This window comes from Symphalangus syndactylus, chromosome 4 (genome assembly GCF_028878055.3).
Source record: "Symphalangus syndactylus isolate Jambi chromosome 4, NHGRI_mSymSyn1-v2.1_pri, whole genome shotgun sequence".
Lineage (NCBI taxonomy): Eukaryota > Metazoa > Chordata > Mammalia > Primates > Hylobatidae > Symphalangus > Symphalangus syndactylus.
In genome coordinates this window covers 101,601,891-101,708,616 of record NC_072426.2, presented here as the reverse complement: position 1 = coordinate 101,708,616, position 106,726 = coordinate 101,601,891, and the positions used below count along the sequence as shown (strand labels likewise).

General features: G+C 37.5%; 2 protein-coding genes across 4 annotated transcripts; both read right to left on the bottom strand.

Moving 5' to 3' along the window:
- Positions 1–50,367: 50,367 nt before the first annotated feature.
- HSPA4L (heat shock protein family A (Hsp70) member 4 like) lies at positions 50,368–103,279 on the bottom strand. Of its 3 annotated transcripts, XM_055275874.2 has the most exons (20): positions 102,835–103,279; positions 101,498–101,695; positions 90,347–90,404; positions 88,569–88,709; positions 85,770–85,892; positions 83,092–83,191; positions 82,441–82,574; positions 80,483–80,727; positions 80,269–80,345; positions 79,163–79,314; positions 78,594–78,700; positions 76,245–76,378; positions 72,750–72,949; positions 66,299–66,397; positions 64,153–64,290; positions 61,833–61,958; positions 61,105–61,212; positions 57,270–57,389; positions 53,910–54,071; positions 50,368–51,751 (listed from the first exon to the last, which is right to left on the bottom strand). In XM_055275874.2, the coding sequence occupies exons 2-20, from the start codon at positions 101,602–101,604 to the stop codon at positions 51,560–51,562; spliced, it is 2,523 nt and encodes an 840-aa protein (XP_055131849.1). In that variant the 5' UTR covers positions 101,605–101,695; positions 102,835–103,279; the 3' UTR covers positions 50,368–51,559. The 3 variants fall into 3 exon arrangements, with proteins under 3 accessions (XP_055131849.1, XP_055131848.1, XP_055131850.1); XM_055275873.2 differs by lacking the exon at positions 102,835–103,279 and having other exon boundaries at positions 101,498–102,314; XM_055275875.2 differs by lacking the exons at positions 85,770–85,892; positions 102,835–103,279 and having other exon boundaries at positions 101,498–102,314.
- On the bottom strand, positions 74,298–76,071 carry LOC129480390 (SOSS complex subunit C). Its single transcript, XM_055274083.2, has 2 exons — positions 76,030–76,071; positions 74,298–75,170 (listed from the first exon to the last, which is right to left on the bottom strand). The coding sequence occupies exons 1-2, from the start codon at positions 76,069–76,071 to the stop codon at positions 74,859–74,861; spliced, it is 354 nt and encodes a 117-aa protein (XP_055130058.1). The 3' UTR covers positions 74,298–74,858.
- Positions 103,280–106,726: the final 3,447 nt, after the last annotated feature.

Sequence of the window (106,726 nt, the reverse complement as noted above, 5' to 3'; positions counted from 1 at the left end):
GAAAGCTCTTTTCCTCGACATTAGTGTATATTTCTTTTTCTTTTTCTTTTTTCTTTTGAGACGGAGTCTCGCTCTGTCGCCCAGGCTGGAGTGCAGTGACTCGATCTCGGCTCACTGCAGCCTCTATCTCCTGGGTTCCAGCGATTCTCCTTCCTCAGTCTCCCGGGTATCTGGGATTTACAGGTACGCGCCACCACGCCTGGCTAATTTTTGTATTTTTAGTAGAGACAGGGTTTCACCATGTTGGCCAGGCTGGTCTCGAACTCCTGACCTCAGGTGATCCGCCTGCGTCAGCTTCCCAAAGTGCTAGGAATACAGACGTGAGCCTGCATGCCCGGCCCATTTTTTTTTTTTTTTAAACTTTTCATTTTCAAATAATTTTAAGCTTACAGAAAAGTTGTAAGAATAATAGAGAACTCCTATTGTCCTTTACTCAGATTCACCAATTCTTAACATTTTGCCACATTTGTTTTACTATTCTTCATGTGTAATATACATGTATAAATATATAAATAATATAAGCCTATTATTTGTATTTTATGAATCATTCTAAAATAGGTTACATACACTATGCTGTTTTACTCCTTATTTCTAAAGTGTGAATTTCTTAAGAACCAGGGTATCCTCTTGTATGTTTATCAAATTAAGGATATTTAGCATTGATACAATATTTATATTTAATCTGATCTATAGTTCATATTCCGATTTGTCAATTGTTCCAGTAATGTCTTTATTTAACATTTTTTCCTTCCAGTATAGATCTAGTACAGGATCACATACCATATTTAGTTACCGTATCTTTTTACTCCTTTAATATGGAAGAGTTCCTCAGCATTTGTATTTTTGTGACATTGAGATTTTTGAAGAGTGCAGGCCAATTATTTATCATTCGTTCATTTGTTCATCCCAGTATTACTGAGGTATAGTTGACAAAAATTGTATTTATTCAAGTTGTACAGCATGATGATTTGATATACATTGTGAAATGATTACAACAATCAAATTAACACATTGTCACCACTCTTAGGGGTGTGTGTGTGTGTGTGTGTGTGTGTGTTACGGGCCAGTTATTTTACAGAATCTTCCCTACTTTGGGTTTGTCTCATGTTTCCTCATGATTAGATTCAGGTTATGTATTCCTGATTGTAATATTACCTATGTGAGGTTATATTCTTTCCAAGAGACCACATTTGGAGGCACATGATGTTGTTTGTCTCTCATTAGTGATGTTAATTTGATCCCAGTTTCTCCACTGTATAAATTGCTGGTTTTCTACTTGCAACTAATAAGCAATCTATGGGGGAGACACTTGAATTTCTTGCAAATATTCTGCTCCTCTGCAAACCCCTCTCTCACAGTTTAGCAGTATTATTGATTTTTCCTAAACTAGTCTTTACTATGATAGTTACAAAATGGTAATTGTTCTCTCTCCATATGTATTAGAAACAATTTTGCCAAAAAGAAGAGCCCTGCCTGGTGTGGTGGCTCAAGTCTGTGATCCCAGCACTTTGGGAAGTTGAGGCAAGCAGATCGCTTGAGCCCAGGAGTTCCAGACCAGCCTGGGCAAAATAGTGGAAACAGTCTCTACAAAAAATACAAAAATTAGCCAGGGGAGGTGGCTTGCACCTGTGGTCCCAGCTACTCAGGAAGCTGAGGTGGAAAGATCACTTGAGCCTGGGTGGCAAAGGCTGCAGTGTGCCAGGTTCACGCCACTGCACCATAGCCTGGGCGACAGAGCGATACCCTGTCTCAAAAACAAACAAACAAACAAAAAACAACCAGAAGAGCCCTACATTTTGCCCTGTTTAATGATATACAGATGGTCCCTAACTTATTATGATGGTACAATTTATGATATTTTGTCTTTACAATGTATTTATAAGGCTATTAAATGCATTTTTTGACTTAGGATATTTTTGACTCATGATGAATTTATTGGGATGTAGCCCCCTCACAAGTCAAGGAACATCCGTGTTTTCAGTATGGATTTAGGGATTCCCAGATTATTGAATCAGTTATAATCCATTTCCTCAAAGGATTATAATCCATTACAGTCTTTACTTATTTTGGTGTTCAGATTGTCTGAGATTTGTTTAGTGAGAGCTCCTTTCAACCTAGCTGTTTTGATAGGACATATATATATATGTAAAAGCAGTTCTTTACTTTCTGGTACAACAAGATGTTCTAATTTTATTTTGGGCTTTCTCTTCACCCAGCACTGAAAGGAGCCATTTCTGCAAAGTGTCCTGACACCTTATAGTAGAAAATGGTGCTTAAAAAACAATATCTGGGAGCTTAGCAAGCTTATTGCGACTTAGGTGTCATTGCATCTATGCCTTTTCAGTAGATGAAACTAAAGAAAAAAATTTAGTAATCATGAGTTCAAGTTGATATCACCAATTCTAATCTAATTTCACATAGTTGTTCCCACTACCTTAAATTTCTATTTAATCACTGTTACCATACATACATAATTTTAAAAATCAAATTGTTTTATAACAAATATTAATAACAAGCATACAAACTCTGCATTTCTGCTTCCCAGATGCAACCCTCTTCAATTCATTTAACTGTTCATTTTTATATATTCTACCGTATTTCTAAATAACATGCTTATTTTCTTTTTTGATTTTTTCAGTTATAGATTTAGCTCTGTTAACTTTCTATTGTGGAAGATGAGGAACTATTTCTTCAGTTGCTTTTACTTTCACCCCTTTCATTTTTCTTTTCTTTATTTTTTATTTTTTGACACAGAGTCTTGCTCTGTCACCCAGGCTGGAGTGCAATGGCACGATCTCAGCTCACTGCAACCTCCGCCTCCCAGGTTCAAGCGATTCTCCTGCCTCAGCCTCCTGAGTAGCTGGAATTACAGGCACACACCACCACACCCGGCTAATTTTTATATTTTTAGTAGAGACGGGATTTCACCACATTTGCCATGCTGGTCTCGAACTCCTGACCTCAGGTGATCCACCTGCTTCAGCCTCCCAAAGTGCTGGGATTATAGGTGTGAGGCACCATGCCCGGCCACTTTCATCCCTTTGTGTCCTCAGTTCTTGTGACCTCATTCTGTAAATGTAATTACCTCATAAGTTTTTGTTTTTTCCTTGAGACCGAGTTTCACTCTTGTTGCCCAGGCTGGGGTGCAATGGTGGGATCTTGGCTCACTGCAACCTCTGCCTTCCAGGTTCAAGTGATTCTCCTGCCTCAGCCTCCTGAGTAGCTGGGATTACAGGCATGTACCACCAAGCCTGGCTAATTTTTGTGTATTTTTAATAGAGACGGGGTTTCTCCATGTTGGTCAGGCTGGTCTCGAACTCCCGACCTCAGGTGATCTGCCCGCCTCCGCCTCCCAAAGTGCTGGGATTACAGGTGTGAGCAACTGTGCCCGGCCTTTTTTTTTTTTTGAGACAGAGTCCCCCGTGTCGCCTAGGCTGGAGTGCAGTGGCACAATCTTGGCTTACTGCAACCTCTGCCTCCTGGGTTCAAGCAATTCTTGTGCCCCAGCCTCCCAAGTAACTGGTATTATAGATATGTGCCACCATGCTCTGCTAATTTTTGTATTTTTCGTAGAGACGGGGTTTTGCCATGTTGGCCAGGCTGGTTTTAAACTCCAGACTTCAAATGATCCACCTGCCTCAGCCTCCCAAAGTTCTGGGATTACAGGCATGAGTCACCATGCCTGGCTACCTTGTAACTTTTGTTTCTCAATATTCAGAGTTTACAATGTTATTATAATTAAGTAAATATTGCAGCTGAGATACACAAAATCCTTTCCCCTCTTTGTATAACTTTTAGTTACTTCTACAGTTTAAGAAAATACAGAACAAAGCTAGTGCTCTGAACAGCACTTTAAGGAATAGTGATGTGTAGTTCTGAGGAAGCTATGTTAAGACTATCTCATCTCATATCTTTACTTGAAATAATGTTTCCCTCTGAGATAGTCTGAGTCAGGAGATAATTCTTTACTAAGATAGTTTATTGGCTATATATAGGGGCTATGTATAGATTGAAGGGATTGTAGGGAACTTTCATTTTCTACCTCCCATAGCCTTAATTTTTAAAATATTTATATTGAGCATGGAATTTTTTATTATAAAAAATTTTCAGACAAAATGATAAGTAGAACAGTACAATAATGAATTTCAAAGTTCAGTAATTTTTAGAAATGTGTCATAGGGTGAGTTTAACTTTTTTATGACTCTTTGAGAGAAGTTCCAGGTGGTGCCATGTTTGTGCAGTCTTAACCAACTGAGGAATCAGACCAGAATTTGGGCTGACCACAGCAGCTAAAAAGTGAGTAGAAAGGCATACAGGGTGGGAGAGGGAAACCATAAATTCTGTGCAAAAGCTCTGCCCGAATATTTGGCTGTGCTCTGAATTACACATGTGCTGTGCACATTTTAATGTTAATTGCACAGATTTTTTTTAGCTGCTGCTCACTCCAAGGAAGATAGAGTTTGGAATTTGAGTTTAGCTCATTTAGATGTCTATAAAAACAACATAATGGTACTTTTTAAGATGAATATAACAAAATCTATTGTCTCTAACATGAAGTTTTCAAAATGCCCAGGCTAAAATCTAAAATTAGTAGATATTAACAAAATAAGAAAATGTGACATGAAATTAAAAAAGACAAAACAGAATCAATAGAGACCAACCACAAAGTTGACCAAGATGAAAGAATTAGTACTTAAGGATTTAAAAGTAGCTATTATAACTATTATGCTCCAGAATGCAAAGGAATTTATGCTAGTAATGAATGGGCAAATAGGAATTTCAGCACAGAAATGGGAACTAGAAAAAGAACCAAATGGAAATCATAGACCTGAAAAAAGGGCAAATGAAGACTTTGCTGAATGGGCTTAATGGTAGAGTGGGGATGACAGATGAAGGAATCAGGCAACTTGATGACAGATAAATAGTACTTAAAAAATCTTATGAGCCACCCCCTCAAAAAAATAATTAATACACCTTCAGTGATCTGTAGAACGATATTTTTAAAAGACCAATATACATGTTATCGGACCCCCACAAGAAAAAAGAGAAAGATGGGGGCAAAAAATATTTAAGAAAGAATAGCCAATGAAAAACATAAATATACATATTCAAGAGGCTCAGTCAATCCTAAGCAAGATAAATTCAATGAAAACCACACCAGGGTACATCATAATCAAGTGACAGTCACAATTTGACCATCAAAGTCAAATGATTATCAAAGATAATGAGAAAAATCTTAACAACCAGACAAAAATCAATATATTACACACACAAAAAAGTAATATAAATGATGTTGACTTCTCATGAGAAATAATGGAAGGAAAAAGACAGTGAATTGACATCTTTAAGTGCTGTTGAAGAAAGCCCCTGTCAATTCAGAATTCTGTTATCTAACAAAAATAGTAATTTAGATAAATGAAAACAAGAGAATTCATCATCCGCTGACCTGCACTACTAGAAATGCCAAAGGAAGTTTTTCACACTGCGTGGATTTGATAAGAAATAGAAACTCATATTGTCAGAAAGCAATGAAGAACATCAGAAATGGGAAATATGGGCTGAGCATGGTGGCTCATGTCTGTAATCCAATCACTTTGGGAGGCCGAGGCAGGCGGATCACTTGGGCCAGGAGTTCGAGACCAGCCTGGACAACATGGTGAAATCCTGTCTCTACTAGAAATAAAAAATTAGCTGGGCGTGGTGGGGTGTGCCTGTAATCCCAGTTACTCGGGAGGCTGAGGCATGAGAATCGCTTGAACCCAGGAGGTGGAGGTTGCACTGAGCTGAGATTGCACCACCACACTCCAGCCTGGGTGACAGAGTGAAACCCTGTCTCAAAAAAAAAAAAAAAAAAAAAGAAAGAAAGAAATGGGAAATACGTAGATAAATATAAAGAACTATTATTTTGTTTCTTTGTTTCTTTAAAATACACATCAGTAAATAATGTGAAAATTAAAATATTTTATTTGGCTGGTTGTATATCTTCTTCCTTTTTAAAAAAATATGAGGGGGTAGGGACAGCATTAGGAGATATACCTAATGCTAAATGATGAGTTAATGGGTGCAGGAAATCAACATGGCACATGGATACATATGTAACAAACCTGCACATTGTGCACATGTACCCTAAAACCTAAAGTATAATAATAAAAAAGAATAAAAAAAATTAAAAAACAAAATATGAGACAGGGTCTTACTATGTTGCCCAGTTTCATTTCAAACTCCTAGGCTCAAGTGAACCTCCTGCCTCAGCCTCCCAAGTAGCTGGGACTAGAGGTGTGCTTGGCTGTATATCTTATTTTGAGAAGTGATTTTTCAGGTCATTGGCCCATTTTTTAATAAAATTACTTCTTTCTTGCTATCAAGTTGAGTTCTTTATATATTTTGATATTAACCCTTTATCAGATGTATAGTTTGCAAATATTTTCTCCTGAGTCATGGGTAGTGTCTTTACTCAGTTGATTGTTTCCTTGCCTGTGCAGAAGCATTTTGGTTTGATACAATCTCAGTTGCCAATTTTTGCTTTTGTTGCCTGTGCTTTTGGGGTCATATTTTCAAAAAATCATTGCCTAGACAAATATCATGGAGCTTATCCTTTATATTTTCTTCTAATAGTCTTACAGTTTCAGGTCTTGTGTTTAAATCTTTGATCCATTCTGAGTTGATTTTTGTATATCAGTTAACATCACTCTCATTCTGCTGCATGTGGAGGTCTAGTTTTGACAACACCCTTTATTGAAGAGGCTGTCCTTTCCGTATTGTGTGTTCTTGGCACTTTTGTTGAAGATCAATTGCCTAAATGTGTGGATTTATTTTGGGGCTTTCTATTCTGTTCCATTTGTCTATATATCTGTTTTTAGGTCAGTACCATGTTGTTTTAATTACTATAGCTTTATAGATTATTTTGAAATCAGGTAGTATAATGCCTCCAGCTTTCTTCTTTTTGCTCAAGATTGCTTTGGCTACTCAAGGTCTTTTGTAATTCCAGGTTAATTTTAGGATTGCTTTTTCTATTTCTGTGAAAAATGCCATTACAATTTTGATAGGGACTGCCCTGAATCTGTAGATTGCTTTGTGTAGTATGGTGTATTAGTCTGTTTCCACACTGCTATAAAGAACTACCTGAGACTGGGTAACTTATGCAGAAAAGGGGTTTAATTGACCCACAGTTCTTCAGGCTTAACAGAAAGCATGACTGAGAAATGACCATAGTTCAGATGTCAGGGATTAGCAGGGGATTGTGAGGGATGATGGCTCCAGTCCTGAAAAGCACAACAGTGGCGCCTTTGGAGGGGGCATAGCCATATTTCTCTCTCTGGTGGTAGTGGTGGGGTCTGCAGTGGGGATGGCTGTTGCTGGTGTCCTCTATAGAGCAGGCAAGTGGGGACCACAGTAGCCCATGCTGTGCGGCTGATACTAATAGCTCCTACCCTTGTCTTTTGTTCCTGTCTCTAGATGTCTCAGGTATACTGCTCTCCTTTGATTGTTCCACATTGGTTATTCTCCATTTCTCTCCTCCACTGTGTTACCGCAGATTCTTAAATGGGCCCTTGATCCCTCCCAAAGTTATTATCATTTATGGATAACTATTATTATCCATAACAATACTCTGCCATCTTGCTAACATCACTCTGCTCTCAAATTCATTTAATAATTATAAGATTATTTATTTATTTATTTATTTTGAGACGGGGTCTTGCTCTGTCGCCCAGGCTGGAGTGCAATGGCCTGATCTTGGTTCATTGCCACCTCTGCCTCCTGAGTTCAAGGGCTTCTCCTGCCTCAGCCTCCCAAGCAGCTGGGATTACAGGCGCATGCCACCACCCCTGGCCAATTTTTGTATTTTTAGTAGAGACAGGGTTTTGCCATGTTGGCCAGGCTGGTCTCGAACTCCTAACCTCAGGTGACCTGCCTATCTCAGCCTCCCAAAGTGCTGAGATTACAGGCGTGAGCCACTGTGCCAGCTGACATCTATACAATTTCATTTATTTTATTATTATTATTATTATTTAGACAAAGTCTTGTTCTGTTGCCCAGGCTGGAGTGCAGTGGCACGATCTGAGCTCACCGCAACCTCCTCCTCCCACGTTCAAGTGATTCTCCTGCCTCAGCCTCCCGAGTAGCTGGGATTACAGGTGCCAACCACCACGCCCGGCTAATTTTTGTTTTTTTAGTAGAGACAGGGTTTCACCATATTGGCCAGGCTGGTCTTGAACTCCTTACCTCAGGTGATCCACCCACCTTGGCCTCCCAGAGTGTTGGGATTACAGGTGTGAGCCACTGCACCCGGCCGACATCTGTGCAATTTTAAAGATACTTCCTTATAGGATGCTTTGGTTCTTTCTGTTTAATCATAGCTACATCTCTATTTTTTTTTCTTCTTTTCTTTTTTTTTTGAGATGAAGTCTCGCTCTGTCACCCAGGCTGGATTGCAGTGGTGCAATCTCACGGCAACCCCCACCTCCCGGGTTCAAGCAATTCTCCTGCCTCAGCCTCTGGAGTAGCTGGGATTACAGGCATGCACCACCACACTCAGCTCATTTCTGTATTTTTAGTAGAGACGGGGTTTCACCATGTTCGCCAGGATGGTTTGATCTCCTGACCTCATGATCTGCACGCCTCAGCCTCCCAAAGTGCTGAGATTACAGGCGTGAGCCACCACGCCCAGCCACGTCTCTATTTTTTTAAGTAGCAGTACACATTCAATTCACCAATTCCCTACTTTCTGTAATCAGAGTTGGTGTCAGTTGCTTTGTCACTATCATCACATGAAAAGAATAAGGTTCTAGATTTCAAGGTAGCATCTGATACTTCCTTTGCTTAACTACTCTCCTAAAACCAAGACATAGGAACAAGATCCCCCCTAAAACTCATTCAAGTCCTACCGTCTTGCCCACTATGTCAAATAGTGGTGTGGTAGCCTCACAGCAGGTATCCTAGGCTCTGAGAAAAGTAAGGAAAGTCAACATTTAATGAATATTTACAATGTGCCAGGCACTATTCTAAGAAGTTTGCCCACATTAGCTGATCTAATCCTCACATTAGGTTTATTCTTTTTCCATTTTATTGGTGAAGAAACAGATAATACTTTACAGATGAAGAATCTGAGGCAGCCTGGCTCCAAAGCCCACTCCAAAGCACCACATGTCAAGTGCTGGCATCCATTATTCATTCTTCCTGCTTTTGCTCCTGCCCCACTTTGTCTATTCACCACATGGAAGCCAGTGAAATTCTGTTAAAACATTTTAGATCATGTTGGCCCTCTGCTCAATCTCTGCAATGGTCCCCATATCACTCAGAGTAAAAGCTGAAGTCCTTTCAGTAGCTTACCATGCTCCTCTACGTGGTCTTCCTTCCCATCGCGTATCTCCTTGACCTCACTCCTGCTGTTTTCCCCACATCCACCTCACTCCAGCCACACTGGCCTTCTGACTTCTCCCAATACACCAAGCATACTCCAGCTTTGGCACTTGCTCTTTTCTCAGCCTGGAGGGCTAAGTGACTCACTCTCACCTCTTTCAAGTCTGTATCTAATGTTAACTTTTCAGCACAGCCTTCCCTGCTCATTCTATTTAAAAACTGCAAGTCCCTCCGTTTTCCTGGAAAACCCTATTTCCCTTCCCTGCTTTATTTTCAGAAGAAGAATCTCAGGCAGTCTGGCTTCTCTGCTTTATTTTCCCTTACACACTTAACATCATACTTCTTTATTCTGCTCATGGTCTGTTCCCCCACTAGAACGTCCTCTGTGAAGACAAGTTTTATTATTTGTTCTTTTGCTGCTGTACCTTCACTATCTAGAATAGTACTTAGTGTATAATAAGTCCCCAGAAAAATATTTGATGAATGAATGAATTAATCTAAATATATGGAAGTTGGAGCAGATGTTGAGAGGCTGAACAAGAATGGGTGGGTACACGTCTTACAAGGAGGAATACCTCAGAGGCCTGGAACAGAGAGGGTAGGGAGGATTAATGCTAGGACATGGAATAAAGAGGAGGAGGCGGCCTTGGGCTATTACTTGGTCTTCTAACTCCAGGGATCCTTATTTGACCTGTGTATATCTTCCTGTAGGACAAGGGTTCTTGATTTTGCACAAGATAGTGATTTGACAGTCTGATGAAGCCTATGGACCTTTCTCAGAGCAGTATTTTTAAATGCATAAAATACATAGGATTGCAGGAAATTATTATGAAATAAAATTATCAAAATATTTCATACTTTGTGATATAATGCAATGTGTATATTTATAAAAATCTAGGAGCTGATTTAATAACTCATAGTTTTAAAGTAGCAATGACTGCAAATAATATTTTATTATACGTACATCTGTAATGCAATGTGAAAATGTTTGCAATTTTTGGTAGCTGCAAAATTAACTACTATAGTGACTTATATAGCTACCACAGTGATTTGTTGTTTATATTTATGGAATCCTAATCTTCAGTCAGATATTAATGAAAATAAATACTTCACTTTTTTCTCATCAAAAAATAAAAGTAAATAAAAATGTGATATATATATATATATGCAATGAAATATTATTTGGCCTTAAAAAAGAAGGAAATCTTTTCATTTGGATAACTTGGATTAACCTTGAAGACATTATACTAAGTGAAATTAGCAATCACAAAAAGACAAGTGCTGCATGATTTTACTTATATGAAGGATTCAAAGAAATCCAACTCATAGAAACAGTGAGTAGAATGGTATTTGGCCCCTTCTACCATGGAAGGGGAAGAGGAAACAGGTAGCTGTTGTTCAACTTTTAGCTCAACTTTGAATCATGAAAGATGAAAAAGTTCTACAGATGTATTGAATTACAGTGTGCATTTACTTAGTAATACTGTACTGTATGTACACTTATAAATTGTTAACAGGGTAGATTTATGTGTTTTTAAATATATATATTTATGTATCTTTTAGAGAGGGGGGTCTCTATTTTGTCCAGCAATCTTCTCACTTCAACCATCCCCAGCACACACCACTACACTGGCCTCTGTGGTGTTTTTTTGTTTGTTTTTCTGCAAAGGAAAAAAAATCGGTCTCCTAAGCCAGACTCTTCTCCTAAAATGCAACCCGCTGTATGTGCAGGTGTCGTCATTCTATTTGTGCTGCCCGGTAAGAATTAGGCCTCAGGGAATAGGCACAAAATTGCTTATAGCCAGGCTACTGCTATTTTTAAAAAAATAAATTGTTCTTCACCCTTGGTCCTGGAGTTTTATGTATACTACCAAAAGTTGGGTATTTGCCAAGTTTACCAGCATCAGTGAGACTGTGTCAGGCTGAGTTACCTTGCAAGTAGGGCAAAATCCAAGACTCTTCAAAGTTTGTGACAGGTTTACAGATAAAATAGATTTTGTTGATTTCCTGATTATTCCTCCATTTCTTGAATAACACTGCTTGGTGATCGTAAATTAGTAATTTATTTATTTATTTATTTATTTTTGAGATGGAGTCTTGCTCTGTTGCCCAGGCTGGAGTGCAGTGGCATAATCTCAGCTCCCTGCAACCTCCCTCTCCCGGGTTCAAGCAATTCTCCTGCCTCAGCCTCCCGAGTAGCTGGGACTATAGGCATGTGCCACTACACCTGGCTAATTTTTTGTATTTTTAGTAGAGACGGGGTTTCACCATGTTGGCCAGGCTGGTCTCGAACTCCTGACTTCAGGTGATCCACCCGCCTTGGCCTTTCAAAGTGCTAGGATTACAGGTGTGAGTCACCACACCCGGCCATATATTAGTATTTTTAAACAGTGTTAGATTCTTCTTGTTAAGGCTTGGTTTAGAAGTTTTTCACTGTATTTTTAAGTGAGGTTGGTCCATAGTTTAATCTTTGCTAGGCTTTTTTTTTTTTTTTTGATATAAATGTGGGTGTTTTTTTTTTTTTGACCTTCCAAATTAATTAACTTAATTTTTGTTGTGTGTCCTGGGGTGGTTTAAAAATTGGACTCTTCTCTTGAATTTCAACATAATTCAGCTATAAAGCCAACTCAGTCATTTGTACTACAGTGTAGCTCTTATACTGTCTACCCAGAGTTAGTGCAGACTCCACAGTTTGAGGACACAGTCCCAATACTACCCTCACTTCAGACACCTGTTGGAAGCTCAGGTGTTCTCAGGCTACCTGCATTTCTTGCCAGTTGGCTGCAGGGGGTTCCCACTGCTCTCTCAGGTTTGATAATTTCCTAGATTGACTCACAGACCTCAAGAAAGTGCTGTACTTACAACAACAGCTTTATCATAAAGAATACAAATCAGGACCAGCCAAGTGAAGAGATGCATCGGGTGAGGCCTGGCAGGGTCCCAAACATGAAGCTTCTGTGTCATCAAGATGCATCACCCTCCTGGCACATTAATTTGTGTCACCAATGAGAAGCCTGAGCTGTAGTGTCCAGTTTTTACTGGGGTTTCATTACACAGACAAAATTGATTAAATCACTGGTCACACAATTTTATTTTATTTTATTTTTTTTCCACCAAAACAACTTTCATTTATTATTATTATTTTTTATTTATCTATTTTTTTTTTATACTTTAGGTTTTAGGGTACATGTGCACAATGTGCAGGTTTGTTACATATGTATCCATGTGCCATGTTGATTTCCTGCACCCATTAACTCGTCATTTAGCATTAGGTATATCTCCTAATGCTGTCCCTCCCCCCTTCCCCCACCCCACAACAGTCCCCGGGGTGTGATGTTCCACTTCCTGTGCCCATGAGTTCTCATTGTTCAATTCCCACCTATGAGTGAGAACATGCGGTGTTTGGTTTTTTGTCCTTGCGATAGTTTACTGAGAATGATGTTTTCCAGTTTCATCCGTGTCCCTACAAAGGACATGAACTCATCATTTTTTATGGCTGCATAGTATTCCATGGTATATATGTGCCACATTTTCTTAATCCAGCCTATTGTTGTTGGACATTTGGGTTGGTTCCAACTCTTTGCTATTGTGAATAGTGCCGCAATAAACATACGTGTGCATGTGTCTTTATAGCAGCATGATTTATAGTCCTTTGGGTATATACCCAGTAATGGGGTGGCTGGGTCAAATGGTATTTCTAGTTCTAGATCCCTGAGGAATCGCCACACTGACTTCCACAATGGTTGAACTAGTTTACAGTCTCACCAACAGTATAAAAGTGTTCCTATTTCTCCACATCCTCTCCAGCACCTGCTGTTTCCTGCTTTTTTAATGATGGCCATTCTAACTGGTGTGAGATGGTATCTCACTGTGCTTTTGATTTGCATTTCTCTGATGGCCAGTGATGACGAGCATTTCTTCATGTGTTTTTTGGCTGCATAAATGTTTTCTTTTGAGAAGTGTCTGTTCATGTCCTTTGCCCACTTTTTGATGGGGTTGTTTGTTTTTTTCTTGTAAATTTGTTTGAGTTCATTGTAGATTCTGGATATTAGCCCTTTGTCAGATGAGTAGGTTGCAAAAATTTTCTCCCATTGTGTAGGTTGCCTGTTCACTCTGATGATAGTTTCTTTTGCTGTGCAGAAGCTCTTTAGTTTAATTAGATCCCATTTGTCAATTTTGGCTTTTGTTGCCATTGCTTTTGGTGTTTTAGACATGAAGTCCTTGCCCACGCCTATGTCCTGAATGGTATTGCCTAGGTTTTCTTGTAGGATTTTAATGGTTTTAGGTCTAACATTTAAGTCTTTAATCCATCTTGAATTAATTTTTGTATAAGGTGTAAGGAAGGGATCCAGTTTCAGCTTTCTACATATGGCTAGCCAGTTTTCCGAGCACCATTTATTAAATAGGGAATCCTTTCCCCATTGCTTGTTTTTGTCAGGTTTGTCAAAGATCAGATAGTTGTAGATATGCGGCATCATTTCTGAGGGCTCTGTTCTGTTCCATTGATCTATGTCTCTGTTGTGGTACCAGTACCATGCTGTTTTGGTTACTGTAGCCTTGTAGTATAGTTTGAAGTCAGGTAGCGTGATGCCTCCAGCTTTGTTCTTTTGGCTTAGGATTGACTTGGCGATGCGGGCTCTTTTTTGGTTCCATATGAACTTTAAAGTAGTTTTTTCCAATTCTGTGAAGAAAGTCATTGGTAGCTTGATGGGGATGGCATTGAATCTATAAATTACCTTGGGCAGTATGGTCATTTTCACGATATTCATTCTTCCAACCCATGAGCATGGAATGTTCTTCCATTTGTTTGTATCCTCTTTTATTTCATTGAGCAGTGGTTTGTAGTTCTCCTTGAAGAGGTCCTTCACATCCCTTGTAAGTTGGATTCCTAGGTATTTTATTCTCTTTGAAGCAATTGTGAATGGGAGTTCACTCATGATTTGGCTCTCTGTTTGTCTGTGATTGGTGTACAAGAATGCTTGTGATTTTTGTACATTGATTTTGTATCCTGAGACTTTGCTGAAGTTGCTAATCAGCTTAAGGAGATTTTGGGCTGAGACAATGGGGTTTTCTAGATATACAATCATGTCATCTGCAAACAGGGACAGTTTGACTTCCTCTTTTCCTAATTGAATACCCTTTATTTCCTTCTCCTGCCTGATTGCTCTGGCCAGAACTTCCAGCAGTATGTTGAATAGGAGTGGTGAGAGAGGGCATCCCTGTCTTGTGCCAGTTTTCAGAGGGAATGCTTCCAGTTTTTGCCCATTCAGTGTGTTATTGGCTGTGGGTTTGTCGTAGATAGCTCTTATTATTTTGAGATATGTCCCATCAATACCTAATTTATTGAGGGTTTTTAGCATGAAGGGTTGTTGAATTTTGTCAAAGGCCTTTTCTGCATCTATTGAGATAATCATGTGGTTTTTGTCTTTGGTTCTGTTTATATGCTGGATTACATTTATTGATTTGCGTATGTTGAACCAGCCTTGCATCCCAGGGATGAAGCCCACTTGATTATGGTGGATAAGCTTTTTGATGTGCTGCTGGATTCGGTTTGCCAGTATTTTATTGAGGATTTTTGCATCAATGTTCATCAAGGATATTGGTCTGAAATTCTCTTTTTTGGTTATGTCTCTGCCAGGCTTTGGTATCAGGATGATGCTGGCTTCATAAAATGTGTTAGGGAGGATTCCCTCTTTTTCTATCGATTGGAATAGTTTCAGAAGGAATGGTACCAGTTCCTCCTTGTACTCTGGTAGAATTCAGCTGTGAATCCATCAGGTCCTGGACTCTTTTTGGTTGGTAAGCTATTGATTGTTGCCACAATTTCAGAACCTGTTATTGGTCTATTCAGAGATTCAACTTCTTCCTGGTTTAGTCTTGGGAGGGTGTATTTGTTGAGGAATTTATCCATTTCTTCTAGATTTTCTAGTTTATTTGCATAGAGGTGTTTGTAGTATTCTCTGATGGTAGATTGTATTTCTGTGGGATCGGTGGTGATATCCCCTTTTTCATTTTTTATTGCTTCTATTTGATTCTTCTCTCTTTTCTTCTTTATTAGTCTTGCTAGCGGTCTATCAATTTTGTTGATCTTTTTGAAAAACCAGCTCCTGGATTCATTAATTTTTTGAAGGGTTTTTTGTGTCTCTATTTCCTTCAGTTCTGCTCTGATTTTAGTTATTTCTAGCCTTCTGCTAGCTTTTGAATGTGTTTGCTCTTGCTTTTCCAGTTCTTTTAATTGTGATGTTAGGGTGTCAATTTTGGATCTTTCCTGCTTTCTCTTGTGGGCATTTAGTGCTATAAATTTCCCTCTACACACTGCTTTGAATGTGTCCCAGAGATTCTGGTATGTTGTGTCTTTGTTCTCATTGGTTTCAAAGAACATCTTTATTTCTGCCTTCATTTCATTATGTACTCAATAGTCATTCAGGAGCAGGTTGTTCAGTTTCCATGTAGTTGAGTGGTTTTGAGTGAGTTTCTTAATCCTGAGTTCTAGGTGGATTGCACTGTGGTCTGAGAGACAGTTTGTTATAATTTCTGTTCTTTTACATTTGCTGAGGAGAGCTTTACTTCCAACTATGTGGTCAATTTTGGAATAGGTTGGTGTGGTGCTGAAAAAAATGTATATTCTGTTGATGTGGGGTGGAGAGTTCTGTAGATGTCTATTAGGTCCACTTTGTGTAGAGCTGAGTTCAATTCCTGGATATCCTTGTTAACTTTCTGTCTCGTTAATCTGTCTAATGTTGACAGTGGGGTGTTAAAATCTCCCATTATTATTGTGTGGGAGTTTAAGTCCCTTTGTAGGTCACTCAGGACTTGCTTTATGAATCTGGATGCTCCTGTGTTGGGTGCATATATATTTGGGATAGTTAGCTCTTCTTGTTGAATTGATCCCTTTACCATTATGTAATGGCCTTCTTTGTCTCTTTTGATCTTTGTTGGTTTCAAGTCTATTTTATCAGAGACTAGGATTGCAACCCCTGCCTTTTTTTGTTTTCCATTTGCTTGATAGATCTTCCTCCATCCCTTTATTTTGAGTCTATGTGTGTGTCTGCACATGAGATGGGTTTCCTGAATACAGCACACTGATGGGTCCTGACTCCTTATCCAGTTTGCCAGTCTGTGTCTTTTAATTGGGGCATTTAGCCCATTTACATTTAACGTTAATATTGTTATGTGTGAATCTGATCCTGTCATTATGATGTTAGTTGGTTATTTTGCGCATTAGTTGATGCAGTTTCTTCCTAGCTTTGATGGTCTTTACAATTTGGCATGTTTTTGCAGTAGCTGGTACCAGTTGTTCCTTTCCATGTTTAGTGCTTCCTTCAGGAGCTCTTTTAGGGCAGGCCTGGTGGTGACAAAATCACTCAGCGTTTGCTTGTCTGTAAAGTATTTTATTTCTCCTTCACTTATGAAGCTTAGTTTGGCTGGATAGGAAATTCTGGGTTGAAAATTCTTTTCTTTAAGAATGTTGAATATCGGCCCCCACTCTCTTCTGGCTTGTAGAGTTTCTGCCAAGAGATCAGCTGTTGGTCTGATGGGCTTCCCTTTGTGGGTAACCCGGCCTTTCTCTCTGGCTGCCCTTAACATTTTTTCCTTCATTTCAACTTTGGTGAATCTGACAATTATGTGTCTTGGAGTTGCTCTTCTCCAGGAGTATCTTTGTGGCATTCTCTGTATTTCCTGAATCTGAATGTTGGCCTGCCTTGCTAGATTGGGGAAGTTCTCCTGGATAATATCTTGCAGAGTGTTTTCCAACTTGGTTCCATTCTCCCCGTCATTTTCAGGTACACCAATAAGACGTAGGTTTGGTCTTTTCACATAGTCCCAAATTTCTTGGAGGCCTTGTTCATTTCTTGTTATTCTTTTTTCTCTAAACTTCCCTTCTCGCTTCATATCATTCATTTCATCTTCTATCAGCGATACCCTTTCTTCCAGTTGATCGCATCTGCTACTGAGGCTTCTGCAATCTTCACGTAGTTCTTGAAACTTGGCTTTCTGCTCCATCAGCTCCTTTAAGCCTTTCTCTCCATTGGTTATTCTAGTTATCCATTCTTCTAATTTTTTTTCAAAGTTTTTAACTTCTTTGCTATTGTTTTGAATTTCCTCCCGTAGCTCAGAGTAGTTTGATTGTCTGAAGCCTTCTTCTCTCAAGTCGTCAAAGTCATTCTCCATCCAGCTTTGTTCCGTTGCTGATGAGGAACTGCGTTCCTTTGGAGGAGGAGAGGTGCTCTGCTTTTTAGAGTTTCCAGTTTTTCTGCTCTGTTTTTTCCCCATCTTTGTGGTTTTATCCACTTTTGGTCTTTGGTGATGGTGATGTACTGATGGGTTTTTGGTGTGGATGTCCTTTCTGTTTGTTAGTTTTCCTTCTACCAGACAGGACCCTCAGCTGCAGGTCTGTTGGAGTTTACTAGAGGTCCACTCCAGACCCTGTTTGGCTGGGTGTCAGCAGTGGTGGCTGCAGAACAGCGGATTTTTGTGAGACCACAAATTCAGCTGTCTGATAGTTCCTCTGGAAGTTTTGTCTCAGAGGAGTACCCGGCCGAGTGAGGTGTCAGTTTGTCCCTACTGGGGGGATGCCTCCCAGTTAGGCTGCTCAGGGATGAGGGACCCACTTTAGGAGGCAGTCTGTCCGTTCTCAGATCTCCAGCTGCATGCTGGGAGAACCACTACTCTCTTCAAAGCTGTCAGTCAGACAGGGACATTTAAGTCTGTGGAGGTTCCTGCTGACTTTTTGTTTGTCTGTGCCCTGCCCCCAGAGGTGGAGCCTACAGAGGCAGTCAGGCCTCCTTGCGCTGTGGTGGGCTCCACCCAGTTCGAGCTTCCTGGCTGCTTTGTTTACCTAAGCAAGCCTGGGCAATGGCGGGCATCCCTCCCCCAGCCTCGCTGCCGCCTTGCAGCTTGATCTCAGACTGCTGTGCTAGCAATCAGCGAGACTCCGTGGGCATATGACCCTCTGAGCCAGGTGCGGGACACAATCTCCTAGTGTGCCGTTTTCCAGGCCCGTTGGAAAAGGGCAGTATTAGGGTGGGACTGACCTTATATTCCAGGTGCCGTCTGTTACCCCTTTCTTTGACTAGGAAAGGGAACTCCCTGACCCCTTGCGCTTCCCGAGTGAGGCAATGCCTCGCCCTGCTTCGGCTCGCGCACAGTGCACTTCACCGACTGTCCTGCACCCACTGTTAGGCACTCCCTAGTGAGATGAAACCGGTACCTCAAGCAGAAATGCAGAAATCACCCGTCTTCTGTGTCGCTGGGGCTGGGAGCTGGAGACCGGAGCTGTTCCTATTCGGCCATCTTGGCTCCACCCTGGTCACACGATTGAACTCAATTTCTAGCCCCCCACTCCTCCCTGAAGGTTGGGCTGATTTCACCTTTCAAAAAGCCCAACTCTTTAATCACATGATGTGTCTTTCCATCACGGCGAGCCCACAACCTGAAACTAGTGGTCCACAATGGGTCACCTTGTTAGCATAAATTCAGGCTTGGTGTCAAGGGCACACCAAGAATAACAGAAAATGGTGTTCCTTGGAAAACTCCAAGAGTTTAGAAGCTTCCTGTCAGGAACCTAAGAAAACCACCAAGTTCGTTATATACAACAGTGTTTATTTCAAAGTTGGATTGCTAGTCAATTACGCATTTTCCTCTGTGGTGTCCAGTGCTTGAAATTTCCATTTCCTTTTTGGTCATTGTTGGCCGTTCATGTTTTGTCAGGAAGTACTTTTCTTTAGGTTTTAAAATTTACGATTACATGTGAGATCAATTCATCTTTTTGAATCTCTCTTCTGTGATTCTTTTCTCATTCTTAATCTTGTCTACTAAAAGGAAGTATATTGATCATAGTGTTTTTGTTTTATATTTGTCATTGCCACTGTCACTAATTTGTTTTACCTTTATTGATTGCATATTTCTGATTTTTGTTCTTTTCCTAATTTTTTAAATTTCATTTTTTATATTTAAACACCTGCTGGCAGGAATTGAATTTTTAAAGAGTACATATTCCTTTTTTCATCTTTTTACTCTAAAAGCAAAATTATTTAAGACTATACATTTTCCTCAGTACTATTTTCATGTACTCCATTGGCTTAAGTATGAAGTATCCTTTTCATTAATTTCCAGTTAGTAATTTCCCATTTATTTTTTCTGATATATCTATTCCTTTTATTCCTAATTTTCAAGCTTTTGAGATTTATTGGCTTTTGATTAGAGGATGTAGCCCGAAATTTTCCTCTCTTAGCCACATAGATGATCAATTTTTGTAAGTATTTGTGGACATATGAAAACAATGTAAATGTGTTCACAAATAAATGAGGAATAGAATAATTCAAATATTCTTTTTTTTGAAAAACTTCGATAGGTTTGTGGGGAACAGGTAGAGGTTGCTTAAATGGATAAGCTCTTTAGTGATGACGTCTGAGATTTTGGTGCACCCATCACCTCACCAGTGTACACTGCACCCAATGTGTATTCTTTTATCCCTCGCCACTTGCGACCCTTTCCCCTGAGTCCCCAAAGTCCATAAGTCCATTGTATCATTTTTATGCCTTTGAATACTCATAGCTTGGCTCCCACTTAAGAGTGAGAACATATGATGTTTAGTTTTCCTTTCCTGAGTTACTTCACTTAGAATAATGGTCTCCAATTCCATCCAGGCTGTTGCAAATGCCATTATTTTGTTACTTTTTATGGCTGAGTAGTATTCATTCCATGGTATGTATGTAATTTCCTAGATTGACTCACAGCCCTCAGGAAAGTGCTATACTTGCAACAGTTTTATTATGGTTTACAGATAAAATAGATTTTGTTGATAGAACTTATATATATGTATATCTCACATTTTCTTTATCCACTTGTTGATTGATGGGCATTTGGGCTGGTTCCATATTTTTGCAGTTGATTTGTACTGCTATAAACATGCATGTGCAAGTATCTTTCTTGTATAATGACTTCTTTTCCTCTGGGTAGATACCCGGGGTGGGATTGCTGGATCAAATGGTAGTTCTACTTTTAGTTCTTTAAGGAATCTTCACACTGTTTTCCATAATGGTTGTACTAGTTTACATTCCCATCAGTGGTGTAAAAGTGTTTTCTTTTCACCACATCCATGCCAACATCTTTTTTTAAATCTTTTTTTTTTTTATTATGGCCATGCTTGCAGGAGTAAGGTAGTATCCCATCATGGTTTTGATTTGCATTTCTCTGATAATTAGTGATGTTGAGCATTTTTTCATATGTTTGTTGGTCATTTGTATATCTTTTGACAATTGTCTATTCATGTCCTTAGCCCACTTTTTGATGGAATTGTTTTTTTCTTGCTGATTTGTTTGAATTCCTTATAGATTCTGGATATTATAATAGTCCATTCTCAGATGTATAGATTGCAAAGATTTTCACCCACTCTGTGGGTTGTCTGTTTACTGACTATTTCGTTTGCTGTGCAGAAGCTTTTTAGTTTAAGTAAGTCTCATCTATTTATCTTTGTTTTTGTGGCATTTGCTTTTGGGTTCTTGGTCATGAAGTCTTTGCCTAAGCCAGTGTCTAGGAGGGTTTTCCAGTGTTATCTTCTAGAATTTTTATGGTTTTAGGTCTTAGATTTAAATCTTTGATCCATCTTGAGTTGATTTTTGTATAAGGTGAGAGATGAGGATCCAGTTTCATTCTTCTACATGTGGCTTGCCAATTATCCCAGCACCATTTCTTGAATGGTTTTCTTTGCTTGGTTGAAGATCAGTTGGCTGTAAGTCTTTGGGTTTATTTCTGGGTTCTTTATTTTGTTCCCTTGGTCTATATGCCTGGGTTTTTTTTTTTTTTTTTTTTTGAGTCAGAGTTTCATTTTTGTTGCCCAGGCTGGAGTGCAATGGCATGATCTTGGCTCAGTGCAACCTCTGCCTCCCAGGTTCAAGCAATTCTCCTGCCTCAGCCTCCTGAGTAGCTGGAATTACAGGCACCTACCACTGCACCTGGCTAATTTTTTGTATTCTTAGTACAGACGGGGTTTCACCACGTTGCCCAGGCTGGTCTCGAACTCCGCCTGCCTCAGTTTCCCAAAATGCTGGGATTACAGGCATGAGCCACTGCGCCTGGCCTATATGCCTGTTTTTTATACCAGTACCATGCTGTTTTGGTGACCATGGCCTTATGGTATTGTTTGAAGTCAGGTAATGTAATATGGTGCCTCTAGATTTGTTCTTTTTGCTTAGTCGTGCTTAGGATATGCAGGCTCTTTTTTGGTTCCATATATGAATTTTAGGATTTTTTTTTCAGTTCTGTGAAGAATGGTGGTGGTATTTTGATGGGAATTGCATTGAATTTGTAGATTGCTTTTGGCAGTATGGTCATTTTCATAATATTGATTCTACCCATCATGAGCATGGGAGATGTTTCCATTTGTTTGTGTCATCTGTGATTTCTTTCAGCAGTGTTTTGTAGTTTTCGTTGTAGAGGTCTTTCATGTCCTTGGTTCAGTATATTCCTAAGTATTCTATTTTATTTTTGCAGCTATTTTAAAAGGGGTGGAGTTCTTGATTTGAGTCTCAGCTTGGTCATTGTTAGTATATAGAAGGACTATTGATTTGTGTACATTAACTTTTTATCCTGAAATTTTGCTGAATTTATTTACCAGTTCCAGGAGCTTTTTGGATGAGTCTTTAGGGTTTTCTAGGTTTATGATCATATCATTGGTAAACAGTGACTGTTTGACTTCTTCTTTACTGATTTGGATGCCCTTTGTTTCTTTCTCTTGATTGCTCTGACTAGGACTTCCAGTACTATGTTGAATAGAGGTAGTGAAAGTGGGCATCCTTGTCTTGTTCCAGTTTTCAGGGGGAATGCTTTAACTTTTCCCTGTTCAGTATAATGTTGGCTATGGTTTGTCATAGATGGCTTTTATTACCTTTCAGTATGTCTCTTCTATGCTGATTTTGCTGAGGGTTTTTTTTTATTTTTTTTTTTATTAATTTTTTTTTGCGCACAAAACAATAAACATTTTCTAAAAATACATACAAACAAAAAGATGCATATCAAACATATTAGGAAGGTTGCACATGGGAAGACAGGGAATAGAAATGGGGGGTGGGAATTAAAGAAAATAAATGAGAGAGGGACTTTGTATGCATCAATGATAATAACTTAATCCTCTATTTGACAAAGAAGAAGGAGAAGGAAGAGGAAGAAAAAGAAAGTGGGATAAAGGATCAGAAAGGGAGGAAAATAGAAAAAATTAGAGTATGACTCCAGGGTAGACCTGTTTTGTTGTTGCTGGGTTGGTTGGTTGGTTTGTCTGTTGTATTTTTCATATGTTTTGCCATGTTGGCCAGGCTGGTCTTGAACTCCTAGCCTCAAATGATCAACCCGCCTCGGCCTCCCAGAGTGCTGGGACTATAGGCGTGAGCCACCACGTCCAGCACCCGCATTGCGTCTGGCCTCCGTGGTAGACCTCCCAGACGGGGCGGCCGGGCAGAGGTGCTCCCCACATCCCAGATGGGGCGGCCGGGCAGAGGCGCTCCCCACATCCCAGATGGGGCGGCCAGGCAGAGGTGCTCCTCACTTCCCAGACGGGGCGGCCGGGCAGAGATGCTCCTCACTTCCTAGATGGGGTGGTGGCCAGGCAGAGGCGCTCCTCACTTCCCAGACGGGGCGGCCGGGCAGAGGCGCTCCTCACTTCCCAGACAGGGCGGTGGGGCAGAGGCGCTCCTCATTTCCCAGACGGGGCGGCCGAGCAGAGGTGCTCCTCACTTCTTCCCGGACGGGGCGGCCGGGCAGAGATGCTCCTCACTTCTTCCCAGATGGGGTGGCCGGGCAGAGGCATGCTGAGGGTTTTAATCATAAAGCAATGCTGGATTTTATCAGATGCTTTTTCTGCATCTATTGAGATGATCATATGACTTTTGTTTTTAATTCTGTTTATGTGGTGTATCACATTTATTGACTTGTGGATATAAAACCATCCCTGCATTCCTGGTATGAAACCCACTTGATCATAGTGGATTATCTGTTTGATATGCCATTGGACTCTGTTAGCTTTTATTTTGTTGAGGATTTTTGCATCTGTGTTCATCAGGGATATTGGTCTGTGGTTTTCTTTTTTGTCATGTCTTTTCCTGGTCTTGGTATTAGGGTGATACTGGCTTCATAGAATGGTTTAGGGAGAATTCCCTCTTCCTCTGTCTTTTGGAATAGTGTCATTAGGATTGATAACAGTTCTCCTTGGAATATCTGATAGAATTCAGCTGTGAATCCATCTGGTCATGGACTTTTTTTGTTGGCAACTTTTTCATTACCATTCCAATCTCACTTCAATAACAGTGAGATTATTGGTCTGTTCAGAGTTTCTATTTCTTCCTGGTTTAATCTAGGAGGGTTTTACATTTCCAGGAATTTATCCATTTCCTTGGAGTTTTCTAGTTTATGTGCATAAAGGTGTTTATAGTAGCCTTGAATGATCTTTTATATTTTTGTGATATTGGTTGTAGTATCTCCCATTTTGTTTCTAATTGATCTTATTTGCATCTTCTCTCTTTTCTTGGTTAATCTTGCTAATGGCCTATTGATTTTATTTATCTTCTAAAGAACCAGCTTTTTGTTTCATGTATCTTTTGTATTTTGTGGGGGAGGGGTTTCAAGTTCATTTAGTTTTGGTCTGATCTTGGTTATTTCTTTTCTTTTGCTGGGTTTGGGTTTGGTTTGTTCTTGTTTCTCTGGCTCCTGAAGTGTGACCTTAGAGTGTCTATTTGTGCTCTTTCAGACTTTCTGATGTAGGCATGCAATGCTATGAACTTTCCTTTTAGCACCACCTTTGTGTATCCCAGAGGTTTTGATAGGTTATGTCACTGTTATTGTTCAGTTCAAATAATTTTTCAATTTCCGTCTTAATTTTATTGTTGACCCAACAGTCATTCAGGAGAGGTTATTTAATTTCCATGTATTTGGATGGTTTTGAGGGTTCCATTTGGAGATGATTTCCAGTTTTATTCTACTGTGGTCTGAGAGAGTACTTGCTATAATTTACATTTTCTTAAATTTGTTGAGACTTGTTTTGTGGCCGATCATATGGCCTGTCTTGGAGAATGTTCCATGTACTGTTGAATAGAATGCATATTCTGCAGTTGTTGGGTAGAATGTTTTGTAAATATCGTTAAGTACATTTGTTTGAGGGTATAGTTTAAGTTCATTGTTTCTGTGTTGACTTTCTGTCTTGATGACCTGTCTAGTCCAGTCAGTGGAGTATTAGAGTCCCCCACTATTATTGTGTTGCCGTCTATCTCATTTCTTGGGTCTAGTAGTAATTGTTTTATAAATTTGGTATTTCCAGTGTTAGGTGCATATACATTTAGGATTGTGGTATTTTCCTGCTGGACTAGTCCTTTTATTATTACATAACATCCCTCTTTGTCTTTTTTAACTGCTGTTGCTTTAAAGTTTGTTTTGTCTAATATAAGAATAGCTATTCCTGCTCACTTTTGATGTCCATTTGCATAGAATATCTTTATCCACTCCTTTAACTAAAGTTTATGTGAGTCCTTATGTGTTAGATGAGTATCTTGAAGGCAGCAGATACTTGGTTGGTGAATTCTTACCCATTCTGCAATTTTGTATCTATTAAGTAGAGCATTTAGGCCATTTACATTCAATGTTAGTATTGAGATGTGAGGTACTATTCTATTCATTGTGCTATTTGTTGCCTATATATCTTTTCTTTTTTTCATTGTGTTGTTGTTTTATAGGTTCTGTGAGATTTATGCTTTAAGGAGATTCTATTTTGGTATATTTTGGGGATTTGTGTCAAAATTTAGAGCTCTTTTTAGCAGTTCTTGTGGGGCTGGCTTGGTAGTGGCAAATTCTCTCAGCATTTATTTGTCTGGAAAAGACCTTATTTTTCCTTCACTTATGAAGCCTAGTTTTGCTGGATACAAAATTATTGGTTGCTAATTGTTTCGTATAAGGAGGCTAAAAGATAGGACCCCAGTCCCTTCTAGCTTTTGGGTTTCTGCTGATTAATCTGCTGTTAATCTGATAAGTTTTCCTTTATAAGTTACCTGATGCTATTTTCCCACAGATCTTAAGATTCTTTCCTTCATCTTGAGATGAAGACAACTTAAGATTCTTTCCTTCATCTTGACTTTAGACAACTTGATGACTATGTGCCTAGGTAATGATCTTTTTGCAATGTATTTTCTGGGTGTTCTTTGAATGGTGGTTTTCCTGTATGTCTTAAATTATTGTCAGTTTGATTCCATGCCATATACATCATTCCTTACTTTTTAACAGAATCCCAATATTTTGAGGGAAAGTAACATACAAGGTGAGAAACTAAATTTTTTAGCTTACTTTGCAGATACAGGTAGCCTTGAAACTAAGTTCTGGGAAAAGCACATGGGTCACAGTTACTGTGTGAAGGTTCTAGGAACGTTTTCTTGTTGTTGTTTGTTTGTTTTCATTTGCATGGTGGATAGGCCTCCTTTGTTCTTCCCCCTTTATGAGGATTTTTTTCCTGGAATATGGATATTATGCTTTATAAAAGAAATTACTTAAAATACTAGGCCAGTGAAAATTAGTAAAGAGGAAGTGGAAGAATGATTATCTGTCAAGCTGTCTGATGTCAAGGTGGTTAACAAGGACAGTGATCCAAACTGAAAGTAGCCTTCAAGACTTTATTCACTTGCTATGATAGTTCAGGCAACAGACAAAGTGCCAGCTCCTCAGTGTTTCATTTCACTCCATGCAGTGGCATTGGGTGAGGGCCAGTCCGATGACAGGCAAGGCAGGTGGGTGGGTAGAGAATGCCTCACTGCTGAAAAGCACTGAACAAAAGGCTGCTGCCATTTATGGACCTATGGTAGGCCTACAGGGAGGAAAAGGGAAGGGCTAGCAGTGGAAGAGTACTGGGTCAAAGGGGAAAAGTGTCTTAGTCAGGGGCCCCTTACAAGGACATCTCCGTGGAGGCACCCACCTTATAAGGAGGTCTCTGAGTGGAGGCACCTGGACTAAGCCTGCTGAATGTATAAGCAATGCTGGCCCTAGGCAGGGGTTGGGCGCTGAGTACTTGTCTGCAGCTGTCCAGAGACTACAGTGCATTGACTGTGCATCAAATCTGATGTGGGTAGGGCCGTTTTCCCCCATGAGGCCTCCTAAGCAAAACTTGTGGTTGGACTTGAAGTATCACACACAGGAATTTGGCCTGGAACCAGGCTCCTCATTACCAAGTAAGGAGGAATTTAAAGTTAAAAGGAATAACAGGCATAAAAAAAGGATGTTACATAATGATAAAAGTCACAACTGATTAAAAAGATCTTATAAATCCCTTTGAGACAGAGCAGGGACCCCTCTTAGTGGCTTATAGCTCCCCTACCTTGAAAGCATGAAAATAAAGGAAAATCCTGAGTTCCTTCAAGGGAAATTCCAGATACCTAGTGAACTCTGGGCAGTAAATGAGCAACTTCATAAGCAAGGTTATAGTAGCTTAAAAATGATGTCAAGGTAGTTAGAGTCATAAGATGTTTTGTTCCATATAGAAACTAAAGATAAAATCTTAACATGTGTCCCTGAATTACTTTTCAGAAACCTGTACCCCTGTCAAATGGATGCACTGGCACATACATAGACCTCAGATAAGGGGGAAACAGAGGACTGAACTCTGACTGCCTTTCTTTGTTCTAAAATTCTTCTTAAGGGGCCTGGAGGAAGTCACACCCATGAGGCAGTGCTAATTCTTTTCTACTGACCTGAAATTTTTAATCAAAGCTTCTCTTTCTTAACCATTTACAAATCAGAAAATCTTTGAATTTACCTAAGATCTGTAAGACCCCATTTTAAGATATTCAGCCTCTTTAGGTCAAACCAATGTCTAACCTCCACATATGGATTTATGACTTTGCCCATCACCTCTGTCTCTCTACCTTTAAAAACCCTTACTTATAAGCCATTGGGGAATTCAGTTCTTAGCATGAACTACCTAATTCTCTTTGCTTGGTGCCCTGCAAATAAATGCCTCACTTTCTTTCTTTCTTTTTTTTTTTTTTTTTTGAGACGGGGTCTCTCTCTGTCACCCAGGCTGGAGTGCTGTGGCGCGATCTCGGCTCAATGGAAACTTTGCCTCCCGGGTTCAAGCAATTCTTCTGCCTCAGCCTCCCAAGTAACTGGAATCACAGGTGTGCACCACCATGCCTGGCTGATTTTTGTAGTTTTAGTAGAGACGGGGTTTTGCCTTGTTGGACAGGCTTGTCTCGAACTCCTGACTTCAGGTGATCTGCCTGCCTCAGCCTCTCAAAGTGCTGGGATTACAGGCATGAGCCACTGTGCCTGGCCAAATGCCTCACTTTCTCTCACTGCAGCCCTGATGTCAGAGTTTGGCTTTGCAGTGCTGCGTAGGCAGGCCCAGGTTTGATTTGGTAATACTTTGAACCAAAAACTATAGTGGTTAAATTCACAAAAGTATTAGAAATTCAAGAACATGATTTTTTAAAAAAGCATCTATAGTAGGAGATAGCATCATAACTGTGATACATATGGAATTAAATTTTAACAGGCTTGTATATATATACAAATATACATACACACACCTGTGTGGATATATGTCTATGTGTGGATATATGTCTATAAGTATGTAAACATATATGGCAACTGTCTCAAACTAGTTTAGTAGCATTTTATTTTTGTTGCTGCCAAGGAAGACAACCATCTGAGATAAAATGTGCTTTTCAACTCAGGACCTGGTTTTGGTTAGGTACTTTTTAGAACATTATTTGTTGTCATGAATTACAGTTCTCATATTGTGATCAATAACTAATATGTTTAATATTCATTTAGATTTGCTTTCATATTTATTTGTGTTTTCTGGTGTAGTCTTTTTCTTGCATTTTCCTTCTGTTTGAAGAATTCCTTATTAGTATTATTTTTGGTGTATATTTGGTAAGAACCAAAGAGTTTTTATATGAGAGAGTATTTTGTCTTCATTTTGAAGGGTATTTTCACTGGGTATAGAATTCTAGGTTAATAGATATTTTCCCTTTTTCTTCACTACTTGAAGTAGTGCACATTTCATTCCTTTGTCCCTTGGAGTTCATCATTTACATTGAAAGCCATTAACTAGTCTTATTGCTCTGTAGAGGAGAAACTCCTTTTCAACAGTTTTACAACTCTCTTTTTTGTTGTTGTTGTTGAGACGGAGTCTCACTCTGTTGGGCAGGCTGGAGTGCAGTGGTGTGATCTTGACTCACTGCAACCTCCACCTCCCAGGTTCAAGCAATTCTCCTGCCTCAGCATCCTGAGTAGCTGGGATTACAGGTGCCCGCCACCATGCCTGGCTAATTTTTTGTATTTTTAGTAGAGACAGGTTTAGCCAGGATAGTCTCGATCTCTTGACCTTTTTTTCTGCCCACCTCGGCCTCCCAAATTACTGGGATTACAGGTGTGAGCCACCACACCTGGCCCTACAACTCTCTTAAAACAAAAGATGGCCATCGTATTGGGGCTTTGTGATCAAGGAGGAAAGAAGTAAAAGGTGAGGTCAAAGAGTTAATGGTACAAATCATGTAGACCTTACAGGTTATGGTAAAGACTTTGGATTTTATTTTGAGTGCTATGGAAAGCCATGGAGTGTTCTAACCAGAAAAGAAGCGTGTATCTGATGTAAGTTTGGAAAAGATCAAATTTGAATTCCATATTGGGAATAGATGTTAGGAAGGCCAGTTAGTACATTGTAATAATCATGTAGGTGAGAGATGGTGGTGGTATAAAACTATTTTAAAATCATAAAAGAGTAATCAAATAGTTTTTTAGTATTTGTTATTATAATAATATGTGTTTTCCTTCCTTAGTCTGTTGATATGGCAAATGATGTAGATTTTTTAACATTAAACCATCCTTGCATTCTTGGGATACCACCAATTTGATAGTGTACTTTTTATATATTTATGAATTCGGTTTGCTAGAATTTAGAAATTTATAATTTTTTATGCCTACGTTCATGAGCAAGTTTAGAAAAATACTTTTGTTCTTTATACCAGACTTTTCTGGTTTGATATCAAGAGTATACAATGAAACTGGCTTTATATGAGGAGTTGGGAAGTATTCTTTTCCAAGTTTCTATAGCATTTTAAGTTCAAAAGGACTTATTTATTCCTAGAATATTTGTTCGTTAAAACTATCAGGGAATGGTATATTTTTAATAGGTATATTTTAAACTCAAAATCAATTTATTTAATGCTTCTATGTATACTTACCTTGATCAAATTTGCTAGAGGTTTGTCTGTTTTTTAAAATATATATATATATATATATTTTTCTTTTTTTAAATTTTACTTTATGGCCAGATGCAGTGGCTCACACCTGTAATCTCAGCACTTTGGGAGGCTGAGGCAGGCAGATCGCTTGAGCCCAGGCATTTGAGACCAGTATGGGCAATATGGTGAAACCTTGTCTCCACTAAAAATACAAAAAAATTAGCCAGGCAAGGTGGCACATGCCTGTAGTCCCAGCTACTTGGGAGGCTAAGGTTGGAGGATCACTTGAGCTCAGGAGGTCAAGCCTGCAGTGAGTCAAGATTGCACCACAACACTCCAGCCTGAGCAATGGATTTAAGCCCTGTCTGAAATTTTTTTTTTTTTTTTTAGCTTTAGGGGGTACCTGTAGATGTTTGTTGCTTACTGGTGGGGATTGGGCTTCTAGTTATACCCATTACTCAAATAGTGAACATTGTACCTGATAATGAAGTGGCATTGTTTATCTGGGGGAAATACCTGAAGTTCATTGTTTTATTGAAGATGCAGACACACACAAAGTGACTTTAACAGTGGAAAGTTTAATACGTGAAAGAAAGAAGAGACAGCTTCCGCATGCAGAGGAAGGGGGCCCAAGTGGGTTTCTGAGTTTGGGGCAAGATGTGGTTGCTTTTTTAGATGAGCTTCAGGAGGCAGTATTTGATTTATATAGGGTCCAGAGGATTGGTTGGACCAGGTGTGCTATTTACATAGCATGTGAGGCGGCTGGGCTTCCCACCCTAATCTTTTACTATGCAGATGGGGTCTCTACCTGGCTGGTGCCATGACACTTGCACACGTGGTGACAAAGAAAAAGGAGGCGAAAACCTCTATGTTGAATATACCTGGCTTTCAGATATCCCTTTTCTATTGGCACAGCTGCAGGCATTCACCTATGCAAGCTTCTGCCTTGCTTATCTATGCTTGCAGCTTGACTTTTCAAAAAGGCTGCTTTTTGTTAGAAAAGAAATGATTTGGGGGCTGCTTTTTTATTAAAAGAAAATTCCACTAAGATCTCTTTTACCCTTACTAACTGCCTAAATAACTCCCTTTTAGCTCCTATGTCAACAGGTAATTTTTCAGTCCTCCCCATCTCCCACCCTCTCCCCTTCTGGAGTCCCCAGTGTCTATTATTTACATCCTTATGTCCATATGTTTATCTCCCACTTGTAAGTGAGAAAATGTGTTATTTGGTTTTCTGTTTCTGAGTTAGTTAGTTCACTTAACATAATGGCTTCCAGCTTCATCTATGTTGCTTCAAAGGACTTGATTTCATTCTTTGTTATGGCTGCATAGTATTTCATGGTGTATATATACCACATTTTACTTATCCAGTCAATCATTGATTGACACTTAGGGCAGTTCTATGACTTTGCTATTGTGAATAGTGCCACGATGAACATGTGAGTACAGGTGTCTTTTTTTTTTTATACAATGATTTCCTTTCCTTTGGGTAGATACCCAGTAGTGGGATTGCTAGATTGAAGGGTAGTTCTATTTTTAGTTCTTTGAGAAATCTCCATGCTGTTTTCCATAGAGATTAAACTATTTTATGCCCATCAATAGTGTATAAGCCTTTCCTTTTCTCTACATCCTTTCCAACATCTGTTATGTTTTGACTTTTTAGTAATAGCCATTCTGACTGATATGAGATGGTATCTCATTGTGGTTTTAATTTGTATTTCTCTGATGACTAGTGATGTTGAGCATTTTTTATGTTTGTTGGTTACTTGTATGTCTTTTTTGAGAAGTGTCTGCTCATGTCCTTTGCCCACTTTTTAATGGTATTTTTTTTCTTGTTTATTTAAGTTCCCTACACATTCTGAATATTAGTCCTTTGCTGGAGGCATAATACAAATATTTTCTCCCATTTTGTAGGTTGTCTGTCTGCTCTGTTGATTATTTATTTTCCTGTGCAGAAGCTCTTTTGTTTAATTAAATCTCATTTGTCTATTTGTAAAAATTTTGTTGCATTTGCTTTCCAGTCTTCATCATAAATTCTTTGCCTAGGCTAATGTCCAGAACGTTTAGGCCAATGTTTTTCTCCTAGGTTTTCTTCTAAGATTTTTTTTAGTTGGGTGTGGTGGCTCATGCCTGTAATCCCAGCACTTGGGGAGGCCAAGGCAGATGTATGACCTGAGGTCAGGAGTTCGAGACCAGCCTGGCTAACATGGTGAAACCCCATTCCTAATAAAAATACAACAAATTAGCCAGGCATAGTGGCGTGTGCCTGTAATCCCAGCTACTTGGGAGGCTGAGGCAGGAGAATCGCTTGAACTCAGGAAGGGGAGGTTGAAGTTAGTTGTGATTGCACCATTGCACTCAAGCTTGGGCAACAAGAGCAAAAACTCCATTTTCAAAAAAAAAAAAGGAAAAAAAGATTTTTTTTTAGTTTCAGGTGTTATATTTAAGTCTTCAGTCCATCTTAATTTTTATATATGGTGAGAAATAGGTGTCCAGTTTCATTCTTCTGCACATGGCAAGCCATTTTTCCCAGCACCATTTATTGAATAGGGTGTCCTTTCTCCATCATTAATTTGTGTTGACTGTGTCAAAGATAAATTGGTTATAGGTATGTGGCTTTGTTTCTGGGTCCTCTATTCTGTTCCATTGATCTATGTGTCTATTTTTGTACCAGTACCAGGCTTTTTTTAGTTACTATAGCCTTATAGTATAATTTGAAGTCAGGCAATTGGATGCGTCTGGCTTTGTTCTTTTGGCTTAGGATTTCTTTGGCTATTTGCCCTCTTTTTGGTTCCATATGTGTGGGTGGCAAGCCACCCAGGTGCCGAGGCAAGAGACTGAGGACACGAGCTGTTCCAATATAATAAAATACAAAACAAGAATAGTCATACCAGATATAGATCTTAGATATGATTATATATGAATATCATTAATCATTAGTTGGTAGTAATTACTCTTTATCCCAATATTATAATAATCCCTGCTCTATAATCATAACCTAGGAAAAACAAGGCCATACAGAGATAGGAGCTGAGGGGACACGGTGAGGAGTGACCAGAAGACAAGAGTGCGAGCCTTCTGTTATGCCTGGACAAGGCCACCAGAGGGCTCCTTGGTCTAGCGGTGATGCCAGTGTATGGGAAGATGCCCGCTGCCAGGCGGACCATGGTCTAGCAGTAGCAAAAAGTGTCAAGGAACAACACCAGCTACTTAGCAGACAGGGAAAGGGCGTCTCCTTTTCCCCAGGGGAGTTTAGAGAAGACTCTGCTCCTCCACCTCTTGTGGAGGGCCTGACACCAGTCAGGCTTTCCCGCAGTTATCCGGAGGCCTAACCATCTCCCTGTTATGCTGTGCTTCAGTGGTCACGCTCCTAGTCCGTCTTCATGTTCCATCCTGTACACCTGGCCCTGCCTTCTAGATAGCAGTAGTAAATTAGTGAAAGTACTAATAGTCTCTGATATGTAGAAATAATGGCATAAGCTGTCTTTCTCTTTGTCTTCTCTCTCTCTCTCTGCCTCAGCTGCCAGGCAGGGAAGGGCCCCCTGTCCAGTGGACACGTGACCCATGTGACCTTACCTATCATTGGAGATGACTCACATTCTTTACCCTGCCCCTTTTGCTTTGTATACAATAAATAACAGCGCAGCCAGACATTCGGGGCCACTACCAGTCTCCGCGCATTGGTGGTAGTGGTCCCCTGGGCCCAGCTGCCTTTTCTTTTATCTCTTTGTCTTGTGTCTTTATTTCTACACTCTCTCATCGCTGCACACAGGGAGAGACCCACCGACCCTGTGGGGCTGGTCCCTACACATATGAACTTAGGATTTTTTTTTTTTTTTTTTACAATTTTGTGAAAAAATGATGTTAGTAATTTGATAGAGATTGCATTAAATCTGCAGATTGCTTTGGACACTATGGTCATTTTAATGATACTGATTCTTCCAATCCATGAGCTTGGGATTTTTTCCATTTGTGTCATGTATGATTTCATTCATTAGTGTTTTGTAGTTCTCCTTGTAGAGATCTTTCACCTCCTTGGTTAGATGTACTCTGAGGTATTTGTGTGTGTGTGTGTCTATTGTAAATGGGATTGTGTTCTTGATTTGGCACTCAGCTTCAAAATTGTTAGTGTGTAGAAATGTTACTGATTTTGACATGTTGATTTTGTATCCTGAAACTTTACTTAAGTTGTTTATCAAGACTAGGAGTCTTTTAGAGGAATCTTTAGGGTTTTCTAGATATGTAATCATGGCCAGTGAACAGAGACAATTTGATTTCCTCTTTTCCTATTTTCATGTCTTTTTATTTCTTTCTCTTGCTTGATTGCTGTGGCCAGGATTTCCTGTACTATATTAAATAGCAGTGGTGATAGTGGATATCCTTGTCTGGTTCAGTTCTTAAAGGGAATGTTTGCAACTTTTCCCTGTTGAGTATATTGGCTGTGGGTTTGTAAAACATGGCTCTTATTATTTTGAGGTGTGTTCCCCTGATGGCTAGTGTGTTGAGGGGTTTTAACATAAGGGAATCTTGGATTTTATTGAGTGCCTTTTCTGCATCTATTGATATGATCATATGGTTTTTCTTTTTAGTTCTGTTTATGTGGTGAATCTCATTTATTGATTTGCAAATATTGAACCATCCTTGCATTCCTGGAATAAAACCTACTTGATCATGATGAATTATTTTTTTGATATGCAGCTGGATTCTGTTTGCTACTCTTTCATTGAGGATTTTCACATCTGTGTTCTTCAGGGCTATTGGCCTATTGTTTCCTTTTTCTGTTGTGTCCTTGCCTGATTTTGCTATCAGGGTATACTGGTTTCATAGAATAAGTTAGGGAGAAATTCTTCTTCCTTGATTTTTCAAAATACTTTAAGCAAGATCAGTATCAGCTCTTCTTTGTACAGTCAGTAAAATTCGGCAGTGAATCTGTCTAGTCTTGGGCTTTTCATTGTTGTTGTTGTTATTGTTGGAAGATTTGTTATTACTGATTCAATTTCATTATTTGTTACTGGTCTGGTTCAGGATGTCTATTTCTTCCTGCTTCAATCTTGGAAGGTTGTATGTTGCCAGGAATTTATTCATTTTCTGCTTTTTGTGCAGAGTTTTCTTTTTGTGTGGGTTTTCTGCTTTGTGTGCAGAGAGGTGTTCATAGTAGTCTCTGGTGATTTTTTTTTTTTTTTTTTTTGAGTCAGGGTCTCACTTTGTCACCCATGCTAGAGTGCAGTGGTGAGATCTTGCCTCACTGCAACCTCTGCCTCCTGAGCTCAAGTAATCCTCCTGCCCCAGACCCCCAAGTAGCTGGGACTAAAGGCATGCATCACCATACCTGGCTATTTTTTTTGTGTGTGTGTGTGTATTTTTTTTTAGAGACAGGGTTTTGCCATATTGCCCAGGCTGGTCTCGAACTCCTAAGCTCAGGCAATCCATGTGCCTTGGCCTCCATAGTGCTAGGATTATAGGCATGAGCCACTGCATCCAGCCCTCTGGTGATCTTTTCTATTTCTGTGGTATCAGTTGTAATGTCACCTTTATCGTTTCTGACTATACTAATTTGAATCTTCTCTCTTTTTTTCTTAGTCTAGCTAACCATCTGTCAGTTTTGCATATCCTTTCAAAGAACCAACTTTTGTTTTGTTGATCCTTTGTATCATTTTTTTTGGTCTCAGTCTCATTTAGTTCTGATATTTGCCATTTATTTTCTTCTGCTAGCTTTGGGTTTTGTTTGTTCTTGTTTTTCAGGTTCCTTGAGGTTCAACATTAAATTTTATTTGAGATCTTTCTATCAAGATGTAGGCATTTCACACTATAAACTGTGTCTTAGTACTGCTTTTGCTGTATTCCAGAGAGTTGGTATTGTCTCTATTTGCATTCGTTTTGAAAATTTTTTTGATTTCTGCTTTAATTTCATTGTTTGCCGAAGATCATTCAGGAACAAGTTGTTTGGTTCCCATGTATTTGTGTGGTTTTTTAGAGTTCCTTTTGGTATTGACTTTCTTCTTTCTTTCTTTTTTCTCTTTCTTTCTTTTTCTTTCTCTCTTTCTCTTTTCTTTCCCTTTTTCTTTCTCTTTCTCCCTATCTCTCCCTCTCCCCCTCCCCCTCCTTCTCCTTCTCTTCCTCTCCCTCTCTTCTTCTTTTCTTTTCTTTTTTTCAGTGGAGTCTCACTCTTATCACCTAGGCTGGAGTGCAATGGCACAATCTCAGTTCACTGCAACCTCCACCTCCCAGGTTCAAGCAATTCTTCTGCCTTAGCCTCCCAAGTAGCTGGGATTATAGGCACCTCCCACGACACTGGGCTAATTTTTTTTTGTATTTTTAGTAGAGACGGAGTTTCACCATGTTGGCCAGGCTGGTCTTGAACTCCTGACCTCAGGTTACCCCCCTCCTTGGCCTCCCAAAGTGCTGGGATTACAGGCATGAGCCACCACGCCCGGGCTGGTATTGATTTCTAATTTTATTCCACTATAGTCCAAGAAGATACTTGATCTCTGTTTGTTTTGTTTTGTTTTGTTTTGTTTTTCTGAGACTTGCTTTAAGGCCAAGCACATGGTCAGTTTTGGAAAATGTTCCATGTGCAGATAAGTATATATATATTCTGCAGTTGTTGGATAGAATGTTCTGTAAATGTCTATTAGGTCCATTAGGTCTGCAGTCCAGTTTAAGTCCAGAGATTCTTTGCTGATTTTCTGCCTTGATGATTTGTCTAGTGATGTCAGTGGGTTGAAGTCCCCCATTATTATTGTATTTCTATCAAATTGTTTTCTTAGTTCAAGTAGTATTTGCTTGATGAGGCTGGGTGCTCCTGTATTGTATACATATATATTTAATTAGGTTAAATCTTCTTGTTGTTTTGAACACTTCAGCATTATATAGTGCCCTTCTTTGTCTTTTTTTTTTTTTTTTTTTGCTTTTGTTGGATTAAAGTCTGTATTTTCTAATATGAGAGTGGCTATTTCTGCTTCCTTTTGCATCTTTTCAGTGGAATATTTAGTCCATTTACATTCAAAGTTAATATTGAAATGTGAGGTTTTTTTCTGTCATAGTGTTGTTAGCTAGTTGCCATGGAGTTTCAATTATGTAACTGCTTTATAGGATCTGTGAGTTTTGTACTTACGTGTTCTTTTGTGGCGGTGCATATTGCCCTTTTGTTTCCATGTTTAGAACTTCTTTGAGCATTTTTTTGCAGGATTGGTCTACTGATGACAAATTTCCTTTGCATTTGTTTGTCTGGAAAAGACTTTATTTCTCCTTCACTTATAAAATTTGGTTTGGTAGGATATAAAATACTTGGCTAGCATTTTTTTTTCTTTAAGGAGGCTAAAAATAGGCCTCCAGTCTCTTCTGGCTTATAGGGTTTCTGCTGAGAAATCTGCTATCAGTATGATGGAATTTTCTTTATAGGTGATTAGACTTTTCTGTCTTGCCAGTCTTAGAATTTTTTCCTTCTTGTTGACTTTGGATAGTCTGATGACTATATGCCTTGGTGAAGTTCTTCTGGCAATGTGTCTTCCAGGAGTTCTCTGAGTGTGTTATATCTGGATGTCTAAATGTCTCCCATGGCTAGGGAAGTTTTCTTGAATTATTTTCTCAAATAGGTTTTCCATACTTTTTACTTTTCTTTTTCTGGAATATCTATGACTCATATTTGTTGAAGGCCTTATTTTTTAAAATTCTTTTAAATTTTTATCTGTTTGGTCTAATTAGAAGGGCCTGTCTTTCAGCTGTCAAATTCTTTCTTCCACTTGGTCTAGACTGTTGTTAAAGATTTCAACTGTATTTTGTAATTCCTTCAATTAATTTCTCATTTCCTAAAGTTCTGTTTGGGTTTTTAAAATGATGTCTCAGCTTTCGTATCCTGAATTGTTTTTCTGATTTCTTTGTGTTGGTTTTCAGCTTTCTCTTGAATCTCATTGAGCTTCTGTAAAAATCTACTTTGATTTTTTTTTTTTTTTTTTTGAGACAGGGTCTTGCTGTGTCACCCTAGGATGCAGTACTTTGAGTTCTTTATCTAGTATTTCAAAGAGTTCATTTTGGTTGGGATCTGTTGCTGGAGAGTTAGCATAATCCTTTGAGGGTGTTGTTTCGGTCTTTTTTTTTTTTTTAATTACTTTCAGTGTTGTTTCTCTGGTTCTTTCTCACTGGATAAGCTATTTCTCCTTATATATATATTTTTTAACTTGCTTTCATTTGGACAGGATTTGTTTCTCCCTTGAAGGGATATCTATAATGTATTTTGTGTAGGGTGCTTTGGTTTTGGTTCTGGGTGCTTTTGGTGGCAGAGTCTAAGTTGCCTGGTTATAGATAGTTTTTGTATGGTGGCTTTTCCAAACACTGTAGCAGCAGGGTACTGGGCATATGAGCAGGCTCATTGGCTCGTGTGTGGCTGGGGTGGAGGAGGTGTTAGGAAGCTTATCTTATTCTCCAGAGTTGCATGCTTGTGTCAGCAGATTTCCTATTGTGTTGTTCCATTTAACCTCCAGGCCAGTAGGTGATGCTTATGGTAAGAGTCAGTTGTGGCTGATGCAGATGGGTATATACTTGATCCTTCTTTATTGGGAGAAACCCTCTGTTGCCTCAGTCATGGGCTATGGAATGTACAGTGGTCTGAGCTCCCTGATAAGACCTGGAGAAGGGGAAAGTTGGGTGGGACTAGACTGGGCAGGCCTGCCTACAGGTTCTCCAATGGCAGCAACAGGCACCATCTCCAAGTGGGTGAGGGGTTTCCAGTGGGTGGATCTCCACTGACCCAAGTTCTCTGCATGGGAAAGAGGGGCAGTTTAACCTCCTAATCTAGGAGTGGGTGCTCCAAATGCCTGAAGATATGACCAAGCAGTGAGTGGTTAGAGCATGACTGCAACAAAGATCTGTGCACCTGAAGGGGTGAGATGGCTCAGGCTCCTAATCCAGGTGAGTGGGTGAGCCAAATGCCTAGAAATATGTCCCAGCAAGGAGCTGAGAAACTGCTGCTGCAACAAAGACATTGCAGGGGATGGGAGGGGTAGCTCAACCTCCTAATTCGGGGAAGCAGGTGTGCCTCAAGCAGTTACAGGTAAACAGGCATGAGTGGGGCAGGAAAGGGATCTCCTGCAAACCCACTAGGAATGCTGGGTGATGGTTTAGCAATTATTGCATTGCCTATCTAAAAGTGATATATTGGCAGCTGGTGCCAGGGAGAGGCCATTTCCTGATGGTCCACACCTGTTGCACTAAAGTGTTAACTGAATGCAGATGCCAGGGAGAAGCAGAAGGGCATGCATATTAAGAGATAAAATGGCAGAGTAGGATGTTCCAGGGGCACTCCACTGGAAAAAGGAAGAAAGCCTCAGGTGGGCATACATACAACTTTCTAAACACACTGCATGTGTTCACCTCCCAAGCAAAAGGAGGGCGCTGCGCATGCAAGCAGCCCATTCTAAGGGAAGAGTCATGGGCAAGAGGTGAGCCTATAAAGTAGGATCACAGTTAAATGTCACACTTGACTTTCAGGTGCCAACTTGGGTCTCTTCCAAGTGAACTTTCTTTCCTGTTCTAAAGCCTTTCTAAATAAACTTCTACTCCTGCTCTGGAACTTGCCTTAGTGTTTTTCTGCTTTATGCCCGTCAGTCAAATTCTTCTGAGCATGCAAGAATTGAAGTTGCTGCAGACCTGTATGGATTTGTTGCTGGTAACTCAGATACCTCCCACTGGTAACAAAACCAGATATAGATAAGCCCAGAGCAGGAGCAGAGAAACTGCTATCACAAGAGGGAAAGCAGGGGTGACTCAAACTCCTAATCTATGGGAGTAGGTGTGCCAAATGCTTGGAGTTACAGAAGGGAGTGCTGTTGCACCAAGTTCTTTGTGTGCAGAATGGGAAGGTGGCTTAAACTCTTATTCCAGAGGGCAGGTGCACTGAAAGCCTGGAGTTACATCTGGGTATGGAGCAGAGAGTGCACCACTGTATCAAGATCTGTGCACAGGAAGGGAGGGGCACCTCAGGCTCCTAATCTAGGTGAGCACATGCCCAATGGCCTGGAAATGTGTCCACTGGTGAAGAGTGAACAACTGCTGCTACAACAGAGTCTTTGCAGGGAAAGGGATGGGCAGCTCAGGCTGCTAATCAAGGAATGTGGGTGCTCCAAATGCCTGGGATATGGCTGGGTTTGGAGTGGAGAGAGTGCCACTGCACCAAGATCTCTGCACAGGAAGGGAAATGTGGCTTGGGCTGCTAAAGTTACTCTGAATGAGTTGGACTATGAGTGTACCACAGAGAATGCACCCCTGACACTGATGTCTTTGCAAGGAAAGAGGAATTTGACCCATTGTTCCCAATCCAGGCAAGATAGAGTGGGGTCCACCTCCCACTACTTGTAACTGGTGGGGCACTCTTCCGACTGACCAAGGGAGCAGGATAGGGTAGCCAGACACATGCAGACTGGTTCTAGCTTGCAAGGCTGTCTCTGGTTTCAAGTCTCACCACCCAGGATAAACCTCAGCTTCAGCAACTCTCCTGCCGCTGCAGTCCTCCAGTCCTGCGGTGGAAGGGAACCCAATTCCAACGCCTAGTGCTGGGGCACCCTCCACACTCACTGCTCAATTCTGGCTGTGTGGGCCATTTCCTGCTCAGAGCATGTGCTTCAATCCCCAGCCAGAGACTAAAATGCCTGCAATGGCCCCTGCTGCCAGGTGGCCAGTGACTGACTTTGTATAAGACAGGGTTAAAGATTGCGTCCTCATCTCAGTCCCAAGTCCGGGAAAATGGCTGCAGCTTTTCCTGGAGTCTGTCTCTTAGCCTCTCTCCAAGTTATCTCCGGGATTTGAGAGAAACAAGTTATTCTCCCTTGGCCTGGATTGCACGGATCCCTAGTGGAAAGGTGAGTCATGGAAACTGGCTCTCTGCCCCCTCACGTACTGGAGTGTCACTTTTATCAGCGAGAGACTATCATAGGGGCCACTTGTCCACCTCCTCCTCCTCAGGATCTGGGGTATCTTTTGCAATTCCCGTGAATTTCCTTTTTTTTTTTTTTTTTGCTCACAGAGTGGATCTTTATGCATTATTTTGCTATTTCCAAGTGGCCGAGGCACACCATCTTGGGAAAATTCCATTATCAATTTATGCCATTAATTCCTTCCAAGTTCTTTTGGTTTATTTTGTTGTCTATCTCTACTTGGATGAGTATGTCATTAAATCATCATTTTCAGTATATGCATTAAAGCATATAAACTAGCACTTTAGTTGCATCCTACCAAGTCTTAGATGCAACTTCCATTTATTTAAAAATTGTTGATCTCTTACTACGTGCCAGGCATCCTTGTAGTTGTATGGGAAAGATAAAAATTGCTGCCCTTATGGAGTGGGAAGATGCATTTTACAGTTAACATGTATACATACATGCACACATACATACATAGGGATAGATGCAATGGGAAAAATAGAGTATATTAAAAAGAAGTTGGAGTTTAAGGGGTACAGTTGCTAAAGTAACTTTTCACTGTCATTTGAAGTATTTTCTAATTTTCAAGATGATTTGACATTTCTAGAAGTTAATTCTTTCAATCCAAGCATATAGACATTTGGCATGTCTTGGAGTACCTATATAATTTTTTAAAATTAAAAACATTTAAAAACTGATATTTGTACATATTAGTGGGGTATATGTGGTATTTTGTTACATGCATAGAATGTGTAATGATAGTCAGGATGTTTAGGGTATCCATCACCTCGAGTATTTATCATTTCTGTGTTGGGTACATGACCAGTTCTCTCTTCTAGTTACTTTGAAATATATTGTAAAGCAAATGTATACACTGTTAACTACAGTCACCTTTCTACTTCATAGGTGATTTCTAATCTTATAAGGTGATTTCTCTTGTCTGAAAAACTATTACGGTCTTCGGTATTAAGTTTTGCTTTGTGGTCTACTGTAATGAATTTTTGTAAATATGTTATTCCATGTGTACTTGGAAAAGTTTTACCTAATAGTCCAGTGGCAGTTTATTATATAAGTTCATTAGATCCAGCTTTTAAATTTTGCTCCATTATTTTAAATATTTATTCACCATGCCCGGCTAATTTTTAGATTTTTTTGTGACAGGGTTTCACCATGTTGCCCAGGCTGGTCTCAAACTCCTGGGCTCAAATGATGTGCCTGCTTCAGCCTCCCAAAGTGCTGGGATTACAGACATGAGCCACTGCACATGGCCTGTTACTATTCTTACAGGTTTCAGCTTCTCATTGTGAATTGCTTCATATATTTTGAGGCTGTTTCAGAGTTGTTATAATCCTGGTGAATTGCTCCATTTATCATTGTTAAAAGCTTACTCTTTATTCCAACACTCCCTTTATTATTTTACCTTAAAATCAATTTTAAGGTAATTCCAAAGCAAAATCAATTTTATCTGATTGTCACTTCTCTTTTGATAGATTTTTAGTATATCTTTTCCATTCTATTTTTAACTATTACATCATTATGTTTAAGAAGTCTCTGTAAACCATTTTTTTTTTTTTTTTTTGATTCTCCTGCCTCAGCCTCCCGAGTAGCTGGGACTACAGGCACACGCCACCACGCCCGGCTAATTTTTTTTTGTATTTTTTAGTAGAGACGGGGTTTTACCATATTGGCCAGGCTAATCTCGAACTCCTGACCTTGTGATCCGCCCGCCTTGGCCTCCCAAAGTGCTGGGATTACAGGTGTGAGCCACCGCTTCCCACCAAAGTGCTGGGATTATAGGCGTAAGCCACCGCACCCCATGCCCGGCCCACATGTAGTCTTTAAACTTGCAAGTTTATGGTACTTACTGTAACTACTTAGATATTTGGATTTGTTATTTTGTGATTTTTTTCTTTGCTTCTTTGTTGCCTTTAACAGGGTTCATTTTATTACATGTTGTTTCTTATTTATCTAAATTTAACCTGATTTTTGCCTAATACACAAATACTTTCAGGTTTATATTGCTTTATCACCACAGCTGGACACAACTGGTTTCATACTGCCTTCTGGCAATTGCAGGATGTCTGAACTCCCTTGAACCTATTTCCTTACCTTTTAAAATGGTAAAATTTGGTGGCTAAAATATTGGGTACTTACAATCAGACAGTCACCTCTGAAAGGTTACAACTCCTACTTCATTAATCACCAGGAACAGGGTTTTGATTTAAAGCAAAACTCTCTCATTCTTCCAAACTCAGGAGTTAGCAAAATGAGAATGAACTGCCAGTTATTCAACCTTCTAGACTTTATTCGCATTTGTTTAAAGTGCATAGGTGTATAAACACTTTTCTGGATTGAGGATCCAAATCCTTCAAATTTCCCAAGTTGTCCAACCACAAAAAAAATTAAGCACCAAACGCTCCAGTCTAGACCAGGGGACCTCAACCATTTTCTTATCCCAACATGCTAAGCTGTTTGACACATTTTTATCAGGAACAGCAATTCTCAAAACTGAGGAGCTATTATCAGAATCACTGAGGAGCTATTATCAGAATCACTGGGGCAGGAAGCTTCCATTTGCCTGTTGAGAATTTCTGAAGTCTTAAAATTCATTTATTCCTGGGTTCTTCTCTAACAATACTTCCAACATTAGCAAAGTACTGTTTTAGTTTTCAGAATCAATAGTATCTGAAGGTTTGAAAAATTTGCCAGGTTACTTAAAAACCCTCACTGCCAAGCAAATTTTTGTAAATGAACTTGATGATCTGTCCACAGACCATCATCAAATCAATAAAGTTCAACAGGTGAAAATTAAACCTCAGGTGTGCAAAATTCATGGTTCAAGGAGTAGGTAGACATATTTATTATAATTACACGATTGTTAACAATGTGTACTGCTATCCAAAAGTGAACTACATTTATTGCTACTTTGTTCACTAGCATAAAGATGCAATTTACATACATAGAAAATATTTTATATGCGTTGATACTGCCATGTGTAAACATTCTTACGGATATGTTTGTGAACTAAAATTGACAAATATATATTCCTATAATGTTACCAACTTAAGATCATAAACCATTCTCATGTCTGCTCATTAAAGCTAAACGGTCTATTACATGTGAATCTCAATTATTTTTATAGAAACATCACACTTGATTACCATTTTCTGCATTTCATTGGTTGCTGTTTGTATTGAAAACAAACTGGGAAATTGAGAAATCAAATGTAGTACCTCTCTTAAAAAGAGGAATTGTTAACAAGTAGGAACTAAACTGCCAAAAGTTATTTTCCATAATACTAGAGCCAGTTATTACATACACAAATTATTATTTATTTATTTTTTCTAGAGATAGAGTCTTGCTCTGTCACCCAGGCTGGAGTGCAGTGGCGCGATCTTGGCTCACTACAACCTCTGCCTCCCAGGTTCAAGCTATTCTCCCGCCTCAGCCTCCCGAGTAGCTGGGATTACAGGTGCACATCACCATGACCCCGCTAATTTTTGTATTTTTTTTTAGTAGAGATGGGGTTTCACCACGTTGGCCAGGCTGGTCTCAAACACCTGACCTCAGGTGATCTGCCCAGCTAGGCCTCCCAAAGTGTCAAGTTATTTTAATAATGGTTGGAGAAAAGAAAAGATGACTTGGATGCCATATTAGGAATACTATTCAGTAACCTCGTTAAAAATTGCTTCTATTTGCTGTAGTATTAAATAACAATGGCTTTATCCTACCAAATATAAAAACCACTTTTAATGTGAGTCTCTTTCCAAGACATTAAATCATAAAAGTTTATTTCAGGGAAAAAAATACAACACTTTAAAGCTTCCTTTACCTAGATTTCCATTTCTAATTACATTTTTTTTGTTTTGAGACAGAGTCTCACTCTGTTACTCCCAGGTTGGAGTACAGTGGCAGGATCTCAGCTCACTGCAACCTCCACCTCCCGGGTTCAAGCAGTTCTCTTGCCTCAGCCTCCCGAGTAGCTGGGACTACAGGCACACACCACCACACCTGGCTAAGTTTTTCTATTTTTATTAGAAATGGGGTTTCGCCAGGGTTCAAGCGATTCTCCTGCCTCAGCCTTCCGAGTAGCTGGGACTACAGGCACGCACCACCACACCCAGCCAATTTTTTGTATTTTTAGTAGAGGCAGGGTTTCGCCATGTTGCCCAGGCTGGTCTCGAACTCCTGAGCTCAGGCAATCCAGCCGCCTTGGCCTCCCAAAGTGCTAGGATTACAGGCGTGAGCCACTGCGTGGGGCCTCTAATTACATTTTAACATCTACATTCTGGGTAGATTCATATAATTTTAAGAACATTTTAAAATACTCAAGTCCCCAGAAGCAAAAAATTTAGGAAACTCTAAAACAAGGAAGATGCACAACACACATACATAACCAGAGAGCAGCAAAGAATCAAAGGTGTCTAACAGCTATTTTGAATTTCTGACCCTTGTTATTCTGTCAAATTGATATTTGGATTAAAAATGAGGGATGTTGTTTACTTAATAGGCAATACTCACAAAATTGACCTCTTTTGGTCCAGAATTAAAGTATTGCAAGGCCAGAATACAAAAAAAGAATCTACTCCAGAATGCTACTATTAAATTACACAAAGAAATAACATGGCTTATCAAGTACGAATTTATAGCCAAAAAACCCTTAACAGGAAGAATAAGTATTAAAAAGGAAACAAAAAGTAATAAAATTAACTATCCAAGTGATTGGATTATCAGTAAAACTATTTTTAAAAAGCCATGAACAAAAAGATCTAAATGATAATAAAAAATAAATACTTGAGAAAAATAGAGTCTAGAATTGGATAAGAGGATAAAGCAAGATAAAGGAAAGACAAAGATCATTTTCATTTATAGTTTATATGCTATAATGCAATTAAATTATTTAAAACATGTTGAATTTCACCAGGCTCTTTACAGGATAGGTAATTTTTAGGTGTCAATGACATTTCCCTAATAATCATCTTGTGACTTAGGGCATGACAGTAAATTAGAGATTCCAAAGCAAAGAGCATACTATTAATTTTTTTTGTTATGGATTTTCACTTGCCTGACAGACTGAACCAAATGTACATTATTTCAATTAGCTTTGTTTCTTTGACTGGAGAGCTCCAAGTCATTTAGTAATGTTTTTCAGCAAACCTACTTTTTCTTTTAATACTTACTCTAACAATATGTTAGAAGTATCCTTAGGGTAAGGGGGCCGGGCGCGGTGGCTCGCGCTTGTAATCCCAGCACTTTGGGAGGCTGAGGCGGGCGGATCACGAGGTCAGGAGATCGAGACCACGGTGAAACCCCGTCTCTACTAAAAATACAAAAAAATTAGCCGGGCGTGGTGGCGGGCGCCTGTAGTCCCAGCTACTCCGCGAGGCTGAGGCAGGAGAATGGCGTGAACCCGGGAGGCGGAGCTTGCAGTGAGCCGAGATGGCGCCACTGCACTCCAGCCTGGGCGACAGAGCGAGACTCCGTCTCAAAAAAAAAAAAAAAAGTATCCTTAGGGATAAGGAAGATGAAAGAGCCATCACCCACTTAACACTGATCACTTCCATAGACATTTAGGTTTCTTCTTTTCTTCTAAGAGGTTTCAGTTTTTTAATGTTCTGAAAATTCCAGGTGCCCTTTTATTGTTTAGAATAATTACCTTTGAATTTAGAAAAAAAATTGTAATGACATCTGGCAGCATTATAAATCCAAAGCTGTTTCGTTAGAAAACATGAGTATATAAAAGAACACTGACCGGGTGCGGTGGCTCACGCCTGTTAATCTCAGCACTCTGGGAGGTGGATGTGGGTGGATCATTTGAAGTCAGGAGTTCAAAACCAGCCTGGCCAACATGATGAAACCCCATCTACTAAAAATACAAAAATTAGCTGGGCGTGGTGGTGGGTGCCTGTAATCCCAGCTACTTGGGAGGCTGAGGCAGGAGAATTGCTTGAGGCTTGAGCCCAGGAGGTGGGGGTTGCAGTGAGCAGAGATCGTGCCCTCCAGCCTGGGTGACAAGAGTGAGACTGTTTCCAAAAAAAAAAAAAAACAAAAACAAAATATTAATTTTCATGCATTTTAGCTAAAGTTTCTTTTTGCTTGTTTTGGTTAAAAGCCTTGGTCTTTGATCTGCATTAAATTTTTGTTACTTTTTACCAAAAGAAATTATATGCTGCTTAAAATTATTTTATATTCTTGCTTTAGATTAAATCAAATGTTGGGCAAAAACCAACAGGTATAATGTTAAACCTGCTATCTTTTCTGATAAAAAGTATCTTCTGAAACTGACTGCTTTACAAAGATTAGTTTGCTAAGTGGACTGATTTTTGTAAAACATACTGTAGGTAGTAAGAGGATAATATCAGAATTAAACTTTATAAGCATATCCCTCTCATGCCACGTGAAAAGTCATCAAGGGCTATTTAACCAGTGTTAACAGATTTTAAATGTATATTGATATGTACAATTAGCTGTGCCTCTCATTAACAGTTTATACAATAAAATATCACAAAACAAAATTCTGCTTACAATTCAAAACTTTAGAAGTTTAACCACAAAATAACATTAACTTTAAAAGCAAAAATTTTTAATTGGGTACGGTGGCTCACATCTGTAATCCCAGCACTTTGGGAGTCTGAAGTGGGTGGATTACCTGAGGTCAAGAGTTCAAGACCAGCCTGGCCAACATGGCGAAACTCTGTCTCTATAAAAATACGAAAATTAGGCTGGGCACGGTGGCTCACGCTTGTAATCCCAGCACTTTGGGAGGCCGAGGCGGGCGGATCACGAGGTCAGGAGATCGAGACCACAGTGAAACCCCGTCTCTACTAAAAATACAAAAAAAAAAATTAGCCGGGTGTGGTGGTGGGCGCCTGTAGTCCCAGCTACTCAGGAGGTTGAGGCAGAAAAATCGCTTGAACTCAGGTGGTGGAGGCTGCAGTGAGCCGAGATCACCCCATTGCAATCCAGCCTGGATAACAAAGCCATACTCCGTCTCAAAACCAAAAAAATTTTTTTGTAAACTTTTAAAAACTGAGAAAGTTATATTTTACCAATAACTTAAGAATCATTTCTAAATCTATAATTTGTAAAATTAATGCAGTGACTTTAATTGTGGACTACCAAATACCAACTATGTACTATAAAACAGAAAATCCTAATGGGAGAGGCTTATTATTTGTCATATTTATGAAAGTAGAGGAATGGTTGTATGTATTTAGGGTTAAAACAAAATCAGCTAATTTGATTACTATATTCAAATGTCTACTACCTTTAATAAATATGGATTTTTCAAAACAGTTAAAGATGGGCTAATTTGGATTAAGTGCTTTAACACTGACATTATGTTAAATTATTGAGCCCAAAATCCTCTTTAAAGACTTCTATCATGGAATTAATCACAAATATACTAAAAATTGACACCTCCTCCCAAAAAAAGTCTAAGAAACCTTTACTTCTTTTAGCTCTTAATATACTAAAAATTGACACCCCCCTCCAAAAAAAAAGTATAAGAAACCTTAATTCTTTCCCTTAGCTCTTCTTAGTAAATGTCTTGTTTTCCTTTTCTGTTTTTTGTTTTGTTTTGTATTTGAGATGGAGTCTTGCTCTGTTGCCCAGGCTGGAGTGCAGTGGCGCGATCTTGGCTCACTGCAACCTCTGCCTCCTGGGTTCACACCATTCTCCTGCTTCAGCCTCCTGAGTAGCTAGGACTACAGGCACCCACCACCACGCCTTTTGTATTTTTTAGAAGAGATGGGGTTTCACCGTGTTAGCCAGGATGGTCTTGATCTGACCTCGTGATCTGCCTGCCTTGGCCTCCCAAAGTGCTGGGATTACAGGCGTAAGCGACTGCCTTTTATGTATTTGAGACAGGGCCTCACTCTGTTGCCCAGGCTGGAGTGCAGTGGTATGATCATGGCTCATTGCAGCCTTGACCTCCCAGGCTTAAGCGATCCTCCACCTCAGCCTCCTGAGTAGCTAGGACTACAGGTGTGCACCACCATGCCTCACTAAGTTTTTATTTTTTCTAGAGACAGGATCTCACTATGTTGCCCAGGCTGGTCTTGAACTCCTGGGTTCAAGTGATCCTCCCTTCTCAGCCTCCCAAAGTGCTAGGATTACAGGTGTGAGTCACCGTGCCCAGCCTTGTTATCCTTTTCAAAATCAAGTTTATCTGTTATTTCAATAGCCAAATTCTTTGCTGTGCTCTTTCTAGTTTTTTGGAAGAATTTTTGTTTTTTTTGAGACAGAGTCTTGTTCCGTTGCCCAGGCTGGAGTGCAGCGGCACGATCTCAGCTAATGGCAGCCTCTGCCTCCTGGGTTCCAGTGATTCTCCTGCCTGAGCCTCCTGGGTAGCTGAGATTACAGGGACATGCTACCACGCCGGGCTACTTTTTCGTATTTTTAGTACAGACAGGGTTTCACCATGTTGGCCAGGCTGGTCTTGAACTCCTGACCTCAGGTGATCTGCCTGCCTTGGCCTCCCAAAGTGCTAGGATTACAGGCGTGAGCCACAGCGCCTGGCCAAAACTTAATAGTTTTACATTACTGCTAAGGAATTAAAACATCACAAACTTCCGTTATATTATTTAACAATTGTTTTTTTATAATCACAGTACAACTGGCTATCAAGAGTTGGTTTCTAAAACCACAATTTATACTTTTCCATAGAGCCAAAGTATACTAATTTATATTAATCATTCCAAATATTCCTTACAAACTTCATTCTTATTTGCTTACCATAGGAAAACACTATTTTACTATGCATCCTTTAAAATAATTTCTGAAATAATAGCTTTTTATTTTGAAAATCTGTCTAGTACTGCATATTTTAATGCAGATTAAAATTGTACTGAATTAGACTGTTTACCCAAAGCTGTATTAAAGAGAGCACTCTCTTTTATTAATGAATTAAATAAATAATTATAAGGCTAAATCGCTTTTCAAATGATCTTTTAAGTTGAATAATTGGGTAGAAAAAGTATATATATATTGAGATGTATTTAAGTTATTAAATGAAATGTTATATAATTACAAAAATTAGTGGTACTATCTGACTAAAACACAAAACTACAAGTGACTTCAGAGCAGGAATGGAAAATGGCAGGATATACTAGAATATTTAGATGTATTAATAGAAAAGTTGTTCCCATATTTACTCCCAGGAAGTTTCTGAGGCATAGCTCCTAACCAAGTGAGTGGATGTTTTAACTCAAATAAAAGTTCTAAAGTCCCTATTTGTATTGTTATATATTTGCTTTCATTATCTTCATGCTTTTCTTGAAATGAATCTGTACATTCAACATACAAATAAAAAGCATCTATGTTTTTTAAAAATGTATTTCATCACCTATTGGATATACCTATTTCATTTTAAGAGAATTAAGAGAAAGTTTAAAGACTAGGAGAGTTTAAAAAATATATTGTTTATATGATTTTTTAATGCAAAGAAGAGATTCTTCCCCTCAAAAGATGGGATAAAAATCCCTGCAAAATGCACTACTCCATACTCTCCATTAAGTGCCGACTACATTGTAGAAACAAAATCTCTCGTAGAGAACTAGTTGTGAGAAATAATGACTATCCCTAAAGATATTATACTCTCAATTTTTACAACTTAAGTCAATATTTAATTGTTCCTAATATAAAGATTTAGCTTTGGGAGAAAATGAGCCTTTTGAAATTTTAACCTAGGTCAATCTAGTTGATTGGCATTAAGGACATAAGGGCTCATACACTTGTCTATCCTTCTGTCTCTTGTAGGTTGAAACACCATTTCAGTCTGTTCCCATACTTAAACAGTTTCAGGTCTCTGGACAGAAATTAACAATATGAACAAGTTGGGTGATGAAGCACAGATAAAGTCCTTAAAATACATCTTGTTTACAGTCCTTTTTCCCATTTAATTTGTATAATAAGCACCAAAACTGGAGCCAAGGTTTCAAAAGGCGATGTTAACAGCAGGAACTATAATTTAATCACACAACACTATGTAACATTCTGTATTTTTGCCTGTTGATATGTAACATAGTTAAGTTTATTACAAACATTATTTCCTAAGACTTATGGTATAAGTGCTCCTTTTCAAGTATTACCACTTAATAGTGTTTAATCTACAAGGTAACATTAGGTAAATCAATGATAAATGTATATAATGCAATACACTGTGCCACTTCTCCCTACCCTGTGTTAAGGTATTATTAAGAAAATCAATTAAGAAAAAAACAAGACAACTATTATAACTGAAACAAGGCTATGAACATCACAGATGCATGTCTGAGTAGATAAACAGCATTTCCCCTTAATATGAAAGTCATTTTGTCAGAGACTCCTATATCTTTAGGCTAGCATTGTTTTAGCAGCAGCTAGTCTTCAGGACAAGATCAAAAATTTCAAGCGAAAAAGACAACGAGTTACTCTGAGAAAACATGAACCCACATTACTAATAAAAGAAGCAAACTGCTGGTTTCACCTTAACATAAAATTGGGTGTGTTCCCTTTCACATGTGATTTAGTTCATTTATGTGATGACAGCAAAGCTTCGGAGTTCTGTGGTACATCAATGAGATGGACTAATTTGTTGAGAAAGCTCTTATTTGTTTTAATATTTAAATTGTAACAATACAATAACTAGAAAAAGGTCAGTGCCTCCGTAGCTTTAAACCCCATCAATTTTCAGTTGTTTTTCAAAATAAAGATGCAATTAAATCTATGCTTCTGCAACAATAGTGCAATAAAGTATCCTTTCCTGAATAAAGGAATTGAGGTTTATCCCAGTAGAAGCTTTAAATAAGGTAGACTGTTGCCAACTATGTATCAATCCTGTATGTTTGATATAAAATTATCCGGAAAGCTTAAATTGTCTTGTAAAGCTAATTCGGCTAAAGCTTCACATAAGTAGCAATGGAAATGAACAGAAGTGCACTCAATATAAAACACTTTTCAAAACTACTCCAAAAAACAAATGACAAAAGTGGTTAAGAACAACTGAGCATCTGTTGTGTGTACCAGATGTAAAAGATGGACCCCGTGGTTACTTGCACTGTTTGAATTATGTGAAGGTAAAATTAAGACTTAGTCCACTTCCATCTCTCCAGAGGATTTAGTATGCTGTGAACTGTCTTTTGTTGCATCTGATTTAGTTTCAGTTCCACTCTGTCCATCCATTGGGCCATTGTGTTCACTGTTAGCTTTTGCTTTGTCTTCAGGAACTTCTACTTTTGGTTTGGGCTTGTAAATGATGGGGTTACAGAAATTATCCAGTTCCTAAAGACATGAAGAAATTGATATATTAAAACGATTACAGAACAAGTTACCATTAACTTTCTAAATTCCACATTAACTTTCTAAATTTTCACATAATTCCACCTTTCTGAATTTGCTCAGCTAGATAGCCAACTGTTTTCTTCAAATGCCTCATGAGAGATTTACCTTGTTAGTATATGTCTGTGGCAGTCAAAAATTACTGAATCTTAAGCAATTATTTTTTGTACTTAACCTTTCTAAAACTTGTTTCTTTATAATAATTCAAATATAGTTTACTTTGGCAGGAATAATTTTTAATTCTTCCTTTAAATTATGTGTAATGCTTTGCTATGAGAATTACATCAAATAACACCTATTTCATAAATTGAAAATTTTCAACATTATATGAAAACAATTCTAATAAATGGAATCATACAAATACATAAACAACATTTTTTTTTTGAAAATAGCTGAGTAGCCTCTTCTGAAGGAAAAAGTGCCATGAAAGTAAATTGGAACTTAATAATTTAGACGAAACAATGTTCTTCAATTTCCTTGCTTTTTACAAATAGAAGACCACTATACAAACACTACTCAAATTTAAAAACCTTTGAAGATCAATGTCACAAAGATTGAGGTAGGGACGGAAATATAGGGATTAACATCTTAGGGGGAATGTTTTAGTTGCAAACTGCTCTTGTCACACTCCACATCTCATCTCATTAGGAGTAAAATATATATTATAGCTTATTGGCAAAACTTTGTTAAAATAAAAATATTGTTATTACTTACTTCATTATAAAAAATACCAGCTTTTGTTAAAAAAAGAAAAAATCACATATCCCAAAACATACTGTTATTTTAAAAATCCCCTGAAATTCCATCTCCTACAAATTAACAATATTAACCTTTTGGTGGATATCCTTCTAGTTTTATGTTCAGGCATACACATACATATAAACAAATCTTTTTTTTTTTTTTTTTTGAGACGGAGTCTCGCTCTGTCTCCCAGGCTGGAGTGCAGTGGCGCAATCTCGGCTCACTGCAAGCTCCGCCTCCCGGGTTCACGCCATTCTCCTGCCTCAGCCTCTCCGAGTAGCTGGGACTACAGGCGCCCGCCACCACCCCCGGCTAATTTTTTGTATTTTTAGTAGAGACGAGGTTTCACCGTGGTCTCGATCTCCTGACCTCGTGATCCGCCCGCCTCGGCCTCCCAAAGTGCTGGGATTACAAGCGTGAGCCACCGCGCCCGGCCGAATATAAACAAATCTATGAGCACACATATTTGTACAAATGAATACATTTTATTTAGGTTCTGTAATTTAGCAATACACTGTATACATCTTTATATCTAAACAGATATCTCTATATGTAAAATGCTATATTTAATGGCTGCATAGTGTTGTATGGATGCATCAATTTATTGATCTAGTTTCCTATTGATAGGTATTTAGATTGCTTCCTTTTTTTTTTTTTTAATAGACAAGGTCTTGCTCTGTCGCCCAGCTGGAGTGCAGTGGCACAACTGTAGCTCACTGCTGCCTCAAATCCCTGGGCTCAAGGGAGCCTCCTGCCTCAGCCTCCTGAGTAGCTGAGACTAGAGATATGCGCTACCACGCCCAGCTACTTTTTGTATTTTTTGTAGAGATGGGGTTTCGCCATGTTGTTTATGCTGGTCTCGAACTCCTGGGTTCAAGCAGTCCACCTGTCTCAACCTCCACAAAGTGCTGGGATTACAGACATGAGCCACAACGCCTGGCCAACATTTTCATTAGCAGTGCGTTTTAAATTGCAAAGTTTATCTTGGAAAAAGATTTTACCAGGGAAGTTTATACACTTCAAACTAGGTCAAAGACAGACTTATACTGAAAAATTTTGTAATGAAGACTTAGAGGTCTCATCCAACCTATAAGTCTGAAATACTTAATCAGAAGTTGTCACATTGCTTTTATTTCATTCTGTATTACTCTTGAAGTTTAAAAACCAGCCTGGTATATGACAAATTAAATCAAGGAATACCCCATACCTAAAATCTTACATTTTTTTAACTAAATAAAAAATTAGTCTTAAATTTCTGTTCTTCTAAGTTCTTCTGCAAGTTGATTATTTGCCAAAGTATGACGCATTAAAAATTTTAATCCTTGAAACCATTAAAAAGGCAATTTCATAAACTTCTTACCTTTGACTTTGCTACTATTTCTGAAACTTTTACCACAGGATCTTGAGTGAGACTTAATTTGTTCTGTGCATTCATCTTACTATTCAGCCAACTCATGGCATCACTGATACATTTTTCAACCTTTTCCATTTCAGCAGGATCCAGATGATCATATCTTTCATCCTATTTAAAAAAAAAAAACTTGACTGCATGTAACGATTTTTCAGCTAGCACCAGTTTATTAGTAGTTTCTACTTTAAAAATTTGGACTCTTATTGACTGTATACCTCAAATGTACTCATCTGAAGAAACCCCATACAAATAACACAGAACTTAAGAGAATGGGATAAAAGATAAAATCAGTGTGAGTTTAAAAAGGAAAGCCTCTCTGAAGAAATCAGGTTTGGGAAAGAATGACTACTAAGGAATACTCATGGAGAAAGCACTTAGCCAAGAAAGAAGCTGCAACGAAATGGAATTTGTAAAGGAGAAATAAGGTGAATAAGGCATATAGCAAACTAGCCACAAAATTATGAATATATAATAGAAAAGCATATTAAATTCTTGATTAGAAAAATGACAAAATTCTTTCTGAAAAAGAGAAACTGCAGCTGTCACATGTAATAGACAACCAAGTAGTCATGGTTTAGATTAGTGACAGAATCGAAAGAAATGGCAATGAACATATAGAAAGAGAATCTCCTGATGGATTACAGTTTGGACACAGAAGATAAAGGGAAAGAGAATGTAAGAACACTCCAAAGTCAAAGAAGTGGGAGGATGGTGATGCCATTTTTAAAATCATAAAGCTATATATATGAAGAAAAAAAACCCCAAACAAACAAAAAGCCCATAAAACTTCCTCGGATACCCAAATCCTCTTTCTGCTTTTATTACAAATTATGCATCAATCATCTGACTCAGTTTCTAGGTCTCCACATTTTCTTGAATTTCTTCCTATGTCATGGATCACTTTTTAAGTTTCTTTTGCCAGTTCATCCTCATTCATCTCTCTACCCACATGCTTTAAAAAAAAACCTCTAGCCTGAACCTCTTCCCTTAACTCTCAACTCTATATCCAACTTTGACTTTCTATTTGTAAAGTTTGAAATGCTTATGTTTCAAACACCTGATTATGTCCCCACCTACTCTTCCCAGTTTTCCTCATCTCAGCAAATGGAAACTTCATTCTTTCAGGTCAAAATCCTTGGAGTAATTTTCAACTTCTTTGTGATAGATTTACATCAAATCTATCAGGAAATCTTAAAAGCGTCTACCTTCAAAATAAATGCAAAAATCTAGCCACTTCTTGGCTCCCCAACCCTACCATCTGGGTTCAAGCCTCCATCATTTCTTAACTGTATTATTCTAATAATGTCTTATTCTGTCTGTCTGCCTCCAGATCCTTAAAAAAAAGCCAAATGTTATTACTCCTGTGCTCAAAAACCTCCAACAGCTTCCTATCTCAGAGTAAAACCCAAACTTTTACAAGGGCCAACTAGACCCATTTATGATCTGGCAACTGCTACACTTACCCCTATTTTCAACCACACTGACCTTGCTGTTCCTCTAACATGTTCTCCCCTTGGTGTTTTGCAACTGCTATTTGTCTAGAGCATTTCTCTTCCCGTTATCACACATCTTTGAGTTTTCACTTCTTCATTTCTCTAACATGTATATCACCTTATCAGTATACCCTTCTGACAAACCTCTTCCAACCCTGGCAGTCCTTTACTTTTTCTGCAGCTTTTTATTACTATCTGACATAACTTACAGTAATTTATTGTCCACCTTTCACTCCTGAAGCATATTAAAAACAAGTTCAATGTTTTGTTTGACAATATAGTTCAGTCATCTAGAAAATAGCCTAGCACATAATAAAAACTCAAATATTCGAGCAAAAGTGAATTGCCTTGTGTGGGATAATATCTTAAATCTGCATATTGAAGAAGATAGCTAAAGCCTGGGGAGCACTGTGACACTAGTAATTATACCAGATTTAAAATATTCTTGGTGTTTTCATTGGGTTGTTTCTTCCTTCTTACTTTTTCATTATCCTTACATTCTATCTGTGCCTATAAGAACAATTTGAACACTGATATTAGCAGGCATATTTACAATCAATATCTGAATTTTTCCTTTAGGTTTGCTGGACTGCAGTTTTTGTTTCACAAAACTAAAAAACCTCTTATTTCTAAAATAAGTAACTCTTTTCCATTTTGTGTAGTGGAAAGCAGTATAGTTGCTGAGAATTTGTATATTGATGTCAGACTGGTTAGGTTTGAATGTTGATCCCATCATTAACTACTTGGGTAAACCTCAATAAGTTGCTTAAATATTTCTGTTTTCTTAGTTGTAAAATAAAGATAATAGCATTAACTTTGTATAGGATATATCCTGGTGAGATAATCCACATAAAGTACTTAAAATTCATGACGTGCACAATAAATGTAAGCTATTTTGACATGCTTGAATATTTCTGGTGCTGGTCTCTTCTTCCTACTAATACATGTTTAACATCAATGACAAAAACTAGGGATTACAGAGAATATTTACTTAGAGTATGGATTAAAAAACTTGTCCCATCGGCTAAATCCAGCCACTGCTTATGATTTTTTAAATAAAGTTTTTGGGAACACAGCCACGTCCATTAGTTTGCATATTGTCTATGGTACTTTTGTGCTACAATGGCAGATAAGAATAGCTGTATAGACACAGTAAAAACTACAAAGCCTAAAATATTGTTTGTCTTAAAAAAAGTCTGATAACTACTGATTTAGAGGAAACAAAACAATAAGCTTAATTTTCTCAAATTTTATGGTTATATCTAAATGGAAGTATCATCTGTGTAGCTACGTATTAGAGGCTTAAAGACAGTGGAAAGATTACGGTTATATAGATTTGAATATGTACATAAAAAATAAAGCGTACAGGAGATTATGGATGACTAATGGACTGGAGGACAAAAAGCAACTAAAAGAAAATTAAGCCAAGAAACAAAATAAAGGCTAGCAGAGTCCGGTGTCAAAGAGGCCCATAATTAAAAAAAAGTCAAAGAGGTCCTCTTTTTCGCTACATGAAAAACATAAAAATGAAATCTCTAAGAAGAAAACAATGGATTTGGTCACTGGGTTATTTTATAATGTAGTTTCAGGAAATTCTAAAAGATGAAAGCTACATACCTTTACTGTATTTCAAATGTATCAGAATCCTTAAGTGAAATTCTCCAATAAAAAAAAAAGTTTTAAGTTTGGTACACAAAGTCTCTGGGATTTGATAGCTACAACTGCTATAGCTTTGTAGCTGAGAACTTTTAGATTTGCCCCATTCTATGTACCATGCACATGCCATCGTCACCAATTGGCTTTATGAATTCAGTACCTTGTTTCTATAAGCTTCTATCACTTTCATGACAAGTTGGATCTTTTTTCCCAAGTCATTTAAGGCTTTTGGTCTCTCTTCATGCTCCATGTACTTCATTTGAATAGGCTGGCCATATTTCTGTTAACATAAGAAATTTTTAAAGAAGAAAAATTGTTATTATTTGAGTTTTAACAGAAAACTTTTATAGGGCCCTTATAGGATGATAAATAGGAAGAAAAGATGGGCAGATAAAAATATATCCCTTATTTTTCTGTATGGAAGCAAGTTACAGTAGCTGCTTCTTCAATCCTACACAAGGATGCCTTCCTCACACCTTATCTTTTTCTCACTCATTAAGATTACTTCTTAGCTTCTCAAATCCGATGTCTCAATCAAAACTTTAATTCCTTAAAAGCTGGGTGTTAAAACTTTATAGAACTATTAAAATAAGAAAACCGTAAAAACTATACTGCATGCAGAATTTGTAGATTTGAAACTTGGTATCAAATACTCAAAATCATAATATAACCCTCTATGTACAACATAATTACTGGGACTGATAATTATTATCAACTAAAATTTACACATTTGATCAGTAAAATGTGTACTGTAGTATATGTAGGTTTTTCCCCTACATGTCTTGGATTAAGGAGTTTCTAAATGTTAAAACAGACTCTGTAGTTTTGCGAAGGGGAGCACATTAGAAGGATAAAATATTTTCTTTTGAATTCTTTATATATTTAAATAAAAATCGGCTTATTTTAGAACAATTTTAGATTTACAGAAAAATTAAAAGGAAATTATACAGAGAGCAAGCACCAGACGCTTCTCTATGCTTTTCTCTAATGTTAGCATCTTAGGGTACGTTTGTCAAAACTAAGAAACTACCACTGGAGCATTACTATTAACTGAACTACAGTCTTTATTCAAAGTTCATTATCATCTGTTCCAGGATACCATTACTACATTTGGTCTATTCACATCATACTTTTTATAGTTTACATGTTTTTGAAAGGGAAGCAAGTACTGCATTTTTTTTTTTTCCATTGGGACAGGGTCTTGCTCTGTCACCTAGGCTGGAGTGCAATGGCGACAGCTTACTGCAGCCTCAAACTCCTGGGCTCAAGTGATCGTCCTGCCTCAGCCTCCCAACCTGGAACTACAGGCACATACCACTGTGCCTGGCTAATTTATTTTTTGTAGAGTCTTGCTTTGTTGCTCAAGGTTGGTCTTGAACTCCTGGCTTCAAGTGATTCTCCTGCCTTGGCCTCTCAAAGTGCCAACATTACAGGTGTGATTCACTGCTCCTAGCCACCATTTTAAATTTTTAAATGCCATCTTAAAAACAGAAAAAGTAAAACTTGTGAAAACTTCTGTAACATTCATTTCTATGGCTACTTATATATTTGAAGCAGAAGAATCCATAATAGGAACTGCTAGGATTTCCAGTTATTTCTACTGGCCTCAGCTGCTTGGCTTGTGTTTCTTTTTTCTTCTTTTTTCTTTGAGATGGAGTTTCGCTCTTGTTGCCCAAGCTGGAGTGCAATGACGCGATCTCAACTCACTGCAACCTCCGCCTCCTGGGTTCAAGCGATTGTCCTGCCTCAGCCTCCTGAGTAGCTGAGATTACAGGTGCGTGCCACCATGCCAGGCCAATTTTTTGTAATTTTAGTAGTAATGGGATTTCACCACGTTAGCCAGGCTGGTCTGGAACTCCTGACCTCAGGTGATACACCTGCCTTGGCCCCTTTGGGCCACTGGGATTACAGGTATGAGCTACTTCACCTGGCTGGCTTGTGTTTCTTTTAGGGAGACAGGGATTAAAAACCACCAAGAAGACATGGTAAAGCCTAGTTTTGCTATCATAAACTTAGGTTTTCTAATTATTTCCTTTGGAAGTAATTTGTTGGCATGAAGGTAATTTTTTGCACAGTATTAACTTCTTTTACTTTTAAGTTGTGTAACTTCTTTTGCACACCTTCCCCCACCTCATGCCTGTCCTGAGTTGTAAAGGGCTATCTTTTCCCATATTCTAAAAATCCTTGTTAATGTCATCATTTAGCATCTATGTATCCCTTGCTACTCAAAGAATGGTTCAGGGACCCGCAGCATCAGCATCACTTGGAAGTTTGTTAAAAGTGGGCCCACCTTGTATCTACTGAATCAAAATTTCCATTTCAATAAGCACCCAGGTAATTCATATGCACATTAAAGAACTGCTATGATCCATACTAAGAAGGAATGACTGAAAATTTCCTTCATCCTTCCAATATAAACTTTTTTTTTTTTTTTTTTTTTTTTGAGATGGAGTCTCGCTCTGTCACCCAGGCTGGAGTGCAGTGGCACAGTCTCGACTCACTGCAAGCTCCATCTCCCGGGTTCACGCCATTCTCCTGCCTCAGCCTCCAGAGTAGCTGGGACTACAGGTGCCCGCCACCACACTCGACTAATTTTTGTATTTTTTCTTTAGTAGAGACAGGGTTTCACCATGTTAGCTAGGATGGTCTCGATCTCCTGACTTCATGATCTGCCCGCCTCGGCCTCCCAAAGTGCTGGGATTACACGCGTGAGCCACTGCGCCCGGCCCAATATAAACTTTTAATCTTTTAAGGTATTTTTTCCAGATTTGGTAGCAAGTATGGAAGATCTTTCCCTAAAATAACACTACTGACCTAAAAAAGGAGATTTTGTGGCCAAGTCTCCTTATTTGTGAAAGGATGTTAAAATTCAAGAGCAGTGATACTATAAGTCCTTGGCTGGTCAGGTATCCCAATGAGCTACACTGAAAATACAACAGGCCAGTGTGGTATTACTCCCTAACATCAGACAGTTAAGAGTCAGAGGAGCAGGAGAAGAGGGTGACTCCTTTAATTGTCAAGAAGATATACTTATCACTTCTTAAAGACATGCCAGTAATATATAGCTTGTGCAAAAGTAACACTCTGATCATCTATAAATATTTATATTTCGACATTATGACTATACAATATCTGATTTCAATTATATAGCATTGCTCGCTTCTCAAAATGCTTTTAAAATTAGAACATTTCCTCTTATACATTTCTGATTTAGTAATTTTTCACATACTTACTAAAAACATACAGATCCAGCAATCTCACTACTGTCTATATATCCAAAGAAAATAAAATCAGTATGCCAAAGAGATATCTACACTCCATGTTCACTGCAGCATTATTCACAATAGCCAAAATACAGAATCAATCTAAGTGTCCATTAATGAAATGATGGATAAAGAAAATGTGGCATGCATATACAACCAAATACTATTCAGCCTTAAAAAGAAGTAAATCCTGTCATTTGAGACAATTTAGATGAACCTGGAGGACATTATGCTAAGTGAAATAAGCCAGGCACAAAAAGACAAATACTGCATGATCTCAAAGGTTGAATCTAAAAAAGGTAAACTCTTAGAAGCAGATAGTAGAATTGGTGGTTATCAGGGGATGGTATGATGGAGAGCTATTGGTCAAAGGACACAACATTTGAATTAGACAAGAGGAGTAAGTCAAAGAGATCTATTGTACATCATGGTAACCACAGTTACCATATATACTTAACAATATACTGTATATTTGAAAATTGCTTGAGAGAATAGATTTTAAGTGTTCTGCCTCCCAAAGAAAGAAATGTATGTGAGGTAATGCATTTGTTAGTTTGACTTAGTCATTCCACAATGTGTGCATAATCAAAACATGTCATACACCATAAATATATACAAATTTTCCTCTCAATTAAAAAATTAAAAATTAATGGACCATACACTGTGCTCTTACACCCTAATTTTTAGAAAAAGTTACTGATTTATACTAACATGGACTTTAAAAAAATGTACCTTTAGTTCTTGAAGCTTATCCACATAAACTTGTTTAGGTTGGTCCTCTCCGTCTTCATAAAGCCAATTTTCTGTGTCTTCCAATACTGCAGACAGTTTACTCAAGTCCTAGTAATATATTTGAGAGACACTAATTAAAAATACTTTCCTTAGAAATAAAAGTCATCATTGGGCCCAGTGCAGTGCCTTATGCCTGTAATCCCAACACTTGGAAAGGCCAAGGTGGGAGGATCGCTTGAGCCCAGAATTAAGAGACCAGCCTGGGCAATATGGCAAAATCATATTTCTACAACAAATTAAAAAATTAGCCAGGCGTGCTGGCATGTGCCTGTATTCCCATCTACTTATGAGGGTGAGGTGAGAGGACTGCTTGAGCCCAGAAAGTACAGGTTGCAGTGAGCTGAAATCGTGCCACTGCACTCTAGCCTGGGCAACAGAGCTAGATGCTGTCTCAAATAAATAAATAAATAAAAATTAAAAATCATGGAAGGACAGAATGTTTTTCAAGTATAAAATATTAAATTTCAAAATTTTCTAACTTCTTATTCAAAAATATGTTTTTCACCATACTTCTGCAACTTGTAAAAATAACTAAGAACCTTCCCCATATGGGCTCAAGATTGGCAACAATAACAACATTTGGTACATTTATTTATGTAATTTGTACTAGCATTCTCGAGTAAACCTTTAAATAGTCCTCACAAAAAAATTACGGAATTTAGACTTACTTCTGGAGTGATGAATTTTTCATAGACAGTGCCCAGCCTGTCTCTAAAATCATATACATATTCTTCAACGGCATTCTTAGCATCATTTCTTTCTTTCTCTAACTTATCTTGCATAATCATCTTCCCCTATTCAAAAAGCTTCAGATTAGTTGCCATAAGAAATAGGGAAATAGAAATCAAAACCATGAGACACCACTTCACACTCACTAGGATGATTACAATAAAAAAAATAGGTATTCATGAGGATGTGGAGAAAGTGAAACTCTTGTACACTGCTGAGAGGAATGTAAAATGCTGCAGCCACTATGGAAAACGTTTTGGCTGTCCCTCAAAATGCTAAGCACAGAATTTCAATTTCACTCCTAGATAACACCCACAAAAAAATTGAAAGCAGAGACTTGAACAGATACTTGTATGTCAGTGTTCACTGCAGCATTATTCACAATAGCCAAAAAGTAGAAACTCAAATGTGCACTAATAGATGAACAAATAAAAAAAGTATATAAACACAATGTAGTATTTTATTTCAATTTAAGAAGAAATGAAGTTATGATATGTGCTGAAACAAGGAATCTTGAAGTCGTTATGCCAAGTAAAATAAGCCAGACACAAAAGGACAAGCATTGTATAATCCCACTTAACATGATTCTTATCTATTGATAACTAGGCAATTCACAAAGACAGAAAGTAGGGAACTGGGAGAAGGGAGGAAAATAAGTTATTATAGAGTTTATGTTTGGGGTGATAGAATTGTTTTGAAAATAGACAGTGGTGATGGATGCACAGTATGGTGAATGTAATTAAAGCCATTGAATTATACACTTAAAAATGGTTATAATAGCAAATTTCATGTAAAAAAATTAATGTAGTATACCAAAAACCACTGGATACTTTAAATGGGTTAATTATGATATATAAATTTATCTCAATAAAGCTGTTAAAAAACAAAAGAAAACATAGCCTATGTCATTCTACATACTCAGGTTAAAATCCTAGGTTCCCTATTTACTATCTTGAGATAGGAAAATCATCTAAACATAAGTTTTCTTATCCTAAAACAGAGAGCATAATTCCATCTAACTCATATGGCTGCTAATAAGGTTGAGAGAATTCATGTAAAATATTTAGTTCCATGTTTGACACATAACTGGTAATGAATAAAAGCCTTGCGGGGGTGGATATGGTATAGTGGTTGTGATACTGAGCTTTGGAGAACAATCACCTGGATCCAAATCCAAAGGGTATTCTCTGATCCTGGGTAATTTAGTCTACTTGTGTCTCAGTTTCCTCACCTGTAAAATGTAGTTCTCTAACAGAACCTACACTTCATAGGTTTGAGGGTAAAAATAAAAATTATTTACAGATGTTAGTTTATGATGAACAAAAGCAAAGAAATAACCTGAAGATTATAATACTTGAGCAAAATTTTCACTTTAATAAAAACACACATAAACCTAAGAATCCCTTTATAAACTACAATGCATTCACATTTGTGAATTGTAAATAATGAGACATTCAAAAGTTAAGAAAATCTCATTCTATATATAAAATTTGCCATAACTGTGCTTCCCTACAATTCATTCCTTTGGGAAAATTTTTCTCAAGACACACAAATTCCAAATTATTCAGGATCTCCAGGAATGCTTGCTTCACATAAAATGTAGCCTTTAACAATTAACGAATAGATGATATAGGTAGGTACTACAAAAGCAAGCATTGTAAAGTCAGAAGACTGACCTTTTAATGCCAGCTGAGCTTGTAAAAATTAGGAACTACCACTTAAATGTAAACTTATAAAATATAAATTACTTCTTATACAGATACTGGTAAAGAAACAAAACTTGTTTCCTCTAGAGACTGTAACTTAAACATGTAAATAGAAAAGAACATGTAAGAAAATGTCAAGAATGACAAAGATTTTAAAAAAATATTTAACGGATGTCAGAAAACATTTTGAACAGAGATATAATCTTTAAGGACAACACAGGAGAAGAGGCGAGCAGCTAATATTTCCCCATATGTTGTCTGCTGGGTGTCGTTGTTAAAGACAGAATAAAAGGAAGAATCAACTTCAGAAAAGTCTTTCCCTATAGAGGAGGCAATACATGTTTTTCACACAACTAAGATGATAGCTACACAGTATATATGGCATTAATACAGCTCAGTATTTTGTAAAAAAATAAAGCAGTTTAGTAATCTACTTAATATAATTCCTTAGGAGTTATAAACTAGTGCCCTAAATTTTGGAGATAATCATTGACTTCTACAAAATTTCAGAATAAACTACCACCTATTTCAGCATCAACTCAGATTTACATACCTCATTTTCAATGTAGCTGTTGAGAAGATCTTGGCCCAGTTGTCTACATAGGCTACTCTGGATCGGTAGATCAATACTTTTGACTTTTCCTTTTTTAAGTGTCTGATTTAATCGGTCTTGTTTGTCTGAGACAGCTGACTGCAAATCCGAAAGAGAAGTATAAATTTCTAAAATTAGCTTAAAAACAGATTTAAGAGTTAAAACAAAGTAAAATCAAAACGATTACGATGTGTTATATTTATTTTAAAGTACTACCTTAAGACTGATGTTATTTTGTAGTCTGTGTATGTTAAATCCTAGTTTCTATATTAAAAATATTGGGTTGGAAATGCAAAGCAAAACTAAAACGAGTAGCTACTTCTCACCCATTACAGTGGCTATAATAAAAATATGTAAAATAATAAGTGTTAGTGAGGATGTGGGGAAACTGCAACCCCTCATACATTGTTTGCAGGATTGTAAAATGTTGCAGCCATTCTGGAAAACAGTTGGGAAGTTCCTCAAAATGTTAAAGATGACAATGTTAACAAAACAATGTTAACAAATATGTTAAACAATTATGACCCGGCAATTCCATTCCTAGGTATATGCCCAAGAAAAATGAAAATATACACCCCCGCAAAACGTGTACATGATTGTTCATAACAGCATTATTCATAATAGTAAAAAAGTGAAAATAACCCAAATGTTTATCAACTGATAGATGGATAAAATGTGGTATGTATTCATACAATGCCATATTATTCGGCCATAAAAGGGAATACTGATATACTCTACAACCTGGACGAACCTTGAAAACATGTTTGGTGAAAGAAGCCAGTCACAAATAAGTACATACTGTATAACTGTACATATATGAAATGTTCACAATAGGCAAATCTAATGCCTATTCCCTGTGGCTGGCAGGGAGAAGGTTGAAGGGAAATGGGAAGTCACTGCTAATAGATACAAGGCTTCTCTTTGGGATGATGAAAATGTTCTAAAATTGTGATGATGGTTGCACAACTGAATATACTAAAAACTGTACAACTAATTGGATGATTTGAATGATATGTAAACTATATCTCAATAAAGCTGTTCAACAATTAAAAGTTTGAAAAATGTTAGAAAAAAAGTTTCCAGGTTTTAAATAACTTTAGAATCTAAGATTTAAAACTAAATCTTTATAATCTCTGAGAAATGAATCTATTTGGCTAACTTGCATAGATTAAATTCTATGCAGGTTAGAAAGATCTGTTGAAGATGATAGCTTTAAGAGTTATAACCACATTCATCTGGGTGACTGGGGCAGGGCCTCTCCCTTCTGTCTTATTGGCAATCACTATCTTAGAAAAATAATTACTCTCAATAAATCATTTATCCTTTAACATTTTATTTTTGAAAGTATTAATTTTTACACATGGAAAAATATTTTATGATATGCAACAAAATACTTAGAGTGGTTAATTCTGAGATATAGAGTACAGCTAATGTCAGTTTTCCTCATATAGCTTGTTCCATCTCATATTTTTCTGAAATGATTTTTTTCACTTAAAATTTTAACTTATGTATTCATACTTTAGAAATACAATGCAGTTATTGGTGAAGCATGAGAAACAATGAATTAAGGAAATAAGGTAAAGAATTCAGGCAATTTTATTGTTGGGTTCTTGATAAAATTTCCTTTTTTTTTTTTTTTTAACTTTTAAGTTCAAGGGCACATGTGCAGGTTATATAGGTAAACTCATGTCACAGGGGTTTGTTGTACAGATTATTTCATCACCCAGGTTATTAAGCCTAGTACCCATTAAGGGGAGGGATCCTCTCCCTCCCTTCCACCCTCCACCCTCCACCCTCCAGTAAGCGTCAATGTTTGTTGTTCCCCTCTATGTGTCCGTGTGTTCTCATGAGATGAAAAAAAAAGTTAATGAAAAATGTATCTTTTTTCCTACCAAAAAAGGTAATTTTGCTGATGTTGTTAGGGTTCATTTTTAAAAAACACAACTCTTAATAAATCATTAAAGTATATTTATTCTGGCTATCAGCTTTCTATACTTTCTCACAATTCTAATATCAAAAATATCAAGTGCATTAAAAGCATTATAAAATACAATAATTCAAAATATCAATTTCAAAAAGACACAACTACAGAAAAAGTAAACCAAACCTTTGTTTTGGCTCCTGTATGATCAATTTCCTCTTCTGGGGTGTGTTCAGCATGACATTTTTGATGCCCTCCTTCTTCTTGGTCAACCTGCATTTTATCCTAGAAGGAAAATACATAATTGATAATATATGCAGTGTCTTTTTTTCGTTTTAAAAATGTAAACTGCATCTTAGAGTTCAAGCCTGTTTTGAATGTAAAATGTAGAAACAGTTAAGTAGAAGCTCATTTTTCAAATGAGAATTGCTACAAATAAACAGATTAACAGGTAAGTAAAGTGAAAAGATCTATTTGATGCTATGGGATAAATCTTGTTTATCTATGGCTAAGTAATTGCAAAATACGTGGAAAATTGTTCTCAAGCCAAATTTACAAATCAAGATTCACAAAAGCTTACAAAAAAAGAGAACATTCAAGGGTGGGGAGCTAGGGGAGGGATAGCATTAGGAGAAATACCTAATGTGGATGATGGGTTGATGGGTGCAGCAAACCACCATGGCACGTGTATACCTATGTAACAAACTTGCATGTTCTGCACATATATCCCAGAACTTAAAGTATAATAAAAATAAATAAAAAGGAGAACATTCAACTTGATATGAAAAATGTTTATAAATAACACGAGAAAATGAAAAAGATACAAAATCTATGAATTACACAAATACAATATCTTTAAATTGTAAAATGTAAAACAATTAGAAATACCCACTTTGAGTTTTGATATGAATTAATCGAAATTAATCAAATTAATCAAAACTGAGAGTGGGTGTTTCTAAATTATTAAAAGGTATACTTTTAAGATTTTTTTTTATGTCTAAAAACCAAACTTTCTACCAATAAAATCTCCAAAATGAACTCTCCACTTGGCAAATAATCCCATATATATAATAGATTTTTTTGGTCACCCTCTTAATCCTATCTGTCACCATCCTCCTGAAGAAAGCTTGAAATGTAGGAATCAGCATAAGTTAGTTCTTCAACTACATCTAGAATTAAGCAAATCTGTAATACCCAGAAAGCTATCTTGAATAAAAGCTTATTTCTGCAAAAGAGGAGCTAATTTTTTTTTTGTAGTTAAAAGGTCAATTATTCTTTGGGAGGCCGAGGCAGGCAGATCACGAGGTCAGGAGTTCGAGACCAGCCTGACCAACATGGTGAAACCCTGTCTCTACTAAAAATACAAAAATTAGCCAGGCGTGGTGGCGCACGCCTGTAATCCTAGCTACTCAGGAGGCTGAGGCCGGAGAACTGCTTGAACCCAGGAGGCGGAGGTTGCAGTGAGCTGAGATCGTGCCACTGCACTCCAAACTGGATGACAGAGCAAGACTCCTTCTCAAATAAAAAAAACAAAACAATTATTTTTGATATTTCAACTCCCCTGCCCTACCTTACAACCTCCCCAACCCTGCTGATAGGTAAGATAGGTGAAAAAAGTGATAAAGTGTTGAGTTATTAACTCTAATTTTTGTATTACTCAGAAAAAAATGCTAAATGGTCACAATGCCTTATCACTTATAATTTTTATATTTATTGAAAGAGCTCTTCTATTGTTTATATCTTTCATAGAGAAAAGGAAAATAAACCAGATTAAGTAGTTATTTCTAAAATTTCTTCACATTCAGAATCCAACTCTTCTGAATCCCTTAATCCAGTTGTTAATGCATATTTCTATACAATATCACTCTATATGTCATCAGGAGTATAAATGACCCAGCATTTGTTTAAAAGTTGCTCTAATATAGCCTCTAGTGTTTTCTTATAAGCCACTAACACCTATTCTACAAGACTTATGACTGTATCTTTATCACAACCTGTTTTCAAACAACCAGGACTCATATTCCTTCCTTGAATGCTCCTTTTTTTTTTTTTTGAGACGGAGTCTCGCTCTGTCGCCCAGGCTGGAGTGCAGTGGCGCAATCTCGGCTCACTGCAAGCTCCGCCTCCCGGGTTCACGCCATTCTCCTGCCTCAACCTCCAGAGTAGCTGGGACTACAGGCGCCCGCCACCACGCCCGGCTAATTTTTTGTATTTTTAGTAGAGACGGGGTTTCACTGTGTTAACCAGGATGGTCTCAATCTCCTGACCTTGTGATCCGCCTGCCTTGGCCTCTCAAAGTGCTGGGATTACAGGCGTGAGCCACCACGCCCGGCCTGAATGCTCCTTAAATGGTTTGTTCACTAAAATGTCAAGAGGTTGCCAACTACCTAGTCATGCCACTAGGAATTACAACCGAGTTCACAGATGCACAGGTGATGAGAAGTATCTCATGACTATTGCAATGATCAACAGCAAATATAAGATGTTATCATTTGCAAGACTCACTAAGATATATTTAAAAGCAGAAAATTACACATCTTAAAATGGATATGAAATGGTAATAAACTGTTAATTCTTTAAAATGATTTTAAAATGTTTATAGAAATATTATCAATAGTGGGATAATTAATGGAAGTGCCTCTAGACTCTGACTTCCCTGATAGATTTTAAACTCCATGGGAGTTGAAACCATCTTTCTGTTTGCTGCTATGGCCAAGCACACATTTTAGGTACTCACAGCTATTTGCTAAATAAACATAAAGCACTTAAGAAACAAATCTAGATACTATCATGAACTGTAAGGTTTTACCCGATTTGTCGCTTGATTTACCCTCTCAATTTCATTTTTTTCCTGCTAATCCCCCATTCTCCACACCTATATCCTATACACCAATCACTCTTCTATTTGTTACAACAACAAAAAAGAAGGCCTTCCTGTCTCAGTGCCTTTCTATTTGTTATTCACTCTGCCTGGACAACTACCTACCTACTCCTTTTGAAAGCTGCCTTTTGCATCTTTCAGACTAGCTTACCTGTTCCTTCCTAAGTGGTTTCCTCATCACTATCACATAATTCCCACTACGCATCCCCATTAACTTCCTTTATATTTATATGCTATCTTTTTGCTTCATGCCTGTCCTCTCCCACTAGACTGTAAGTTACAGATGGGTGGTAACCTTTTCAGTCTTGTTTAATCACTGTATCCCTAGTGCATAGAAGAGTCCTGGCTACACATAATCAAATATTTTGAATTAAAAAATAAATAGAAGAATGGTCAACAATTGGGAAATAAACTGTGGTACATTAGTAAGATGTATAGCATATAGTTTCTTTGATCCCTGGGTTTTGTGATATAGTTTAAGATGTGATAATTTTTCTTTTTTTTGAGGACTATGTTGTCCAAGCTGGACTCAAACTCCGGCCCCAGCGTCCTGAGTAGCTGTAACTATAGGCACAAATCAAAGTACCCGGGGCTTGATATGGTAATTTCTTAGTAAGCACCCGGAGCCTGATGTGGTAATTTCTTAATAAGTACTCAGGGCTTGATGTGGTAATTTCTTAATATGCCCCTGTATTAAATTATACCTACAAGAGAGGTGTCAATTTTCTCACATATCATTATATTGAAGTCAGCAAGCTCTATTGTGATTTTTCAGGAAAATTAATGCTATTTTAATTTAGAATTAGAAAATAACACATATAAAATAGGCTTTCATAAACTGACCCTCATAGAAAAAAAAAGGCTCCTGCTGATGTTCACTGGTTTATGTCTGGGCCTCTTTATCTACCTTGGAGCCAGCAATACCATCGGCTAGGATAGAGTAAAAAGAAGAACTTATTATCTTATTATTCCCCACCCCTTGAAATTTAAACAATTAGCTTCCAGAGTCTTGAATTGGTTCACTTTTTTGAGGGGAAGGGGAGACTACTTTATAATGGTATTTAAGTCTTTAAACTTCCAAATACAGAATTAAAGAGAAAAATCTTAGAGAGAACCATTAAGAAAGTGCACAGGCCAGGCACGGTGGCTCACGCCTGTAATCCCAGCACTTTGGGAGGTAGAGGCTGGCAGATCACAAGGTCAGGAGTTTGAGACCAGCCTGACCAACATGGTGAAATCCCATCTCTTCTAAAAATACAAAAATTAGCCAGGCGTGGTGGCGTGTGCCTGTAATCCCAGCTACTAGAAGGCTGAGGCAGGAGAACTGCTTGAACCCGGGAGGTGGAGGTTGCAACGAGCCAAGATTGTGCCACTGAACTCTAGCCTGGGCGACAGAGTGAGACTCTGTCTCAAAAAAAAAAAAAAAAAAAAGTAAAAAGTGCACAGAATATTTTCAACACAGTGTATTCAGCATCATCGCTTTTATTAGCAAGGAAAAGGAAATAAACTACAATGTATTCAATATTTATTATATTAGCTGTAGTAGGGATTTAAAAGATTTAGGCTGCGCATGGTGGCTCAAAAAAAAAAAAAAAAAGAGACGATACATACATGAATGTGCTCACCAACAATGCCAAGTATATGATCATAACGTTAGCTACCTTTTTTCTTTTGATTACATACATTGTAAAAGAAATATTAAGGAACACACCACCTATCTAGAAATTCCTTGTATGGGAACCTCAACTGCCTGCAAATGTTCTAGCAAGCCAAAAACTATCATAAGCAGGTAAGTCTCTGAGTAACGAAAGCAGGTGTCATAAATCGATGCACTTTATTCACAGGTGAACCCACTTAGTTCACATACAGAAATCATCCTTTAAAGCTTGGTTAACTGAATTTCCAGCTCACAGACAAACAGAAGCAGCAAATAAGAACTGCCAGGGGAAGTACAAGATGGGTACCATACTATTCTTGTTGTATTTTCAGTTCCCAGGATTCATTAGTATTATATAAAGAAAATTAAAGGTCTCAGCAGAAATACTTAAAGATAAATGAGCTGGGCACAGTGGCTCACACCTGTAATCCCAGCACTTTGGGAGGCCGAGGTGGGCGGATCAGGAGGTCAGGAGATCAAGACCATCCCGGCTAATACAGTGAAATCCCGTCTCCACTAAAAATACAAAAAAAATTAGCTGGGCATGGTGGCACATGCCTGTAGTCCCAGCTACTTGGGAGTCTGAGGCAGGAGAATCGCTTGAACCCAGGAGGCAGAGGTTGTAGTGGGCCAAGATTGCGCCACTGCACTCCAGCCTGGGCGACAGAGCGAGACTGTCTCAAAAAAAAAAAAAAAAAAAAAAGATAAATGATTATAAACACCTGGTCTTAGAAGGCATACAAAGCACTTTCAATTTCAGTAAAAATAAATCTTAATGGATTAAATTTACATATCTAAGTTATTGTGGATTATAATTTGAAATATTAACTTTTGACCAATTATTATGTTAATTTATGAAAAACTGTATCTTCACTAACACAGATAAAGACATTTCCTCTTCCTCAATTCCAATAAGAAAGCGATTACAAAATGATACATGGAAAGATTGAAAGAAAAAGCCATGGTCCTTAAAGGCTAGTGGTTGAATTCTGATCAATTTGGAAGAAAGATATGCATAGTAATTACTAATAAAAATAAAAAGCAACCTTAAAAAAGGGAGAAACTGTCTTAAAATAGAATAAAAGAAAATCTAGGGCAGACTTCCAATTGTAATTAGAAAAAAAATCTAAGAAATGCCATTAAAAATAATGCACAAAAATAATTCATGAGGAGCGCACATAAAAAGATGAAAATGTTGTGTAATTAAATAAAGTTCTCCTAAAATTCCTTCATCTATAGTATCTCCACAGTAAATTCAGTGTCAAATAACTCTTTAATAAAGAAAAAGTTAAAAAATCTGTTTTTTTTTTTTGTTTTTTGTTTTTTTTTGAGATGGAGTCTCGCTCTATCACCCAGGCTGGAGTGCAGTGGTGTGATCTCGGCTCATTGCAAACGCCGCCTCAGGGGTTCACGCCATTCTCCTGCCTCAGCCTCCCGAGTAGCTGGGACTACAAGCGCTTGCCACCGCGCCCGGCTAATTTTTTGTATTTTTAGTGGAGACAGGGTTTCACTGTGTTAGCCAGGATGGTCTCGATCTCCTGACCTCGTGATCCACCTGCCTCGGCCTCCCAAAGTGCTGGGATTACAGGCGTGAGCCACCGGCCAAAAATCTGTACTTTAACATTACTGAATGTACAGCACATTCCTCTGCTTAACTGTCTCAGATGTCCCCCAAATAAATCCTGAAAAATTCTTTATTAAGCATGTATTTTCAATCTAAAAAGACTGTATAGTTCAAAATTTATCATTCTGAAGTGGTTTTATCTGTAAGCTAAAAATCTAGCCATAATAAAATACATGTTTTAATGGAAGTTAACTTAGGAAAGAACTCCAGGTTCACCTGCTCCATGTAATGCTATGAAAGATGCACCAAACTCTTAAAAAGTATATTACAACATGAAAGATGTAAAGCATTGAAAATAGTATATAGCATTATTCCTTAATGCTTTTATCAAAAGACTTTACACAGATTCCCATAGCAGAAAATCAAAGCAAAACCTCAGAGAGTAATGTATTCAACTATTAAAGTCCCAGTTATGATTAAGATATACTGTATACACTATCTATTACAAGAACATTGAGAAAGAATTTCTACATACCATATTATCTTTGTTTTCATTTTTAAATGAAGTTTCTGTCTCCATTGGAGCATCACTGTGATCTCCTTCCAAATTTTGCTTCTCAATTACTGATGCGCTAGCCACACTGAAGATTCCATGGATGTTAACACGAACTTTAACCTTCACTTTGGAACTATCACCATCAGACTGTGGAAAAACATTCTGAATAGTGAAGCTCCCTTAAGGAAAAAAGAACTCCAATCAGTATGTGAGCCTCAGATTAACTTATTCAATTCACTGAATAATTTGGCTATCTTTAAGATGTTGGCAAATAATCATCTTGGCAATAATTATGATCATATCCTGATTGATCACTATGGGGCAGGTACTTCCCCCAGATTATCTTTTATAAACCATAACAAACCTGTTATTAAGTCTCAGGAAGCTTAAGTAACCTGCCCAAAATCATCAATGCTAGGAAAAAAAAACAAAAGCACTGGGAATTTAACTATGGACAATTTGATTCAAAGGCAGTAAGTTATAATACTGCTATTCTAAAACCAAGATAACCAAATTCACTTTCTGAATTTGAAAACAAAATAGATTTTTTTTGATATAAGCTTTACAAATCATAACCATCTTGGTAATTCATAAATAAAGCAATTCCAATTTTTATTTTTCCTATAGCAAAATACCTGCAGAGATCATTATCAATGCTTTAAGAAATCTACTGATGTTTTTCTCTTAAGAAATCTCAAATATATATTATCTATAGAAGAGAGAATATTAGGCAGTAAAATCAGGTAGTAAAAGACTTGGATGACTTTTCTATGGGTTAAATTTTGCCCCCCACCTGCTCCCACACTGTGCTTAGTACCTCAGAACATGACTATGTGTGTTTTGTTTTGAGACACAGTTTCACTCTGTCACCCAGGCTGTACTGCAGTGGCATGATCATAGGTCACTGCAGCCTCAAACTCCCAGGCTCAAGCAATCCTCCCACCTCAGCCTTCAAGTAGCGGGGACTACAGGTGCACGCTACCATGTCTAGCTAATTTTTCTGATTTTTAGTACAGATTAGGTCTCACTATGTTGCCCAGGCTGGTCTTGAACTCCTGGGCTCAAGCAATCCTCCTGCCTCAGCCTCCCAAAGTGCTAGGATTACAGGCATGAGCCACCATGCTCAGACGTGACTGTATTTGGAGATACCTTGACTTCGAACTTCTCACCTCCAGAACTGAGACAACAAATTTCTACTGTTTAAGCCACTTAGCTTATGGTACTTTGTTATAGCAGCCCTAGCAAACTAATATAATGTTCAATAATTTTACTGCTTTATATAATATCCTTGAAATATTTATAATATTTGTGCTGTCCCCTTCTTAGTCTATAAAGCAGTACATAGAAAAAAATTTAAAATTTGAAAATCCTTTTAAATGTTATAATTTCATTTTATATCTTCTGAAAAGTTCACTCAGTTAAAATGGATATTACAATCTCCTATTCTCACTTTCCTTTTTTTTCTATTATTTTTAATTGCATTGCGTCACATCATTTATAAGGGAATATGTTTATAGAAGATGGTTAAGACTGGTTAGCAATTTATTCTTGGGGTTTGTTTTAAAGTGAGAAAGAGGGAAGTAGTTACGAGTTCAGAAAGAATATTTTAGGATGATACATGTTGACTGTAAACTCAAAAGGTACACTAACACCAATCATATAAACAGCAAATATGGATGTAACAGATTTAAGCTTATTGGTTCATTTTTTAAAAGTACTCTTGTTTCTTTAAAGTTAAGTACTATAAATGATTCTTGGAAATCTACTGTGGACATGATACATTCAGTCAAATTTGCTAGGGGCTGGGGAATGTTTTTGTGACCATCCAGTTCAGAGTCTGATTAGTGTTAAACAGCATTACAAAAAAGTTACAGTCACGGTACATAATCAATTCCTTGGACGATACAGCCTCCACAGCTCTCATCATCCTGGTTACCCTTCTTTCTGCTTTCACTTACACATTCCTTTAACAAACAAAAAATATCAAAGTTCACCAAAATTCTGAAAGTCAGAGTTCATCTAGCACTGAATGATAGTAGCTTTGGCATTTGGGATTATAAAGTCACTTTTCCATCGCAAATATTTTCTTCATTCTGGGTCAAGGCAAGGTAAAACAGGAAGAATCAGGTTCCCAAATGCAGAGTCTTGAGTTATGAAGTATCCAAATGAACGTGCATGAGCATGCTGCAAAGCTGCCTTCTGCTGGGCTGCAATATACTGCTGCTCAGTGTGATCCCGAAAGTCCTTATTAAGACAGGGTCTCGAGAGTGCAATGCTAGCTCCAGGATGATTTGTTGAAGATTGGTTCTGCGCAAGTAGTTTTCTTTTCTCTTTGTCCAGTTCTGCCAAGATTGCAACTTGTTTTGAAAACCTTGTCCTGAAGAGTTTGTTCCAATTTTCCTATTTTGTTTCAATTATGTCCAGTGGCAACTGGTGAGCACTTCACAATCACCTGGGACGCAAGAACGCCGGGACTGCCTCACTTTCCAATCGCCCTCACTTTCATATTAATCCAGTAATAGTCATTCTAGTTGTTGCCAGTAAACATTAAGTTTAAAATCAGAATATACAATCAGTCTGGCAGCACAATTTCAATCTACCGATTAAAGTTAAGTTTTTCAGTAAAAAATAATTATCACACAAACCTTTCAGGACAGTTACAGAGCATTTTATTTTGATAGAGGGAACCTCGCTGTGTCGCCCAGGCTGGAGTGCAGTGGCGCAATCTCAGCTCACTGCAGCCTCTGCCTCCTGGGTTCAAGCAATTCTCCTGCCTCAGCCTCCTGAGTAGCTGAGATTACAGGTGTGTGCCACCATACCCAGCTAATTTTTGCACAGCATTTTAAATATAGAAGTAAAAATGAATTAGAAATATAGCTGTCCCCTCAGTATCCACTGAGGATTGGTCCCAGGTCTCTCTGAGGATGCAAGAACCTTGTATACATTGTTTTGCATGGGAGTGAAACAGGGTCTCACTATACTGCCCGGGCTAGTCTTCAACTCCTGGGCTCAAGCAATCCTCTGGTAGTCAAGTCCCTTATTAAAAAAATGACATAGTATTTTGTGTATAACCTACATACCTCCCAAATACTCTTAAGTCTGTATCATCTCTAGATTAATTATGATACCTACTACAAAATAAATGGTATGTCAGTAGTTGTTATATGTAGTTGAATAATGACAAGAAAAAAAAGTCTAGACATGTTCAGTACAGACACTTGTTTTTTCCTAATATTGGCTGAATGTACAGATGCCAAACTCGTGAATACTGAGGGCCGACTGCAGTAAATCCTGCTGCCATTATAGAAATAAACTGAGCATTACAAATGCACATTTTAAAAGAGTATAAATATCTTTCTTTAAAAGTCCCATACTGGCTTAGCTGAAATGTCTATTTGTTTCCTTGATTCTAAAATAACACATTATTTATAAAAGGCCAAAATGTTATGGAAAACTTTTTTTTTTTTATCTTACCAATTCTTGCATCAGGATAAGGCACTTCATGTAAATTAGTATAAAATGCTTCTAGTTCAAATGGTTCCTTCTTGTGGAAAGTAATGACTTTTGAGAATGGGGCAGGATGGTTCTTACAGAAAACTTCACATTCCCTAAAATGGAGAGGGAAAGTCACTCACTTAGAAACAAATAGAAAGTTGCCTATGAACCTATTTACTGAATCCATTTCATTCTTAATTCATTAGCAGCAACTGTAAAAATCTCTGCACAAATAAAAAGAAAAAACAATTATTGATTTTGCTCTAAACATGCATTGCAACAGATTTATGGCTCAAAGTTTTCATAATGTCTATCATAATAACAGACAACTGTATACTATTAAAAAGAGAAAAATTACCTGAGAATATGTATATTTTAAGGCCAATGTGTAGGGTTTTTTTCCCTCACATCTGAGGGCCAAGTCCTACCCATTAACTTCTAAAATACTTGCCACTTATTACCCTTTTAATTCTGGCTGCCTTTAATAGAAACTTCTGTTTGCAAATAATTTTAAACCTACAAAAAGGTGCAAAATTACAAATAGGACAAGGAACACTTGTGTATCTTTTACCTAGATTTGCTACTTTACTCCATTTGTTTCATCATCTGAGTGCACACACTTTCTGTGTATATTTTTCCTGAACCAACTGAGGGTTATACATACATCATGGTGCTTTACCCCTAAAAATGTCAGTGTGCATCCTAATAGGAATATTCTCTGATGCTTTACTATTCATATTTCCATCTTTTTTTCAGTTGATATAACAATGTCCTTTGCAGTATTTTACCCCTCCAATACAGGGAGTTTTTAAAACCTACATAGCAATTCCTATTCCTTAAATTGTTTAACAGAAACAGTTTATGACTATTTGTTATAGTGGCCCAGAAACCAATGTTTAATACTATATTATCATCCTATTACTATAAGTATGGAAGATTTTAAAATCTTGAATCCACAAACCTCTTAACTCCATCCTAGTTTTCAAGAAACTACCAATACCTTCTACTTTCTTTTTGTAGTCATTAGGCTATATTTACTTTTCAATTTAGCTCCCCATATGTTTTCTTACAATTTTTTTTTTGGTTCACTTATACCTTGAAACTGAAATTAAATTTTATAGAATAATGATTCTTGCCTCAAAATTGACATTATCTGGGGCAGACAGGTGAAAAAATATTTAAAAAGAAAAAAAAATGACATTAACACATGCCATTAAAATCCTTTGCGAGACATTCAGATAAGGCTGAAAATCCGTATTTTTGAAATGTATACAAAAATCTTATTTTCTTGGGGGTACTTATGTATAGAACACAGAACAAAATTTAAAAAATAACTTCAAAATGTAAACACACCATTATTCATTGTACAAGCTATACTTCTGAAAAGCAGGCAAGTAAAATATTTGAAATATAAATTTTGATTCTGGTAGGGAAGCAGGCTACCTAAATCCTGGGCAGTTCATGGAAAAAAATGTAAATGTTAATGCAAGCATGAAAATATTGTAGCTTATGACAGAGGGAAACATTAATTTAATAACAAAGTGCTTTTTTTAAAAATATCGGCATATTCAATTAAAAGTATAGGAGAAAATGAGCTAAAACACGCAATCTCATGAAAGTTAATAAGAATATAAACAGGTATCCTTTTAGTGAATAATTTGCAAATATTACTCAAAATAATGTGCATATTCTTTGGCTAAACAATTCCATTCATACACTGCTATCTTACAGATATACCAAGCACAACTGAACAAGGGTATATGCACAAGGATGTTCTTACTAGCACTGTTTAAAATAGCAAAAATATGACTTAATACTGTATTGGTTTAATTTATTATGGCACATACAACTATTGAAAAAAACAGTTACTGTCTGTTGACATGGAAAAATAAAATACAATATAATTAAAAAAGCTAAGTTGCACTAGAGATTTATAGATAATTCTATATGTACCTAAAAAGTGTATGATTTTATTTATTTATGGATAGTCAAAGAAAATGACTGGACAGATAAACTAGCTTTTAAAAATGTTTATGTCTGTAAAATGGGCTAAGAGAGAATACGACAAATGCAGGTCTTTTTTATACTTCTATACTGTGATTTATTTGAAAATGAGCCTTGTTTTACTTTTATAAAAAACAAATTTAAAAATATGCCCAATTATGATTTATAGTGATATATCATTTTTATATTCTCTTTTACCTAATACGTTATTTAAAAGTATTTGGCAGAATTTTAAGAAGCGTAAATTTCTCTAATTTAGAAAAGTAGGTTTAACTGGTCAAAGATTTACGACAAGCTCTAATCAAGGTTTTAAAAATAACTTACCCACTTCCATCTTCAAAAGAGGTCTTCCACCTTAATGTGATTGAATAGGGAACAAGGTCTGTTATGGAAAATTCACGCACTTTAAATGCTGGTGAGAGAATCGCACACTGAAAATAAGATGTATACCATATTTAAATCAACAAATACAAAACATACCCTAGGTTACTCTGATTGAAATGCTTAACAGAGTCCTCCTATTACAACTGTTACATTTTAAAAGTTACTGGTTTTTGGCAATGAGAAGTGAAAATTTAAAAGGGCCTGAGTACTCTTTATGTGATCTTACAAAAATTAACAGAATATCTTTACATCTCCAAAAGGGATTTTAAATGGGCAGACTGCAATAATTTGTAAAATTAATATTCTTTCAGTGTCGTTACAGACACACTATCCTATTATAGCTTAAAAATATAAATGGGAAGGACATAAGACTTATTTATCAGAAATAACTTCAATTTACTTTAGCATATTGGTAAGTGGATGGAACAGATAACATTAAAAGGCCCCTTTGGATCTATCACTCATTTCTGGCAAAATACATATCCTAAAAAATAAAATAACAATTATACCTGTAATGCACATCCTCTTGCAACAGCTTCATCAGCATTTAATGTGGTACTTATGTCTTTAAGAAAGAATTTAGTGATTTGTTCTTTCACTGCAGGAATTCGTGTTGCTCCTCCTACAATTTCTATACTACTAATGTCTTCACGTTGTAAGTCTGGAAAATTTTTTTAATTGAGAAGAATGATAGTCTTTAAAAATCTCAACAGAAGGCTTTGTCGAGTACTTTTTTAAAAAGTGGATTGACTTTTTACTTGTCAGAAAATAAAAGGAAAGAAAAATACAATTTTTAGAAAGATATAAAATAAATATTATTTATGTGACAGGCAATGCACTTGGTCCAACTTGGTCCAGATGATGGAATGGCAATAGGAAGAGAAAAGCACTTCATGGGTTTTAAAGGAGCTCTTCAGAGTCCTTCAATTTTCTTATTTCTACCTCCTAAATCCCTATAGAAGATATTTTTAATTGATTACCAAAATCCTTATGAAAAAGCAATCATGTCCCCATTTCTACATTAATTTCATTTTAGAATCATCTATAGTTTATAAACACTTCCAAATAGAACTAGCATGAGTTTTTTTTTTTTTTTTGAGACAGAATCTCACTCTGTTGCCCAGACTGGAGTGCAGTGGTGTAATCTCAGCTCACTGCAACCTCCGCCTCCCAGGTTCAAGTGATTCTCCGGCCTCAGCCTCCTGAATAGCTGGGGTTACAGGTGCACACCACCATACCTGGCTAATTTTTGGAATTTTAATAGAGATGGGTTTTCACCATGTTGGCCAGGCTGGTCTTGAACTCTTGACCTCAGGTGATCCACCCACCTCGGCCTCCCAAAGTGCTGGGATTACAGGCATGATCCACCGTGCTTGGCCAGAACTAGCAGGAGATTTATGATATAAACAATAAGAAGATCCAGGAAGAATTCTCATAAACCCAGAATTATAGTGCCTTACTCTTCTGAATAATGAGTTATAATCTCCTTCTCTAAAATGAAAAATATAAATCTTTTTAAAAAACAAAGTTTTAAAAATTTATTTTATCATTATCTACCTCCGCTAAATAGGCAACATTATGGTACAGTTTTGATAGTCCAGTAATTTCCACTTACTAGCTTGTTCCATTACTGCTTTTAAAGGTGGTTCAACCCTGGCCAAAAGGGAAGCACACAGTTGTTCAAATTGAGCCCTGTGAGAAAATAAAATAAAATTCATTATTCTGGGATTAAAAGTTGAGCATATCTTCTAAAACAACAAACAAATCAGAAGTGATCTAAACATTATAAAATAAGTAAACACTTTTCAAACTAAAAACATACGTGGTACCTGTTCATTTTACTAGAAACATCAAGGTCATTCATGAAACACTCAATGTTCAATGGAAGATCTGATGCATTTGCACTCATTAGCTTCTTTAGTTTTTCACATTCCTGATATAAACGCAACAAGGCCCGAGAGTTTTCTTTCACTTTTATCTTATATTTGGTCTTGAACTCATCACAGAAGTAGTCTACTAAAGCCTCATCAAAGTTCCTGCCACCCAAATATGGATCAAAGGTAGTAGCCAAGACCTGTTTAATTGAAAAAGCAGAACTGTATTTTCAGAAATATTGATTCTTCCAAAAAAAAAAAAAAGAAAAACCTCTAAAATAAAAAAATGTAAAAATAAAAATGACGCTAAAAAAACTTGTCCAATCACAGGGGTGCTGAATTTGGAATCAGAGTTAAATTATCACTTATATTTAGTCAACATATTTCCTTATTCTGAATTTTCTACTTTATAGTTACAGATCCATATATCATAAATGAAAGAATTCTAATTCAGAAATAACTGAATTACAGCTAAAGCCTCATTATCTCAGTCACTTGGTTCTACAACAGCACTGAACAGATAGACCAAAACCAAGTTTAAGAGAGCAAAGAAACAGTCCTAAGCATATAAACGAGAGCAAAACATCCAAGAAAAGCAGATTCGAAGATTAAATATAAAATACCATAATTGGTCAATTTACGGATCAGAAATTAGGCCTTTTGACTATTACAAAAAACAAAAACAAAAACACACACACACAAAAACAAAAAATACAACCAAAAAACCAACCAACAAAACAACCAGGTAACAATTTAACAAGCTGGTTGAGCAACAGGCTTCCCAGCAGAAGAGAGTCATAGAAATTCAACACTATAGTTCTTGAAAACATAGGACCAAACATCTAGGCTCTCTCCCTAGGGTAAAATGACTACTTCCAACAGTCACTAATAAAGAATCCTACTGTTGGGGCGGTTTTGCAGCTCTTTCGTTATAAGGTGGGTGGTGGGGTGGTAGTAGGGTGGTAAATATCACAGGAGGATATGAGTGCAATCTGCGTGGAATGTCGCCCCACAGACTAGCGTGGAGAATCCATATACAGACCTCTCATGAAGTCTAGTATTACCCAAAATTAAATGCAAAATTATCTTGGTATATAACTAGTACAGGTGTGTATTTTGGGAAGAAGGGTTATGCCTTGATCAGATTTTCAAAGGGGTCTGTGATCTAAAAATCATATTTCACTACAAAGTTATCTACTAAAAAGGAAGGAAAAAAATGTTCTTTCTAAAGTAAGTTAATATGTAAGACTAAACGCCAAGGATTAAGTCAATATATACTGAAAATCACCCTATATTCAGTCTGAGTCATTTCCCTTTAATTTTTTGATTACAAAGATGTTATTACAGTAATATAAATTAAGACAGAATACTCTTGCAGTGTTGCAGTTTATCTCCTAAGTAAACTCTACTCTGTGCATACTGGAGAGAGATCATAAGTCTGGACAAAAGAATCAGTGTAAAAATGATTATAAATCCTAATTTGTAAAAAGCACATAGAAGTAAAATTATGATTAGAACGCTTGGATAGAAAGGTTTCTAAAATCAATGGGAATCATTTTAGAAAATGCTTCCTGTAATTATATTTATGGATAAATAATTTATGTTCCCTGATAGATGACTTAACAACCTAACAATAGAAACAACAATAAAAATAGCTAATATATATTATAGCAGCTATCCTATGCCAGGCTTTCCAAGAATTTTGTACACATTAACTCACTTTGTCCTGAAAAATTATATGAGGTAGTTACTATTGTTGTTCTCAGATAAACAAACTGAAGATTTAGGGAGATTAAGTAACCTGCTTGAGGTCATAGTTTAAGGGGCAGAGCCAGGATTCAAACTCAGCTATTATGGTTCTTTAGTCTGTGTTCTTAATATATGTAAATATAACAAACCATGTATTTACTTACTTTAAGTTTTCCTTTGTTAAAAGCACAAACCGAGACCTGATAGGCAGAATGTCCCATATCAATAAATACTACATTTCTTGGTTTCTCATCTAATGGGGGAAGATCCTGTTTATAAATTCCATACGCCAGTGCAACTGTATAAGAACAAAGAATTATGTTAATTCTAGCACAGTAATTACTTGGAAAACAAGAAATGTCACTTTGATACTGTACTTTAATATGCAGTATAGTAATACATATTATTATCTTCAAAGTAAATTAACTTTTCACAATTCGGTTAATCATGTTTTATTTTTTCCTTACTCAACTATAACTCTGTAATAGTAAAGATTCGTAAAGCCATTAAGACATATTTAATCTCTGCCAAAAAGTTGTACTACAAAGTAACAAGCTTATAAGAATCAGTACATACACACACACACACACACACACGTATTTACATATATATATAATTTTTTTAAAGAGACTGTGTCTAGCTCTGCCTCACAGGCTGAAGTGCAGTGGTATGATCATAGCTCACTGTAGCTTTCAACTCCCAGGCTCAAGCAATCCTCTTGCCTCAGAGTTAAAAAAAAAATGCTTTGTTAATAATTAGAAAAAAACTACAACAGTATTCTGCTTATAGTGATTTTCAAATTGCAAAGTGCTTACCTGCAGTAGTTTCATTCATCAGCCTTAAACAATTTAAGCCTGCAACCTGGGCTGCAGCCATCACAGATCTTCTCTCGGCATCAGTGAAAAAGCTAGGAATCTAGTATTTAAAAACAACAGTTAAGTATAATGTTTTACTTAAACATTTTGTCAACTGAAAAATATAAAATAATTACCCTAAAACTTATGTACAGTTTAAGGCAAATAATGATGTTCTAACTAAAGAGGAAAAATACTAGTGTTTTATTTTTTAAGTTTGACAATTTCTATACCGTAAAAATCTGACCTAAAGTATGAATACTAATTTAAAGTAAGGTAATATGGCAGGGTTGCCTAAGTTTTATTCATCTAAATACTTCCTGTGTTAGTCTGATCTATTAAAAATATATTTGCTCATGTTTCATAATAAAAAACTGAAAACTCAAGAGTCTGAAAATGAGATTAGATAAATACATTATGGTATATCCATATAATGGAATCCTATGTAGTTGTTACAAAGAATCAGGTAGATCTGAATTGTCATGGAATTCTATCTTTATTATGTTAAAAAAGGGCACGTATAACATTACTTCATTATTGTGTGTATATACACCCAACCAGAAGAATACAGTCCCAACTGTTTAAAACAATTATATTTCAAAGGAGGGGAACTATATTGTAGGGAACTTGTGATAAATATGAATTTCCTTTAACAATCACCAAATAACATTGAAAAAATATACATACATACATACACACACACATATATATGTATATATAATTTTTTTTTTTTTCTGAAAGAGACTGTGTTTAGCTCTGCCTCACAGGCTGAAGTGCAGTGGTACAATCATAGCTCACTGCAGCTTTAAACTCCTGGGCTCAAGCAATCCTTTCGCTTCAGCCCGAGTAGCTGAGACTACAGGTGTGTGACACCATTCCTGGCTAATTCAAAACAAAACAAAACAAAACAAAACAAAACAAAACAAAACAAAACTGTAGAGACGGGTCTCACCATGGTTGCCCAGGCTGGTCTCTAACTACTGGCCTCAAGCAATCCTCCTGCTTTGGTCTCCCAAAGTACTGGGGTTATGGACATAAGCCACCATGCCCAGCCCATTAAGTCCATCTCTATTTAAAAATTAAACTCAGTCTTAAAATGTATAAAGATGTATGTATGTATACACCCTAGTTTTATCAAACTGAGAAGTATTTTAATTTGACATATAGACCAGTTTCTAAAAAGCTATTAAGTGTATTTACATATAAAATAACTTGGGCTCTTCCAGTTTTAAGTTTCAAATAAGTAGCTTCCTTTAATTTTATCCTTTTATGAATTTAGAAATTTCATTGAACAGATTAGCAAAAGGAAAAGAATATAAATTTTGCTGATTTGGTATTATCCTCCCGACAAAAATCTAAGTTATAATGCATGGTTCATTTAATATTCATTGAGCACTTCCAAACCAGGTACTTTTCTAGCTACCAGGAAAACAGTGCACAAACCAGACAAAATACTTGTCCCTGTAGAGCTTACAATGGGTCTACTGCACCAACCACAAAGCTAATAATGGTCAAAAGTTTGTATTACTGTATTCTGACATGAATTTCTGACACACAAGGAAAAGTATAATTAAATAGAAATGGATTTGAATTTAAGATGAATCTTTTAAATTTGTATGATTCTAACATATCCTTTCAAGTGGCAGTATAACAATTATGAGCATGGGCTTGGGAATTAACTATCTGGCTCTAACACTATATTAGCTGTGCTGATTTTGGGCAAGTTATTTGACATCTCAGTACCCTACTTTTTGAATCTGTAAAACTAGGGTTAATAATATCCCTACCTCATAGATTGCTTCTGAGATTAAATGGGTTAAAATGCCTATAAATAGTGCCTGGTCAATGGTAAACTCTATTATTTTCTATTACTAAATGGCTAGAAAATAAAATATTAAGCTCTAATATTTTTCTCCTATTAAAAAAATTCCAAATGCCTATGAAAAAAAATTGATTACTAAACTCACTGAAAAGTTCATCATCTGATTCTGTTTTTCTGATGACATGAGACTCTTGAACTTTTGTAGTCAAGTTTAATAGTAGGAATATATCAATTTAGTTAACATGTAGGTAAAGAACCAATTAACGATGTTTAATGGGACCTCAAGAGATAAGACGGTAAATAATTTAAATGTTTTGTTAAGAATCCTTAAAGATCTTTTTTTCCCTGATACACAACCTCAGATTCCCAACTAGAAATTTTCAACCTTTGCTATAAAATGTTAAGGTCCTCACAGGTGGGAAGTTAATTGCTATCTGAGAAGATTCTTAGGGATAAATCCCAGATAGCAGCAGTCACCAGTTACATAACAGTTTTTTAAGAGTCACTGCTCATCATAATTGATTTTATGGGAAATTCAATCCTAAACTTTAGCAAATAAGGCAATTTTTTTTAAAAAAGAAAGTCAGATGGATTTAGCTTATTTACTGGATAAGGGCAGAAAGTGTAAGGGAAGAAAAATCTTTCAATATTACATTAATAAACTGAAAAATATAATTCACTGAAAAATATAATTCAAGTATAATTGAAACACTGAAAATATATAATTCACTGAAAATATATAATTCAATATTAATTCAATATTTTCAACACTGAAAAATATAATTCAAGTATAATATATTACTGAAGTAAAACTTACTGAAATCACACAGTCAGCCACTGGTTTCTTCAAAGCATTTTCTGAAGTCTCTTTAAGCTTGGCTAACAGCATTCCAGTAACTTGCTCAATTGCAAAAGGTCTCTCTTCTTCTAAGTACCGCACCTAACACCAAAAGTTGGGATACTTATTAAGAGTCATTTGTTTATCCAACAAATATTTAGTGAGCATCTACTCTATATGTGATAGGCATATAATGTGAAAAAGACACCCTTGCTCAAGGAAGTTTTATTCCAGAAAGATTGTCATTTTAGAATCATGATCCCATTAAAAACAGTGACTATGTCATTTCTGAGGTTGTAGTACCTTACAGACAGTATTATAACCAAAGTATTTTCAAAAGTGTAGTTTCTACCCTCTCAGATCCCCACTTCCCACAAAAACAATTTTTATCATTCATTTTCCAACTGTGACACAGCAAACAATGAAAAAGGAAAAGATCAAATAATCTTTCTTTTGAAAGTCAGAACTCTCCCTGGGTTTAAAATAAAAGCTTCAGTCATACAGTTTTGGGAAAAGGAAATGAGAACATCATTCTTTCAAGCAGCACAATGTGTTTATGTATATGAGTATTTATAAATATGTATATCTAATGACATAAAACTTGCTTTGAATCAGACCTAAAATTGATAAACATTTGTTTCCAAACCTATTTACAAGTAAGTTCAAAAACAAGTATTATGCCAAATTACTGCCTTTAAACCAGGGGTGAATAAAGAAATCAAGCACACAGAAATAAGGGAAAATGAATCATAGTCTTAATCTGCCTTTCAGAGGCATGATCATACAGTATTCTTTTGTATAAGAACATTCTATGTAATCCTAGCACTTTGGGAGGCCGAGGCAGGTGGATCACAAGGTCAGGAGATCGAGACCATCCTGGCTAACAGGGTGAAACCCCATCTCTACTAAAAATACGAAAACTTAGCTGGGCGTGGTGGCAGGTGCCTGTAATCCCAGCTACTTGGGAGGCTGAGGCTGGAGAATGGTGGGAACCCGGGAGGCAGAGCTTGCAGTGAGCCGAGATTGTGCCACTGCACTTCAGCCTGACAGAGCAAGACTCCGTCTCAAAAAAAAAAAAAAAAAAAAAAAAAAAAAGAAAAGTTAGATGAAATAAATTTAAATAAATATTTAAAAAAGAAATATATAACATGCTTGAGGAGTTGAACACTGATTTTCTTAAGTCTTCAAAAGATGATGTTTCAAAGCTTTTTCTACTAGCTTACAGGCACTTACTATGAAGGTATAAAATTATATCACTTAAAACTTTGGTTCTGCCTTTCTTTAAAAATATTATTCTGTTTTTCTCAGCCTATTCTCAAAGCCTGATCTATTCATTTTCACTTTAAGAAGTTAAACTACTTACAAAATTAAGTAGTTCAAATTTTAAACTGGAGTAGAATAAAACTGCTCTAGGTAACCATTAACCAGAGCTTATCATATCTAAAAGATACCTGAATATTATTTTTTATCTCAGTTGTTACTATCATAACCCATCCAGCTTCTCAGTTTAGTAACCTGAAATTTTCACCTAAAATATGGCTTCACAATTTGTTCCCTGTCTTCAACTTCTCATGGTGTCTTCCTCAACTATTTTAACAGCCTCCTGTCTCCTTACTACGATTCATCATCCACCTTTTAGTCAGAACCCTCTTCTAAAAACGGAACTGTGTACATATGCATCACACATATATCAGGTCTAAAATTAGTTACTAAAAATAACTTTCTTAAGAGATAATTTGCACAGCATCAAGTTTATCCTTCTGAAGTGTACAATTCAGTATATTCACAAAGCTGTGCACTGATCACCATTATCTAATTGTAGAACATTTTCATCACCCAAAAAGAAACCCATTAGCAGTCACTCTATTTTTCCTTCCCTTTACCCCTTGGCAACCACTAATCCTTGTTTCTATGAATTTGTCCTACTCTGAACATTCTATATAAAAGGAATCATACAGTATGCGGCCTTTTGTATCTGGCTTCTTTCACTTGGCATGTTTTCAAAGTTCATACATGTTGTAGCACATACCAGTACTCCATTCTTTTTTATGGGCAAATAATATTCCATGTGTTAAGTTATACCACATTTTGTATATCTACTCGTCAGTTGATAGAAACTTGTATCGTTTCCACTTTTTGGCTATTATGAACAATGCTTTTATGAACATTCATGTACAAGTTTTTGTGTGTACATATGTTTCAATTCCCTTGGTTATGTATAAGCCCAGGAGTGGAATTTCGGGGCCATATAGTAGTTCCATGTGTTGTGAGGCTAGTTTTTGAAAAAAATCAGCACAAACATGTTTTGGTTAACTAATCTACAACTATCTATCTCAGAATATAAAATTAAAAATCCAGAATCCATCTCTTACTTGGATGAAAAGTATGCTTTAACATTTATAGTATAAGATTCTTCTAAATTAGAACTCATTAAACTCATTATGGCTATTAACATACTTTTTGGGTCCATTCTTCTGAATTAACATAGTTTTTGGGTCTATTCTTCTGAATCCTGTATACTTTCATTTTTATCCCCTAAAAACTATTCTCTTGAGTCTCAATAACCAGTTTTTTCCTTGACAATAATAGTGTGATTTGAATGAAAAAATTATCTAAATTAGATCTGGCATTCACTAAAATTATTACAAAAACTACTATCCCTTGGGTGTGTATGTACTGTATCTAGAGCAAAAAGGTCAAACTACAAATAGCAATATTATCACATTGGGTTTCCTTAATTCGAAGATATGTTTGTAACCCTGGGAATATAAAGCTTACCTTAACTCCTGCACTTCCATTAGGCATCTTCTGCAGTTCATAGGGAAGCCTGATCCTTTCAGTTTGCACAATGGGATCATCAAATGATCGCCCATGAAGCTTTTTGAAGCCATGAATTGTATTTCTTATGTTCGTGACTATCTGTTGGCAGTAAACACTTGTATTTATCAGTTACCTAATACATGCAAAATAAAATTCTATCCTAATACTTGACAACCACCAAGTTCCTTTATCCTACACATCCAAGTTTAGGATTACAAATAATCATTCATTTTTTCTGGTTTCCAACTGATGGTAAAGTCATACAATGAGAATGTACGCATTTTTAACACTTGCTTCCCAAATTATCCACCTATCCTGGGAATGTTAGATTCAAAATTAATGTCTTCAGAAGAGAAAGAACAAACATTTAAAATGTTTCAAATAACAAATATCTACAACTCATCTTTTTGGTTTTCCTCGACGCTTTTGCTCTAGTGAATTAGTACGAACTGAGCATCCCAGATCCAAAAATCTGAAATCTAAATACTTCAATGAGCATTTCCATTGTGCATCATGTTGTCACTTAAAAAGTTTCAGATTTTGGAGCATTTTGGATTTCAGGATTTGGGATGGTCAACCTGTATCATGCAAATATTCCAAAATCTGAAAAAATACAGAATCTGAATACTTCTGGTCCCAAGCATTTCTTATAAGGGATATGCAACCTGTATCTTTGATTGATTATTTATTTCCACTTCCATTTCTGTGTTTTAATTTAAACTGGTTTATTATTGTCTAGGTTTTTTTTTTCCTCTCCATATCTAATTCTTTGTGAAAATCTTCATGTACTAGCATGTTGCTTCCATTGCTGTGGATTGCTCCTAGGCTAGTAAATTAAAGTCCTTTCCATGTAGCATAGTGCTAAATGAAAGTGTCTTAATTTGTAAATGGCTTGCATTTTTGCAAAGCAATTTTTTCTTTAACTAGAATATGCAGTTCAAATTACAGAATATTACTGAGATCCAGTTGCTATAATCCTAGTGACCTTTAAAGCCAAACAGACCTTGATCTTCAATTATGAGATGAAAACTATAGGGATGCTGAATTACTATGTTGTTCTCTTTAGCTCCTTAGGAGAAATGACTTTAAAGGCTGCTTTTAGAGACTCTGATTATCTGTGACACACTTAGAAGGTCAGCCGGAATATGAGATATAAGACCCAGATATATATATAAAATGCAAGAAATAATTGTTAAGGGCTTTTAGTTCAGGGAGGTAATGAAAGTCCAAGGAAAATCAATCTATAACATGGAATGTTAAAAGTCAACGTTCTAATCATAAAGATTTCAAAAGCCTAAAAATATAAATACTTCAACAAATTCTATGTAAATTAGTGGTAGCCACATTGAGTTACTCTGGAAATTAGTTCTTTCATTTTTCCCACCTTATTTTACAAAGATGTTACTTACCTGTCATTGAAATGTATGTTCTAGACAGAATATCCCTCATTATTCCCTGGATAGTCACCGGAGGGACCATTCAGGGAAAAATTGATGTCACATAGTAGCACACCCTAACTTCACAACTAAAAAATATTTTTAAAAAATAAAATTCAAGAAATATTTTACAACCCAAAGCAGATTATATCTTAAAAAAAAAAAAAAAACAAAGATGTTAGTACTTGTCCTATTTTCCTCACTCTGCTATTCACTCTTAACAACCTAACTTAAGGAACTTAGTTACCAATATTCAGTTAATTCTTCCTGTAAGTCAAAACATCCACATTAACAATTTACCTGGCTCTTTGCTGCATTTCCAATGGCTCGAGTTCTTGATCCTAATGATATACAGGCCCTAAACCAGAAAAACAAAAAGTTTGTTCCATGGTACTTTTATATTATTGTGCTATTATTTTGCTTCTCCTTATACGAAAGTGAATTTAAAAGGAGAAATATAACCATGTATTATTTAAAAAATAGGTTATGCAAATCAAAAATTTATTTTAAAGTTTCCCCGTATAATAAAATGATGGTCAGAATAAACGTTACAATTAAAAAAAAAGTCCTAATATCTGGCAATACAATGTTGATCTCCAAAATTGTTTTCAAATTACATTGATCTATGACCCATTAAAAGAAAACTCAACCATGTTGACCAATGGATTTTCAGGGAAGGTAAACAGTTAAAAAGGCCAAATCCTGGCTTTGCCACTTAACCTTGTGGAAATTACATAACCATTAGGTGCTTCAGCTTCTTGCCTGGAAGATAGTGATAATATCTGCCCATGTGGTTATGTAAGAATTAAGAGAATGGATATAGGTAAATGCTTTGAACAATAATTGGCACATAGTAAACATTATGTAAATTATTGTATTTTAATTACATTTAAATGTAATAGCATGGAATAATAACACAGAGCAAGCACAGAATAACATCTTCATCAAAATACCATTTCATGTTATGATTCAAGAAAATGTTTCTGTGATTTCAGTTATAACTACAGAAAACTACATTCAATCAACAAATATTTATAGGCACTCCATGTATAGAAGTCACAATACCTGTCTTGGAGAATGCATAGTCTATTGAAAAAAAAAATCAATAGAATATATAGAATTATGAATAATACTAGCAAAGAAGAGAATAATTACTTCTAGATAAGAGAGGTGACTTCTTGTATTAAGACTTGAAAGGAAAGAAAACATTTAATATCTATTTGTCTTGCAGAAATAGACATTCCTGATATATAGGTATGTAAGTCTGTTCTCCATATAGTAGCCAAAGTGATCCACTTAAAAACTAAGATCATGAAACTCTGCTGTTCTCTGATTAAGAAATAATCCTCCAATGGTGCCCTATCTCACACAGTAAAAGCTTGGGTCCCCCAACAGCCAATAAAGCCTTTCATGGTCTGGTCCTTGGCTGCTCTACCCTGCAAATTCAATCTAGGCACACTGGTCTCCTTGCTATTTCTAGAATATACCAAGCACCCTTTTGCCTCAGGGCCTTTGTAAATGCTGTTCTCGCTTTCTGAAGTGTTCAGAAAATACATCCATGTGGCTGGTGCTCTCACTCCTTTCAGGTCTCTGCTCAAATGTCAGCTTATCAGAAACACCTATCCTCACCATCCTATATAAAAAACATCACTGCTCCTCCCCAACACATACCTCACACTGTTAACCCAGTTTTATTTTTCTCCATAGTATGTATTACCATCTGATACAATTCATTTAGTGACTGTATCTCAGTACCAGAAGCCAGAACGTGAACTCTATGAAGGCAAGGTAACAGGTATCCACTGCCTTGATCTGCACTATCTAATATGGTAGCCACAAGCCATGTGGTGCTAGTACAATTTAAATTAACTAGAATATTCAGCTTCTCAGGACTAGTCACATTTCAGGTGCTCAATAGCCACATGTAGGTAGCAGATATACAGAGAACTGAATATACAACAACAAATATACAACAGGAAGTTCTACTGGATAGCCCTAGCCTAGATGTTCCAGCCTAGATCTTTTTCTAGGACATAATAAAGCTACATAATGAATGGAATAATGGTTCCTAAGGTAATGCTTATTTGAGGACTAGAAGAATATAATTTGGACTCAGCCAGGGAGAAAACAAAAATAATACAACTTGGCTAGTTTCATAGGACAATTTGATACGATAGTATCAAGGCCAGATTATATAGGGTCTCAGGTGCCAGATTATAATCGTAAAATTTATTCAGTTAATGAGGATTAAATTTCAATGAGGATTCATTAAGGGTTTCTGAATAACGGAGAGGACCCTACATACTGATATATAATACAAACTGGAGAGGCAATATGCCAGAGCAGTGCTTTCCAAGGGCTGAACAAAACACTGTTCTGCTGGGGACTACTGGATTTTCAGGGAAAGCAAACAGTTAAAAAGTTAATTTAGTCAATTTAACAGATGTTTGTTAATAATTACTATATGTCTGGCACACTGTTAGTTGCTAGGGATATAATAATGAAAGAAAATATGGTTTTGGCTCTCTTGTATCTCACAATGCTATAGACTCACACAAAAGAAAGTAAACTAGGTGCTATAACAAGGTGAACATGGTGCTATAAAAGTTTGTAACAGCAAGAATTAACCTAGAGGAGGAGAGTCAGGAAAGGCTTACCCAAGGAAATAAGATTTTAAGGAAGAGTAAATGATGATGGGATAAAAGTGGTAGAGAGTTTGTTGGAGACCATATTGACTGTAGTGTTAACTGATGAGAGGAGAGCAAAAAGTTACCAGTAATCTATATCAGGATGGTGACAGCTGGGACACAAGAAGAAAGAAGAGATATTCAGGAGGAAATTTAAAGGACTTGGTGACAGACTAGATCTTCACCATCCCATATGGTAGCCACTAGCCACCAGCCATATGTGGTTATTATGCACATGAAATGTGGCTAGTCTGAACTGAGATGTGCTTACATGAAGTGTAAAATAAACTCTAGACCATGGGTGTCCAACCGTTCGAATGCTGGGACTCTTTTGTCTGTGGTGGCAGATATCACAAAAATTATGCATGGACCTTTTTTCTAGCTCATCAGCTATCTTTAGTGTTAGTGTATTTTACATGTTGCCCAAGACAATTCTTCTTCTTCCAATGGGGCCCAGGGAAGCCAAATGGTTGGACATCTGTGCTCCAGATTCTAAAAATTTAATACTAAAAAAGTAAAATATCTCAATTTAAAAATATTGATTATATATTGAGATAAAATTTTGGATATACTGATTAAACAAAATATATTAAAATTAATCTCACTTGCTTCATTTTGCCTTTTTAATTATTGGAACTTTTTTTTTTTTTTTTTTGAGACAGGGTCTTGCTTTGTCACCCAGGCTGGAGTGCAGTGGCATAATCTTGGCTCACTGTGGCCTTGACCTGCAGGGCTCAAGTGATCCTCCTTTCTCAGCCTCCTGAGCAACTGGGACTACTGGCTGATTTTTAAAATTTTTTGTACAGATGGGGTTTCACCATGTTGCCCAAGCTAGTCTCCTAGGCTCAAGTGATCCACCTGCCTTGGCCTCCCAAAGTGCTGAGATTACAGGTGTGAGCCACTGTACCTGGCTCTATTAAAATATTTAAAATTACCTATGTAGCTCATATGCTTTTACTGGACAGTGCTGGACTGGATAGTAGGAAGAGGCAAGTGACAAGAATAATGTCTAGGTTTCTAGTTGCACTCAATGAGACAATATTTTCTAAGAAAGGTTTGGGGACAGGACAGTCACAAACTCTGTTTTGAACACGGTAGGCTTGAGGTAACTTTGAGGCATCCAAGCAAATATATATTTAGAACTGAAATGTTAAAAGTGATGGTCAGATTAAAGAGGAAATGGAAGTTACTAGTCTTTAGTTGTGATTTGGTGAAAAACAGGAAAATAAGGGTACAGCAGGAATCAGTGGCTTAGATGACATCTTCACATCTCTTACAAATAACTCCTTGATTCAACATATTCTCTGCCAGAGTAAAAATTTACATATCCAATTTGGTAATGTGTGGATGTTGGCATTCCATCCTAAAACTCATCTATTAGAGAAAATATGGGTTTGCCATTTCTCAGCCTACCTTATAACCCATCTTACTTCCAATCCATTATTTGGACGCACTTTCAAATACTTCTAATTGTTCAATACTAGGCTACCATCACTTGACTACGCTGAAAATCTTATTTGTAGGTTGATTCTCAAGAGTTTAATTTTTGTTAGAACAGTAGAGCCAAATAAGATTCAGATTCAACTATCATTAAGCACTGGTTCCTTGAAATATGTTTCATACATGTATCACTTCACAAAGAAAGCTAAACAGTTACCAGTATCAGATACTCTCTGAAGTTAAAAGCAGACAACTTTTAAAGTTAAAAAATCTGTCATTTAACCAGGCTTGGAAATGACCAGTTTAAAATACATAGAAACCCATTTCATAAAGGCACCCTTCAAACTCCTTCGATTTTCTTTCAAATAATTCCAGGATGTTACAATCATTAAATAAAAAATACCTGCCAAGTATTTTCAGAAAAACCCAAATAAATTAAACACCTATTTGCTCTCAAAACTTTTATATCAGTAATAGCAAGGGAAATAGACACATTATAACACATATTAGGCTGATGTAAGAGTTCACAGAAAAAGATACAGTTTATTCAAGTGTATACAGCATAATCTATATTATACTTTGTATTGATTATTTCAACTACTATTGAGAAATGTCATTTTATGGCTAAAATAAAGGGAGGGTTTTCAATGCAGTTTAAATCTATAATATCCAATCTGCTCTTGCTATTGTGTGGTAATCTCAGATTATCAGAAAATACCACAAAATTCTAAACAATGAAGATTTCTAAATGTCCTATGTTCCTTTTAGTAGGAGAGGGGCATAAAAATCAGAAGACAAGATGCTACTTTAAGAAAGCTGTATCTGTATTTTCTCTTTAAATAGGATTTTCTTCCTCTCTCAAAAAGCTAATTTTTATAAGGCCAAGCATAATTAGGTTGGAGAAAATACATACTACCAGAAGAGATTTGTTGCCTAAAGCTCAGCACTAAGTTTGTTTGCTCCCTAATATTCTCCATTAAGATTCAATCCTCACTCTCTAAGCTTTAAAAACAGCCCTTTTCGTTTCCTTGCCAGTTCCATAAAATCACAATTACTCTTTACCCTTTGCTATCAGTGTAATCCATAGGTTTAAATCAAGGGCTGAACAAATAGTTTCAACTATGCTTGCCAAGATGTCTACAGAGCAGGATTTCTCCACCTTGGCACTACTGACATCTTGGCCCAGATAATTCTTTGTTGGGTCACTGGGGTTGTACTGTGTGCACTGTAGGATATTAGGAGTATTCCTAGCCTCCAACCACAAGATGCCAGTAGTACCTCCTCTTTCAACCTCAGTTGTGACATACCCCAAAATATCTCAGATTCTGTCAGTTATCCCCTCAGAGGCAAAATCACCTCCAGTTGCGAACCTCTGCCCTAGCACAACATTTCCCAAATAGTGTTCTATGAAACATAATTCCTCAGACGTTCAGATAAGCTTGGGAAAAACATCCCTTTCTTGGAGAATTTCAATGCTTATGAACAAATTAAGAGATCTATGAAATTCTAAGCAAAGAAAACATCTGGATATTATTTCTCAAATTATTTGGAAAAAATGTTGTCCTAGAAGGGGGAGGGGGAAGAAGCTCTCAAAAAAACTCACTGTTGCAATTTGCTTTCTAGCTTGCTACTTAAAAATAAGACTTCTAGGCACATATGATTTAGTAATAAAAAAGCTTTCAGCTTTTCATTATGGACAAAGAATTAAACATTTAACAATATATAAACAATAATAATTTAAGAGTTTTCAAATGCTTAGTAAATGTAATCATAAATAAATTAGCTTGAAGCCATTAGTAGAAACCACACAAATATTTACATAGGTAGACAGTATTTTAAAAGCTGATTAGGTATACTAGCTACATTAAATTTGATACATTAACTATTAAATTATTATATTAGATATATTATTTGAAAAACTCATATTACCTATAATTCACCTGGTTCAAACACAAATATCAATGCATAACAATGTTAAAATTCTTTTGGTTATAATTGTTTAGACCAGGAGTTTGCAAACTACCACTACCTGCAACCTATTTTTGTAAATAAAGTTTCATCACAACACAACTATACTCATTAATTTATAATGATCACATATTAAAAGACTATCAGTGCTATGTTAAACCTTTTTTTTTTCAGTGCTTAAGGAAGTCAGTTCGATGTTAAACATTTAGAAATAACCTGGCTTTTCACTCATATCAGCAAATTTGATTTAAAAAAAGCAAAGTTATTAACTGAATTTTTATATGTCGCTAGCAAAATATTAACTTGAAATGTCCAAAACAGTCACTATATCAACAGGATACTATACAGTTAGCAAAAAGAATGAGGTAAATTAGAGCCATAAGTTTGAGATGTCCACAATATTTTGAAGTGAAAAGAAAGCAATTTGCAAAATATTTAAAAAATATTTTTTAACGAAAGCAGAATGTAACGTAATTCTGCTTTCGTTAAAAAATCCCAGTTATGTACATATAATCACATACTTATATAGCTAGAAACATAAATCAAACTTTAGGAGGTGGTTGGGAAGGGATGAAGGGGGAGACTTACTTTGTGTAATTCTTCAGCATTTAAAATATTTTAAATAAAAGCTCAAATAGTAAAACATATAAAACCAACTCATGTAGTGAAAAGAATACTTAACAAAAAAAGGTAAAAGCCTCTTCTTCATCCCAAACTGCCATCACCAGAAAATGCCCATCTATTATAGTCACAGTTAACCCCTGGATTTGGCATTTTCTATGTGCTGTTATTTTTAATGCACCAAAGTGATTTCTATTTTCATGCATTTAAGAGGGGTCTCACTCATCTGAAACACAGTGTTTAAACAGCATTTTCCCATATTTCCAGATTATTCATACACTAGTAAAGAAATAGGAAAAAATAAGATAGAAAACCAGAGAACTGAATATTGAAGAATCATACAGAATTTTGATGACAAAATATTCCTAACAAAAATCTTGGAACAGTTTCATTTAAAGAAAATCCACATTCCCTATTACAAAGTATTAATTACAAACTATAAATTAAAAGCACCTCCTCCATAATTCTACCTCTGAGAAGTATCTATCCACTATTAATAGTAGTTTATTGTCTTCCACACTACTTTTTCTCCAAATGTTTACACTAATATGTTTTGTATGTATTTTTTATGAATTTTAAAAACAAAGTAAGATTTTTACATGTCCTTAACATAACTTAAAAGAATTACTGGCCGGCACGTTGGTTCGCACCTATAATCCCAGCACTTTGGGAGGCCAAGATGGGAAGATGGCTTGAGGCCAGGAGTTCGAGACTAGCCTAGGCAATATGGCAAGACCTTGTCTCTGTTGGAAAAAAATAAAATTAGTGGGGCATGGTGGCATGCACCTGTAGTCCCAGCTACTCAGGAAGCTGAGGTGGGAGGATCCTTTGAGCCCAGGAACTCAAGGCTGCAGTGAGCTATGACTGCACTACTGTACTCCAGCCTGGGCAATAGACCAAGACCCTGTGTCAAAAAATTTTTTAGGAATTATTAATGTTTTTAAAAAAGATAGTATTTCTTAAAAACTAGCTAAAATTAGATATTTATTGATGATAGAGCAAAGATGCTTTCCTGTACAATAACTGCTCAACCAGGTAATTTGTTCCTTTCATCATTAACCTAGTTACGTACATGCCATCCTTACAACAATGGATACTGGAAAGACATTTGGGTTCTAGGGTCAAAGAGGCCTGAAACAGAATCCAATTCATTGTTTTACTAATTCTTGGCCAAGTTATTTAACTTTGCTTTAGGCTTCTTACGGAAAAAAAGACAGCCAGTATGATCAAACTCACAGAATTGTGATACGTATGACAATGCTTGCTTAGCACATAGCAATCACTATTCCAATTTACCACATGCTTTAATTTGATACTTAATGACGATTCTTGGCTATCATTTTTTTCCCCATGTGTGAAACTAATCACCTTGGTATACTTAAGCCTGGGATGCAAATTCTAATCCCCACATCCAACTTAAGTGAACAATACAGACATGTACCAGGCCTTTAAAAATGTGGACACTCAGTAATTCTACTTCTAGGAATTTACTTGAAGGATCAAAAATTTAGTTACAAAGATAGTTATTGCAACACTGTTTACAAAGTATCATAAACAACCTGAATTAGTAGGGTATGGATTAAATTATCATGATTATACAGACACTACAACTGATAGTATAGAAATATGTATGTTTTACATAGAAAAAGGTTACTAAACATAGACTGGGTGCAGTGGCTCACACCTGTAATCCCAGGACTTTGGGAGGCCGAGGCGGGTGGATCACCTGAGGTCAGGAGTTCAAGACCAGCCTGGACAACATGGTGAAACCCCATCTCTACTAAAAATACAAAAATAGCTAGGCGTGGTGGCAGGTGCCTGTAATTCCAGCTACTCAGGAGGCTGAGGCAGGAGAATCGCTTGAACCCAGGAGGCAGAGGTTGCAGTGAGCTGAAAACGCACCACTGCACTCTAGCCTGGGCAACAAGAGCAAGACTACGTCTTAAAAAAAAGAAAAAGGTTACTAAACATAAAGTAAATACTTCCCCTTCCCTTTGAAAACACACACAGAAAATCATCTGGAAGAATTACAATTTTTAATTTCATCTTTTAATGTGCCAGTATTTTTTATAATGAGCACATATTATGTAATGATTTTTCAATAAGATGTTCAGAAAAATTATTTTGTCTCTTCAATTTATGCAGGTTAATTTCTCTCTCCCTCTTCAACTTATGCAGGAGATGAGAGGCTAGTATAAACACTTCAACTTTACAGAAGGTAAATCTGAATAAACAGGTTAAATTAACTTGTCTTTTGTCCCTTAATTATAGGCCAAAACTTGGTTCTTTTTCATTAAACTGTCCTTCTTCGTTTATATGGAATCTTCTCAACTATAAGCAATCAAGTATGTTAATGAAAGAAACGTAAAATGTATGAATGCTGAAAACAACTAAATTGAACATTTCTTTCCTTTTTTCATAGGATCATTTTATAATGTATTCACATTTTAGAAAATATGTCACATTACCTTGATGTAGGCAATTGGAATATGAAAAACATTTTATTTGCAAAGCTAACATTTTATTTACGTGTTATTAAATACTGTGGTGTATTAGAAAAATTAAAGATTATCTAATAGTTACAGTGCGTTTTGCATGATCGGTGTTGAACTGATGGATAAATGTCCTGAGGCCTGGAAGGGCTATGTTTTTCCTCAACAATTGGACCCACAAAGTACTACATACTGTAAGAGCACTACACTACCATGAAGTACTTTTGTTCAGAAACAACAAAAGATACACTTCTGAGGTAAATGACAGTGCCCAGCCATGGAGAGAAGAGTCGCTGATGCAAGCTAAGTGAGAATATCCTTTCACTTTAAGAACTTTCTAGTTTAGATTAGGCTCATTAAATCTAGATGTTACTATTGGCTTTCTAGCACACAAATCAGAAATATCACATTACTTCTCAGCCACACAGAACCAGCGAATATGCCTAAGTACAGGAACAAAGAGACTTTTAGAAGACTCTAGAGGCCCACTTTTTAAAGAACTCTCTAAGTCTGGCCGGCCAAGATGTTTAAAGAGTCACAGGTTCACTTACTACTAAAGAGATTTCTCAGCCTGGAAATGTAGATCGATCTTTCTTACTGTTCTGGTTTCTGATCTTTTAGGATATGGCTTTAAGGACTAAAAGAATGTCCACCCTACCTCTCAGTTTTTTTCTATAGGTTGAGAGTCACTGAAGCCAAAGATTGCTCCCATTTTTAACCCCTACTCTGCTGAAGATGGAGAGTGGAATTTCCGGTCTGTTTCTGGCGAAAGCCAGTACTTGTTGTGGCTTAACACAAAACCTTGTAGAGACGAATTCATAGACTTCACAGTTACTGTTTCGGCCTCCCACTATGCATAAAAGCCAGAAAAAGATGTAAAAAGTAGAAGAGTTCAAACATTATTGAGGATTACCTTATCTATGCCCATATATTGAAAATATAAACGTCCAAAACGTTTAAAATTTCAATAGAAGAAATGTGTACATCTAGGAAAAAAGGTATAAAACCTTCTAGAATCTTCTTTGAAAGAAATCAAAGCACAGACCGCTTTAAGTGAGCTACTGTTCAACATCTCTTTGCCATATTTTAAAGCTGTCCATAGAATAGTAAATGAAGCATTTAAAGACCATTGGACACTGACCTTGTTTTAGTATAGTTGAGGTATTATATTTTGGACCATTCAGAACGGTCAAATTAAGATGCCAAATTACCTTCCCATAAAAAGTAATATAGGTTTCATACAGTTGGTTTCCTCATAAAATTACCAGTAACAGCAGCCTATAAGCAGCAGCCAGTTTTTCATATTTCAGAATTACTTCATTATATTCCTTGCCAACAAACTTCCCAGGCCAGAGAAACAACGGAACATGTGGAAACATGTTTCCATGACATAACGCCGCTCCTCTTAAGCCTTTCATTAAGCGTTCATAATAGAATCACTCCACAGTCATGTTTATACGGGACAGCTGCCCCCGACTCCGACAATTCACTCTGCAGAAACACGCTTTTGGTCCGACCCAACCCCGCCGCATTCCAGCAACTGACGTAGTTACCAATGCACGAGGCCAGTGACTCCCATCCCGAGGCTCTCCCTATCAATGCACCATTGACCTGGCCCTGTAAACCGGATCCATTACCTGCAGTTCTCAAGGGCACTGGGTTTTGTAAGACCCCACATGCCTCACTCCCCGCCCTTAAAAAAAAAAAAAAAAAAAATGCTTTCGGGGCCAGATGAACCGGCAATTCATCTCTGACGTGTGCAGCCGAAGCTGACTTTTTACTTTTCTGAGAAAAAGCTGTCACCCGGAGGGACGGGGAAAGGAAGGAGGGCAGCTAGCGCGGGGCCGATAATCCCATGTAAATCTCGTTAGAGGCAACCGGAGATCTTTCTCGATGTTCCGGACGCCAGGGGCTGTCCCACAGCAACCTCTTTCTCGCAAGCAAAAGAGGCGTTGGGGGACAGCGGCATGAGGAGGCAGGGGACGTACGTGGGTACAGAAAAGAGAGCTGCGCAAACTAGTGCGGTCCCTCGTCCTTGAAGGAAAAGAAGCTTTGCGGGGCAAGGAAGTCCGACCGCCACCCGGCGGTCTCTAGGGACTGCGGTTGATGGGCTGCACCTGTCATCTCGGGGTTCGGCGCACATTAGGGGAAAATCCGAGGAAGCGAGCAGACAGGACAAACGTTAAGGACGGGAGAGAAAAACGTTTCTCAGGGTCGAGGTGATGCTCAGCAGAGGCACTTACGGGGTACACCTGTCGCTGTACTCATTGGCGATGGTCTCGATGCCGCCACTCCTCGCGACAGCGATGTAGCAGTTGAGAAAGCCGAGGTCAATGCCAACCACAGACATCCCGCCGCGTGATGGTCGGGCTGCTGGTACTGAACCCTTCGGTACGGGAACCGGGTCCTCTTCTGAGCTATTGCTGCTGGGATTGCGACTCCTACAAGAAGCAAACGAGTGGGGACCCCAAGTCGCTAAGCAGAAAATCTAGGGCAGGGAGTCGGAAACCCGAGGAAGGAGCAGAGGCCGTCCGCGCCGCAGCCTGCACCGCGTCCCGCCGCCTGGGTCTTTCCCTATTGCGGTTCGGCCGCCTCCAACCGGCGGTTACTGGGACCTGCGCCTGCGCGCTCGGCGGCCTGGGAGGCGCGCGAGCCTCTGCTCCGCGCGGGAGCCAGCTCCCGACCCGGACTTCGGCCGCTTCCGTCAGCACTCGGGCAACGGCTGCTCAAGGAGCTGCGGGTTCGAGAAAGATCTGGAAAATGGAGGCTGCTGAGCCATCCGGGGGCGGGAGAAGCGGGAAGGCGGGGCGGGGAGGATCGGGGAAAGGAGGAGGCGAGGCAGATTGGCTCGCTGGCCCTCGCGCGGCAGCAGGACGTCAGGCGGTCGGGTTAGGTGAGAGGCAGGCGACCGGCCGGCCCGGGGCTTTGCAAACGTGTTTTGAGGCACATTTTTGGGTTGTTTTGGCAACCGGAGACGTGCTTGTCACGGCGGCAGGATGCTGCTCTGGCTGGCGGGCGCCGCCCCCTCACCCCCTGCCCTCAGAAGGGCTGGCCCGCAGGCCTCGCCTCCCCGAAGGGCCCATGTGCCGCCCGGCGCACTGCCCCTGTGGCTCGAGGCCCGCCGTGCCCGGCTCTGTGAGGTGGCGCGCATTGTCCGGCGTCCGCTGCTCAGCCCTGCCCAGCCCCGGGGGAGCTGCCGAGCCTGGGACAGACTCTTGTGCGAAAGCGGGATGAGCACATTTTAGGCTTTTTTCTTTTTTCCTCAGCAGGATTTGAAATATCAAAAGTCAAACTTCTGTCAAGAAATAAGATCACACTGACAACTTTCCCTCCACGTACCTTTCCTCACACCATTCTAAAAGATGCTGGCCCCGCGGCTGACCCTTGTCTCTGGAAACCAGTTTTACAGGAAAGTGACCTTAATTAAGTGTGCGACTCACACCAGCCAAGTCTGCTTTAGCCTCCAGCCGCTGCCCTGTGGTCCTCAAAAAAGAGCCCAGTGTGGTCCAGCGCCCTCCCTCTTGGTTTGATCGACATGTGTTGCCTGTCTGTAATTAACCAAGTTTTATGTTACACTTACGAAATTTGGCTGCCCTGTTGCTTTTCGTTCACTTTTACGTGTGTGCCCTGTTCCTTCTCTCTCAGTCCTTGGTCTGTTCTCCGTTCCTCCCCGTCCTCTTCATCTAGTCAGTCTCTCTTCCTTCTCATCCAGTTCTTTGTGTGTTTTCCTGTTCCATTTTGGTTGCCATCTTGAAATAGGCGTGTTTTTTTTTTTTTGTTTTACTAGATTCTTTAGTATTCTGATTATCCCTAGTTGTCCACTTCTTTAAAGACTTAGATTTTTTACTATTAATAATGTTGCTACAGCAGCAGCAGCAGCAGCAAGGGTGGCTATAGTTCCTGCTGTTGTTAGAATGAACGTGAAATCCATTTTCAAGGGCAATACTGAGGCAACTGGATTGTACAATATTGCTTGGGCTCTGGTCTCTACATTGAAGAAATCAATCAGGCCTCTCTTCCCTTCATGAGCACTCAGGAGACGTGGAGCGCATGGGCTAAGCTGCGTTCTGAGACACCGCATAACTCGGCGTCCCAGCGGGCAGCGCGTGAGCAGAACAGGATTTGGGCGTTGCCCTGCGACTGAACCCTGGGCCCCGGTCCTGCTGGGCGCCCGTGACTTCCACCAGTTCTCCTCACACACCTCTTCTGACATCAGCCACCACTGTCTAGATTTATTCCAGAATATCCTGAAATGCTCCTAGTACAATTAATTTATCTAATTCCATTAGTTTATCCATGTTGTCTATACAACTTGAGGGTGTAAGAATGTTTTTTTTTCCTATTAAAAATACCACTTAAAATATCAAAGTAAAAAGAAAGTTGAGGCCAAGAGCAAAGTGGTGTTATCATCACGTTCCTTACAATTACTGGCAGGACATGAGAGTACCCAGTGGTTAAAACCATGACGGGCTTTGGGGTCACACAGATTTGGGTTGTAGTACCAGGCTTGCCTAACTTACTACCTGTATAAACTTTGGCAAGTTATTTAACGCTCCAAGCCACAGGTTCAGTCTGTTAAAATGAGGACAAATATGCTTACTGGGATGTCTTTATGATTAAATAATGTGAGCCCTGCATCAGTCCCTGGCACCAAACGGTCAATAAATGCTAGTTATGCTTAGCTGCTGAATGATCCTGATTCATGTACATTGGTCATGTATCCAGCAACTTTGCTGTATTCTCTTATAAATTCAAGTATTTGCAGAATTTCTTGGATTTTCTGTGTATAGAACAATATGGCCTGGGAAATAATGAATTTTTTCATTTTTATCTCTTCTGTTTCTTACTGTTTTGCCTGGATTATGTTGCTTAAGTGCTCCAGTAAAATTTTGAAAATAAACAGTAGTGGTAATCATCCTTGTCTTGTCCCTAACATTAAATACCTTTGTGTTTATGATGTAAGAAAGTTAACAAAATTATCTTCTATTCCTACTTTGTTAAGAGATTTTTCTCATAAAATCCACTTACACGCCTGTAAGTGGATACTGAAACTTAACAAATGTTAACCATCATCTAATGACCTGTTTGTTGCCCTTTAATTTGTTAATGCAATGAATAACGTTACTAGAGTTTTCTAACATCCTTGTATCCCTGGGATAAACCAGAAAGGCCATGATGGTTCTGATTGTTTTGGCTTGTGATTATTTTATGAAGGATATTTACATCTATATTCATAAATGAAACCGGCCTTTAATTTTTCTTTCTTTACTCTTTTTATTGGCATCAAGATTATCGCCTCATAGAGGAAGCCAAAGGGGTTTCCTCTTTTTCGTTCCCTCCTGATAGTTTTGGTAAGAAAAGCCTGTAAACCGGCTGGGCGCGGTGGCTCACGCTTGTAATCCCAGCACTTTGGGGGCCGAGGCGGGCGGATCACCTGAGATCAGGAGTTTGAGACCAGCCTGACCAACATGGCGAAAACCCGTCTCTGCTAAAAATACAAAATTAGCCGGGCGTGGTGGCACATGCCTATAATTCCAGCTACACAGGAGGCTGAGGCAGGAGAATTGCTTGAAACTCGGAGGCGGAGGTTGCGGGGAGCCGAGATTGCGCCATTGCACTCCAACCTGGGCAACAAGAGTGAAACTCCGTCTCAAAAAAAAAAAAAAGGGCTGTAAACCATCTTAGCCTAGAGTTTATGAGGTTTATGATGAATGATTAAATTTCTTTAGTGGTTATGGCCTATGTTTTCTATTATTCTTGAATCATTATTGGTTATTTGTATTTTTATTAAAAATTTACCATTTCATCTAGGTTTTCAAGTTTGTTGGCACAAAGTTGATTATTCACTTAAAAAAATCTCTTCAGTAGTTATATGTACATCTTTTTCATTCTTAATATTCTTTATTTTAATCTCTTCCTTTTCTTGGTTCCTGTCAGTATGGTTTGTTAAAAGAACCAGCTTTTGGTTTTCTTGCCTGCCTTAATTGTCTTTGTTTTCTGTTCCATCTGCTCTTTGTTTCACTATTTTTATTTATTCCTTTTCTAGTTCATTAATTTTCAGTTTCTTGTTTTCTAATACACTTGAAGCTGTAAATTTCCTTCTACGTACCATTTTAGCTATATTCCTACCTGAATTTTCAAAGAATTGAAGTTGGAGAGTAGGCAACGGGGATAAAATGAAACAGGTCAATGGTCACTCGTCTTGTTGTCTAAGGTGTTATCCGAGTTCGTTGTCTCACGACCGAAGGAGCGTGGATGCAAAGGGTGAGATAGGAGCGAAAGTTTAATAAGCAAAAGAAGAAAGCTCTGTACAGTGGAGAGGGGAGCCCTATGGGTTGCTGTTCTTACAGTTGAATTCAAAAGCTTTCATAAGAAACTCCCCTCATCTCTGTAGCTGTTTGAGTAATTTCTCTTATTAGTAGCTGTCTGTGCAACTCCCCTTACCTTATGTAGTTGTGGGTATGTCTCTAGGCAAGCACAAAGTGCCACTTCTCTTGTTTCTGTAACTGTGGGCTTAATTTAGGTAACCCCTCCTTCTCCCTGCAGAAGTTCCCATGGAGCCCATCGTGTACATGTCTGAAAAGGGGAGGACACTTTTTCCTGGGAGCCTGCCAATCACATAAAGAACAAAAGGCTTCTGTGCTGGACCCTGCCTGCTTATCTGTGCAGGTGCAGCCTGAGTTTTCCCCAGGCTGCTCTATTTTTGCCTATAGGTGTGATTTTGTAGGCAGGCTGCTTCTCTGAGGACTAGCCTTAGCTGTGTACCTAACATTAACATTAGAGAAATGTCTTAGGTGCCTATGGGTTTGTTAATTATTGCACCCCAGAATTAAGTAGACTTATCTATCTAGTCACAGTAATACACACTAATGTTACATTGGGGTCTTCTCCTATAAACTCATAGCAAAGAGCAAGAGAAAAGAATGTGTGTAGGCTCCCAGGAAAAGTGAGAAAGAGGCTAAATTATTCTGAAATTCATCAAGATAAGTCACTCCTCTCACCAAAAAGTATGTATTTTTCCTTTCACAGGCAGTGTTTATCTAGGTCTACTAACATGTTTACCAATTTCTTTACTTTGTTGCTGCTTGCATTCAACTTGACTTCTTCTTGAGTTCGGTTTCCTTTCAGCAAAGGCAGGGGTCCCCAATCCCCAAGCAGCCAAACTGGTCAGTGGCCTGTTATGAACTGGGCACATGGCAGGTAAGCAGAGGGCAGGCAAGCATTACCACCTCAGCTCTGCCTCCCATCAGGTGGCATTAGATTCTCATAGGAATGTGAACCCTATTGTGAACTGTGCATGCAAGGGATCTAAATTTCATGTTCCTTACGAGAATCTAATGCCTGATGATCTGAGGTGGAACAGTTTCATTGCGAACATCCTCCCGCAATTTGTGGAAAAACTGTCTTCCATGAAATTGGTCCCTCATACCAAAAAGGTTGGGGACTGCTAAGCAAAGGTCTCTGAATGGTGA

What these genes read in the sequence shown, in the direction of transcription:
- LOC129480390 (XM_055274083.2), bottom strand. Translation starts at nt 76,071, where the DNA reads ATGGCAGCAGGATTTACTGCAGTCGGCCCTCAGTATTCACGA. An exon ending in TCGGCCCTCAGTATTCACGA is followed by an intron (nt 75,171 to 76,029) that starts GTTTGGCATCTG and finishes GAAACAAAATAG; the next exon opens with GAAAATTGGAACAAACTCTT.
- HSPA4L (XM_055275874.2), bottom strand. Translation starts at nt 101,604, where the DNA reads ATGTCTGTGGTTGGCATTGACCTCGGCTTTCTCAACTGCTACATCGCT. An exon ending in AGCAGTAATGGAACAAGCTA is followed by an intron (nt 79,315 to 80,268) that starts GTAAGTGGAAAT and finishes AAAATTTTCCAG; the next exon opens with ACTTACAACGTGAAGACATT. An exon ending in ATAAGCTTCAAGAACTAAAG is followed by an intron (nt 57,390 to 61,104) that starts GTACATTTTTTT and finishes TTATGTTAACAG; the next exon opens with AAATATGGCCAGCCTATTCA.